This window comes from Balaenoptera borealis, assembly GCF_965194805.1.
Source record: "Balaenoptera borealis genome assembly, chromosome: 1".
Classification (NCBI taxonomy): Eukaryota; Metazoa; Chordata; class Mammalia; order Artiodactyla; family Balaenopteridae; genus Balaenoptera; species Balaenoptera borealis.
Window position 1 is genome coordinate 125,890,979 of NC_138860.1, and position 144,179 is coordinate 126,035,157.

General features: G+C 37.4%; 1 protein-coding gene across 2 annotated transcripts; it reads right to left on the reverse strand.

Moving 5' to 3' along the window:
* Nucleotides 1-6,063: 6,063 nt before the first annotated feature.
* Nucleotides 6,064-69,511, reverse strand: PTGFR (prostaglandin F receptor). 2 transcript variants are annotated; one of them, XM_082355790.1, is made up of 4 exons: nucleotides 65,490-69,511; nucleotides 62,143-63,012; nucleotides 55,744-55,815; nucleotides 6,064-11,168 (listed from the first exon to the last, which is right to left on the reverse strand). In XM_082355790.1, exons 2-4 carry the CDS (start codon nucleotides 62,938-62,940, stop codon nucleotides 10,878-10,880), a joined length of 1,161 nt encoding a protein of 386 aa, XP_082211916.1. In that variant the 5' UTR covers nucleotides 62,941-63,012; nucleotides 65,490-69,511; the 3' UTR covers nucleotides 6,064-10,877. The 2 variants fall into 2 exon arrangements, with proteins under 2 accessions (XP_082211916.1, XP_082211915.1); XM_082355789.1 differs by lacking the exon at nucleotides 55,744-55,815.
* Nucleotides 69,512-144,179: the final 74,668 nt, after the last annotated feature.

Consider the following 144,179-nt stretch of genomic DNA (forward strand, 5'->3'; position numbering starts at 1 on the left):
CTAGGTCCATCCACCTCACTACAAATAACTCAATTTCATTTCTTTTTATGGCTGAGTAATATTCCATTGTATGTATGTGCCACATCTTCTTTATCCAGAATCCTTTAATAACTTTTAAATAACATCAGACTAATGGAATTCTTAATAAAGGTTTCAATGTCCAGCCTATAAATTAGGTAATTCATGTGGCTCTTTAATTATACCACCACATTAAAAATTATTTTTCACAGCAGCAATGTAGCCTCAATTTTAAGAGACTGGTGTTTTAATCCTCTCTCTGTGCTCTTAAGTAAATGGTTTCACCAAGCTATAGATTTTGTCTATTTAAAATGACATAATAATATAATGGAATAATAATACCAAGTAAGGATCAAATTAAATCACTGATAAGCTTATGAATCTAAAATTTCAGGCAAGAGAATCCGATTTTCAGAACTTGATAAAGAGGTCTACTTGTGGTCAGATTCAGTTAGTCTTAGAGTACAAGAATAGTTATTGGTAAAAACCTATGAAAATGATAAAAGGAGACTCAGAAATCTCAGCTAAGGGAGGATGGTTTATAGGATTGCTCAGACTCTCCAGAAAAGATCCACTATAGACAAGATAGTGAAGAGCTTTGTTTGTCATGCTAAGTAGTTTGGACCAAATTTGAAGGCAAAGAAGAATGGAAATAATTCAAAAGCAGGTAGGTAAAATAGTCATAGTTATTTTTAGGAAGAAAATTCCACACTCAGTGTAAATGGTCAAAGTGGTGACTCTTTGGGAAACAAAGTGTTTTCAAAAAAAACAGCTAGGCAGCTATAGATCAGGTAAAATGTGATACTTGACTTGCAGTGGTAATTGTAATGAAGAGCAAAATTTAAATGCTTACATGTTGGGACTCAGCAGCCATCCACCCTCTCTTAATCATCAGAGAAAGAATGATTTATATCCATAAAGAAATGTGTCATTGGGCAAGTGAAGGTCGAACCACACAGGCTCAGATGGTATTAATAGTTACAAATTTAATAATGACACTCTTACCTACTTGCAGAATTTACTCAGCATTACAAGTGAAATGCTGAATTTCAGGGGGGTGGTCATAATTTTATAAAGAATTACTGGCAATGCTTATGAGAGTTGAATTATTTCCAAGAGCAGTGTTGTAATGTGATGGTGGATCATCTTCCATTCTTGCAGATGTTTTTCTTCTGAAGCTAGAGACATTAAAATCATTCTTTTCCCCTCATGCTTACTCCCCACAAATCAAAATTATGGGAAGTTTCTAAACACGTACAGGTGAATGACTACAATGCCAGCCCGTAAGCTAAGTGGTTGATGCTGCTTCATTAGGTCAGATTGAATTGCTGAATCAGTTCTGAACTGAATCACAACCGATGATAGGTTCTCTTGACAGGTAAAGGCAAGCTGGTCCAAAATGTATTACTGTTTTAGTTGGACATAAGCTATATTGGGCTTAAATCAGTAGAGGGCCAACAACTTGCCCTCAAAGCCAGTTGATACCTCTTTATTATAGCACAAAACTACAACCACCACACAGGTCCAAGCTGCTTTTCACCTCAAGGCCCTGGCACATGGAGTTCTTCTTGGAACACTCTTCCCAAACACCACAAGTTTCTGATTAGTGCAATTAATAAGGGCTGGGAGGTGTGTACCACAAACTAGAAAGAGGGGAGGATCCACAGGAGCCTCAGCTAGATCATCTGGCAAATGCTACCTCATGGGAAATGCCACTGTTTCTTAAGGCATTACTGAAAGCATCACTAAATGACAATTTTAATATCTGCCCAACCACAATTTGGAAAGCAAATAGCTATGTAGTGCTTCTAACTTTAGCTTCTTTAATTCTCAGGACATTTTTAAGCTCTCTGTTTTGCATTTTCTTTTGAGCATTGCTGTGAGGAAATCACTAATCTTATAAAACCAAAATCATAAAGTGATGACAAATGTCACAGTCTTCAGGAAACTATATCCAGTTGCTGTTTTCCACTCTTTTAATAGTCCAAGTTTTATAAATTAGTATATTTGGCACTGAGATTTCAGAATGATATATTTATTTAAAGAAGTAGCTACTTAAAACATTTTTATCTGTGTTTATGTTTGATATTCTTTGTAAGTCTCCCAGTAACCAATGATATATTATTCTTAAGAGGGAGAGGAACTTTCCTAGGTAGAACTGTGTTTTGAAAAAGCACAGCCTGGGCTTTTGCTTCTGTAGCTTTTTTCTCCTTTACCTTAGAAATACCATTTATTTGGACTTGTATAAAAGACCTTGTATTTTAATGCCTTTAGAATGAGATTTTGTGTTCAAGTGTTTTTATTTAGTTTTGGTCCATTTATTGTCTACTGTTATTCTAATTGTTTTTTAATAAAAACCACTATAATAATTTACTTGACCCAAAAGTATTAGTGTTATATTTTATTTAGAAACTGAAAAGTCTCAGTACCCCTCTGGGAAGCCAAAAACTGACTGAAGATTTATTTTACCAGAGCAGGGAATTATTTTAAGATCAACTGGACTCAAGCAAGAGTGGAAAACTCAAGGATCAAAGAAGATTATAAACACTGAAAGTGTGGGGAGGAAAATATAAAATTTATCCCAATAACCTTGTTAAACGCTTTTGGTTAGAATTAAAAGGTAAGCAATATTTTCAGACTATGGGAATTTTGCCAGTCTACAACATAACTCAAAAATTCCTTTGACACCAGGAAGAAATTTATAGCCATCTAAACCGTGGCCTCACTTAGGTGTACTTTGTCTTTTTGTATACAATTTTTACTGTCAATCTGTATTATCCCATGTTCTTCTAGCCACTTTCTGGATAGTTCTTACATTTTTCAGGTCAAATTTGTTTGGGGTTGGAGCAAAAAAAAAGTGTTTAGGAAAAGAATTAAAATGCCAGTACTAAAACAGTGGTACAGTTTTGCACTGTCAAAAAGCTTCATGGTTCTTTGTATGTTTCATATCATGCCATCTGTGGCTGGTTAGCCTAGTTGATTAGGCCAGTGGTTCTCAAAGTGTGTTCCTCAGACCAGCGTTGCCTAGGGACCTTCCCCTGGGATCTTGTTAAAAATGTAAATTCAGTGGTTCCTCCCAAGACCTACTGAATCAGTCACTGGGATGGGGCCTGGCAATCTGATTTAGCAAGACCTCCATGTAAAAGAGATGCATACTAACATTTGAGAACCGCTGGATAATAAACCTGAGGTAACAGATTCAACTCTTGTATGGTCCATCTACCATAACTTTATCTTAATGTCTCAGACTATACTCTTGTTATGGGCTGAATTGTGTCCCTCCAAAATGCGTATGTTGAAGTCCTAATTCCCCAGTCCCTCAGAATGTGGCTGAATTTAGAATAAGGTGGTTAAAGAGGATCATTAAGGTTAAATGAGAACTCTGAGGTGGGCCCTAATCCAATATTACAGGTGTCCTCATCAGAAGAGGATATTAGACACAGACAAAAGTCCATGTGAAGATAAAGGGAAAAGACAGCCATCTACAAGGCAGGGAGACAGACGTTAGTAGAAATCAACCCGACACCTTGATCTCAGACTTCTAGCTTCCAGAAATGTGAAGAAATAAATTTCTGTTGTTTAAGCCACCCAGTGTGTGGTCCTTTGTTATAACAGCCCCAGCAAAATAATACATCTCCTCATTAACCCACTTAACCTTAAGCTGGAAACTGTTGATGGTCACAGAAAACATATGGCAAACAGGAAAAATGGCATTACGTAAAATTATATTCTTCACTGGGAAAACAATTGAAAGGCTGAGTCCTACTAGTGATAGGTCTTAGTGGTATTGTTGAATACTAAGGGTAGTATTACTTTTGTGTGGTTTAGACAACTGTTTTCCATCCTGAGTTAATAATAGAGGCCAGGTGAGCTGAGTGCAATATTTCAAAAAGCCTAATGGAAATCTACCCAAGATAAGACTTCAAGAATATAACTTTAAAAAAAAAATTCTGAAATTGCTAGCATGATGTTGGATCTATTGGTTATACATCTGGGATTTAAAAAGAAAAGTTAGATACCCATCTCACATGACATAAAAATATAAATTCCATGGAAACTACACAATTTAAAGATAAAAAACAAAACTTGAATTGTAGAAAATGACATGGGGGATATATTTATAACCTTTGAGGACAGAAAGTCTTTCTAAACAAGAAACAAAAGAAGGAATCCATAAAAGGTTAGTTCTACCTAAGTAAAAATGTAAAATTCTTGTATAGTGAAAGACACCGTCAATGCAGAAGAAAATGGCAGCCTGGTAGAAAAGTATTTGTAACATATGTAGAAAAGTATTTGTGACATATATAAAAAAGTATTAATACCTGCTATGGACTGAATTGTGTCTGCCCACCCCCCAAAATTCCTATGTTTAAGCCCTATCCCCCAATGTAATGGTATTTGGAGATGGGGCCTTTGGGAGGTAATTAGGTTTTGATGAGGTCACGAGGGCCAGGTCTTCATAATGGGATTAGTGCCCTTATAAGAAGAGACCAGACAATTTGTTCTCTCTCTCTCTCTCTCTCTCTGCCATGTGAGGATACAGCAAGAAGATGGCTAGGAAGAGAGCCCTCACCAGTTATCTAATTGACTGACACCTTAATCTTGGGCTTCTCAGCCTCCAGAACTGTGAGAAATAAATTTCTGTTGTTTAAGTCATCCAGTCTATGGTACTTCATTAGAGCAGCCCAAGCTGACAAAGATAATATCCTTAATATACACAGTCTTCCTGCAAGTCAAGAGGAAAAAATGAGTGTATTAAAAATGGATAAAGGTCAGGCACAGGAAATTTATAGAGGAAGCACAAATGACTAATAAATGTATGAAAACATGCCCATCTTCATTAGCAAAGTGAAATGCAAGTAACCTAAAGGGTAACTTAAATATGCTTTATTTTTGCCAATAAGATTGGTGACAATAAAAAGATTGCTGCAATACACAGTAGGTGATGTCAGGAATAAGGCATCTTCTCTTAGACGAGAATGGCTGTACACACTGCACAATTTAGCAATGCATATGAACATTGAAAATGAGCACGTCTTAAGCCAGCAATTCCACAACATACACACACACAAATTATAAAGGTGTGCATATCCAAATAGCATTGTTTGAAAAAGGGAAATAACTGGAAACAAAAACAACTCTCCTTCAATAGGAAAATTGTTTATTTAAGTTATGGCACATTTATATTATGTAATACTATTTAGCTGTTAAAGAAGAGTATTCTGAATATATTGACATGGAAAATTGAAATTAAGAAGTGCAGAACACAGTAGATGTCTCATATGATCTCATTTTTTAAAGCTAAGATGATGTTGGTGTATACTAGTGTTGAATTGCCTCCTTTAACGTGGGAAAGGTAGCACTGTAACAGCAGGATGCACTTTGTTAATTTGGAGTTTGCCAATCAGACATTAAAAATAATTAAAATGAAATTAAATATGAAACTCTAAGACTGAGTTTACATCCTAAGTAAAAATGTAAAGGGCACTTCAAATCCAAAATATAGTTCCTTTAGATTTCAATAATTCTACCTTTCCTTTTTATGAATAAGATGTATATAAAACAGTATTTTCATTATTCTTTCATAAACTATCTAGATTATTAACTAAAAAGTATACTTTAACAAATATGAGATTTTTGATAATGTAAAAACCTTCCAACTACTTTTTCATAATTGCATATCATAACTTTATCATATTACTTTCAGTTGATATTTTTGCAGGGCAGAAAGACAGCTCTGCCGGAAATTCTTTGCAATAACTCCCTACAGAATCTTTGAACAGGACACTTAGTATATATGAACTTACATCTCAAGATTCCTAAGATTTAAATTTAGCCAAGTTTCTGATTCATTTCATATACTGTCATGTTTGGGTTCAAAATGAAGAGACTTGGAGAAAAAGAAAAGAAATGTAGTTTAATCTTGTTCTAGTGCTATTATACTACTTTGGGTTTTCTGACAGTTTGATAAAATTCAATGGCAAAGAGTATATCAAGGTATCAAGATATTCAATTATAAGGAGACTGAAAATGCAAAGGCAAAAATAAATTTCAAATATCCTCATTTATTAGAAAAGCAACTATTTCAGACAGTGTTACAACTAAGCTATTCTTAGGCATTGTACAGAAAGGTCCCACTGCCTGCATTTTTTTTTTTTTTTTTTTTTTTTACTTCTTTATTGGAGTATAATTGCTTTACAATGGTGTGTTAGTTTCTGCTTTATAACAAAGTGAATCAGTTATACATATACATATGTTCCCATATCTCTTCCCTCTTGCGTCTCCCTCCCTCCCACCCTCCCTATCCCACCCCTCTAGGTGGTCACAAACCACCAAGCTCCCTGCATTTTTAAGAACCAAGTTTTTCTCTTTTTATTCTATGGTGTTTTGTTTTGTTTTGTTTGTCATCTAAAATTTCTATTAATTGCAAAAAGCTTGTGGAATATATAATGGCATTCATTCTGTCTTATCTTTATAGATTACAAGATTCTTAGGTGAATGAGACCTAAATGTTTTTAATCCCACGGTGTTTCTAAATAAAAAAAAAAATTTTTTTTTAAACCTGGTTCCAGTTTGAATGCCATTAGAAAGGCAATAATGAAAAAAAAGTTACCTAATGTGGAAATCACTAGTGCTATCTACCAATTATTTTCAGTTCTCCTCCTGGACATTTTATAGTATTGCATTTACCTGCCCCGCTTGAAGTTAGTGGGACCATATTACTTGCTTTGGCCAGAAATGTGTGAGCAAAAGTAATATGTATCACCTCCAGGTGTAAGCTCTAAGAGCCAGTGCATGATTCACCAGGCTGTTGTTCCCTTTAGCACTGCAGACAGCAACATATAAGATGATGGCTGCTTTGTCCTCTGAGGTCTCTGAGTGGTTACAGTGAACAGAGCTCCCCTTCTGAGTGGACAGCATCCACAGGTGAGATACAAACCTTTCTGGGTTTATGGCACTGAGATTTGAGGGTTGTTTGTTATCACAGGTATACTTGCGCCACTGTGTTTTGGAAATGATCAGATTCCCATCAGAATTATGACCTACCTACATAAAATGAGGCACAGGAAAAAGAAAGAAAGCAGATGTCACAGAAGAGTGGACAGGAAAGGGATAGCAAAAGGTAATAATGGAAAACAAGCTGAAATTCTTCCCATCTAATAGCAGGTAAAAATGGAAGTTTAGGTAGGTTCAAGAGTTCCAAGTTTGATATGATCTTCCTAAAAATAACCACTCTTGATAAACATCAGTCCAAGTTTATTTTTTAAAAATCATTTGTTTAAAGCTTTAAACTAGTCAAAGCACTAAAATTACATGAGTTGCATACTGATGGAAGCCACAAAATACACATATCACTCTTTACTCTCTTATGCAATCCAACAAGTATGAAGAGAACAAAATACATTTATTCACGTAACACATTTCATCTACTGTTAAAATATGTCAATAACAAGTTGAAGTCCAACACTATTCTTTACCAGGTGGTAAAATATTCTGACCTCCAGATGAAGAAGGAGGAAAATATACACTCCCATCCTTTATACTCTCACCTTAGACAATTAATTTAGAGCAATAATGGTGATATAGGTGACGCTAGCAATAAGTTTCACAAAAAGTTCACTTTATTTATTTAACAAATAATTTTATTTGGATTCTAAACTCAGATTAGCACAAAACTAAAGTAGGTTTTTCATTTTAAGACTGAAAATGATCAAACAAGACCATCTGTTTTACAAGACAGATATATCTATGTATATATATGTGTGTGTGTGTGTGTGTGTGTGTTAACTTTTAAGTATTTTCCACTTCAGCAATACAGATAGTTAGAAGCAGCTTTCTGCCTTTAGAAAAAATGTTTAAAGAACATATTTCTATCATCTAGTTAAATCCATCAGCAAAAAATCTGATGTTTTGGGATACACTTACAGCTAATTATGAATCAGCGTTACTTGTCTCTGCATTCACAAGCATGAAAACCCATGTGCTGTTGGGGGTTTTTTGGTCTCATTTTTTTTAAAGTTCACTAACATCAGGAAAAGTCTGGTATTTTCAAGTAATTTGCCTAGAGTAATATAATTCCCCAGAAATAATTTGATCAAACTGCATGTGAAGTTGCCTAGCTACTACTTTATCCAATGAGAAGGGAAATTCAATTACTCTAATGGTCTAATGATAAATTTTAAAATAGAGTATAAAACTTCAAAACTGGTAAACTTGCTGAACACTATTTACTTCCAGTACTTTGAACAAATATATGAAAATTATTGGTAGATGCTCCATTTATTATTCCTTATACAATAAATTGTCAAACTACACTGAAGTACATATAATAACAGAAATACAATTAAGTCAGATATGCATATTGTTGTGTTCACTTTATTTCACTTTCTGTGGACAAAAAAGCCTAACACAATGTAAACACACATATTCTTTGACTAATTTTTTTTTCAATTTTTGCTGTTTATTTTTTGAGTTTAACAGCATCATAAAACCAATTTAGTTACCCTAAACCTACTCTCAGATAATAGAGATAACCCTTCCAGGTTGTGCAGAGAATGACCACCCTGTCACTCCCCAAAATCTTGCATGCTAAGCTCATACTCTCCCACACATGGTCATGTCACAATATTTCCTCAATGCAGACACACATGGCCAGAGTGACATCATGGCAATAGAGCAACAATTCTGTCATTTGAGTAGAAGCCACGAGGAGAAGAGGCCTAAAACTCTGAATGAGGGTTTCTCCTCCACATCTCTCCCAGATCAGGCTCTGTGGGAGTGTTCGCTGCAGCGTGCTACCCAGCCTGAGGAGAAAGGATGGAGCTTTGGTTCCTTGTGCCTCATCTCACAATATGTCAACACTCTCTCAAGCAACTGTAGGAAATACATATCTCCTCTAAACCGTCTACAAGTTCTTTTAGTCTCTAAGTGCTCCTAAAACACATGAGAACATTTATGTAATACAACAATGATAACAAACTGCAATGGCTTTTTTTTAAGTATATACACTGAAGATATATATATATATATATATATATATATATATATATATGTATATCTTAAAATAACCAGTATGTAGTTGCCAGTTTAAAAATGCACAAAAACTTTGCACATCCATGCTCATTTGCACCAAGAAATTCTTTCCAGTTTTGGCAAGTATCAAGCACCTACTCTGTACTCTATATATGAGAATGACCTGCATTTGTATGATTCATCATTTACTGGTCATAAACTAAGAATATCATATGCCAGTGTGTATATGTATGTTGCCCTACTTTAAATTCATTGGAAAAAAAGATAGTTGTCTTTAAATCTTCACTGAGGCTATTTGCTTAATTTCTTTTAATGTATTCATTAGAATTTACCAACATTGACCAAAGTTAACAATAACTTCCAATGTAAATTACCAGTCAAAAGCAAAAATTTGTGAAAATAATAATTTAAGTCTAATTGAACTGCACAGATTTCCTAGAGAATCTAAAATCAGTCTCACAGGGAAGATTAATTTTAAAACAGACCCCAGTTAATGAAGGGACTCTTTTTACAGAAATGCATTTCCCTATTACAAAGCAGAACTAGCTACCCTATGCTGTGATAGACCCATGACATTTTGAATGATTGCTAAAATTCTTTGGGTTAAGTTATACAAACAAGCAAAGATAAAGTTTAAAATATCACTGAGAAATTTGGGGAAAGATTTCAACCCTTGATCTCTTGCTTAGCCATTATAAGGGTCTCAAAATGCCTGCTAATTGCTAACCCTCTCCTTGGCATTGGTAGCACAGGCTTTAGAAGATGCCACATTACAGATTTAAGGAGCCCTCTTCAACTGAAATTTCTGATGTTCTTTGTGTGTGTGTGAGAGTGTGTGTGTGTGTATGTGTGTGTGTGTAAGTGGAAAGAACCACACTAGCTGCAGATGGTCTTTGAATATTATTCTCTAGAGGTTGTGTTTCTTTTGTTCCCTGACATAGAAATGACACCATGTCAATGACTCTAAAGGTAAAGTGCATTTGCCAATGTTCTTTGCACCTGTCACTTGGGGTTTAAGTTCTACTTGTTTGCATTATCCATGGCAGAGCTTCTTAGGAACTGATATAATGCATGTCACCTATACACGTGCTCACAGAGCCTTTGTTTCTCTAAAAATTATTGACTATACACTAGAATTTTCAGAGGAAATGGTGATTAGTTGAAAACTATGACTTAACAAGAATATCTTCAAACAACACTTGACCTCCGTAATAATAAATGCAAGCAGTCGTATCTGTCAAATATGACAAGGATAGGCTCATTCTAAACAGGCTCACAAGATCAGGCAAACTGACAGCCACACCTCACGTACGTGGAAGTCATTATAAAAAGCCACAGTGAATCCACTGTGACGTGACAACAGACTAATTGAGGCTACATAATCTGGGGTAAAACAGACCAGATCAAAAGACGGCGCTCCGCTTCACTGTGCCTAGTCTATAAGGAACTGCTATAGAGCAGTGACACCCCCAAATAGCCATTTCACTGCACAGGTAGTAGGCCAAGTAAATGCTACAGGCTTCAAGAGAGTCACTTGTTCCAAAAGCATCAATAACACAGATAAGCCCAAAATTGTTCTCAATTTGACTCCTGTGGCATTATTTCATCACGTTTACCTCCGGTTGACAAAAACATGTGAAAATGCGCAGTTATACAGTTAATTTAACAAATTTCGAAAGCCAAATCTGACAAAAGTGCCCCCCAGACTATCTGGCTGAGGGTTGATTTTTCCAGTTAGGCTCTCTATATTTATACATTAACTGAAATATTGCCAAAACTTTCCTTAATTTGGTCCTAGACCTACACTGATTTACCATCCTACTGAACTAGGTGCTTGTTTGCTGAGTTACTTTCTCTGTAACTGGTGACTCAGAAATAGCAGCAACCTTTAAGGAATTTTTAATGGAGCTGAGCTCCCAAACATGTAAGCTGATGATATGTACTCCACAACAGCGTCTGGTAAATGTGTAGAGACTCTTAAGGACAGCCTTCCGTAGAAGAATATACACCCAGGGATCTAAGATTTGATTCCATGTTGCCATTCGAAGAGTAAAAAGGGTTCTTTCACAGGCACCCATAAAATCTTGCCTATTCATTCCAATGCTGGCCATTGTCACCTGCAAAACAAAATACGGAAATCAGCTGAGAGACATTTTCTCGGTCCTATAGTTTTGTGGGGTTTTTTTAACATCTTTACTGGAGTATAATTGCTTTACATTGTTGTGTTAGTTGCTGCTGTATAACAGTGAATCAGCTATACGTATACATATATTCCCATATCCCCTCCCTCTTGCGTCTCCCTCCCACCCTCCCTATCCCACCCCTCTAGGTGGTCACAAAGCTCAGTCCTATAGTTTTTTAACTGAACAAACTGCTTTATGCTATTCATTTCACTTTCCACAAAGTGATGTTATTTTGCAAAATACTGAGAAAAAGAAATGAACAGTCACAGAAACATTGATGAAGACATCTGAATCCTTTGAATTCAAATTGACATCAGAACTACAAAAATGATAACTTATCTGGCAAGTCAAATGTGCACAAATAGAATGACCCAAGAGAGGACACTGATCCTAGTAACAGACCTTTTCTTACTTCTGGGAAGAGAAAATTCAAAACCAACACACATTTGTAAATTTCAATGAAAAAACTAGAGTTTATTTATGCAAATAAAGTATAGATAAGCTAAAGTTTGGATAAACTATAGAGTTTTTAAAAATTTATTTAGAGCATCTGATACTAATTTGCACATGGTATGTTATATTGTTCTGGAATGTTACTTTTAGAATTTTCTGCTTGGTAACTACAATGATACCAATGTCTTCTCTTTCATATTTCCTTTCCTTCGTCTCTTACCCTAGCCTTAACTTGGCTAAAATATTCCAAAATGCAATGGGATTTCCTAAGGGCTTTGAGGAAATGGGTTCCCCTCTTCATTACCATTGAGACTTAACAATAACAATGTAGATTTTGGTCTCATGTGTCCATTTCCTGACCACTTATGATGTTAAAGAGATCATTTTGTAGAATAAGTTCCATAAATGGTCCCAGCTATAGGTTAGAACTGGTCTAATCACTGAGCCCAGCTTTAACTTCTAAACGAACAACTGCAGAGCAAACAAGATATCTTTGAAAACACCTTGGATATAAAAACAAATAACAAATAAATGAACAAAAGGTAAAACTGCAAACTTAAGGGAGACTTAGATTATTATGTCACCAGGATTAAGAGAAGATGTAAAAGCCTAAAACCCAAATGAAAAGAAAATCAAGTCTTCTTGGTCTTCTTGATGGATCATTATCAAGAAGAAATATCTTAATTTGGCCTGGTGATACTAATGGTTGAAGGAAAAATGTCCCTTACCAAAACCTTCATTATCTACACAACAAACTAGAAACTCCTTAATTGCCTTCTTGATGATGCATCTGAAATCCTCCTCTATAACCTCATCTCTCCTGCCAACACCCTCTGCTCCAACCGCTGTAAAGGCCTCATCTGTCCCAAATGCACCATTCCCTTCTGAACTTTGGCTAGTGTAAGTCTCTTCATTTTGAACTTCTACTCCCCCTTTCTCTGCCTGACAAACTCCTACCCATCCTTCAAACCCCATGTCAAAATGGGCTCACCTCCATGAAACTTTCCCCGACTTCACCGAGATGAATTAGCAAGTTGTGCTGCCCCAGCACCCTGTCTATACCCAGTTGTATCACTTGCCACACTGCCTGATAATTATGTATTATCTTGTATATCTATGATCATCTCTTCTTTTTATTTTTATTTCTAATATCTGGTACAAAGCTGATACCTAAGATGTTCTTAGTAAGTGCTGAAATGAATAAAATTGTATTATTTTTTATTCATTGAGGCTATTTCTAGAAGCACAGCAACTAGTCATCAGAGAAACATCTGCTCGTCCATCACAGAGGTCTAATATTTTGAGGCTTAGAGTGCTTCTAAAAGTTTTAACACAATACCATCCGCTAGAAAGGATTCCAAGGTGGTTTGTTGCCACTAAAAGGAACAAGATCTTGCAGTCCACACAGATCCTTTGGGAAATGGTTCTTTCCTTTATGGGTCCTTCTGTAGGGGAAAAATGTATCAAAGTGCAGGCTTAATGATTCTCTAGCTAAATAAGGCCGGCCAAGTTTCAACACAGAGAAAATTAGTCCCCATACAATAGTACCTGGGTCAGGTCCAGAGTCCTATGTCCCTGCTCCCCAAGTTAGCCAGCAGGATTGAAGAAATAAGCCTATATGAGCCCTGTTTCTCTCAGAAGAAAGCAGAGCCAAGCCCCAGTTGGCTATCGGATTGAAATATTGGGTTGGCCAAAAGTTTGTTCAGGTTCTCCATAACATCTTACAAGAAAACCTGAACAAACTTTTTGGCCAACCCAATATTTTCACTTCATGTTTTTTCTTTACTCATCAAATATGTGTTGATTATCTGCTATGTGCCAGAAAATGTGCTAGGCACTGAGGACACAGTGACAAACAAAGCAGACATTTCCTGCCCTTATGGAACTTAAAATCTATTTGCTGAGTTTTGGGAGGGTTTTTTTGGTTCAAGAATGAAGGAATCAATCTTTCTCTTGCCTCATGAATATTAAGTGAATGCATTTCCTATTAATGACTAGGTGTGTTCCTGAAGATCTCAGAGCCCAGCCAAGACATGGCTTTGTGTAGTCGGGAACAAAGATGCTTGGTGCAATTGCATGGAACAGCTGGGCCTAGTTTAGAAGCAACCTGAAACTAACACAACATTGTTAATCAACTATACTCCAATATAAAATAAAAATTAAAAAAAAAAAAAAACGCCTAAATTGCATGACACACACTTCTCTGACTTGACTCTCCTCCCTCCCTGCAAGCAGCAGTGTGGTCACCAGCTGTGAAAAGCCATTGAGTCCTCTGCTGAGGGCAGCCAGTACACAGGCTTCTCTCCAGAACACCAGGGCAGTGGCCAGGCACACCCTCTCTATCCCTCCCTTGACCCCCAGCCCCAACCTGGAAGAGAGGTTGCTCAAGGGCCTAGCTTGGGATAAGCACCAACCACTTACCCACCAATAAAGATGTGGGTGGAATATTCATGTAAAAGAAAGATCATAGTATATTGTTGACAATAGTATATTATTGAAAATTCAGGACAACCAAGTATGCAACAAAGGATAAATTATGGTAATTTCATGTAATGGGAAAAAATGCAAGCACTGATGTTTGTGATTCAGTCTTAATTTTTTTTAAAGCAAGTTACCAAACTTTGCCGTACGACATGTGCGGCATCTTAGTTCCCCAACCAGGGATCGAACCCATGCCCCCTGCAGCGGAAGCAGAGTCTTGACCACTGGACCACCAGGGAAGTCCTGCAAGTTACCAAACTGTATTCACTGTATGATCCCAATTTTGAAAAAAAAAAATACATAATTTTGTGCATGCATAGAAAAAAAACCTGGGGTGTATTTCAATGTTTTCCTTTGTTAACTCCAGATAGTAGAACTACAGAAGATTTTGATTTTCTCCTTTGGTTTGTCTCTAATTTACTAATTTGTTAGATAGATTGTGCATTGCTTTTGTAATCTGTATCTTTTTTTCCCATGTAATTTGTTGAAATATACAGGCGTACCTTGTTTTATTGTGCTTTGCTTTATTGCACTTTGCAGATACTGCATTTTTTTCTTACAAATTAAAGGTTTGTGGTAACCTTGTGTTGTCAGATGATGGTCAGCATTTTTTTTCGCAATAAAGTATTTTTAATTAAGGTATATACATTGTTTTGTTAGACATAATGCTATTGCACAGTTAATAGCCTACCATATAGTGTAAATATAATTTTGTATGCCTTGGGAAACCATAATTTCATGACTCATTTTATTGCGATATTCAGTTTATTGCAGTGGTCTGGAACCAAACCCACAATATCTCCAAGGTAAGCTTGTACTATGGTACTAAAGAATCAGAGCTATTGTTAATCATTTGTGAATGTCTATGTGTATGTGAGAGAGGTGCTGCAGAATTGCTGGGGAATTTCAGCCCTGATAAGCCTGGTAGAAGGTTGGGAGTTGGGGTAAGAACAGGAGTGTCTACCATTTTCCCTAGGCTCCATCAGCAGTCACCTCACAAGCCCTGAAAGCATTCTTCTCCAGCCAGCCCACCGGAACTTGGATTCCAGAGAGCCATGCACAGATTCTCATCACACACGCAGCCTTTCATCTAGTTTCCAAGAGCTACCCGACACATAACTATTATGTGTTATTTTCTAAAATATTTTCCACTGGACCTTGGCAGGTTACAGTTGGTCATCTTTGTTTATGATTAGAATTCTAACTGAGAAGTGGAAAGGCCAAATGTTTGGATATTCTATGAAAAAATAAATGAATTAACCTGATACTTCTCAAGACACTCAACGTTAAGACAATAGAGAAATGATGAAATCAAAGACGTGTATGGGCCAGAGTGTTTATGTTCATTGCTAGCTGCAAAGAGCAAAACAGACAGATGATACAATAAAATCTCCATTTATTTGGGCCCCATAGTACAATTATATCAACTGTTAAGGTCACCAAATTAATGAATCTAACAGGCTACTTTACTCACAGATAATAGAGCTCATGGTCACTAAAGTTTTATTCTGGAAGTTACTCCATCATCCCCTACCCTAAGTCTGTATATTTGTTGACTGGTATCAGTACTCCAGTGGCTGTTCACAATTAAAAGCAATGGTAAATTCAAGAATTATACTTCTGTTCCTTTGAGTAATCACGAAAGTAAATCAAGCCAGCAGTGAGTAGTTTGAGTGCCTACTATGTCCCGGCCTTGTGGTAGATGCTAGTGATGCAAAGAACAATATTTAGAGAAATCCCAACATATGATATATTTTGCTTCTTTATCTAGTTTTTACTTCTGTCTCTGCCACTAAAATATCACCTTTAAGGTATGTATTTTTATCTGGTTCTCTGCTGTATCCCCAGCACCTGGCATAGAGTAGGGCAGGTCAGTATTTGTTGAATGAATTAAATGAATGAAGTCCCTATGATGAGAGACTGATGAGAAGGCAAACAATTATAATTTGTAAGTAATATAATAAAGACATATAAAAGGTACCACAGGCAGAGCTATTTGCTGGTACATGATCACAGATGCAGTAATTAAAATGATGAGTTTTTGCAATTTTTCTAGTACATCAAAACTTCATTTATTCAGACTTGACTAATTTTGAATTTTGTTTCTGCTAGAGTTTGTCTGTATTTCTCCTTGGCACCATTTTTTTAAGGAAATTTAAATGAATACATAATCAAAAAACCATTTCTGGTAGAATGTCCAACTTCCTTAGATACCAAGCCATTTTCTAGCATTTTATTAACATCTATTTTCATATGAACAATGTCTATGACAACTATACATGGTTCTCATCTAGTCACGAAAGCAGGTACTTTCACACATAGCTTTCTTATTCCAAGAAGCAGACCATTCCTGTCCTCCTTTCTGTCATCATAAAAGACTTAGTTCGGGGACACTTTCTTTAGGGGCTGAAAGCATACACAGAAGTACAGTTCACTGATTTGCAAGTTCTTGTCCCTCATAGCATTGTCATCCAGAGACTGATCTTTAGGGTTGGCACTTGAATAACCACAGAGATGGGGGCTAATTGTGATTATGCGATTACAGTCCAGTCTTACCAGATGATGACAGTGGTCCATCTGGAAGCTTTACCAAGGAACCATTTCATTACACCTCCAAGTCTGAGAAGTTCAATCTATGTGTTCATTTGGATAACTAGTGAGTAAAGAACCAGGTATAGATGAATGATTTTTAAATGTCACAGCACCTATGAGTATTGCAAATTAGAAATTTCATTTAATTTCATTTCATGTTCATTTAAATTGCCTTAATGGCAATTTTGGAAAAGGTACATTATATAAATCACTGAATCCATCTCAATGCAACAGGTGACTTTTAGAGTTGAATATATTTGTGGTGATTTAACTCTGTGGCATTTATTCTTAAAATAGAATATTTTAACCTCTGCAACAGTGACTACAAGAACCTTGAGAAAAAAACTTACTCTAGTGTAATTCCCAAATAATAGATTTTTTTTTAAAGTAACAAATTGTAATGTAGAGGCTCTAACAGGATACATCTTTCAACTATGAACTTTTCCCATACCTGAATTTTATAAACTTCTACATTGTTGAATATAGAAGGTAATATTTCAGTCATTTCCTATTTATTGAATACTCATTAAAATTAAGACAGTATTTGCACATGGTGAATGATTCAGAGATAAGTAAGACAGAAATATTATAGTGCAGGGAGAAACGGACAAAAACGTGTGGTATTTCTTATACCACAACTCTAGAACAGCTGTGAAATGTTGTGTACCCCTAAAGTATACATCAGTGCTGCAAAATACAAACACTTGTACAATAAATTTTTTTTCTGTTTGATTTGATAGAGGATTAACCAGTGGTCTGATTGACAGTGCATTTTTGTCTCTGCCTAAAGACATTGACAGTTGCAAAGAAGTGAGAAAACAGGGCATGCTATATCAAGATAGCTCCCCCTAGAATGGGACTGTCCTAAATCATAATATTTTGTATGCATCTTTGCTGCTTCATGCCAGCTGAGGAAATCAGGTGCAAAATGAAGAGCGGGAAAAATTTTCAACTGAACAGTACATAGAGAAGAAAAAAAGTATAATACTTGAAAAAACAAAATATTAATCTTTCTAGAGAAGGTTCATTTGTAGAATCCGTGTATTTTCATTTTCCATTCCAGTATCTTCTCCCAGGCCTGCACTTTTTTTGAGTCTGTTTAGAGGGAAAATTTATGCCAGAACTCCTAGGAATAATCGTCCACGTGGTCCCCTGCTGCTAGGCCTTACCAAAAAAAAAAAAAAGTTGTATTTTTTTTTTCTGACACTTTTCAAAGGAATAAAATACAGTCATTTACCCCAGAATACAAAATATAACAAAAATTTTAAATAAATAAAATGTTTATACACACACACACACACACATATATATCACATGTGATTTCTTTAAGGAAAAAAATACAGGAAATGTGAAATGAATACAATCAAAAGATATGTTCTACACACCAAATAGAGATTGTATTGAGCTACAATGAGAGAAACTTACTCATAAATGAATGAGAACAAACTATACAGTTAAGAGAACATCTTTATTACAACTGCAGACTCTATCATAGAACTGGACCACCATCAAAACACAGGCCAGCATCAGGCCATAAGAACTGGTCCTCCTGGCAGTTATGGGATCCTAAATCATGGGAAAGGCAGAAAGTCTCCTGTAAACCAGAGCAACATGCTATGCCACCTACGAGTGAGAGATACAGCCACGAATAATAACAACTAAAATTAGAACTGAGTACTGCCCTGTGCTAGGAAAGCTCTTTTTATGTATTAGGTCAAATAAACCTGAATGAAAGCATGTCCAGGGCCTGTCCCTTCTAATTACTACACCAGACTGCCTAAGGGCCCTGCAATTTACTTGCTCAATATTCTTACCAAACTTCACTCAGGAGAGTAAACAAAGCTTCCTAGGGAGTGGGAGACACTGAGAGAGACACGCCTGAGGGCACAGAGCTCTCACTGCAACCAGGCCTAGAGAAGGCGGCCCCTGGAACCTGCTGCTCCAGCCCACCTCTCCTTCCACCCCGAGGCAGTGGTGGGGATGGAAGAAGACAGCCTTGCAGGATTGAAGCCCTGCTCCAGTTGTAAAAATGCCTGAAGAAGCCCTTCTCTTTTTCCCTTCAGATTAACACAGATATATCCAACTTGCCCCTGTGAGAGGCCAAGAATAAGGCAGAGGCCATAAAACAAGGGTTAGGATTGATGTCTCTGAGTCAGAGGGGTCCGAGGAACTATGCTAAAGTTTCTCGGCCCAAATCTAGTCATGAGCTACAGTAAATGATTATGTGTTTTTGTGATCACTACCACTAAGACCTACATTCGTGTTTCAAAGAAAGCAAAAATATAATTTAATTGATCCTGAGAGAAGGGAAAACAAAATGTGCTTCACTTATTACGTACACATGGACCTGTCTACATCACTTCACCTAAGAAGACAGAATCACAAAATCTTAGTGAACAGAAGAAAGTTTCCTTTATCTAGTCCAGTCTTCTCCACAAAGCACAAATTCCTTGCAGGTGTCCTTAAGTAACTAGAGGGAAAGACTCAGCACTACTCATGAAAGAATCTCTGCCATTTTACCTGTGTGAGTTGTTGAACATTCTCTATTATCACAAGCTAAAATTTATTCTATGTATCTTATTTTTTCCTCTCCGGAGCGTCATGGCATAAGTGCACTTGTTTAATGTCAGCCTTTCACATACTTTAAAGATAACGCTGGTCTTATATTTTCTTCATTTCTTCAACTGCTCTCCATACAACACAGTTTGCAAACTCCTGGCTGTCTACCTCTTATACCCTAGTTTCATTCTTCCTTTTAAAAATTGCACTGGTCAGAAATAAAATTAACATTCTGTAAATGGTCCAGTAAGTACAAAGCTCAACGGAACAATCATTTCCTGTGATCTGGACAAACTACCTACCTGTGCTTCCAGGAGTATGTCAGCTAGTTTCTCCTTGGCATGCAGCCTATGAATGGATCCTAACTCCTAGCACATTACAGGAAATAAGCTTCTTACTTATTAATTGTACTCTTAGTGAATATGTAGAGTAAGATAACCTTCACTTTTCCCTGCTTGTTTCCAAATTATTCACACTTAGATATATGAATATATAAATATGCATCAATATATTCATACATCTAAATATATGCAGAGTTAGAGTCACAGATTTATGACTCTGTCAGTGGATTTACTTCATGGTATAAACATCCAGTTCCAGAGCCTCATATGTCAAACCTGAGGCAGCACCAATGCATACGCTCTTTGATCCACTTTGATGATGTCCCTCAAACCCACATCCTGCTCCCTCTTCAGTGTCTTATCACTTAAAAACCAGAACATTATATTACAGGCTCTTAACTGGTCTTCCAGACACAACTTTTTAATTTATTCATTTATCTTATTTCAACTTCTTTATTCTTTTATCAAATATTTCATAAATGCCAAAAACATGTCATTTTCCTGTCCTTCCCTCACTGGGAATGACCTATCCTTCTATCCTTCCTACCCCATCTTCTCCAGGAAGCCTTCCCTAAGCTCTCTATAGCTTGGTATTCTCTCATTCTAAATACATTCCCATCATGCTTGGCACCACTTCATGAGCATTGACAGACATAGTATCAGTGTAATATGAAAAATATAATGAGATAATGTCAGTATATGTGTAATAGTCCTTCAATTTTATTGTAAGTGCCTTGAGGATAGCAATTATGTCTTTCACTTTCTCAAATCCTTCTCCTCCACCTTACACAGGAGAATAGGGAAAAGACTCCCACAGCTTAGGTGAGAAAGACAAGAAGAAACAGGCAATTTCAAGAACAGAAGTTCAGAGATTTAAGCAGAAAGCAGGCCTGACAACCACAGATCCAAGTCAAGGATTCAAGGTGAAAAACAACAGACATAAAAGAAAACTTATGTGGACATGTGTTTCAAGGAATGCCTCAGATATTTGAGACCATTAAATTTTAGTCTGCCCAAAAGTGCTTATTTACTTAAAGGGAACTTGTTAGTTACACTGAGTTTTAAATATTTAATTTTTTTAAGGTTAGAAATCAAACATCTCTCCAGAAATCTTTCCTGTCCTTAGGGAAGGGTCATAGTCTCTGGTCAAAACTGAGAATGATATGGGAGAGTGAAGAGGAGAGATACAGATGCAGAGATTTCCACTGGCCAGATCCCAGAAGGACTTGGGAGCTTGGAAATGGGAGGCAGGGGGAATGGGTGCATTCAAGGTGCTACAACAGAGACTTCTCTGTCTTAGAGGTTAAAAAGCTTGTGCCGATTATCATACTAAGTGAAGTAAGTCAGACAGAGAAAGACAAATATCATATGATAGCACTTATATGTATCTAAAACGATGATACAAAAGAACTTATTTACAGAACAGAAATAGAATCACAGACATAGAAAACTTACAGTTATTAAAGGGGAAAGGGGGAGAGGGATAAATAGGGAATTTAGGGTTAAGAGATACACACTACTATACATAAAATAGATAAACAACAAGGACCTACTGTATAGCACAAGGAACTATATTCAATATCTCGTAATAACCTATAATGGAAAAGAATCTGAAAAAAGAATATATATAAAAATATATAACTGAATCACTTTGCTGTACACCTGAAATATTGTAAATCGACTATACTTCAATTTAAATCAGTAAATAAAAGCCAAAAATACAAACAAAAAAGAAACGTATATCTATACAAGAAAGTACTGTAAGAAAAAAAAAAAAGATGTGAGACACTCTTGATATATTCTAATAGGGCTGTCTCCATGGCACATTGTTAAGGGTAAAAAAGCAAGGTACAGGAAAGCATATATTACATTTTGTATGAAGGGGAAAATAATGTATACATATATTTATGTTTACCTGCATATTCATAAAATGTCTTTGGAAGAATAAATAAGAAACTCATATTAGTGGTTGCCTGTCAGGGATGGGACAAGAGTGAGAGAGACTTACCTTTTTAAAGTTTTTGAATTTGAACCAAATCAAAACATAATGCAAACAGTAATTCCAAAGGAATTACTGTGCTGGCCATTGGATATTCCTTTCAGTGTCTGACACCTCCAGTCACAAGAGTGGTACAGGAAGACCAGGCCCACTAAGGTGGCTTGGGCCTAGTAGGAATAGTGGAATTCCTTTACCCCAATCTGTCTTCAATGGAGGGTAGAAAGGGAAAGGAAAAGTCATGTTGGCACTTGATATATATTAACAAAACTCCCAATGGTAGTTACTATTTTTCTGATACTGCAGATCACAAAGACATGAACTTGCCCAAGTTTGCACTGCTGGTAAATGACAGAGGCAGGATTTAAATCCAAGGCTATCTGGCTTCTAAGCCTGTGATCTTTACCATTCCCAGTAATGAGACCAGTAGTGCTATGTTACATTCATGAACAAGAAGATGATAAAAAGAAAATAACATTAACATTTAGTGAATAGTCACTATGTTCCAGGCACTGTTTTAACACTTTATACCTAATATCATTTTTAAACCTGTTAACTCTTTGAGGAAAGCAGTATTATCCCTATATTAAGATGAAGGAACTGAAGCACTGAGAAGTTAGGTAATTCGCCCCAGGTCACCCAACTAAAATGTGGTGGAGTCAGGATTTGAGGAGCAGGAGATGGTGAATAAGGATTCATGTACTGGTCTCCCTGGCGTTGGTAGGTCTCATTTTTAAATCTGTAGGTTTCTATTTCTGTCTGCCGATGTCTAGTTGTCTTTCTGTCTGATTCTAGCACTCTCTCACCTGGTATTTCTTTTAATATACTTTCACTAGTAACTTTTATTTAAATCGGGAACATATGCTTATAAATGTATTGCTCCAAATCTCTTGTGCCATAACAACAGATGTAACTAACAGGTAAGTCACATGAGTTGGGTACCAACTGAGGCTCAGAAGGACGGTTGTCAAAAAGCTGCAAGGGCAGAGGAGAGCTATTTATCCAGAAGGGAAAGGTATTTTTTTTAATATTAACTAATAGATGTAAAGTGATAGAATAGACAAAGCTCAGCATCGTTTTTTTTTTTTTTTTTTCTTCTTATCTACCCCATGATAAATGGCATGATTATCATTTTATTAGTCTTTTTCCTCTCATCCTTTTGACTGGTCTTCAAATACTGTTTTGGATCCTTTTTTTAATTACTTTTTTAATCCACACTTCTAATTGTTATCCTTAGTCAATCATTTCTGTTCTCAGGCAACACTGAAAATAAAAAATCGGTAGGAAAAAATGTTAGGTCTTAGAAAAAGAAAATGTGTATGAAAATATGTATGTTTCTTTATATGTCCTAGTTATAAAAGTGATTTGAGGCATTTTACTTTGAATTATGCTTTTAGCAGTATTGTAAACTCTGGGTTTTTCTAGCTATGATTGTCTACCTTAAACCCATAGTTAGGCTAAAGAAATATTGGTTATGCTCTAAACATTAGCAATGAGAGATGCATAAGATGTTTTCATCCTAATCAAGAAATGTTTATCTAAAATGTCATGACTAAGATAATTATTAACAACTCACATATGATTTAAAGAGAGAACAACTAGTTGGAAATCAATTGTATTGGAGGTGCACTGTTTTGGGAATAAAAGACTACTTTGACTGCTGGCAACACTTTTTTTTTTAAACATCTTTATTGGGGTATAATTGCTTCACAATGGTATGTTAGTTTCTGCTTTATAACAAAGTGAATCAGCTATACATATACATATATCCCCATATCTCCTCCCTCTTGCATCTCTCTCCCATCCTCCCTATCCCACCCCTCTAGGTGGTCACAAAGCACCGATCTCCCTGTGCTATGTGGCTGCTTCCCACTAGCTGTGTATTTTACATTTGGTAGTGTTATATATGTCCATGCCACTCTCTCACTTCGTCCCAGATTACCCTTCCCACTCCCCGTGTCCTCAACTCCATTCTATACGTCTGTGTCTTCATTCCTGTCCTGCCCTTAGGTTCTTCAGAACCTTTTTTTTTTTTTTAGATTCCATATATATGTGTTAGCATACGGTATTTGTTTTTCTCTTTCTGACTTACTTGCTCTGTTTGACAGACTCTAGATCCATCCACTCACTACAAATAACTCAATTTCGTTTCTTTTTATGGCTGAGTAATATTCCATTGTGTATATGTGCCACATCTTCTTTATCCATTCATCTGTCGATGGACACTTAGTAGCAACACTGTTTTAATAGCAAAAGCAGACTGTAGCAGTAAGGTGTTTCAGGACGGATGTTAAGGTGTTTCAGTAAAACATCTGCCTTGAAACACATTATGTTTTTCCAAAGAGAAATTTCCTACAGGCAAAGTCGGTTTATTACTACAGAAGTTTGGAAAGATTTTCTAAAGCCTTCTCTAGGCTCTAGCACAATCATTTATTATGTAATGGGAGTTTTTAATGAAATGAGTGTCCCTTTAAAGAGAAAAAACATCCACCATTTTTAAGAGAAAATCAGTCATTCAAAAAGGCAACCTAAGCCCACAGACCAAATGCAAAGGCTCTCAGCAACCTTATGGGTACGTTTGTTACATACTCTTTACAGATGAACAAATTGAGACACAGAACACATAACTAGGTAGAGTCTGGGTCAGGATTATAACCAATGTCTATTTAAATCTAAAGCATAATATGAGTATAGTTCAAAATGAAATCAACATATACTTCTGGTCAGGAAAAAAAATCAGACCTTGCAGATTATCCAGTCAATTTAATTAAAAATAATTCCATTTCATGGCAGCACTTGAGTCAATCTTGTTGTTTGGTCACCAAGATAAGACAACTCGTTAATCAATGAGATTTCTTTTTTTACTTTCTGAACTTAATTCTCTGGAGTAATGTAGTTACACTTTTAATTTTCCTTTGGGGTATCTAAGTAGCAAACTGAAATTCATCTTCCTTAGTTGTAAGTCAGTGTATACACTAGCATTCTCTAGACAACAGTCTACTGGCCTAAATCCAAACAAATTCACTCTCTCCCATGTGATTTTCAACACTTAGCCATAAAGCTCTGTTCCAAATCTGTTTCCTCTATGAAACAATCTAGTGCAATCATTATACTCCACATGGTTCTTTCTCGTCACACTTTGTTATGTATTACCCAATTTTCAACTGTTTCAGAAGCACATATCATGACTCCAATAAACAGTAAATTCTATCAAGAAAAAGACTTTGTCTTGTGGACTCCTTTATCCCAAGTGCCTTGTTCAGTGTGTGGTACACAACAGGTGCTCAATAAATACCAAATGAAAGAATGAATGAGAAGAAATTTTATGGTCCGTGGAGGCCACAAACCATGACTCTTATTTTACAGTGTGCTGGGCACATAGTGAGTGCCTAACTGTGAACTGGTATACAGTCTTCTCAGTAATGCAGAAAACCATCCCAATTTGCTGCAATGGCCGCATCATATCATAAATAAATGAATAGCCAACATTCATCAAGTTCATGATACTTTTATGTTCAACATCCAATAGAAGCAAAATTAATGGGTTGTAGGGTTTGGGGAAAGGGGATCTTTTAAAATTTATTTTATTATTTTATTTTATTTTAGGTAAGAGACTCAGTTATTTGAAGTGGTAAACTTAGACCTTAAAAGTTTGGCATAAGCATGTCATTGATGTGTCTCTTTGGCATGATTTTGGGAATGCAATTAAAATGACATTTTTGCATTCCATTAATCATCACTTCCTTAAGACCTCAGAAAGGCTGTCATTTACTGGTGTATTAGCATCATCATCATCATCATCATCAAAAATTACAATAAATTCTTTGGTTAGTTTAAGATACAGTTAAGACTCAGAGGCCAGCAATCATTGTCTAAAAACTAAACCATTTTATGACAATATGAAAAATTACTGCATTTATACCATTTAAACCTTTAATCCCATAGCTTTTTTAAAAGTCATAAAAATTCAACCTTTAAATAAAAACAAAAACTCTACAATGCAGTATAGACAATTATTAGGTTGAGTTGATGTTCTTTCTGAAATAAAGTACTGACTGGGGGACCTTCAAGATGGCAGAGGAGTAAGATGTGGACATCACCTTCCTCCCCACAAATACATCAGAAGTACATCTACATGTAGAACAACTCCTACAGAACACCTACTGAACGCTGGCAGAAGACCTCAGACCTCCCAAAAGGCAAGAAACTCCCCACGTACCTGGGTAGGGCAAAAGAAAAAAGAAAAAACAGAGACAAAAGAATAGGGACGGGACCTGCACCAGTGGAAGGGAGCTGTGAAGGAGGAAAGGTTTCCACACACTAGAAGCCCCTTTGTGGGTGGAGACTGCGGGTGGCAGAGGGGGGAAGCTTCGAAGCCACGGAAGAGAGCGCAGCAACAGGCGTGCGGAGGGTAAAGCGGAGAGATTCCCACACAGAGGATCAGTGCCGACCAGCACTCTCCTGGAGGAGAGGCTTGTCTGCTCACCCGCCGGGTGGGCGGGGGCTGGGGGCTGGGAGCTGAGGCTCGGGCTTCGGTCAAATCCCAGGGAGAGGACTGGAGTTGGCTGTCTGAACACAGCCTGAGGGACCAGTGCGCCACAACTAGCCGGGAGGGTGTCCGGGAAAAAGTCTGGACCTGCTGAAGAAGCAAGAGACGTTTTCTTCCCTCTTTGTTTCCTGGTGCGCAAGGAGAGGGGATTAAGAGCGCTGCTTAAAGGAGCTCCAGAGATGGGCGCAAGCCGCGGCTATCAGCGCGGACCCCAGAGACGGGCATGAGACGCTAAGGCTGCTGCTGCCGCCACCAAGAAGCCTGTGTGCGAGCACAGGTCACTATCCACACCTCCCCTCCTGGGAGCCTGTGCAGCCCGCCACTGCCAGGGTCCCATGATCCAGGGACAACTTCCCCAGGAGAACGCACGGCGCACCTCAGGCTGGTGCAACGTCACGCCTGCCTCTGTGGCCGCAGGCTCGCCCCGCATCCGTACCCCTCCCTCCCCCCAGCCTGAGTGAGCCAGAGCCCCCGAATCAGCTTCTCCTTTAACCCCGTCCTGTCTGAGCAAAGAACAGATGCCCTCAGGCGACCTATATGCAGAGGAGGGGCCAAATCCAAAGCTGAACCCCAGGAGCTGTGCGAACAAAGAAGAGAAAGGGAAATCTCTCCCAGCAGCCTCAGGAGCAGTGGATTAAATCTCCACAATCAACTTCATGTACCCTGCATCTCTGGAATACCTGAATAGACAATGAATCATCCCAAAATTGAGACAGTGGACTTTGGGAGCAAAGATATATATTTTTTCTTTTTCTCTTTTTGTGAGTGTGTATGTGTATGCTTCTTTGTGTGATTGTGTCTATATAGCTTCGCTTTTACCATTTGTCCTAGGGTTGTTTCTGTCCTTTTTTATTTTTTATTTTTTTAGTATAGTTTTTAGCGTTTGTTATCATTGGTGGATTTGTTTTTTGGTTTGGTTACTCTCTTCTTTCTTTTTTCTTTTTATTACTTTTTATTTTTTTTAATTTTTAATTATATTTTATTTTTTATTTTAATTATTTTTTCCTCCTTCCTCCCTTCCTTCCTTCCTTCCTTTCTTCCTTTCTTTCTTTCTTTCTCCCTTTTTTTCTGAGCAATGGGGATAACAGGGTCTTGGTGCTCCAACCGGGTGTCAGGCCTGTGCCTCTGAGGTGGGAGAGCCAAGTTCAGGACATTGGTCCACCAGAGACCTCCTGGCTCCACATAATATCAAACGGCAAAAGCTGTCCCAGAGATCTCCATTTCAACACGAAGATCCAGCTCCGCTCAATGACCAGCAAGCTCCAGTGCTGGACACCCTATGCCGAACAACTAGCAAGAGAGGAACACAACCCCACCCATCAGCAGAGAGGCTGCCTAAAATCGTAATAAGGTCACAGACACCCCAAAACACACCACCAGACATGATCCTCCCCGCCAGAAAGACAAGATCCAGCCTCATCCACCAGAACACAGGCACCAGTCCCCTCCACAAGGAAGCCTACACAACCCACTGAACCAACCTTAGCCACTAGGGGCAGACACCAAAAACAATGGGAACTACGAACCTGCAGCCTGTGAAAAGGAGATGCCAAACACAGTAAGTTAAACAAAATGAGAAGAGAAAGAGATATGCAGCAGATGAAGGAGCAAAGTAAAAACCCACCAGACCAAACATATGAAAGGTAATAGACAGTCTACCTGAAAAAGAATTCAGAGTAATGATAGTAAAGATGATCCAAAATCATAGAAATAGAAAGGAGAAAACACAAGAAATGTTTAACAAGGACATAGAAGAACTAAACAGCAAGCAAACAATGATGAACAACACAATAAATGAAATTAAAAATTCTCTAGAAGGAATCAATGGCAGAATAACTGAGGCAGAAAAACGGATAAGAGACCTGGAAGATAAAATAGTGGAAATAATTACTTCAGGGCAGACTAAAGAAAAAAGAATGAAAAGAATTGAGGACAGTCTCAGAGACCTCTGGGACAACATTAAATGCACAAACATTCGAATTATAGGGGTCCCGGAAGAAGAAGAGAAAAAGAAAGGGACTGAGAAAATATTTGAAGTGATTATAGTTGAAAACTTCCCTAATATGGGAAAGGAAATAGTTAAGTCCAGGAAGTGCAGAGAGCCCCATACAGGATAAATCCAAGAAGAAACATGCCAAGACACATAATAATTAAATTATCAAAAATTCAATACAAAGAAATATTAAAAGCAGCAAGGGAAAAACAACAAATAACATACATAACCCATAAGGTTAACAGCTGACCTTTCAGCAGAAACTCTGCAAGCCAGAAGGGAGTGGCAGGACATATTTAAAGTGATGAAACAGAAAAACCTACAACCAAGATTACTCTACCCAGCAAGGATCTCATTCAGATTCGATGGAGAAATTAAAACCTTTACAGAGAAGCAAAAGCTAAGAGAATTCAGCACCACCAAACCAGCTTTACAATAAATGCTAAAGGAACTTCTCGAGGCAGGAAACATAAGAGAAGGAAAAGACCTACAATAACATACCCAAAACAATTAAGAAAATGGTAATAGGAACATACATATCGATAATTACCTTACATGTAAATGGATTAAATGCTCCCACCAAAAGACACAGACTGGCTGAATGGATACAAAAACAAGACCCATATATATGCTGTCAACAAGAGACCCACCTCAGACCTAGGGACACATACAGACTGAAAGTGAGGGGATGGAAAAAGATATTCCATGCAAATGGAAATTGAAAGAATGCTGGAGTAGCAATTCTCATATCAGACAAAATAGACTTTAAAACAAAGACTATTACAAGAGACAAAGAAGGACACTACATAATGATCAAGGGATCAATCCAAGAAGAAGATATAACAACTGTAAATATTTATGCACCCAACATAGGAGCACCTCAATACATGAGGCAAATGTTAACAGCCATAAAAGGGGAAATTGACAGTAACACAATCATAGTGGGGGAATTTAACACCCCACTTTCACCAATGGACAAATCATCCAAAACGAAAATAAATAAGGAAACACAAGCTTTAAGTGACACATCAAACAAGATGGACTTAATTGATATTTATCGGACATTCCATCCAAAAACAACAGAATACACTTTCTTCTCAAGTGCTCATAGAACATTCTCCAGGATAAATCATATCTTGGGTCACAAATCAAGCGTTGGTAAATTTAAGAAAATTGAAATCATATCAAGTTTCTTTTCCAGCAACAATGCTATGAGACTACACATCAATTACATGAAAAAAAACTGTAAAAATATACAAACACATGGAGGCTAAACTATACATAACTTAATAACCAAGAGATCACTGAAAAAATCAAAGAGGAATTCAAGAAATACCTAGAAACAAATGACAATGAAAACACGATGACCCATAACCTATCGGATGCAGCAAAAGCACTTCTAAGAGGGACGTTTATAGCAAAACATTCCCACCTCAAGAAACAAGAAACATCTCAAATAAACAGCATAACCTTACACCTAAAGCAATTGGAGAAAGAAGAACAAAATACCCCCAAAGTTAGCAGATGGGAAGAAATCATAAAGATTAGATAAGAAATAAATGAAAAAGAAATGAAGGAAACAATAACAAGGATCAATAAAACTAAAAGCTGGTTCTTTGAGAAGATAAACAAAATTGATAAACCATTAGCCAGACTCTTCAAGAAAAAAAGGGAGAGGACTCAAATCAACAGAATGAGAAATGCAAAAGGAGAAGTAACAACTGACACTGCAGAAATACAAAGGATTATGAGAGATTACTAAAAGCAACTCTATGCCGATAAAATGCACAACCTGGAAGAAATGAACAATTTCTTAGAAAAGCACGACCTTCCAAGACTGAACCAAGAAGAAATAGAAAGTATTAACAGACCAATCACAAGCACTGAAATTGAGAGTATGATTAAAAATCTTGCAACAAACAAAAGCCCAGGACCAGATGGCTTCACAGGCGAATTCTATCAAACATTTAGAGAAGAGCTAAAACCTATCCTTCTGAAACTCTTCTAAAATATAGCAGAGGGAGGAACACTCCCAAACTCATTCTACGAGGCCACCATCACCCTGATACCAAACCCAGACAAAGATGTCACAAAGAAAGACAACTACAGGCCAATGTCACTGATGAACATAGATGCAAAAATCCTCAACAAAATGCTAGCAAACAGAATCCAACAGCACATTAAAAGAATCATACTCCATGATCAAGTGGGGTTTATCCCAGGAATGCAAGGATTCTCCAATATATGCAAATCAAACAATGTGATACACCATATTAACAAATTGAAGGAGAAAAACCATATGATCATCTCAATAGATGCAGAAAAAGCTTCTGACAAAATTCAACACCCATTTATGATAAAATCCCTCCAGAAAGTAGGCATAGAGGGAACTTACCTCAACATAATAAAGGCCATAAATGACAAACCCACAGCCAACATCATTCTCATTGGTGAAAAACTGAAACCATTTCCACTAAGATCAGGAACAAGACAAGGTTGTCCACTCTCACCACTATTATTCAACATAGTTTTGGAAGTTTTAGTCACAGCAATCAGAGAAGAAAAAGAAATAAAAGGAATGCAAATCGGAAAAGAAGAAGTAAAGCTGTCACTGTTTGCAGATGACATGATACTATACATAGAGAATCGTAAAGATGCTACCAGAAAACTCCTAGAGCTAATCAATGAATTTGGTAAAGTAGCAGGATACAAAATTAATGCGCTGAAATCTCTTGCATTCCTATACACTAATGATGAAAAATCTGAAAGAGAAATTAAGGAAACACTCCCATTTACAATTGCAACAAAAAGAATACAATACCTAGGAATAAACCTACCTAAGGAGACAAAAGACCTGTATGCAGAAAACTATAAGACACTGATGAAAGAAACTAAAGATGATACAAACAGATGGAGAGATATACCATGCTCTTGGATTGGAGGAATCAACATTGTGAAAATGACTATACTACCCAAAGCAATCTACAGATTCAATGCAGTCCCTATCAAAATACCAATGGCATTTTTCACAGACTACAACAAAACATTTCACAATTTGTATGGAAACACAAAAGACCCCGAATAGCCAAAGCAATCTTGAGAAAGAAAAACGAAGCTGGAGGAATCAGGCTCCCGGACTTCAGACTATACTACAAAGCTTCAGTAATCAAGACAGTATGGTCCTGGCACAAAAACAGAAATATAGATCAATGGAACAGGATAGAAAGCCCAGAGATAAACCCACCCACATATGGTCACCTTATCTTTGATAAAGGAGGCAAGAATATACAATAGAGAAAAGACAGCCTCTTCAATAAGTGATGCTGGGAAAACTGGACAGCTACATGTAAAAGAATGAAATTAGAGCACTTCCTAATGCCATACACAAAAATAAACTCAAAATGTATTAAAGACCTAAATATAAGGCCAGGCACTATCAAACTCTTAGAGGAAATCATAGGCAGAACACTCTATGACATAAATCACAGCAAGATCCTTTTTGACCCACCTCCGAGAGTAATGGAAATAAAAACACAAATAAACAAATGGGACCCAATGAAACTTAAAAGCTCTTGCACAGCAAAGGAAACTATAAATAAGACCCTCAGAATGGGAGAAAATGTTTGCAAATGAAGCAACTGACAAAGGATTAATCTCCAAAATTTACAAGCAGCCCATGCAGCTCAATATCAAAAAAACAAACAACCCAATACAAAAATGGGCAGAAGACCTAAACAGACATTACTCCAAAGGAGATATACAGATTGCCAACAAACACATGAAAGAGTGCTCAACATCACTAATCGTTAGAGAAATGCAAATCAAAACTACAATGAGGTATCACCTCACACCAGTCAGAATGGCCATCATCAAAAAATCTACAAACAATAAATGCTGGAAAAGGTGTGGAGAAAAGGGAACCCTCTTGCAATGTTGGTGGGAATGTAAATTGATATAGCCACTATGGAGAACAGTATGGAGGTTCCTTAAAAAACTAAAAATAGAACTACCGTACGACCCAGAAATCCCACTCCTGGGCATATACCCTGAGAAAACCATAATTCAAAAAGAGTCATGTACCACAATATTCATTGCAGCTCTATTTACAATAGCCAGGACATGGAAGCAACCTAAGTGTCCCTCGACAGATGAATGGATAAAGAAGATGTGGCACATATATACAATGGAATATTACTCAGCCATAAAAAGAAATGAAATTGAGTTATTTGTAGTGAGATGGATGGACCTAAAGTCTGTCATACAGAGTGAAGTAAGTGAGAAAGAGAAAAACAAATATCGTATGCTAACACATATATATGGAATCTAAGAAAAAAAAATGGTTATGAAGATCCTAGGGGCAGGACAGGAATAAAGATGCTGATGTAGAGAATGGACTTGAGGACATGGTGAGGGGGAAAGGTAAGCTGGGATGAAGTGTGAGAGTGGCATGGATATATATATACACTACCAAATGTAAAGTAGATAGCTAGTGGGAAGCAGCCGAATAGCACAGGGGGATCCTCTTGGTGCTTTGTGACCACCTACAGGGGTGGGATAGGGAGGGTGGGAGGGAGACGCAAGAGGGAGGAGATATGGGGATATATGTATATGTATAGCTGATTCACTTTGTTATAAAGCAGAAACTATCACACCATTGTAAAGCAATTATACTCCAATAAAGATGTTAAAAAAAAAAAAAGTACTGACTGCAACATTTCTGTCTTTTATAAAGCATTTTATCTTACCTAAAAATTCATAGTTGATAATATGAATTATATCGGCTGCCTTTGTGGCTGAAGTGTATGGCTTGTGGTAAAGTATAAGAAGAAGACTTTGAGAATTTGCCAAAGTGTTCTACTAGAAAAGAAACATGAGCCATGTTATCATTAATCCTTAACAAGAGCTACACGCCCTTGTGAGATCTGCCTTTTATGAAGCAGATTGAGTCCTCCACCTATTTTATGGGTAAGTCCTGGTTATCTCTGCAATGAGCACAAGTGCATTCTATCCCTTTTAATGGGTGACTGCATCCCATCCATGAAACATCTCCTTGACTCACTACTGACCCCAAACTTTTGCTCCGCCAAAGACACTTCACCCACATTACTCTCATGAATCACGGTGTTTGTTATGAGCATTTCCTTGCCATGCTACTGACTGAGGTATTGCTTACTGCCTCACTGGTAGCTTGCCAAAGAATGACATAGGTGGTGACCCCATTCTTTCTATTTGTCCCAAATGAGGATCTACATCATAAAGAGTATACGAAAATGCTGGTGACCTGGCTTCATCCCAATAAAATCACTGGTGTTCTTGTCGTGCCCCTCAGTGTTCAGGAGGACCTATAGGTGAAACTGTTTGGGACCCTGGATGTCTGTGGCAAACTGGATGTTAGTGCTATCTAGGCTACCTCTACTCTGTCCACTCATACCACACATTTCTATCATTCCTTGCTGACAAATGACGTCAAACAAAGCAAAAGGCAAGAGCACTAAGGCATGCCTAGCAGGTTTCAGTCACCTCATTTAAGACTATCTATAGAAATGAATCATGCCTATAATGGAGGTTCAGGAATGTTCCTGCCTTCTCTACTCTCAGTGTGGTGTTAAACTTGATGCTACATCAACCCTACACTTCAGCAGCCTCTCGGAAAAATGTATTGGTTGTCTTCAATTGTTTATCACTGAATAGGACACCACTTTGAAATAAAGATCTAGCAATAAGTTTTTAGTTCCAGTGAATAATTTAAATTGTGTATAGTTCTTGCAGTATGGAGCAGGACCTGGGATTTTTTGTTTGTATGTTTTTGCTTTTAAAGGTATATTGCCAATCTAATATAAATATGTCTCAGTAATAGACCAAAATCAACAATAGTACTCCTTGGTGCGATCATTATGTAGATTTATTACATAAGCCTATCACTAATTTCAGAAGATTGCTTACAATTTATAACTAGTGAATTGAAACAGTTTCTAAGATTTCAAAACAGCAAACAAAATATTGTAATACCACCTTTGGTCCTGTAATATAAAAAAGAATTTGGGTGGCCATTGTCCCCTGGTTCCTGGGCAGGAGCCTCTAAGCCCTTAGAATTTCCCAAATGATAGATGTGTCTTTATTATTCATGATGGGCCCCTGGAATCAGGCCTGAGTTTATGCTAATGAAGTGACTCATGGTGGACCCATAAATAATTTCAGGATGAGGTCAGGCCATGCCGGACCACTCATGTAATTAGTGGGTTGGAGCTTGGAACCACATGAGATCAGCCTGACCTCCTGGAGATTGACAGGGTCAATGATTCAATCAATCATTACTAGGTAATGAAATCCAATAAAACCTCTGGACATCGAAAGCTTGGGTGAGCTTTCCTGGTTGGTGCTGCACCTTGATGTATTGGGAGGGTGAAACATCCTGAAGACATGTAAGCTTGGTGTTTAGCACCCTCCCTGATCTTGCCCTATGGGTCGCTTCCTTTGGCTAGCCTGATTTATATCCTCTACAGGAAAACATTAAACGTAACACTTTCCTGAGTTCTATGAGTCATTCTAGAGAATTATCTAACCTGAGGAGGTAGTAGGAACGCCTGACTTTATTTCCAGTTGGTCAGAAATGCAGGTGGCCTGAGAATCCCCAAGCTTGCAGTTAGTGTCTGAAGTAAGGGCAGTCTTGCAGGGGACTGTGCCCTTAATCTGTAAAATCTGAAATAACTCTGGCCAGTCAGCATCAGAATTGCATTGCAGGTCCCTTGTTACATCTTCAAGCACGTAAGTGTGATAAAGGTTAAGTAAGGCTGGAAATATTATAATAGCCCTGGACTGCTTCATTTTAGGCATCCTGATATTGATCTTACATGTTGGAACTGGTGATTGGGATACCATTTTCATACCATTAAAAAGCAGTCGGAGGATATACATGAACTTTTCAATTAAGCCAGGTGGATACCCTAGGCATAACTAGTAGCAAAAAAAATTCTTGCATTTGTTCAAAGTATAGAGCTTTAGATAAAGTTATTATGATCCCCTTCTGATTGACATAAGACAAATACTTTATTATAGAAAAGTATAAAAGGTTAGAATTGGAAAGAACCTTAAAAATCATGTAGCTTAAATTGTTAATTTCACAGGGAAGAAAATAACTGAGGCCAAGGAGATAAGTGATTTTGCCCAATAGCTATTTAGTGTCAGAGCTGGGACTAGATCTGCAACATCTCAAATCATACTGTGATTCCCAAGCTCCTTGTGGCAAAACATATTCAGTTACTGAGACAGATCTATTTTAGTCTAGTTGTCTTGCCAGTGAGAGAGAGAGCAAAACATAGCATGCAGGATACAATCACATGTTTTGCCTTTCTTCTATGATCATTAAAGTAGCCCTTTTCTTGTCTTCTTTACATTTCTGCTGACTTACCTAACAAAAGAGGTAGCCAATGCAGAAATTCACTCATTTCATAAGCTTTTATAAAGCATCTATTATAAATCAGTACTAGGTACTTAGAGATGTCAAGATTAATTATTAAGCCCCTCTTTTCTATGGAGGAGAACTTCATCCTTCATTAAAAAATAAACACAGCTGTATAAAGTCCTGTGATCAAGGCCTAGAGAGAGAGCACAGAGAAGAAAGCTGGGGATAACATGGGTGGGTCTTTTCTGGCTGACTAAGGAATTCGGCCGTTATTCTGTAGGCCTGACAAGCCATTAAAGGGTTTTAAGCAAAACAAAACAAAAACAGAAAGAAAAAAAAAACAAACCTTCCCTAAGGCATACATGGGACATGACCTTGCCAACTTGCTTGAAGCTCTCAATAGAAATCCTTCCTTATCTTGTTGCTTTTCTTTCTACACGCCTCAGCAACCACAGTGGTTTTGCCAAAACTGTGAAGATGGCCAGATACACTCTAACTTAGTATTGTTCAGCCCCTATTATAGAAGTCTCATGATAAAGAAGGTATAACCAATTCCTTGTCTGAACAGTTAAAACTCAGTTCTGTAATTCCTGGCTCAAGTGAGGGCCATGAAGGAATTTGAGCCAGATAGTAAAGGAATCAGGCACCCACTTGATCGTGTAAGCACATTTGAGATCCCTCACAGACCTCCAGCCCACTGAGTCACTGAGGCACTGTCTTGGGGGAAAACAAGAGATTTCTGGCTGCAGGAGTCCTTCCAGCATGGAGTTCTCCAGTTCTATAAGAAACAGTGGGAGGCATGTTGCCACTTATGTAATCCTTGGGTAGCTTCTCAGGATTCCAGGGATGAAGAGTGATACAGTCCACCAAAACAAACACACAAGTATAAATTAATTATACAAAAAAATGAATTCAGTCTTTGTTAAGAGGCCTAGCAATTAAGACTATCAGTTTACTATCCAGAGGCAAAGCCAAATTGAGGGGCATCCTACAAAATAAAGACAAGAATACATCAAAAGTGTCAAGGTCAAAAAAGACAAGGAAAGACTAAGAAATTGTCACAGAGACTAAGGAGTCACAACAATGTAATGCTGGATCTTGGATTGGACCCTGGAACAGAAAAAGGCCATAGTAGAAAAACTAGTGATCCAAATAGAGTCTATATTTAAGTTAATTATCTTGTACCAATGTGATTTTCTTAGTTTTGATCATTGTTCTATGGTAAAGCAAGATGTTAACATTAAGGGAAGCTGGGTGAAGGGGATAGATGGATAGATAGATAGATAGATAGATAGATAGATAGATAGATAGAAAGAAACTCTCTTTAACATCATTGCAACTATTTAGTAAATCTAAACTTAAAAAAAAAAAGCTTGTATAGTTTTTTTGGTTTGTTTTTGTTTTTGTTTTTTTTAAGGAATATAGGTTTTAGAGTCAGAGTCTTGGGTTTAAAACATAGTTCTATTTCTTACTAGCAATGTAGCCTTGGGCAACTTCCTTAATCTCTCTGTGCTTTACTTTCCTCATCAGTAAAATGGGAATAATAAAAACAAGTTCATAAGTGAATAAGGTTAAATAAAATATTTAAACACTTAGTATTACGTCAGGTACATAATAAATTCCTAAAAATTACATCTAGTATTTGCTTATGAGCATTAGCATAATTATTAAAGATGTCATTATTATTGTTGATATTATTAGGATTTTCTGGTTCTGGAGTCACTTCAAGAACTAATAAAAATGCAGTAATACTGTAGATAGCATGTATTTACTCTTTTCCTCATTCTATTGGAGTCAGATGGAGTAAACTGGCTCTAATACCTTCTGGGGTAAACTAACTCATCAAGCCTGTGTATGTGCAGTTGCTGAGTATGCTGATTGTGGAGGTTGAAGAGGGCAAGTACAGGGATGGAGAAGGTTTCACCAGCCTCTAACAAGTGCCCTCATCAAGTTATATCATTCTTTTTCAATGAACAGATGATTATACTCAATAAGCTACTACACCAGCTGCCTGAAAGGCACCATCAAGATTAAGGAATCCATACACTGTTTTATGCTATCAATTACAACCAGATCTTTGTGTTCCAAAGAGCTGTTGAGATTTTGTTTCCAGAAATCTGGTATTGATATCTTTGCTGAATTGGAGGCCACTTTTATACATGCTAGGAATACAGTTCCCAAGAGTTAGGAGCGTATCAGGACAACATTTGAACTAATGAGTGACCTGAGTACTTTAAAAACCCTCTGGATCACTCCTTTAAACAATGAACCATAGACAGTCCCTGATTTACAAACTTTTGAAATAGCATTCATTTATCAGTTACTTTTTAGAGCACAGAATACAGCTCACATAACAATGTAGAATCTACTTACTATATAAGCTTGTTTAAAATATTGTGCCATTGACACACAAAAAATTAACTAAAATAAAATTCTGTTGCAATGTTAGTAATCCTCACACACACAAAAGAAGAGTTATTTTCTAAATGGAACTTTATGTCATATCTGAACGCTATGTAGGGTTCTGACCCCTAGATTCCCAATTTCCTAGGTAGTCCAAAGGTACTTATACTTGTCTTTCACATGCTCCTTTTCCCCAGATGCTATTCTCCAATGCAGACTTCTATTCCTGACCACTTCCCCATGAGTTCTGAATTGTACTAATTCTCCTCCTTCCACTGCTTCAAGGTACTGACCACCCTGGGCTCACTCCCTAAAGATATTATTCCATAACTTTAAGTTTTTTAAAAAGTAAGTCAGACTTCTAGGAGAAAGGAGAGGGAAATGTACAAACTAGTTCAGTCTTTCTGTAGGGCAACTTGGCAAAATACCTCATACATCTTCATAAGATATTTCCCCTTGAAACTATCAATTCCATGTCTATGAATTTATTCTAAGGAAGTAAATAGAATTACTGTGCAAAAATCCACAGGATGCACACCTCAATGTTGTTTATAAAACAGAAAAGCAGAAGCAGCCTCCAATAAGCAGGGATTTGTAAAATAGGTTATAGGATACCTACACAATGGAACAGTTTGTAGCCATTAAAATGATGTTGCCTAAGAATGCTTACAGATAAGATAAAACATTTATATTGTAGTTAAGAAAATAAAGAATATTACAAAATAGTAGCATTTTAGTTTGATTACTATAATAATTATAATAGCTGAAACTTATTGCATAATTACTACATACCTTCTGAAATAGGTACTACTAATATTCCCATTTTAATTATAAGGAAAAAGAGACTAAGTTAATTAACGTGCCCAAGGTCAAATGGTTAGTAAAGATAATCTGGCTCCCAAAATCACACCCTTAATACAGCCTCTCTAATACCTGTGTATATGCTTTGAGAAAAGCATGGAAGAATATCAACAGTACTTAAGAGAGGTTGGGTATGTACCTGTCGTAAGCAAATTTTTTACAATAGAATGACTCCCTAAAGATGTCCCAACCCAATCCCTGAACACAGTGAGATATGTCTCCCATGATTATGTTATATTAAAAGGCACAGTGGACCTTAACACAGTGCAACTATCACAGGTGGACCTAATCTAACCACAGGAGCTCCTCTAAAAGCAGAGAATTTTCTTCAGCAGGTAGCGCAAGAAGCCAGCGAAGATTCCAAGTGTAAGGAGGATTCAGTACACCATTTCTGCTTTGTTGATGGAGGGGACCACATGAGAAGGGAGTTCAGCTGCCTCTAGGACCAGAGAGCAGCCCGCAGCTGACAGCCAGCCAGGAAATGGGGACCTCAGATCTATAGCTGCAAGGAACTGGATTCTGACAACAACCTATTCAGCTTTGCAGAGAATTCTTCCCCCAAGCCTCTAGGGTGGAGCCCAACCTCACTCTTACCTTGATTTCAATTCCCTGAGCAGAGAACCCAGTTGAACCCACCCAGACTTCGGACCTACAGAACTGTGAGATAATAAAGTGGGCAATTTCACGCTGCTAAGTTTGTAGGACTTTGTTATCTAGCAATAGAAAACTAATACAGTACTTATGAGGGACTTACAATTAGGAAACTAAAATTTGTGTATTAAAAACCTACAACAGCATTATACTTGATGGAGAAAATATAGATGCATTTTAAGATCTGGAACAAGATAAGAACATCTATTATTACTACCATTGTCTAACTTAGTATTATAATTCCTGGACAATGCTATTTTAAAAATGAGGTATATAAGAATTAGAAGAAAAGGGATCAACCTTTGTTGTCTAGAAATGATTAGAATCAATAAATGACTGAAACCAATAAAAGAGTTCAGCAAGTTGCTGAATACATGACCAACTCAGAAAAATTAAAAACACTTCTCCTCACTAACATTAGCAGCCACGGAGTATAAGAAGAAAAAAATAAACATTCAAAATAGCATAGAAATTATAAACTATCTAGGAATTTACTTAATCAAGAAATAAACAAGCCCTTTAAAGGGGCTTACATTTTTCAATTCTCCTTTTTCTGTATTTTCCAAACCATATTTAACGAACACATTACTTTGCTAATAAAAATATACCATAACAATGGTGATATTCAAAACGTTTAGAACATTGGTACCAATCAATTAGAATGGCACGGGCAATAAAGAAGTAGTTCAGCCATACAGGTATATGCCAGGAGAAAAAGAGCTTCACGACTTATAATTATTAATTAAGTAATTATTATATTTCTCTCCCTGAATTGGCTGGGAAGAACAAACTTCAGCCTTCCACTTTCTTTGAAGAACTTCTCTCAATTAATTATTTTTTCCTGTACTTACAAAGAAAGGTAAAAGAGTGCAATTAGATCAACAAGGCAAGCTGGTTTACTTAAAAAATGCATGAAACAAAAAACAGAACTGGCGTAGAAGGGAGAAGGACATGTCTACAGGGATGGCAAATGGGAAAGTAAGAAAGCAAAACCAGGAAATTCCCTGGCGGTCCAGTGATTAGCACTCAGCACTTTCATTGCGGTGGCCCAGGTTCAATCCCTGGTTGGGGAACTAAGATCCCACAAGCTGCTCAGCTCAGCCAAAAAACACAAAAGAAATCAAAACCAGCCCAAGTGGCCTGCACGTGACCAGCAGGCTGACTATCCTATCCTGCCTGAGGGGACAGAGTAAAAACGTGTAGCTCAAATTACATCTCCTCACATGAACTCAGTCTTCAGAAAATGCAAATGCTGGGGACCTTGTCATTACCTGCCTTCAAATTATGAAATGACCAGGGTAAAAATCCTTGGAGCTTGATTTTCAGACCCCAGAGGCAATCAAAAGATAGTAATTAAAGCATGTCAACATACTAAATAAGTACTTTTACAAAATCCACCAGTGGTAAGTAAATTTAACATAAAAAGCAGCTTAAGAGGTCAAATTGGTGGGTTTTTTTTAAAATCACAATCCTGGTCTCCCCAACAGATAGTTTGTTTCTCCTCTTAACATAGAATTGTTTTAGAAATGTCAAGAAATGACTTCTAAAAAATACTATCTCAGAATTTTGCACTTACTCCTTTCCATCTTCAGATAATTTTTGAACTATTATTTGTGCAGCTAGTTCACTATCACAACATCAGTGGTGCCTAACTAACAATAGTTGGCATTGCACAAAGCCATAAAATATTTAAAACTGAGGAAATGCAAAGATCCACTTTACAAAACAGAAACAGACTCACAGACTTAGGGAACGGACTTATGGTTACTGGGGGGACCGGGGGGGGGGGGGGATTGATAGATTGGGAGTTTGGGATTGACATGTACACACTACTATATTTAAAACAGATAACCAAAGAGGTCAAGTTGTTTTCACTTTATAAACACATTCAAGGAAGGCAATAGAGACACCCTCTGTATACTTTAATCATGATTGATCCCAAACTGAAGGCAGTTTGTTGCCAGATTGCACCAATGATTCATTCATATCACTAAGAAAGGTCTAGTAGGTCTGAAAATGACCATCAAAGGTATCAAGACTGGGCTTCCCTGCTGGCGCAGTGGTTGAGAATCTGCCTGCCAATGCAGGGGACACGGGTTCGAGCCCTGGTCTGGGAAGATCCCACGTGCTGCGGAGCAGCTGGGCCCGTGAGCCACAATTACTGAGCCTGCACGTCTGGAGCTTGTGCTCCGCAACAAGAGAGGCCGCGATAGTGAGAGGCCCACGCACCGCGATGAAGAGTGGCCCCCGCTTGCCACAACTAGAGAAAGCCCTCGCACAGAAACGAAGACCCAACACAGCCATAAATAAATAAATAAACAAATACTTTAAAAAAAAAAAAGGTATCAAGACTGTTCTTCCCACTATCAAACTCTTAGAGGAAAACATAGGCAGAACACTCTGTGACATAAATCACAGCAAGATCCTTTTTGACCCAGCTCCTAGAGAAATGGAAATAAAAACACAAATAAACAAATGGGACCTAATGAAACTTAAAAGCTTTTGCACAGCAAAGGAAACCATAAACAAGACCAAAAGACAACCCTCAGAATGGGAGAAAATATTTGCAAATGAAGCAACTGACAAAGGATTAATCTCCAAGATTTACTAGCAGCTCATGCAGCTCAATAACAAAAAAACAAACAACCCAATCCAGAAATGGGCAGAAGACCTAAATAGACATTTCTCCAAAGAAGATATACAGATTGCCAACAGACACATGAAAGAATGCTCAACATTATTAATCATTAGAGAAATGCAAATCAAAACTACTATGAGGTATCACCTCACACCAGTCAGAATGGCCATCATCAAAAAATCTAGAAACAATAAATGCTGGAGAGGGTGTGGAGAAAAGGGAACACTCTTGCACTGTTGATGGGAATGTAAATTGATACAGCCACTATGGAGAACAGGATGGAGGTTCCTTACAAAACTAAAAATAGAACTACCATACGACCTAGCAATCCCACTACTGGGCATATACCCTGAGAAAACCATAATTCAAAAGGAGTCATGTACCACAATGTTCATTGCAGCTCTATTTACAATAGCCAGGGCATAGAAGCAACCTAAGTGTCCATCATCAGATGAATGGATAAAGAAGATGTGGCACATATATACAATGGAATATTACTCAGCCATAAAAAGAAACGAAATGGAGGTATTTGTAGTGAGGTGGATGGAGTTAGAGTCTGTCATACAGAGTGAAGTAAGTCAGAAAGAGAAAAACAAATACAGTATGCTAACACATATATATGGAATCTAAGGAAAAAAAAAAAAAAAAGGTCATGAAGAACCTAGTGGCAAGATGGGAATAAAGACACAGACCTACTAGAGAATGGACTTGAGGATATGGGGAGGGGGAAGGGTAAGATGTGACAGGGTGAGAGAGTGGCATGGACATATATACACTACCAAATGTAAAATAGATAGCTAGTGGGAAGCAGCCGCATAGCACAGGGAGATCAGCTCGGTGCTTTGTGACCACCTAGAGGGGTGGGATAGGGAGGGTGGGAAGGAGGGAGATGCAAGAGGGAAGAGATATGGGAACATATGTATATGTATAACTGATTCACTTTGTTATAAAGCAGAAACACACCATTGTAAAGCAATTATACTCCAATAAAGATGTTAAAAAAAAAAACAAAACTGTTCTTCCCTTAGGAGGCTGTCAGCAAATGCTCAGGAAATTTCATCCTTGCAGTACTGTCGAACTGGTTCCAATGCCACTCCCTTCTTTCCATTATATAAATTCTCTGTTATTTTTTCCATCAGGCTACCAAGTTTTGTGGTATTATTTGCAATACCAGAAAACCAAGCCCTTCTTCTGTGGTTATATAGAAGACATTGGATTCCTAAGCAGTTTTGCAAATAATACCACAAAAATGGCCTCGCTTAAAAGAACATGATTTTTCCCAGAAATAAACAAGAGGAGATAAACATATGTAATCAACAAGAAACTAGGCTTTGCATTCAGGTAAGTGTTTTGATAAAGAAGAGCTGAACTAGCCTTCAGATTTCCCTGGTTGGGTTAACCAGTGAAAGATACAAGATCCAAAACCCTGAATTGCAAAGGTCCAAAATCCCAAAAGGTGAAACGATGTCAGGTTGGCATCTTCGAGAAGAATTGACCTTATTAAATACATTCATATTAAGAAGCACATCATGAAAAGAAAGGAGGCGGTACAAACCGAAAATGGTGTTTACTACAAGTTTATGGAAAAGAAATCAGTGTAAGGAAAAGATGAGACCATTTAATCCAAGGAAGAAAAGAAAACAGAAAGTTTATAAATCAATGATTGAATCAAAAGACAAGAATTGCAATTCTAGAAGAGAACTCTGTCTCATGATTGGTAGTTAAGCGCCTATTTCACTAAACCCAAAGACCACCAGAGACCACATAAGCCTGAACTCAAGGGGGCTTTGGTCAAGAACTCTCTACCCTCTATTGTTTGGTGTAGACTAAACATAGATGAAGTTTCCAGCAAAGCTGCTCCTTGGAAGGTCATGGGCACTTGCTCACAGGGTTCTTTTGTAATAGAGCCAGTTCTGCTCCAGCCTCCCCCAAAAAACTACAAATTCCTTTGAAGTTAGGATCTCATTTTATTCATGTTTATATACCCATGTAGCACATATGCAAATAAGTGCCCATGGAAGGCACTTAGTGAACGTTTTTCGAATTACCACTGAGTTCTACTAGAGTATCATTTGGAATAATGGTCATAATAATAATCAAAACAATCACACAGCACCTTTCGCTGGGTGACTACCAGATGTCATGTGAAAATTCACAGGTTACTTGATTAAATCAGTATATAGATATAATCAGTACTGTTAACCATATTTTACAGAAGTTAAAATTGAAGCCTACAAAAATCCTTAATAATTCGTCAGAGGAGATGTGGCTAGCATATCCAAACTTGGGTAGTGAGAAATTTCTGCAAAAGAATGTATATATATATATATATAACTGAATCCCTTTGCTGTACAGCAGAAATTAACACAACATTGTAAATCAACTATACTTCAATAAAATTTTAAAAATTTTGAAAAAGAAATTTCTGCACACTACAATAGGCTATGGGAACTCACCTAATTAGAAGTAGAGATTCAAGTTTAGGCTACAGAGACTCAGTATAGTCATTATGTTGTGGAGTCAACACTGATGAAGATGCTCATTGATGTAGACAACATAAAAAATCGAGACATCTTTGACTATAGTAGGTGCCTACTAAATATTTGGTAAGTGAATGCAGAACTAAAGTGGGAAACTCAACAATTTTTCCAAGTCAAAGAATTGTACTGAGGTCCTAACTATGCCATTCAACAGGGAATGAATACTGATCCTTTCTTCCCAGCAACAGAAGCTAGAGAATAGTTAAGCACCTTGACTCAGAAAACACAGCCTCTTCTCAAGTCAGAATTTGCTGAGGCTTGTTATGGTGGGGCTTGCTCTCTTTCTCTGCCCTTAAATACTTTAAGGCCCTGTAGAAAAGCTCTGTAAAATAAAAGGATATGCCCCATTCATGCTTTATACAGTTTAAACAATGGGAACTATAGTATTAAAATCAATAGTAAAAAAAAAAAAAAAATGTTTTTTATTCCAGAGTCAAAACCTAAAAACCCCAAACAAGGGATATGTAAACTCCTGGCCCATGGTCCATCTGACATGTAATACACACTCTTCTAGAAATGCATGTACATGTGTGTCCTTCATACTGTTATCATAGACACAATAATGGTTGAACATTTTTCTTTTGTTGTAAAATAATTATTAGGGCATTTCAAAGCTGATTTCTCTAGAGCAGCGGTCCCCAACCTTTTTGGACAAGGGACTGGTTTCGTGGAAGACAATTTTTCCATAGATGGCAGGGGGGATGGTTCAGGCAGTAATGCAAGCCATGGGGAGCGCTGGGGAGCTGCAGATGAAGCTTCACTCACTCGCTCACCTCCTGTGTATGGCCCGGTTCCTAAAAGGCCGCGGACTGGTACCGGTCCCTGGCCCAAAGGTTGGGGACCCCTGTTCTAGGGTCAAGAAACAGAAAACCATTTGTAACTAAAGCATGGAGCTATCAAATTTGTGAGTGTGAGAGTGTGTGTGTGTGTGTGTCTGTGTGTGTGTAGCTGTGCAAAACCAAAACCAAAAAAGATTACAATAATAAAGAGAATTAAAAGAGAGCCAAATAACCTCATCTCAAAAGCAAAATAGGATGGATAATCACATATTTCAACCAAATGAATGTTCATCAAAATGCCCTTTGCTAAGGCAGCAAAGAAGATGTACTGAGATTCTAAACCAAGTAGAATAGATAAGATGTAACTAAATGTTTCCTTTAAAACTTTTGCCACACAATATAATTGTATTTTAAGCCTTAAGGAGAATTGTTCTGAAAGTGTTTCCTTTGTTACTCACAAGCTAATCTTTATTTAATAGTGATTTATTATTTGCCTTACTTCCCAATATAAGTGCTAGAAAAGCAATGTATACATCACTTATATTTCAAATGAAATTTTTCAAACAACTGTCTGCTATATTCCTGCTCTGTTGTAATCCATTCTCTATGTAGCAGCCAAAATGATCTTTTAAAGCCATACATCAGATCATATCTTTCTCTTGTTAAGAAAGTATTTCAACCTAATTTAATCCAAACTCACAGTGACCTAAAACGTCCTCGAAAATCTGACCCTTGCCTTCCTCTCCATCCTCAAATCCTACCACCCTTACCTGTGGTTAGGTTAACCAAAACAAATGGTTTTGTTTCTCATTACAAGAAGCTTATCCCACCACTGACTTTTTGTGCTGGTTGTTCCCTCTTCCCGACCACCCTGCCCATATATCTTCCTGTGGCTGACTCCTTTTTGTCATCCAGGGCTAACCTCATCATGAGGCCTTCCCTGACCATCCAACCTAAAAGAGCCCCAGCCCACCCTCTCTCATAGCACATACAGCTATATGAAGTCATTCTGTTAATTTCTTTGTTTACTTCTTCTTCCTCTCTCTCTCTCTCTCTCTCTCTCTCTCTCTCTCTCTCTCTCCCCAAATAGTCCCTACCCCTGGCTATCACCACCTTCAGAAGAATGTAACCTCCATAAAAGAGGGAATATTGCCTGTCTTATCCAGCACCATGCTCCTAGAACACAGAACAGTCTCTGACACATGAAAGGCTCTAAGAAAAATATTTATTGAATAAATGAACATTTCTAAACATATTATATTTACGGATGCATTTTAGGTTTTTTTTAGAGTGAATTTTCACTAAGGCCATATCTTCAGCTCTCTCTAAAAATCAAGGACGATGGCTTCTTCCAGCTGCAAACATGCCTGGTTATGACTGCAAGACATTTGGAACAAAGAGGCTGTTCACTGAGAGATGAACACATTTTCAGGATAAAAGTTTGTTTTGCTGTAATCAAAATTCTGAAACTGGCTCTTCATGGCACGCTATTCTTGATACTCAATACCAACTAACAGAGCTGCTATTATTTTTTTTTTTTTATTTACCCAGATAAATTAGGACCCATTTAGCTTGGGGACAGCAGGGAAAGGTAGGAGACTCAGGACATTATCAATAGGGAGAAGAGAAGCAAATTTTTTTTTCTAATTTATTGAAGGCAGACTTTTTTAGCAAATTTGTTCAAAGACTTACTCCCAGTCAGGCCTATGTCAGAAAAATAGCAGAGTACAAAAATAATCCTCCTTTTAATCCTGTTCATCTTTCTTCACAAATTACAACCATCTCAATGTCTTTGAGCTATCTTCATGTCAGAGCTCTTCTCTGTGAATCTTGACTTAAATCTGAAGATATTTTAATTTTAACTATATAAAATTTGCATTGTAATACATGGCCAGTGATGTTACAACTGCTCATGATGCTAAATGCAAATAACGTCCAGCTAAATGCAAATAATGTCCAAGAATATGATTGTATTCTTTGGGTAAACCTTCTGAACATACAGAATTGTAAATAGTTTCCATGTCTGAAGAAATATACAATTGCAAGGGTAATAGGGATTCAGTGAGTTAACATCTGTGAAGTGCTAAGAGCATTGTCTGGCATATGGCAGGAGCTATATAGATGAGGGGCTTTAATTCTTATACTACAAAACGGAATTTCTAGGCAAAAACTTTGTTTAAAATGATCACCACAGTTACAGTTTCTAGTTACATTTCAAGAACTTTACTGCTTTTTTCCAAAACTAACATTTAAAAATAAAATCCTTATGTGACATCATATGCATTTAATAACCATCATTATAAGGATGTTGCTTCATTCACTAATTTCTTTTGTGATGAAAGGATTCTAATGGATGAGCTGCATTTTCCTTGAACCTCTCCAAGTAGTGTACCACGCACCACAAGAAATAGAGTAGAAACATATGGCCTTGACTCTGTCATTAGGGGCTCCCTGTCAATTGGAGATATTAGACAGTCACAAGACAAATAGTGCAAATTTACGACTATATAGAGTTTGATGCTATACTTTATCCATAGAAAGAGAGATAAATGTGGGTTAGAATAATCAGAACAGGTTTCATGAAGAGAATCATTACAGATGTAAATAAAAACAAATCAAGACTTCCAGAATTGTGATTTCTCTAAAAAAAAAAAATCAGACTTGCATCAGCGTAACATGCTATAGCTACATATTCTCCTAGAGAGATGATCTTTAGCCACCAGCCGTATATACATTTGACTATACTTCATGCTAAACCATGCAACTTCGGCATGTCATTTATGAAATATTAGACTTTCTTCAAGAAATTTTGGAAAGAAAAATACTTAAGTTACTTAATCAACATTCAGATATGAGTGTTCTGATTTTAATTATAAAAGCATAATTTAAGGAACTGTATTCACCTGTACTTAAAGTCATGCTAGCACATTAATTCCTCCGTCCCCTCCTCAGGCTGGGTGGTAATCTGTCACTGAATAGGGAGGCCAAACTTCTCCCTCTACCTACCACAAAGAAGGCTCCTGTTTCCCACAGATGCCAGTGGCATTCAGTGTTCAGGAAAAATGAGCTTAATTCCAGAATACACACCTTCATCCTTCAAGCTGAAACGTTTTGGTTTTGGCTGTTGGAGAGGGGTGGGTAGTGGGGTGGAGGTAACGGAGAAACTCCTCAGGACTCACGAGGCTCTGTTACTCTGCTCAGGACCCGAATATACAGGGCATCCTTCAGAAATCACTGTGATGCGTGATTTTTAACTGATTGCTTACTTGTCTCATTATCCTGTTTAGCAGATAAATAAGCTCTGCGCGAGTTGAATTGACATGAACCTGAGCTTTCGGCAACCACGTAAAACAAACCAAGAGGTCCAAGAGAAAGGTGACTCCAATGCTGTGGTTACAGCTTAAGTCAGTTCATACTCAAAGCAGGTATTCGAGACAAGGGCACCGATATAGGTAAAGCTGGTTATTCATTCATCGTAACAGCCAAATATAAAATGGCTTGCCAAATCAAACGTGAAATCCACGTCAATCTAAAACCATCGAAATAAGCAGGCTAGCTTTTGTATTACTACCATTTATCTTAGACAGACAAACCTAAAGTGGGCAATCAGGAGAAGGTCAATAGCACACAATGGAAATTACTCCGAGACAGACTGTTGTCTTCTCCATCATCCAGGAAAGCTTTTAGCAAGATGGCCCTGGCATCCGTATCCACAGATCAGCCTGCTACAAGCTTAGAGAGATGAACTAGAGAGGCAAAGATGTCCTCTAAATGTCATGCATTTAGAACTTCTTAGTATTTTTGTTTCCTTGATGGAAAACAGCAATTCTTTATATTCCCTTGAAATAAGAAACAGTCTTCCTTAGCTGTCTTTGGACTTCCAATGGAAAAAACAATCACCACACATCCTATAATAGCTTTAAAACCACCTCATGCTAGCGAAGGTTATAAAGGCTATGGAATTTTTTTTTTAGCTCTTTTGTATGTCAGGTCATTTTTTGATTCAGAAATAGTATATGAGAGAAACACTGAAATGGTCAGTCACAAAAATGTCATTATAGAAGTATATAAATATTAAACAGTATCATAAACTAATTTTCTGTTCACTGCACTGAACACAAGCATAATGATAGAGATGTGTGTTGTTACTTCTGTGTTGCAATTTGGAAATAAGCTTTCATATTAGGAAATGAGGAGAAAGAAGGCATTCACACAGTTTTTTCTTTCTATATGCAATTCTAATCTGGCTTTTCCCCAAAGACTGCATTACTAATTTAAGCCTATCCACAGGATATGCTGAGTTGGAGAAATATTCTCAGAAGTTTCTTCCTAGTGCATAGGTCTTGGGCAATTCCAAACTATAACCTGGAGCAGGGACAGGCCAGTTACAGGTGCTGAGGTCCACTGTGGTCTGTAACAAATTCGTGGGAACAGGTAGAACTGAGCTACTTTCTAAACTGGAAAGTAGCCGTGCTCTTCCCTTCACTGACCTTCCTTCTTATTCAACTTCATGTTTCCCAAGTTAGCAGAACTAAAGCATCCACCAGAATACAGACTACAGAATATAAGAAAATTTACTCCCCATGATGTATTTTCTTCAATGTCAGAATTCTAGAGCTCAGCCAAGTGGTATTGGGGGCATGACAGAGAGGGAGAGAAAAGCTCTTCTTGTTATGTTTGAATGTTATGATGATGCTGTATTCCATTAATAAGAATGGCACAAAAAGATTCTTAGACTATCCCAGTAATAGTAAATGCATGAACAAAATGCAAAATACCCAAAAAGTCTATTGCTTTCATTGCACTAATAATGCTCACCTTCAGTATAAGATAAAGACGAATTCAAGGCAAACTGTTTTAAAAGTGAGAGGGAAGGTTGCTTTATGTTTATAAAAGGAATAATTTACAACAAAGATATAACAGACATGAATTAACCCTGATGACATTACGTTGAAATCTAAATCATCGAAATCCAATGAAAACCATTAGAAATACAAATATAAACTAACAAAACACAAATATAATAAAATTCCAAGTTCTCATACACATTATTTGACAGAACAATTAGAAAGAAAAATAAGAAAATAAGATTCTATAACCAATAATCTTGATTTAATACCTATGTATTGAACTTTGTAACTTAAAAAAGAGTGTAAATTCTTTTCAAATGCCCATGGGATATTTACAAAATCTGATAATAAGAAGTTAACTAAAAAAAGAAAAAAGAAAAAAAACCAAGAAGTTAACTAACTTGAAAACAGTAAGATTTGTAAGTTGATGTAAGGCATCTTTTTTTTTAACATCTTCATTGGAGTATAATTGCTTTACAATGGTGAAGCAACTGACAAAGGATATAAGGCATTTTTAAACTGTTAAACTAAACATCCCTCTGGAAAGACTAATTTTAAAAGAAAAATTTCAAATTTTGTGTTATGACAAAACTACAAAATTATTATTCAAAACGTGATTATGATCACGAAAGGGGACACTATATTGTAATTGATAAACTGAACATAAGTCTAAATAAAATGTGAAGAAAATGGTAATTGTACATAAAGTTAGTTAGATCAATAGGATGAAATAAAGAGTATAGAAAGATCCAAACACATTTAAGAATTTCGTATATAATAAAGGTAGGAATTTAGAACAGCTGCAGAAACACCATTTAATAAATGATTTGGGATAACTAGCTAACCATTCAAAAGAAAATTCATGTTATTAACTTGCAAATTAAACCAACATAAACTATAAATGTATTAAAAACATAAATAAAAAAATGAAAAAGCAAAAGTGCTAGAAGAAAAAAGAAATGAATACCAATGTCATCTTAGCCTGAAAAAGTATTTCTTAACATGAAACAGAAAGCAGTAACTACAAAAGAAATTATTGATTCCTTCACTGCTTGTATAATTAAAATACTAAGATAAAAGGCGAACAATGAATATGGAAAAACAATTGCTTTTATAACAATTGATTTTATAATTATTTTTATATATTAGCATTATCTGGTCTTTGTTATCCAAAAAGTTCTTGAAAATCATTTACAGATACCCACACATTCACAAAAGAGAGGAGATAATGCCCAATAATATAAGAAAAAAAGTTCACTCTGTTAATCAAAGAAATTAAACTAATATGTATTCTGTATCAGATGAGTAAAAGGATGCACCCAGTATGTTAATAGTGTTTATCTCTGGGTAGTCAGATTTGGAAGATTTTTTTAAATTTTAATTTGTAGTTTGCTGTACTTTCTTACAATAAAATTTTATAGTTAAAGAAAACATTGCATTTTTTAAAAGTAGCTTGAGGGAATATAACACATGAAATTTAATATTCCTTAATAAGGGTAAGATGCCTGTGGAAATAAAGGGAGGTCTTTCCTTTCCAACAGAGTTCCTATAACATGAGAGCGCCTCTCCACCCTCACACCTATATATGCCAGCTTTCTGCTGCCTTTGCTGCTTCATCCCTGCTTCGCTCCCCATCCTGCATTCTGTCTCTCTGTCATTTGTGTGGTTTTTATTTTCCTTGTTTTCTGGTCCTCGGCCGTGAACAAAAATGCGAGAGGCAAAATAAGGGAAGATGTAATCAAAGTAATAACAACAATTACTGTTGCTGCTGCTGCTACAGCAATGTTATTATTTACTATTTAATACTAATACACCTTTGGGCCCAGAGGTTCCTCCACTATTACTAAAGCAATTAACCCTCTACCCTGCTCCCAGGCAAGGTCAGAAAAATACAAATAGTTTTATTTATGTCATACTAAAAGAAGAAAGAGAAGGAAAAGGAGGACACACATAAGAGAGATTGGAGGAGCAAGCACAAAGACTGTGGGTAAATTGAAGGAGCTAGAAAATATGATTCCTAGAATTTGGCTCAGGAATATTTTCCCAGGTAATGTCTCTGTCTCTATGCTTTACTCTCCACCTGGAGAGACACCCAGCCTTTTGTTCAGTAAAAACCTGCTCAAAGAATAAATCAGTGAATAAATTAACAAGTAGATTAAAGCATAAGTGTTTTTTTATTTTCTTCATTTATATTATTAATGTTCATAGCAACTTGTTTTTCTTTATTTTCAGTCCTTGCTAACACTTTCTTAACCTAAATTCTTGGAAGGAATTAGTGGGTTTTGTGATGCTTCATTTCACCAACATTTATTTCTCTTCTATATCCTGAGTCACTTCCCTTGTCAAAAGATAGTATAAAATACTACTTTGAATTATGAAATTTTTATTATCTGATTTAATTTTTCTACTACTCATATTTCATTACTTGAAAAATCTTCTAGCTTTTAATATTAATTTATTACAACCTGCTGTATTCTAATCTTGTTCGAGCCTGTCCCAAATACTAAAGAGTTTGTTATTTGTACACTTTTATATCTCTAGAAATTATATACATTATTATCTCTTTTCTCCTTGTTTTACCTTACAATTTACATTACTTGACTTTGGATCACAATTTTTTCCAGTAATTTTTCCTTCTAAATGATATGATATAGATATTTATAAGTTATCAAAAATAATCTCATCCACTACATTCGTAACAGTATGCCTGCTACTCTTTTTTTTTTTTTTTTTGCCATATCTATTTTATTGTATTTTTTTCAAGCAAAAGCATTTATTTGGTTTTCCATTTTAAACATAGCAGAGGGATAGTTAGGGAGTTTGGGATTGACATGTACCTGCTATTTTATTCTAACATAAAGTATAATCAAATATCTTCATATTTCAATTTTCTATATATGTCTTCCTTTTTCCTTTTCTATAAATACTGTTAATTAAGGCCATAGATATAGTGACCAATTAAATCACACAGATTGTTATTCTGCATCTAGAACACCGCCTGGCACCTGGCAGGTGCACAATAAACATTTGTCAAATAAGTAGACAAATAATTCCCTGTGGACCACCAAATTGGAAGTAATGGCTTCCTACTATAGCACCCTTATTCATTTAATAACTAATTAAAAAGTGCCTTTGATCAGCTTGTTGACAGATGATCTTTTGTTGGCTTTTATTGGTCGGCAGCATTAATATTTACCAGTAATAGCAACATAACGATAATAGTATAATAACTGAAGCATATGGTACTATGTCAGGCACTATTTTAACTTACATCTATTCATTTATTTAGTCCTCACAACAACCCAATGAAGCAATACTATTACTCTACCTATTTTACATGTGAGGAAATTGAAGCATAGAGTGGTTAGGGACACGCAGGAACCGGAAGAAACAGGACGTGAACCCAGGCTCTTAACTACTACACGACACTGAGCTAATATTTTAGCTCCTCGAGTATATCTTTTACTCCAACTAAGTTGTCAGCTCTTTGAGGAAAAAGCTTTATCTTTTAACTCCTGGAATGGGCACAGCCCCAATAGTAGTGCTTTATACATAACAGTCTCAATAGTTTTTTGCTAATTTTAGCTTGGTTCAATAATGTATAAGTTAATATCTAACACATAATTATAATACTATATTATTAGATTATTTGAATTCAAATAAGATGTGAAAGATTAACACGAAACATCTTTACTTCTGGTGAGACAGTGAAATGAGGCACAATAATCTGAACCTTCGAGGGAAATTGTTCAGGAACGTTTTCTGATCCCAGCGTGACCAAACCTTCTTAAGAGAGGAGAAATGGAAAACATCTGGACTGAACTCAGATGACTATTTCTAATTGAGATGGCAGGTGGCAATAACAGCAATAGAAGCTGGAGGATCTGGGGATTGCGTTGAGCATTTACTGTATGCCAATCACTATGTTATGAGATTGTAAGGAGGACAAATCATATTTTCCAGTGGTACCTTTAAGTAAGATCTATTATTATAAACAGTTCATGGATGTACAAAATTGGCTTAGAGTAACTCCAGGTCACAGCTAAGAGATGGTGGGGCTGGGACCCTGCCCCCGGCCTGTGCTTAAATAACTAGAGCATTCTAAAAGGAACGCTTGATTTGGGACTGTGCACGAAAAGCTAAAGGGAATCTTTTACACAATCCAGTTGTCTCTGTCTCCTTTGCCATCACACCGCAGCCATACTCTGTTTTGGCATTTCACAGTCTGAATTTAATTTGGGGGTTCAATAGCTTAGCAGGAGTGAGAAAAACCACCTCCCTGTCTGTATAAAGCCACAACTGTACCCACTCCTCTGTGGCATTACCATCCTGACACCCAGGATGGAGGATTGACAGAATGACAAATTTACACAAGCTTGGAAAGGTAATATTTGCAAATATCAAAAGACAAAATTCTCCTATTGAATGAAATCCTCTCTAAATACAGATAAATGGCATTGAAATAACAGGTAAACTCTGGTGTGGCTATAAATGATTTCCAAAGCAAACATAAATGCAATGCATTTTATATACCTCCTGTAAGGATAAGACTAAGCAAATAAAGTTAAAACTGGCAACCCAGAGAGATTTGGGGCAAATCAACATCTTGAATTGCTCTTGAAATGTTTGGGGGCTTAATTTAAAACCCCAAAACACATTAAGCCAGAAGAGTTTTAGATCCATGAGGGTATAAATTTAATCCACATGTTTCTGATTCATTTACACTTGAATCATTCAAGTCATGTTTTGTAAGTGCCGTCTCAATGTCTGATATCTTTGGGCATTTTTATGTCTCTCTCCTTAAAAACCAGAAGCCATATTTTTGCCAAGAGTAAATAAACTTAAAATACCTAAGTATTCCAGACAACCGTGCACAACTAAATCAACAGACTTTTGTGTAAATTCTCCACCTAGCAGTGTCTTTTTTTAATTGATTGACTTTTGCTGGTCCAATTTTGCACCATACTTTTCCATGAAGGGAGATCATATACTCAAATGAGTTCAATTCCAAAGGCCTATACATAACTCAATATATTTACCAAATCACACTGTAAACCTATGTGTAATATACTTTATATTTAGATAATGTGTGAACAAATGGACTTCTAGAAGATGGTCCTAAACTGGATTCTGCGGGAAGCAGACTTTGAGACAGAGATCCACATGCAGGCATTTTTCTGAGTACAGTGAGGTGATGAGGAAAGCAGGATCTGGCACAGGAGGAGCAGAACTGGAATGGAGTTACAAGCTCTGAAGCACATATGACCCTTCAGAAATGTCCCAAATGAGGCAAGGGGGTAAGTGTTTTGGATCCCCACACCCACCTGTCAATGTACACAGAATGACCAAAGAGAGGGGGGCACCACCACGGGCAAGGCAGCTCCCTTGGCTGAGGGTACTTTCCCCAGGGGCAAAACTCACCCCAAAGGGGATCTGGGTGGGGCACCAGTGTCTACTAAACAGGTCTGTTGGAGTTTTCTGAGAATTAATCCTCCATGAATATAAGACCTACTCAATCTTTTAGTCTGATTAGCAATACAAATTGAGCCATGTAGTCACTCAATCAGCTGGCAGAGGCTTGAGGTAAGCAAGCCCATTTTATAGAGAAATTTCAACATTTACTATGGAGATTTTATTTATGACAATGTACAACCAGTACCTGCAGGTCTTTACTCAAAGAAATTTTTCCCTTCTGTCTCCTGAAGTGACCCCCTCAAAGATAAAACACCAATAAAAAACACATACATTTTGGGAGAAAAAAATGTGTGCATGTAGAGAAAAAGGCGGTGCTAAAGATAATAATGGGGCAAAAATAACTACGAATAAGTTATATCACCTAATTGTTTCCTTTGCCTTCAGCACTTTGTGTTTAATACTTGGTTCCTTAGTTCATTCATTCAATAAACATTGGTTTATGACCTACTACTTGTAGAAGCTAAAACACAAACCAGTAATATAGCTCCTAGCTACCAAGGACCATTGAGACTAACAGAGGAAATTGGCATGTAAACATCATAACAAAATAATATCATTCCTAGTTTATCCATGATGCTGACAAAATTCCTAAATTCTAGCACCAGATTCAAATTGTAGAATGTTCAGGATTCTCCAGGACACCATTTCCAACTAATACTCCTGGGGAAGCTCTGAACACACGTTCCCCTCTCGGACTTCTCCAATCCAAATCCCAATTCGAAGTATTGGAAGTATTCCCGGGGCCGACCAATTAAGTCCTGACCTCATCAGCAGACTGGGTCCAAAGTGGAAATGAGGGCCATTACCCACTGAGCCCTCCTTTATGTGAGATTCATTTAGCAAATACTTACTGAGCTCAACTCTGTGCCAGGCACTGGTCTCAGAACTGAGGACACAGCAATAATCGAGGTCCCTTCCTTCAAGGAGCTTACATGCTAGAGGCAGAAGCCAAAAAACAACCAAATAAACAGAGAAATGTACCCCATGTTATCAGATACTGCTAAGTGCTATGAGAGTAAATAAAGCAGAGCAATGGAAGAGAGAAGAGAAAGGGTACTTTTTAAGATAGACTACCTAGACAACATGATATTTAAGAGAGGAGTCGGGGGAGAGCCACATGGATGTCAGGAGGAGAGTACTCCAGGCAAGAGAACACCAAGGCTTCAGGGACAGGAATGTGTTCCCAAATCTCTCAGAACTGCTCCTCTGCCAGCTCCTGTCGCTGACCTCACACCACGTGCTCCATGTCCACCCAAACACAAGAGCAGCCTGAATTCCCATCATAGAAACTACATTTAACGTATCTCTAAAACATACCTTTTCTTCTGGATATGAATTTTGAGCTGCATGTGTCTGAGTTGTTTACGAATTTCCTAAAAGTAGAACCTAAGTCTTACCAGTCCTTTCTCCAGACATCATCATTGCTGCTTCCACATTCCAAACCAGGGAGCACTCCCCCTTCACAAAGGAAACCAGCTAAAACAATTTCTTACAAATCACCTCTAAGATCAGCAGCAATGCAAGAATAACCAAAAAGGTCTGACATAAAACTATATGAGAGTGAGAGTCCATTTTGGTTTTAATTTTAGAATGAAACCCATTCGAAGCCCTTTTTATTTGGTACGATTAGATCCAATGATGGATCTAATTAGTTAAATTTTTTAACTAATTTAAAAATGAGTTAATTTTTTTAGTTTGGGAAATAATTCAAACATGTACACATTATGTATATACATATTTATACATTTTCCGTATTTTTTTTTTCACTTGAAGCATGTAACTATACATCTGTTCACCATCCTTTTGGTGTAGAGGCAGGTGCACAAGACACATACACAGATTTCCATTACACAGGTCTTACATACGATAATGAGAGCCAGCATCTCAAAGAAAGCAATCTTCACTAATAGTCAAAATGTTCTATTCTGTTGTATTGTTCCATCATTTGCCACTAGCCCTGTAAGACCTGGTCATTATGATGCCAATACCTTTAGTAATTCAGTAGAATTCAATTAACCATTCATTTTTTGATTTATATCTGACAAACATCTTAGTGACCAAATGTTTACCTATATGACTAGAGATGCTAGCAGAAGAGTAACAACCTTAGAAAAATCAAATTCAATCTCTACCTACACCAGAAAACACATTTCTTGGGTAAACTCACCTACAGAATATCATTTTGCTCTTCATATACTTTATACTTCTTTTCCCAATTCAAAATGAACCTCTACCCTTGAAGAGAAGGTAAACAAACTAAACAGCCTTCCAGAAAAGATCCCTGAAGTTTAACTGTGTCATAACTCGACAGTTGCCGACTTAAGGAACAGACTAAAAATTACCATTTGTTTTCAATATTTGCTTAATTAACGCTCACCTACAGAACTCAGAATCCACATTCTGGTCAATCATTTCCAATCTCTTGACATTCATACTACTTAAGTTACAGTCAAGCAGTCAACAAGTATTTAATACTCTGCCAAACTAGTGAAATAAGCATAGCAATAATAATAAATTCCTTTTAGGACTACATATTCTAGAAATGGAATATTAAAAAGAATCAGTACCTGTGGAAAGACAGAAGCAAAGACTATTAAGGAAATGTTACTTAGAAGGGCTGTTAAATGTCTTCTTTTTCTCCGTCACTCTAGAAACATCAGAAAAAATCTTCAAGATTTATTTATTTGGAAAAAGTGATTACCTAGAATGCATGCAAGACAATTTTATAATTGCCATTTGACTCTCAAAGATTTTTGTATTAACTTGTTGCTAAATGGAATTGTAAGCTAATAAGTACCTATTGTATTTTCCTGGATTTTTCAGTTGGGATTGTAATTAAATGAATTTATATGAGTTAACCATGTTTAAAACTATAAAATTCAGATACTGAAAATTTTTTAAAGTCATTAACAAGTTATATTTAAACTAATAGTACAATTATATGACATTTCTAAATTTCAGTTCCTGAAAATACACATATACACACACACACACACACACACACACACACATACACACATACACACTTCCCCCTTGGTGGGAAAAAAAAAAAAACATTAAATTTAAAAAAAGCACCATAGGGGATTTTTAGGGCGGTGAAACTATTCTATATGATACTGTAATGGTGGACACATGTCAATATACATTTGTCAAAACCCACACACTGTACAACACAAGGAGAACCCTAATGTAAACTACAGATTTTAGTCAATAATAATGTACAAGTATTGGCTCATCAATTGTAACAAATGTACTACATCAATGCAAGATGTTAATAATAAGGATGACTGGGGGTGGAGGGGTGGAGACATGAGGAGCTATATGTGAACTCTGTTTTCCACTCATTTTTCTGTAAACCTAGAACTACTCAAGAAAAATTAGGTCTATTAAAAGAGAGAGAGATTTCTAACAAACATCATGATCATCTTACCTTTGTATTAAAGTCAATCATCAAACTTAATAAAGTATCCCCCTTTTCATCAGCTACAAATTTTAAAAGTTTTAGAAATTATGCCACTATTGATGTTTTGATGCAGTAAATCCTGCCAAACCCAGACACCATCATCCGCATTACTCACTTCCTCCTTTTAGTGTATGCACCTGTACCCCATTCCAGTTTGAGGCTTGAAAATGACAGTGAACACAGGTCAAAGAGTGTCTTCAGATGTTCATTCAAATGACAAATCCAACATTTCATCCTCATCAATCAGAGAGAAGGCACATGGTGTAAAGTAGGGCATTGACATGGAAGATGTCACAATTATAGTGCATCTATGGGAATTTAGAAGCTTGGTTTCAGAGTTATTTTTTAAACTAAGAAGCTTTTAAAATATAGGGTGGAGAATAATGGCTCAGTCATTAATACCTATGCAGTTCCTCCTGGGCACTTAGGTGGTAAAGGAGAAATGGTTCAACAGAGGAATCAGTGTTGGGTGTTATTTTGGCATTCCCAAGCCTGGGTTTTTCACTCAGGTTCCATTTAGAGCTGTCTGGGGGTCTTAATGTAATGTGCAAGGCACTTATGCTCAGGCCACAAGTTATAAATCCTTCAGCCAGAACTTGCCATGAAGACCCAAGACTCCACAAGAGAAACTGAAAATAATGCTTGAATCAACTTGAAACATCAGTCCAGCAAGGGGTATCTGTGGTAGACCTACTACACATGTAATGCAGAAATAATTTTGCACACTAAGAAGCATTTTAGAAGTATTGATACATTGGTGTCATAGGTGGAGCAATAATTCACAGTTAAATAGAACGCAGACCTCAGAAAATGTTTCACAAACATAAAATTATATCCACTAGGAAATATGTTCAAAATATGAATTAAATTGTAATATATATTTTAACAGTAAAGAAAACCAAAAATTCAGGAAAAAAATTAGAGAAAAACATAAATTCAAAATACCCATGGCGAGGATGAAATTTTGTTACTTTCCATTCCCTTACAGTAGTTAACCTATAACTCCTATTTCTCAAAGTCAAAAGCCAGAACTAAGTAGAATTTTAAAGGTGACTCAGAACAAGCAAAAACCAAAACACCAGTGATTAGCCCAGTTGCCAGATCATCTGTCTCTCATTAAGTTCACTATTTCATGGCTTTCAGGTGTTCTCCAGAGCTAGGACCTTCATTTTTACATTTTCTTTAAATATTTTCAGCTACCTCTTTTTTCCCTTTCTTAGAATTCCCTTTCCAACACTCAAATTAATTTCGTTTTTGCTCAGACTCACTGTTTATTTTAAAAAGCTACTCTATTCAAAAGTTTAAGAAGAAGAGGAGCATTATTCTGAGGGAATTTCCTTTGTCAAGTAGCATAAATTAAACTCTCTAAGAATGAACACTGAAATGACTCGAAGTGTTGATAGAACTCGTCTCTGCTATTCAGATTCAAACAACTAAACTATGAGCTCAGGTGAGACCCCTAACTGGGGTCACCCAAGGCCTCCTAAATTGACAATAAGCCAGCCTCAAAATGTTGACTTGCCATTGACAGATGTAGCCTATCCTCTCCTCGGTTGGGCCCCTAGGACCAGTTCTGGAACATCACGAAAAAAATATTTAAATGATACAAAAATTCCAGAAGCCAAATTCAAATTGTGAGGAAATAACAGGGATAGAAATAAAGAAATATTTTAAAAGTAGAAATCTTTTTGCAGAATAAAATCAACTACCATAGGATCTGTCTGCAGCAACAGCTCTCAAAGAGTTTTCTGTTCACCAGGACCATCAGGATTGTTCATTAAAACTCTACTGGCAACAATTCTTGGACAATGGACCTAAGGGGGCCTAGAAGAACTGCATTATTAACAAGCACCTGCATAACACGATGCAAGGTATGACCATGACCTTTGTGTTATGTCTACCTTTGTCTCATCCTTTTGCTTTACCTCTACCTGGGTATCACCTGTATTACTATCTTTGGATACCAATCTGTTTCTCCACTGGTACAAAAAAAGGGATGAAAATAATCTTTACTGCCATCAGGAGCTACATAGAGAAGGATGTTTTCTCTTTCCTTGTATGCTATCACTTTTTCCATCATAAAGTAAACTGTTGGAGAGAGTTATGGTTATACTTATCAATCATAAGTATTTTGTCTTCTACCTAGAAAGTCATATAAATGATTTATGTTTGTTGCTAATTCTTTAAACTTAGCCGTCATTTCCAAATAAAAATACCAAGATGTTAAATATAGCTGCTGGCTAAATTGAAAAAGAGGAAGGAATGAAATGATAAGAGAAGAATCCCTGGCTCTCCTGCCAATCATACCCCTCCCTGCATTACTATCATCCTGGGTTAGTGAACTAGTGATTCTTTACCTTATCTACCCATCTAGTTCACCTGCACTATCCAACTATCTCAACTCATCACCTCCCTTTGCAAGCTGAGACCTGGTCATTTTGTGTTGAGAAGCAGCCAGTCTATAAATTAAAAGTCCATGTGATTTTCTATCAAGACTTACTGGAGTCCATTCCAATATTGTTTTATAGCCATTTTTTTTCACATTTTAGAAACTAATCATATTCAGTATATTAAAACTATGTTACTTCTGTGAAAATTACTTTATACCACACTGCAACAGGTAACACTATGGTTAGAATTGTTTAGGGAGATATTTCTTTTAATTCTGGGCTTGTGGGGAAATAACCATCTATGTCATAAATAGCTTAATTCTAAGCCAGAGCTAAGAACTAAAGTAAGTTCTGAGTAGAAGTAAATTCCAGCATTTAAAAGATGAAACAGCATTGCCCATCAAGACTACCAACTTTGAAAAGACAAGAAACCTTGTATTGAATATCGATTAACTGAACAAAGCAAAAATTGTCAAAACCATAGGTCCTTACCAGAAACGGACTCCAGCAAACGCAGGAGACACACATTATACCCAGGAGCTGGATGACCATTTCAAAATGATGAGACCTGCCTTGTCTGTGCTGCTGACTTTTAAATTTAACTCTTAAAAGTGAAATTCCTGTGATGGCATTGCAAAAAAATGAAATACCAAGGGCTAGGAGTCCCAGAAAAGAAAAAAGTAAAAGATAAAACCTATCTTCCCAGTCTTTGATGTGATCTGTATTGTAGAAACACCAGGTCTTCGACGCTTGAATTTTATAGTCACGATGCCCAAGGATGGGCAGCAAAGCTATGAAAACAGCAAAAAAGCACACTCCACTCAACATCATTTTAACATGTTTGGATGTAATTTTCGTAGAGTGAAATATTGGTTGGGTGACTCCAATACATCGTTCAATGGCCATCACACTGCCTAGAAAAAGTGGGCACAGACCAGAGAATACCATGCAGATACCAAAAATACTGCAAAGGACGTTTGATTTGTCAAAATGGATCCAGTCTTTATCAGAAGCATATACAAAGACTGCTATAGCTCCATTGATGAGGTGCCCAAAGAAATCTGTGATTACCAGAGCACTAGCCAAAAGCAAAAACGATGACTTGTACTTCTGTCTAAATCTCTGGTATGCCTTCATGAGAATAGCAATAGCAAGGCTGTTTGATAAGATTCCCACTGTCATGAAGGTTATCGAAAAAGATATTGAAAGCTCTTCTTCCATTTGGCAAGTCGTATTTGAAAGGAGCCCAGCTGCAGGAGACACTGGCTGTTTAGAATTGTTCGTGGACATTGTTGTGGAGATAAGAGCCGGCCACTCAAGTCATCTCCCTCTCAAAACAGTGCAGGCTTGCGGTCCAGAGATCTGCAGCATAAAGACAGAGAAATTATGAGCCCTGGATAACTGTTCATCTGACATTGAAGGCCAAAGCACCCCAGCACCCTGTGGTGGGAATCAGATTTATCTGGCCTGTCATGAGCAAGGTTGCATCATACTGAAAACAGCACACATCTGCCTGCAGTTCCACATTTCATTTTCAAGGTAAAGAAGATACCAGAATTGAGACCCCTTGGTTAACCTCTATGGCTACTCTGCCACTGGGCACCTCCTAAACTGCCTCCTGACACTTCACTGACACCTTAAAACTCCTAAGGTTTACGAAGTCGCTTAACAAGGCTAGATTTAAACCCAGTTGAGTTTTGTTTTTTTTTTAACATGTTTATTGGAGCATAATTGCTTTACAATGGTGTGTTAGTTTCTGCTTTATAACAAAGTGAATCAGTTATACATATACATATGTTCCCATATCTCTTCCCTCTTGCATCTCCCTCCCTCCCACCCTCCCTATCCCACCCCTCTAGGTGGTCACAAAGCACCGAGCTGATCTCCCTGTGCTATGCGGCTGCTTCCCACTAGCTATCTATTTTACATTTGGTAGTGTACATATGTCCACACCACTCTCTCACTTTGTCACAGCTTACCCTTCCCCCTCCCCATATCCTCAAGTCCATTCTCTAGTAGGTCTGTGTCTTTATTCCCATCTTACCACTAGGTTCTTCATGACCATTTTTTTTCCCCTTAGATTCCATATATATGTGTTAGCATACTGTATTTGTTTTTCTCTTTCTGACTTACTTCACTCTGTATGACAGACTCTAGGTCCATCCACCTCACTACAAATAACTCAATTTCGTTTCTTTTTATGGCTAAGTAATATTCCATTGTATATATGTGCCACATCTTCTTTATCCATTCATCCGATGATGGACACTTAGGTTGCTTCCATGTCCTGGCTATTGTAAATAGAGCTGCAATGAACATTTTGGTATATGACTCTTTTTGAATTATGGTTTTCTCAGGGTATATGCCCAGTAGTGGGATTGCTGGGTCATATGGTAGTTCTATTTTCAGTTTTTTAAGGAACCTCCATACTGTTCTCCATAGTGGCTGTATCAATTTACATTCCCACCAACAGTGCAAGAGTGTTCCCTTTTCTCCACACCCTCTCCAGCATTTATTGTTTCTAGATTTTTTGATGATGGCCACTCTGACCGGTATGAGATGATATCTCATTGTAGTTTTGATTTGCATTTCTCTAATGATTAATGATGTCGAGCATTCTTTCATGTGTTTGTTGGCAATCTGTATATCTTCTTTGGAGAAATGTCTATTTAGGTCTTCTGCCCATTTTTGGATCCCAGTTGAGTTTTTAAAGTATAATAGTCTATTTTAATAACTAGGTGACTTTCTAAAGTTTCTGCTTTTTTCTCTGATGAGCTTTGTCCCCAAAGTGCAGATTATTCCTTTGGGACCTATGACTGTCAGGCAGACAAAATCATCTTCTCCAAACTTTGGGAGGGTGCAAAGTGGAGCCACAAGCCCACTGACGCTGCATGGGGCTTCTCTGAATAAGTTCTAAAACTATTTAATTAGGTCAAATAACAGCAAACCACACGCATCAGTGACCCCTGGAAGGCTCAGCGTTGAGTCTCTAGGAAGATTTTCTGGTCCAGCTATCACCTGTGCAGAAATGTTGGCTGAAGAGAGCAAAGAAGGCGGGCCGCCCTCAACTGTGGGCGCATCTGCCTAGATGCTGTCGATCTAAGTTACAGCTTCAGGGTAGCTACATCCCAGGCGAATTATTTATTTGTCTCTCTTTCCCTAGTGAGTTGAGGCCTGAGTCACAGACCCTCTATACCCGCCACCACTGCCAACCCGCCCCGAGCTATTTCCGCCAGCGTTTCCCCAGCAGCTTTCCGGGAGGCTAGGAATTCCGGAGCCAGCCTTTCCTGGGACCTGCCCAAGTGGGGCCGCCCGGGGCTGCCCGGAGGGCAGCCGCCTCCTCCGGGTCTTACTCACAGCTCGACTTTCGATCACTACTACCCCACTGCCCCCAGGCCTCTGCTTGCAACATCCTTCTCGAACCTCTTAACTGCCTGAAACTTTCTGCGATTGCTCAAACGCCAGAGGCCGGTTTCCCTCCCACCCCGGGGGGCGCCAAAGGCCTGCACTGGCCCGGATGCCGGAGTCGAAGTGTCGCGGGCGGGGAAGCAAGGAGAGGGAAGGGGATCTTTTCCTTTACCCGTTTCCCTCCTCTGAGATCCGTTCTACCCGGTCCCCACGCGCACACCTCAGACTCCGGACGGATCAGACATTGCTCTGCGGGTCTCCCCAGCTTGGGGCATCTGGTCCAAACTTGTTGGCCAGCTCAGGCTAAGGTGCCCTCCGGTGCCGCCGGCTGCAGCTGCCGCCGGGCGTCCGGGGTAGGGTGGCTAAACCTCAGTCGGGTTGAGCAACCGGAGGCCAACGCGTGGGAATCCAGCCGCTGAAGGGGTGTTTACCTTGGCATCCCGGGCCGCGGGCAGGGCTCTAGGTGGAGCAGAAGAGCGCGCGGGTCCGTGGGCCATCCCGCGCCCGGCTCCGCTCCGTCGCTGCCGCCGGTTCCTGGGGCGCTGCGCCGCGCTCTCGCTCCGGCTCCGGCCCGCGCTCCGACTCTGTCTCGCCGCGCGTGCTTCCGCGCGCTCTCCCAGCGCGGAACCTGCCGGGTGCGCTGAGCTCCTCCGATCCTTTAGCACCTAGCGGCGCTCACCGCCTGGGCGGGGTGGAGGGCGCGGTTGACCTCCGCCCCTTCCTCTCCGCCCCTTTTGCGTTGAGCCCAGAGCCGGACCAGGAGAGACTTGAGCACCGCGCTCGGATGCTACGTCCCCCTCCTCAGCATCAATCAGAGCGGCCCTCCCAGCTGCCCGACCACTTAGGGGGAAGTTTTGTTTTAAACTCATTCTCCAGCTCAAGGCGCCATCTCTACGGCTGTAAAATAGGAACCAGGAGAGCTGAGGCAAGCTTGCAGAAAGCTGTCGTGACAGCGTCTTGAACTGTCAGATTGTAGTCTGCAGACAGTTCATCCCAAATCCAGCTCAAAAAGAATAAAGAAACCAGGTAGAAGGAAAGAGATGGTGTATTGGGGCTTAGGGACCGATATCCCCAGGAAGTTAAAAACAGGTATTCGGGCCACTTGTTGTCAATGGAAAGTCACTGCCTTAGGATTCACTGTCACTTAGAGGACTGGACTGTTCCTAGCTTTCTAAAGAATGTGAGAAGGGAAAGGGATAAGCAGTATTCTCACAGGACACATGCAGATAAAGCATCAGTAACATTTTAATGATCAAAAAAGCCCAATGGTGAGAGAATTTCTAGTGGTATATTTACCCAAAGAGATGTGATTCAACAACTTTTGTGGAGATTACTTTATGATCAAGTAAAGAAAAATCCACTACTTCGTTAGGAATTATAATTTGAGCCATTGTAATGCTGTAACCACTTTTTGCTAATATTGTTTTGATCTGTACCTATTAACTATCTCATTTTTATAGCTAATCACTTATGGAAATCTATTACTGACCTTTGCTCTTTTTATCAGTAAAATATTGCCACAACTTTTGTGAAAAACCAATGCCACATGGAAATAAACCCTCTTTTCTCCATTCTAAAATCAGAAAGGGCCTCTAAATCCCTAGAAATTGGAAAGGATCATAAAGTGCTGCAGTGAGATAAAATAAATTAGCCATTAACTATAGAAAAGAATGATTGCACAGCTTTCCCCTGTGGTAGATATTGAGGTTTTGTTTTTGTTTTTTTTTAATGATATGATCATAACTTGTAAAATAAACTGTTACTCAGGTATGGTCAGGGAATTGAAAAATTTGGTTAACCAAATATTCTGGTTAGTAGAGAAATATTACATCTGGATGACCAGTGTCCAAAAAACAACTATGTAATAAACCACATGGAAAATGTGCATGACACAGAGCACTATTCTTTCCTTTAGTGATTAACAGCACTTAATCACATTAGATGCAATTACCTATTTACTTATGTCTCTCCCACTGAATTGAATTCCTGCAGAAGTCTCATTCATCTCTCCATCCTCACCCAGGACTATGCCTGGTCACTTATCCAACGCTGTCTGAATTCATCAATGTTACAACCGACATTTCAAGTATCACACTTCAAAATCTTGAACAGTCCCCATCTCTCCCTGGCACATCTTACTAACAACAGCTGCTCAATCTACTGGGTAAAAAAAGAGAAAATCCTCATTAATGCAATTTCAAGTCATAATATTTATTATGTAATATATTCAAAACATTATTAATTTATTTTTCAAAGTACTAGATAAATCCCATTTTTTTTTTTTTTAAAAAAGCATCTACTTCACATGTATTCTTGGAGTTCCTTTTTTAGAATCCATTCCTTAATCAAGACACATTTCACCTGAGTCTCAATAAAAGATTCTAAAGCATCTACATCCCTTCTCAAGATAGAAAGAATATATTAGTATCAGTAGAGAAGGCTACTAATTTATATGGAAGATTAAACAACTAACTAACTACATTTAAAAGAAAAATATATATGTCTGGCCTTATCACACCCAAATCTGATCCCCTATTCCAAGTTCCCAATGGCAGCCTCTGACTGCTTATATAAGGAAGAAGAGCTGGCCAATCAGCAGATGAGAGAAACAAACAGATCAAAAATTGTGTGTGGGGCGGGGGAGGGGATGGCGGATAAACTCTTCTGAAAAGTGGTAGTTGGTATTGTTAGTGCTAAGTGGACGCACATAAAACTCTTAATTTATACATTCATTCAACAAATTTCTTGAGCACCTACTTTGTGTCAGGCACTGTTTCTAAGAGGCAGAGGTACAGCTGTGTGGACAAAGAATCCAAGCCCCTGCTCTGGTATGGCTTCTAGGCTGGGGGAGGGTACTTACTTTTGTGGAGCGTGTGTCCAAAACCTTGATGTGATTTGGTGGCTTCCCTTTAATGGAGGCAAAACTGATGTCAGCCTGTCTACAAGAAGATAACATACCATGACAGGTGTGTACCTGGCAATCACTTCCTTCAGGATTAGATGCAGAACACTTTGCTCAGAAGAGTGTGCACATTATAATTAAAGTCAGAGAAACTGGGACTCAGTGACACTGAGGCTGAAATAAAAACTCCATAAAAATCAAAGGAAGTGTTGGAAGTTGATTTTTATAGTTTTAATAAAACTGTCTAGGAAAATTTTTCTGGAACTTGCCATTGACATTAATACTAGAAACGACGCCCAGCTTAGTAGTAATGAAACTAATAACAACTTCTTTTGTTTTTTTATTTTTATTATGTAACTCTTTGAAACACGAAAAGTAACATACATAATGCATTTGTAAGTTGTGAATTATAATATAAAATAAACACCGATGCACGTACTATCTAATTTAGGGACTGCATTCATTTCCTAGGACTGCTGTTGCAAAGTACCACAAACTGAGTGGCTTAAACAACAAAAATGTATTGTCTTATAGTGTGGAGGTTAGAAGTCCAAAATCAAGGTGTTGGTTAGTTCCTCCTGAGGGCTGTGAGGGAGAATCTGTTCCATAACCCTGGCCTAGCTGCTGATGATTTTCTGGCAATCTTTATCGTTGCTTGGCTTGTAGATGCCTCACTCCAATCTCTGCCTTCATCTTCACATGCCATTCTCTCTCTTTGTCCTCACATGGCCATCTTCTTATAAGGAGCCCAATCATATTGGATTCGGGATCCACCCTACTCCAGTACGACCTGATCTTAATTGATTACATCTGCAACAACCCTATTTCCTAATACCGTCACACTCTGAGATACCGGGGGTTGGGACTTCAACATATTTGAGGGGGAGGGAGTAATTCCATCCATAACAAGGGCTCTACTAGAACATTACTAATATTGTTACATCTATCTGCATATTTCTGCCTCCATTTCATTCCTCTGTATCCCTCTCCCAGAGATAACCCCTATCCTGAATTGTTTGTCATCATTCTCTTGCCTTTTATTTTTTTATCACATAAATAACCAGATGAACCAATATGTAATTTAATTTTCCTTGTTTTGTAACTTAACCTTCTGTAACTTGTTTTTTTAATGCAAGATTTATAAGATTCACACATATTGTATGCAGTAATAGTTATTCATTTACAAAATTCTATAGTCACACAATGTTTAGGTATCCAAAATTTTAGAATATCATCCTGTTAATAACCATTGGGGTTATTTCCAGTTTTTTGTTCTTAGGAAATAATCTACTATGAATAATCTTGTATTTATCACTTTGTGTAGGAGTTTCTCTATGATATATACCTAGAGTGAAATTACCGGGTCATAGCATATGAGAATGTCTAACTTGCCAAGATAAGGCTGTGCCTAAGAGTTTTCCTTTACGTTTGTGATAATACTTGGAATTGTCTATCTCTTTAATTATTACCAACCAGATGGTTGTAAAGTGATATCACATTGGGGAACTAAATTATATTTCTCTTTGCATTCCTGTTTCTTCTTCTATGAAATATCTGTTCGTCTCTTTTGTCCAAATTTTTATTGGGTTATTTGTCTTCTTATTAATTCTTTATGTGTTCTAGATACTAATCCTCTATCAGTTGTAGAGCAAACATCTTTTTCCAAATCACAGCTTGCCTTTTAATTTTCTTTACTATCATTTCTTTGCTATCATTCTTTTACATGCAGTGCTTAATTTAATGTTGTCAAATTTAAATATTTTTAATCTCATATTTTATGTTGTACTCTAGCATTTTTTGTGTCACATTTTAAAACGCCTTCCAGAACCTGGATTATAAAGATATTCTACTATATATTTTGTAAATGTTTTAGCATTTTTGCCTTCCACATTTAAGTCTTTAATCCTTCAGATAATTATTTTTGAGTATTTGTGAAGTAGGAATCCAGGGTTTTTCTCCATATGGATAATCAACATTTGTGGTGCCATTATTAAATAATCCCACTATTATGGGTTGAATTGTGTCCCCCAAAATGCAAATATTGAAGTCCTAAGCCCGGCACCTCAGAAAGTGACCTTATTTGGAGATAAGGTCTTTACAGAGGTAATCAAGTTAAAATGAGGCCATCAGGGTGGGCCCTAATTCAATCTGATTGGTGTCCTTATAAAAAGGGGAAATTTGGAGACAGACACACAAGGAGAACACCATGTGAACATGAAGATGACCCAATTACATGCCATGGAAAGAGGCCTTTTCAGACCCCACAGGGGCCAAAAAGGAAGAGAATCATAGCCCTCACAGCCCTCAGAACGAACCAGTGCCGCCCTCGGCATCCCTCAGAACGAACCAATGCTGCCAACACCTTGATTTTGGACTTCTAGCCTCCAGAACTGTGAGACAATATATTTCAGTTGTTTAAGTCACCCAGTTTGTGGTACTTTGTTATGGCAGCCCTATCAGATTTGTACATCCTCCCTTCCCCACTAATCTGAAACATATATCTCTCATGGACCGAGTTTCCATATATGCATGGAGAAATTATTATTCATTGACAGACCTACAATGCTCAGTGGTTCCCACTGGACTCTGATCCGCCTCGGAAGTACTATTTGGGAAGTGCTATTGTCATCCTTAGGATAAACTCTGAATTCTTTAAGGGTGGTTTTCAAGGCTCTTCCTAATCTATCCCCCTACTTCTTCCCCAAGGTTTAACTCTCCTTCCCCACTGCTCGAACTCTTTGCCTCAGCAACACTGACATCCTTGACTCCTACAACCTGTCCCTTGGCCTTCGGCCACCTCTATCTTTAGCAATCTTCCTCCAACCCCTCACACATTGCCTGATCCCTATTCAGGCTTCAGTGCTCAAAAGTTATTGTGGTTTCTGTACCTCATGCTAACTGCATGTCTATCATCACCATTGTATTTCCAACACCTTGCACATGCTGTGGAAGTGCTCATGAATGAATGAATGAATGAATGAAGTAGACATACTACAGAAGTGGAAACCCAAGCACAAAGAAGTAACTTGCCTGATTAGAGTGGCAAGTACATGTGACAAAACCGAGTCTGTCTGACCACAAAACCCATACTCTTGCCAACTCTTCGTATTGCCTCTGGGTTTAATAAAATAAAAAGTGTTGTCCTTTATGCACAGGGTTTGTTGCTGCTAAGCCTACCACCAGAAGGACAGATGCCTGTATTGTTTTTCTTTTGGTGCCAGAAGTTTTTCAATAATCCATCTACATCCTTTCACAAGATCCAAGACCCACGATGCCACTTTTTTAGCACTGATGTTTTTGTTAACTCTTCAAGACAGGCAGAATGGAAAGTCTATGAGGTGAAAAGATGGGAAAGGTTGGAAGGAAGCAGAATAGAAAGATAATATTTATCGATTTCCTGCCCTGTGCCCAGCACTGTGACAGGCTCTTTCAATGCACACATCAACACCGCCAGATGGTCACCAGATGGTCATCTCCTCATTACACAGAGGAGAGATGAGGAAACCGAAGCCCATAAAACATAAATTCTTTGTCTAAGATCACACAGCTATGATGAAAGTGAGATGCAACCCAAACCATGAGGTGCTCAGCAATTTCTGCTTCTTTCAGGGACAGGGGGCCATGCAGATCCTCTTAAACCTCCCGTCTACTCCCACACCTCCCCATCAGCCTGGACCCTGCCCCCAGCTACTCCCTCTGGAGCCATGGGCACCTATCACCATTCACTATTTTTTTCTACAAATTTATTATACTCAAACTGAGCAAGGTGTTGTGCTAAGGAATTTTCGGATGCAGGGATCATGTAGCCCCAGCTTCTGCCTTCAAGGAACTTAAAATCTAGACTAGCATGCTAGTTCTTGTTAATGACCGATTTTTCACTTTTCTTTCCATTTCACCTTCATCCTTTTCCAGGCTCCCATTTGCCCTTTTGATACTTTTCTTCCTGATTTATTTGACTTCAATATTTCATATAGATAGCTAGGATCCAACTAAGAAGCAAATTTAATCCACCCAGTAAACTATCATTTTAAAGTGGCCCTGAGCAGGTGAGACACAAGACATACAGTGTTTGACAAAAGTGAAAGTGACAAGCAAGAGTTTGCATCAAGGGAGAGAATGGACCAGATGAAGCATCACAGAAATGCCTGAAGGCACTGGGGACCCCACAGGGGCCAAAAAGGAAGACTGTTATGCAAAGAAACTTTGCCTCCATCACTTTTTTTTGCATGCTTGCATATGAAAAGATATAGAATTTACATCTATTGAGAATTGGCTGTGTCTCAATGCTAAACACTTTACATATATATTCAATTAACTTGCCCTAGAACTCTATTAAAAAAGGCAAAATCATGATCTTCATTTTGCACAGAGGCAACTGAGGAACAGAAAGATTAAGGGGTTAAATTGCTTAACGGCAGAGGAGGAACTCAGTACCAGGTCTGTTCAACTCCTTGACCCTAACCCCTAGCCCGATGGCCTCCCTGAAAATGATAAGCCGTCAAGACACCCCCGCACGCTGTGGTTGGACACACAGGGTTTTCCCAGTATTGGCAGCTGTCACAGAATGTCCTTTTGTGGCTAAGTAGTTATCAGGGGTCATCCTGATTCCTCATCTGCATTCAGTATTTGTCCAGAGTTTTCACGTGAATGTTGCTTCAGTGAAGTTTCAAAACACCCGCACCCAAATCCAAAGCAAATCTGAAACCACCATGAAAGATGATGAGACCATCCTTGCTAAAGTAAAGAAAACCTCCCCTTAAAAAGAACATTAAAAAGAGTCCCTTGAACTGCAATTTAAGTAAAGAGAGGTTGAAGAAGAAAACAGTGATAGGTTCACTGTTCCTCCAACTCAGCACAAAAGGGAAACTGCTTTTCTTGAAAGATGGAGCCATCTCAGCTGTGGAAACAATAGCCACAAGCTGAACTCCAGGGTAGGACCGCCTTCTTGGACATGCAGCCAGTGCCACCTTGGAATTTCTTAATCATTTTATCTTTGAACTTGTGTATTTAAGTGAAGTCCAATGGGACAATGGAGCCTGCGCCAAGGGCTTAGACCTCCAACTCCTGTACAATCCCACCTCCCTGGGATGGGCCTCCCTGGGAAGGGTTCTTGGCCACCCTTTCCCCTGTCCCAGACCTCAGCCAGTCTCCTCTGACACCGCCAGCAGGTGACTGCTGCCACTCTTTACCTGGGAAGGGGCCTGGCCACGAGCTTTGGTAGCGTGGAGATCAGGCACGCACTCTGACATCTCTGGGCCAAGCATGGCTGCTGCCATTCCCACTCCAGGTGAGACTTGTCTGGGCCAAGGCAGGACAAGCCTCTCACCCCCTCAGCCAGGTACTGAGCACATCCTGGCACAGCGGTTTAAGATCTTTAGGGGTCTCCCATCTACCGTGGGTTGGGGCAGTGGGCCCGTGGAAACAGGGAGCCACCTGGCTAGATTCCCTTGGCCCAAGTCCCCTACTGGGACACTGCACATGGGTCCCTTGTTTGAGGGGAGGAGGAACCCAGTAGCCATCAGGCCCCAGCAAATGCACACACACCTCAAATCACGGAACGGGACTCTTGGGTATCTGTGAAGGTTTTGCACTGGCCCCTGTGCCCCGAGGGCCCCCTCAGCCAGCTCCAGGCTGCCGGATTTTCTCTTCTTCCTTCCAATCTTCCTCATTCAGTCTTGAGTTTGTGTCTGACCAGCTAGAGGCACCCTTGAAGGACAAGCCACAAAATACAAATTGTGTAATTTCGGTGACTCCACCCCAAAGTGAAATGTGATATTTGCATTTGAATTGGCATTGCATCATATAGAGAACAATAAAATTCATGCTAGTAATGTAATATTTTAGTTTCTATTTTCTTAGACCATCAAACAGCAAATAAACAACACCAAGACAAGGCCAGAGACAGACCACAAAAGAAGAAAAAGCTTTATATTTTAGTACCTTTGCCCTTTTTTCTGCTTTTTTTGCATTTCTTTCTCAGCTTACACACATTGAACACTGGATCCTACTCAGCTGGGTACCCCCAGGTTATAACATACAATCAATAAACATTTGGTAAGTGAATGAATAAATTCCTGTAACAACTTTTCCCTTACGGCACTAAAAGCTTTCTACCTGCTACACTGACAGAGAGGCTGTGTCATCTATATTTTTGTGTCTTCCCTAAAACTTAGCACATTTCCTTTGTTGATGATCATTAGAGTGTATTGAATCACCACATACATTTGTGTTTTCCCTTGGCTCAGTAACCATATCTCTCTAGACAATGTGAAGTGGACATCAAAATTATAGACTGAATAAATTAAAACCAAAAAATACTCTCAAGTTATCCAACACACAAGGCAGAAAAAAAAATTGAGAGGAAAAGTCGTTCTCAGGCTGAATTGTGCAACTAATTAGCCACGTTCTCCACAGCATGTTTGCTAACCAGGCAGAGCTGAGGCATCACATCTCATTTTCAAAAAGGCCAGTTAGAACTTATTCTAATGTGGTTGACATTGTTTCTTCTTCTATCGTAAAATTTTTTTTAATCAAATTGAAAGTTGAAAGCTCTGTATGGTCACGAATTTTTTTTAATTCAAAACAATTTTGGCTTTCAGAGTGTGACTTTTCTGACTGTAAGAGGCTCTCATCTTGTGAAAGTGTCAGCCAGAGCCATTTTTCACTAATCAGAGGGAACAATGCTGCTGTCAGAACGCTGCGTCCTTGACAAATAGAAACTTGGCTCTTTTCACACATGCTGAGAGTTTGTTCTTTCACATCATCATAATTGAGAATAAATCTCTATTCTCAACAGGACAATCATCAGACAGAGATGTCTCCCTTTCCAGAACACCTCTCTTGCACATTGACTACCTTCTGCGTCTCTGCCACAGCTGATGGTTTAAACACAACTGAATGAGGGTCAAACTTTGTCTCAAAATGTGAACATTCTCCTGACATCTCTGTTCCTTTAGACAATCCCAGGTATCCAGCAGGTCAATATATTAGTCATCTTTGATGCCCCCTCTCTCCCTACCCCACCAATAGCTCAACATACCAACTCAGTCACTAATTAGCTGATCATCTTGGACAAGTCACTGGACTCCTCTGATCTTCAGACGTCTCATCTACACACTGGAGAACAACAGGCAAGGGAACAGAAAAGAGAAATGACTAGGCTAGAATGCTCTTTAGGATTCTGTATTAGTTCTCCAGAAAAACAGAATCAATAAGGTGTGTGTGTGTGTGCGCTTTTGTATGCATGCGTGTGTGCATATATACACTACATATATATATATATATTACACATATTATATATGTAAATTATATACAAAGTATATATTACATACATATATATGTAATATACTACATGAGCGTTCAGCCCACAGTCAGAGACCCAGAAGGACCATGTTCCAGTTCCAGTCTAAAGGCAGACCGCTGGAGAATTCCCTCTCACTTGGGGATGCCTGCCTTTTTGTTCTATTCAGGTGTTCAGTGTATATACATATACACACACAACTTAGTGGCTGTGTTTCTCTGGAGAACCCTGGTACAAAATCCTAATCCTACTGCTTGGCATCTACATGAAAATGACCCACCCATACACCATGCACGTGGTCAGGGAACCAGCAGTTAGATAGCATTCCAGACAGAGAACCAGTCACACAAGGAACTAGAGGACAGAATAAGAAACCAAGGGAAAAGCCTGCTTGTAAAGAGTGGGTGAATGAAGTGGAATTAGTGTAAGTCAGCCCACTGGACATGCAAGTGCCTAGGACTCTTCCGACGTACCCCATGGGCAAGGTCTACTCCAGTTCCCCTTTGCTTGTGGTCTAAGTCCACTGATCGCTCCATCAGAACAAGCCCAGGAATCTGCTAGAGAAAATTCTAACAAAGACAGACACTCCCTGCTAATTCTGCCACTGGTTTACTAATTTATTCAACAAATGTTTATGGGTTTAGCTTGAACAAAATTCTGGATATAACGATTCCAGACTTTCTGGAGTAAGTTTGCCATCAAGTTATATAGCTGAAATTTAAGTGGGCAAGAGACCTTTGATAGAATTGGCATGGTAGACATCACCCAAATATAACATGTGAAGAAGAAAGAGGAGTTGAGCTCATAATCACACCACATCTACAGGTGATTTTAGAACTTAACCACATCAGGGTGTGGTATGGAAAACACTCTGGGTAAACCAGGCTGCCACTGAAAGCCTGAAGGTACTTGGAATATGAAATGAACCACTGGGCCAGGATTAGGCTGGCAATCCCTGTGTCGTTGTGCCGTCAATTTACCAAGACATCTGCTCAAATTGGTCAGTCTAGGCTGTTCGGCCATGAGGTCCTGAGGCTGACCCATCCAACTAAAATTTATTGATAGTTACCCCTGCCTCACATGTGGAATCTGCCAGTTTCAGGTACATTAAATCCAGATATAGACTATACCAAAACTGCACACTGTAATCCAAAACCATATGCTAGAAGAAGAAAAAAATTAAGAAGAAATTATTTCATCAGAATTGTGAAGTTTGACCTTAAAATAATCAAAACTTTATAAAATAAAAACAGGCAGTGATATCCACTGAAATTCAGTTTAAGTACAGTCCTTATGTATTTACACTCAAAAGCAATGGAAAACTATTGTCTCACACACATCATCAGTTAATTGATTTCACTCTTCCAAACTAGTGTTTCGAAACTAATTTAGAAGATGTCTCTGGGTCTAGGGTTATCCCCTAGTTTACCCTATCAGTAATTTTTTTCAATTGAAGCCTAATTAACTTAACTGACCAGATATTTCTTATCTTCTAGAAAATACCTTCTAGCAAATCTGTAAAATAGTTTCGTTTTCCTAACAGTAGACTTTGCGATGGCTTACACGATCAGCTAGCAACTACCTCTCTAATCATCCTTCTCTACCTTGCCATCTTAATCACCCTGGCTTTTTTTCCTACCTTAGGGCATGTGTACTGTTGTTCTCTCCGACTGGAATAACTTTCCCACAGATATCCACTTAGCCAACTCCTTTACCAACATCATGTCTTTGTTCTAATCTCCCCTTCTCAATGAGTTCTATTCCTAGTTATACTGTAAACTGTTCTCCCCTTGCCTCACCAGCACCCCTGCATGGATCAGGCCCTCTCCATCCCTCTTACCATGCACTACTTTTCTCTTTTCCATAGTACATATTAACTTCTAACATAATATATGATTTCTTTCTTTATTGTAACTATTATTTGCTCTCTCCCCCTCTAGGATGACATCTCCGTGAATGCCTTAGTATCCCATGGCTGCAATAACAAACTGCTTCAGACTCCTTGGCTTAAACAACATAAATGTGTTCTCTTATGTTTCTGGAGGTCAGAAGTCCAAAGCCAGTTTCACTGGGCTAACACCAAGGTATCAGCAAGGAGGCTCTGACGAGAGGATCCATCTCTTTCTCTTTTTCAACTTTTAGAAGCCACCCTCATTTTGTGGCTTGTGGGCCCTTCCTATATCTTCATAGCACATCACTCCAATCTCCACCTTCTCTCCTGAAGGAAAATCTCTCTCTGCCTTCCTCTTGTAAAGACACTTGTAATCACATTTAGGGCTCACAGGGATAATCCAGGCTAACCTCCCATCTCAAGGTCCTTAACTTAATCCTACTAGCAAAGTCCCTTTGCCACAGAAAGTAACATATTCACAGCTTCCTGGGACTATGATGTCAACTTCTTTGGTGGGCATTTCTCAGCCTATCCCAACGAGGATAGGAATTCTGTCTGTTTTGTTCCCTCAGGTTATCTCAACCCAAACCTGGAACACAGTAAGAACTCAATAAATACCAGTTGCATTAGTAAAGTTAAACTGTATAAGGTGAAATCATACAAGTAGTTTAAAATATTTAGTTGAGAATTTGACTGTATCATATGTGATCTTGAGAAGCATTCACAGAGAATTTCACAATGCGGTAAAGGCATCCAAAGAAGCCATACTGCCTAGCATTATTCACATAATTACTTTACCCCTGCCACGTCTTAGAACATTTCTTTCTGGGAAAGAAATGAAGTCTCTATTGAATTGAATCACCCCTGAATGATTAGATAGAAATATGAACCCCTTTTGTTTCCTTTTTAAAAAATTATTCCACCTTTTCGTTTTGTCTATGTGCTGTACAATCTCTGTGAAGGACTACTTTTCGGGGTACATACATTCAGAGTTACTAATTCAGAATGTTTAACTAACCAGTCAACAGTTATTGAATGACATATTAGTCTTGGCATGCTCTTAAAATGCTCTTAAAATGCTCTTAAAATTCTTACCTCACAGAATTCCAACTCCAGATAATAACCCACACTATTGACTCTCAAAAATGTATATTTTACAGTTGATTATTTGAGATTCATAAACCTTGTGGAAACAACCAGGAGCAGTGGTCACTCTCAGTTAATAACTATTGGATCTTTAATCCACCCTGTTAAGCAATTTATCAAGCTATGGATATAGGCTTTATTTATTCATTCATTCGTCTTGCTCCACAAAAGATCTGACTGTAGCCTAAAGGGGGTTGTTTTAATAAACAGATGGCTAATAAAAAGGCAAGTTTATTTTTTAACTTATTTTTTTATTGAAGTATAGTTGATGTACAATATTAAATAAGTTACAGGTGTACAATATAGTGATTCACAATTTTAAAGATTATATTCTATTTATAGTTATTATAAAATATTGGCTATATTCCCCGAGTTGTACAATGTATCCTTGTAGTTTATTTTATATCTAATAGTTTGTTAAATAAAAAATGCAAGCTTATAGTGGGAAGCAGCTGCATAGCACAGGGAGATCAGCTCGGTACTTAGTGACCACCTGGAGGGGTGGGATAGGGAGAGTGGGAGGGAGGTTCAAGAGGGAGGGGATATGGGGATGTATGTATACATATAGCTGATTCACTTTGTTATAAAGCAGAAACTAACACAACCTTGTAAAGCAATTATACTCCAATAAAGATGTAAAAAAAAAAGACAAGCTTAGAATTAAAAATCAGGGCTGGGCAAAATACAAATAAGAGAGTAGGATATCAATACCAGGGAAACCTATCAGCATTATAATGCAATTTATCAGCATTATAGAGTTACTGTATTTGAGTCTCATATTTGGATCTAAGCTTCTTAGTAGGTCTCACGTAAAGGAAGAAATAGTCATACAGTTGTTTCAGACAAAGAAGGAAGGGAGAAATGCCAGTTCTTTAAGGTGGGGGGCAAGGACTGTTCCTAGCACGTGAATGAGAGATACCATGATGGGAGATGCATAACATGATGTGACATGTAATGTGCAAAGGTGAATAAGCACACTAGAGTCATAAAGATCTGGGTTTGAAAACTGGCCCCACTACTTAACCTCTGTAAGCCTCAGTTTTCTCACCTATTAATAGAGATTTTTTTTTTAAGTCCCTACCTAAGAGTGTTATTGTAAAGAGTAAATTATGTCTTACATGCAAAGCAATTGAACATGGATAGCAATATCTACCTTAAAGGATTGCTGTACAGACTAAGTGATGCAAGTGTGTCAGACACAGCGATAGACACTGCACCAAAAGATTCAAGCAATCTTGGCTATTATTAATATCCACTAGCATTTTATGTCTAAGATAAATGTCCTACCTGGGAACCTAACTGGAAGCTTAAAGTTAAATGTGAGGTTCTAGTGTACTGTTTTGTATAAATAACAATGGGCTGGAATTAATTGGACAATTTCTAAATATTTTGCCCACTTTGCTATAAATAACGGTAATATCTAATATTATTGAGTGTCTGCCATACAGCCAGACATTGTTCCCAGTAATTCACACATACCATATCATTTAATCCTCACTACAACCCTGTAAGGAAAATACAATTCTGTTCCTCATTGTACAGTTAAAGAAACTGAAGTTCGAGGAGTCTAAGTAGCTTGCCTAACCAATCCCAGCAAGGAAGTAACTGATAACTCTAGTTCTCTCCAAATTTGATTAAACAAATTGTCACAACCTTAAAATAACAGCAGACTGGAAAGTTCAGTGAGAGAACATCTAATGTAACTCCTCATTTTAAAGATGGAGAAGGAAGTCCCAGAAGACACTGGGGACTTGTCCAAGATCCTCAGGTAATTATGGCAAAACTAACATAAGAAGATCTTCACTCTGTGGGGGAGAGTGTGTGAGCAGGGAGGTAGCCAATAACCCTCCATGGCTGGGAGAGTTGTGGTTGGTAGGTGCATTCAAATGTATGAGGAGAATGGCTCCAATACTGCTCTGCTGCAGCATACACTTGACCTTCAAAAACAATTCAGTGAAAAGAATTAATTAAACTTAATGTTTGACTAAATGTGATGCTTCTGTTCTAGTGGCTCATTTGATCTCCTCATTAGGCAGAGCCATTGTCTTATTATCCGCACGAACTTAGTAATGAAGCACAACCTTAATCATCAGGAGCACAGTAAGCCGGGCCCCCTGTTTTGCTACTTTGTCTTGATCTCCTGCTCTGTGATTAACAAGATGGCTAGATCTCATTCAATTAGAGCAGTCTCTTTATTTCTCTCAATCGTTCATCAGACATCTAATAATAGTTCTCATAGAGTATTGCACACTTTGCAAATTCTTAACATTGTCTGTTTTCATAAGTAAACTTTAGGTGGTCATCTGCCTGCTTGGACTTTCAGAAGTAATCAACATTTTTAAGCCTTTTCTATGGTCCCAAGAACTTTCTTAAGTACTTTACTTATATTAACTCGCTAACACATTTTATTCTCAGGACTGTACTATGAGGCAAGTGCTATTATTATCCCAATTTTGCAGATGAGGAAATTACAAAGAGGAGAAGTAATGTGTCCAGGGTCTCAAAGTTGGTAGGTGGTGGATTGAGAGACAAATTCAGGCAGTAATATCCAGAGCTTGCGTTCTGAATCAAATTCTGCTAACCCCACAGCAGATATGTCAAAAGAAACTGGAATATATTATTACTGTCATTTTGTTCTAACAAAACTGAAGAGATCAAAAGAGAAAAAGGCAATATATAAGAATGGAATTCTTCTAACTGAAGAATTTGTACATTGTGCCCTGAAAGGTTAGCTCATCTGCTTCTGTGTTCATCCCAAATTTTCAAACATTTGTACTTGGAACCAGTATTTATAGAGTATCCACCAGCTACGTGCTGTGCTAGACATGGGACATGATAATATCCTCTCGTAACTAATGAGTCCACAAGCTAGGACATTGCTTAGTGCTCACTCAGAGCTTAACCTCACACACAGCAGCTGCGCTCTCATTCTCTCTAATAAAACCAACATGGGACCAAGGATGAAATAATATATGGTCAGGAGGAGTAAGAATTAAAGGATCTACCAAAACTTAGAGCACAATCACTGCATGTTGTTACCCATTTTATGATATACAGCACTTCACGAATTCATAATATTTCCTCACATTACAATTTTAATGATGTAATGTATATTATTTATATTTATAGTTAAAATACTTTATATATTCATAACATTTCTCACATTATAATTTCATTGAAAACTTTAATAACCTTTTCTCACTTTTTTTTTTAACATTTTTATTGGAGTATATTTGCTTTACAATGGTGTGTTAGTTTCTGCTTTATAACAAAGTGAATCAGTTATACATATATATATGTTCCCATATCTCTTCCCTCTTGCGACTCCCTCTCTCCCACCTTCCCTATCTCACCCCTTTAGGTGGTCACAAAGCACCGAGCTGATCTCCCTATGCTATACGGCTGCTTCCCACTAGCTATCGGTTTTACATTTGTTAGTGTATATATGTCCATGCCACTCTCTCACTTCGTCCCAGATTACCCTTCCCCCTCCTTGTGCCCTCAAGTCCATTCTCTAGTAGGTCTGCGTCTTTGTTCCCATCTTGCCCCTAGGTTCTTCATGACCAATTTTTTTTTTTTTTTAGATTCCATATATATGTGTTAGCATACGGTATTTCTTTTTCTCTTTCTGACTTACTTCACTCGGTATGACAGATTCTAGGTCCATCCACCTCACTACAAATAACTCAATTTCATTTCTTTTTATGGCTAAGTAATATTCCATTGTATATATGTGCCACATCTTCTTTATCCATTCATCCAATGATGGACACTTAGGTTGCTTCCATGTCTTGGCTATTGTAAATAGAGCCGCAATGAACATTTTGGTACATGACTCCTTTTGAATTATGGTTTTCTCAGGGTATATGTCCAGTAGTGGGATTGCTGGGTCATATGGTAGTTCTATTTGTAGTTTTTTAAGGAACTTCCATACTGTTCTCCATAGTGGCTGTATCAATTTACATTCCCACCAACAGTGCAAGAGTGTTCCCTTTTCTCCACACCCTCTCCAGCATTTATTGTTTGTAGATTTTTTGATGATGGCCATTCTGACCAGTGTGAGATGGTATCTAATTGTAGTTTTGATTTGCATTTCTCTAATGATTAATGATGTTGAGCATTCTTTCATGTGTTTGTTGGCAATCTGTATATCTTCTCTGGAGAAATGTCTATTTAGGTCTTCTGCCCATTTTTGGATTGGGTTGTTTGTTTTGTTGATATTGAGATACATGAGCTGCTTGTAAATTTTGGAGATTAATCCTTTGTCAGTTCCTTCATTTGCAGATATTTTCTCTCATTCTGAGGGTTGCCTTTTCGTGTTGTTTATGGTTTCCTTTGCTGTGCAAAAGCTTTTAAGTTTAGTTAGGTCCCATTTGTTTATTTTTGGTTTTATTTCCATTTCTCTAGGAGGTGGGTCAAAAAGGATCTTACTGTGATTTATGTCATAGAGTGTTCTGCCTATGTTTTCCTCTAAGAGTTTGATAGTGTCTGGCCTTACATTCAGGTATTTAATCCATTTTGAGTTTATTTTTGTGTATGGTGTTAGGGAGTGTTCTAATTTCATACTTTTACATGTAGCTGTCCAGTTTTCCCAGCACCACTTATTGAAGAGGCTGTCTTTTCTTCACTGTATATTCTTGCCTCCTTTTTCAAAGATAAGGTGACCATATGTGCATTGGTTTATCTCTGGGCTTTCGATCCTGTTCCATTGATCTATATTTCTGTTTTTGTGCCTGTACCATACTGTCTTGATTACTGTAACATTGTATAGTATAGTCTGAAGAAAGGGAGCCTGAATCCTCCAGCTCCTTTTTTCTTTCTCAAGATTGCTTTGGCTATTCAGGGTCTTTTGTGTTTCCATACAAACTGTGAAACTTTTTGTTCTAGTTCTGTGAAAAATGTCAGTGGTAGTTTGATAGGGATTGCATTGAATCTGTAGATTGCTTTGGGTAGTAGGGTCATTTTCACAACGTTGATTCTTCCAATCCAAGAATATGGTATATCTCTCCATCTGTTTGTATCATCTTTAAGTTCTTTCATCAGTGTCTTATAATTTTCTGCATACGAGTCTTTTGTCTCCTTAGGTACGTTTATTCCTAGATACATTATTCTTTTTGTTGCAGTGGTAAATGGGAGTGTTTTCTTAATTTCACTTTCAAATTTTTCATCATTAGTGTATAGGAATGCAAGAGATTTCTGTACATTAATTTTGTATCCTGCTACTTTACCAAATTTATTGATTAGCTCTAGTAGTTTTCTGTTAGCACTTTTAGGATTCTCTATGTATAGTATCATGTCATCTGCAAACACTGACAGCTTTACTTCTTTTCCGATTTGGATTCCTTTTATTTCTTTGTCTTCTCTGATTGCTGTGGCTAACACTTCCAAAACTATGTTGAATAATAGTGGTGAGAGTGGGCAACCTTGTCTTGTTCCTGATCTTAGTGGAAATGGTTTCAGTTTTTCACCATTGAGGACAATGTTGGCTGTGGGTATATGTGGCCTTTTTTATGTTGAGGAAAGTTCCTTCTATGCTTACTTTCTGGAGGGTTTTTGTCATAAATGGGTGTTGAATTTTGTCAAAAGCTTTCTCTGCATCGATTGAGATGATCATATGGTTTATCTCCTTCAATGTGTTAATATGGTGTTTCACATTGATTGATTTGCGTATATTGAAGATCTTTGCATTCCTGGAATAAACCCCACTTGATCATGGTGTATGATCCTTTTACTGTGCTCTTGGATTCTGTTTGCTAGTATTTTGTTGAGGATTTTTGCATCTATGTTCATCAGTGATATTAGCCTGTAGTTTTCTTTATTTGTGACATCTTTGTCTGATTTTGGTATCAGGGTGATTGTGGCCTCGTAGAATGAGTTTGGGAGTGTTCCTCCCTCTGCTATATTTTGGAAGAGTTTGAGAAGGATAGGTGTTAGCTCTTCTCTAAATGTTTGATAGAATTCGCCTGTGAAGCCATCTGGTCCTGGGCTTCTGTTTGTTGGAAGATTTTTAATCACAGTTTCAATTTCAGTGCTTGTGATTGATCTGTTCATACTTTCTAATTCTTCCTGGTTCAGTCTTGGAAAGTTGAGCATTTCTAAGAATTTGTCCATTTCTTCCAAGTTGTCCATTTTATTGGCATAGAGTTGCTTGTAGTAACGTCTCATGATCCTTTGTATTTCTGCAGTGTCAGTTGTTACTTCTCCTTTTTCATTTCTAATTCTATTGAGTCTTCTCCCTTTTTTTCTTGATGAGTCTGGCTAATGGTTTATCAATTTTGTTTATCTTCTCAAAGAACCAGCTTTTAGTTTTATTGATCTTTGCCATCGTTTCCTTCATTTCTTTTTAATTTATTTCTGATCTGATCTGTATGATTTCTCTCCTTCTGCTAACTTTGGGGGTTTTTTGTTCTTCTTTCTCTAATTGCTTTAGGTATAAGGTTAGGTTGTTTATTTGAGATGTTTCTTGTTTCTTAAGGTAGGATTGTATTGCTATAAACTTCCTTCTTATAACTGCTTTTGCTGCATCCCATAGGTTTTGGGTCGTCGTGTTTTCATTGTCATTTGTTTCTAGGTATTTTTTGATTTCCCCTTTGATTTCTTCAGTGATCTCTTGGTTATTAAGTAGTGTATTGTTTAGCCTCCATGTGTTTGTATTTTTTACAGATTTTTTCCTGTAATTGATATCTAATCTCATAGTGTTGTGGTCAGAAAAGATACTTGATACGATTTCAATTTTCTTAAATTTACCAAGGCTTGATTTGTGACCCAATATATGATCTATCCTGGAGAATGTTCCATGAGCACTTGAGAAGAATGTGTATTCTGTTGTTTTTGGATGGAATGTCCTATATATATCAATTAAGTCCATCTTGTTTAATGTATCATTTAAAGCTTGTGTTTCCTTATTTATTTTCATTTTGGATGATCTGCCCATTGGTGAAAGTGGGGTGTTAAAGTCCCCTACTCTGATTGTGTTACTGTCAATTTCCCCTTTTATGGCTGTTAGTATTTGCCTTATGTATTGAGCTGCTCCTATGTTGGGTGCATAAATATTTACAATTGTTATATCTTCTTCTTGGATTGATTCCTTGATCATTATGTGGTGTCCTTCTTTGTCTCTTGTAATAGTCTTTGTTTTAAAGTCTATTTTGTCTGATATGAGAATTGCTACCCCAGCTTTCTTTTGATTTCCATTTGCATGGAATATCTTTTTCCTTCCCCTCACTTTCAGTCTGTATGTGTCCCTAGGTCTGAAGTGGGTCTCTTGTCGGCAGCACATATATGGGTCTTGTTTTTGTATCCATGCAGCTGGTCTATGTCTTTTGGTTGGAGCATTTAATCCATTTACATTTAAGGTAATTATTGATATGTATTTATCCATTACCATTTTCTTAATTGTTTTGGGTATGTTATTGTAGGTCTTTTCCTTCTCTTGTGTTTCCTGCCTAGAGAAGTTCCTTTAGCATTTGTTGTAAAGCTGGTTTGGTGGTGCTGAATTCTCTTAGCTTTTGCTTGTCTGTAAAGGTTTTAATTTCTCCATTGAACCTGAATGAGATCCTTCGTGGGTAGAGTAATCTCAGTTGTAGGTTTTTCTCCTTCATCACTTTAAATATGTCTTGCCACTCCCTTCTGGTTTGCAGAGTTTCTGCTGAAAGGTCAGCTGTTAACCTTATGGGGATTCCCTTGTGTGTTATCTGTTGTTTTTCCCTTGCTGCTTTTAATATTTGTCCTTTGTATTTAATTTTTGATAGTTTGATTAATATGTGTCTTGGCGTGTTTCTCCTTGGATTTATCTTGTATGGGACTCTCTGTGCTTCCTGGACTTGATTAACTATTTCCTTTCCCATATTAGGGAAGTTTTCAACTATAATCACTTCAAATATTTTCTCAGTCCCTTTCTTTTTCTCTTCTTCTTCTGGGACCCCTATAATTCGAATGTTGGTGACTTTAATGTTGTCCCAGAGGTCTCTGAGGCTGTTCTCAGTTCTTTTCATTCTTTTTTCTTTTTTCTGCTCTGCAGTAGTTATTTCTACTATTTTATCTTCCAGGTCACTTATCCATTCTTCTGCCTCAGTTATTCTGCTATTGATTCCTTCTAGAGAATTTTTAATTTCATTTATTGTGTTGTTCATCACTGTTTGTTTGCTCTTTAGTTCTTCTAGGTCCTTGTTAAATGTTTCTTGTACTTTCTCTATTCTATTTCCAAGATTTTGGATCATCTTTACTATCATTATTCTGAATTCTTTTTCAGGTAGACTGCCTATTTCCTCTTCATTTGTTAGGTCTGGTGGGTTTTTGCCTTGCTCCTTCATCTGCGGTGTGTTTTTCTGTCTTCTCATTTTGCTTAATTTACTGTGTTTGGTGTCTCCTTTTCACAGGCTGCAGGTTCGTAGTTCCTGTTGTTTTTGGTGTCTGTCCCCAGTGGCTAAGGTTGGTTCAGTGGGTTGTGTAGGCTTCCTGGTGGAGGGGACTAGTGCCTGTGTTCTGGTGGATGAGGCTGGATCTTGTTTGTCTGGTGGGCATGTCCACGTCTGGTGGTGTGTTTTGGGGTGTCTGTGGCCTTATTATGATTTTAGGCAGCCTCTGTTCTAATGGATGGGGTTGTGTTCCTGTCTTGCTAGTTGTTTGAGATGGGGTGTCCAACACTGTAGCTTGCTGGTCGTTGAGTGAAGCTGGGTCTTGGCGTTGAGATGGAGATCTCTGGGAGATTTTCACAGTTTGATATTAGGTGAAGCTGGGAGGTCTCTTGTGGACCAGTGTCCTGAACTTGGCTCTCCCACCTCAGAGGCACAGCCTTGACGCCTGGCTGGAGCACCAACAGCCTTTCATCTTCACTGCTCAGAATAAAAGAGAGAAAAAATAGAAAAGAAGGAAAGATGATAAAATAAAATAAAATAAAGTAATATAAAATAAAACAAAATAAAGTTATTAAAATAAAAAATAATTATTAAGAAAAAAAATTTAAAAAAAAACAAAAAAACAAAAAAAAACTGACAGACAGAACCCTAGGACAAATGGTAAAAGCAAAGCTGTACAGACAAAATCACACACAGAAGCATACACATACACACTCACAAGAAGAGAAAAAGGGAAATATATATATATATATATCTTTCTCCCAAAGTCCACCTCCTCAATTTGGGATGATTCGTTGTCTATTCAGGTATTCCACAGATGCAGGGTACATGAAGTTGAATGTGGAGATTTAATCCGCTGCTCCTGAGGCTGCTGGGAGAGATTTCCCTTTCTCTTCTTTGTTCGCACAGCTCCTGGGGTTCAGCTTTGGATTTGACCCTGCCTCTGAGTGTAGGTCTCTTGCCTCTTAGGCAGTTCCAGACCTTTTCCCGGACTCCCTCCTGGCTAGCTGTGGTGCACTAGCCCCCTTCAGGCTGTGTTCACGCTGCCGCCCCCAGTCCTCTCCCTGCGATCCCACCGAAACCCGAAACCCGAGCCTCAGCTCCCAGCCCCCGCTGGTCCCAGCGGGTGAGCAGACAAGCCTCTCCGGCTGGTGAGTACGGTCGATAGGACCGGCACCGATCCTCTGTGCAGGAATCTCTCCACTTTGCCCTCCGCACCCCTGTTGCTGCGCTCTCCTCCGTGGCTCCGAAGCTTCCCCCTCTGCCTTCCGCAGTCTCCGCCCATGAAGGGGCTTCCTAGTGTGTGTAAACTTTTCCTCCTTCACAGCTCCCTCCCAATGGTGCAGGTCCTGTCCCTATTCTTTTGTATCTGTTTTTTCTTTTGCCCTACCCAGGTACATGGGGAGTTCCTTGCCTTTTGAGAAGTCTGAGGTCTTCTGCCAGCATTCAGTAGGTGTTCTGTAGGAGCTGTTCCACATGTAGTTGTATTTATGGTGTATCTGTTGGGAGGAAGGTGATCTCCGTGTCTTACTCTTCTGCCATCTTGAAGCGCCTCCCTTCTCACTTCTTTTTAAATCAACCTGTTTCCGTATGAAATATGGACTTACATAAATAGTTTTCCATACTTTTCCAAACTAAAAAAATATATACCAGACATCATTCTATCGCAATTTTCTCCTTCTTGGTTTCCGAAGGTCATTTCCCAACTGAATTTCTTATGGATGTCATTTGGGGTAGAGAATCAAGAAGCTTGATGTCCATTTTAGAGTCCATTGGTCTCCCTTCCACTCAATCCCTGCATTGTTTATTAAAGCTTAAGATAAGCATGGGACTCCCCTGGTGGTGCAGTTGTTAAGAATCCGCCTGCCAATGCAGGGGTCACGGGTTCGAGCCCTGGTCTGGGAAGATCCCATACGCCACAAGCAACTAAGCCTGTGTGCCACAACTATTGAGCCTGTGCATGCCACAACTACTGAGCCACGTGCCACAACTACTGAAGCCTGTGTGCCTAGAGCCTGTGCTCCACAACAAGAGAAGCCACCACAATGAGAAGCCTGCGCGCTGCAACGAAGAGTAATCCCCACTCGGCACAACTAGAGGAAAGCCCACATGCAGCAACAAACACCCAACACAGCCAAAAAATAAATGAATTTATTAAAAAAAGATAAGCATAACGCTAATTATTAGAGAAATGCAAATCAAAACTGCAACAAGGTATCACCTCATACCATTCAGAAAGGCCACCAACAAAAAGTCTACAAATAAATGCTGGAGAGGGTATGGAGAAAAGGGAACCCTCCTACATTGTTGGTGGGAATGTACATTGGTGCAGCCACTATGGAAGACAGTATGGAGGTTCCTTAAAAAGCTAAAAATAGAGTTACCATATGCTCCAGTAATCCCACTCCTGTGCAAATATCTGGAAAAGACAAAAACTCTAATTCAGAAAGTTAGATGCACCCCAGTGTCATAGCAGCACTATATATAATAGCTAAGACATGGAAGCAAACTAAATGTCCATTGACAGATGAATGGATAAAGAAGATGTGGTATATACATTCAATGGAATATTATTCAATCATAAAGAAGAATGAAATAATGCCATTTGTAGCAATATGGATGGACCTAGAGATTATCATACTAAGTGAAATAAGCTAGACAGAGGAAGACAAATATCATATGACATCACTTATATGTAGAATCTAAAAAATGATACAAATGATCTTATTTACAAAACACAAACAGACTCACAAACATAGGAAACAAACTTATGGTTACCAAAGGGAAAAGAGGGTGGGGGAGGGATAAATTAGGAGTTTGGGATTAGCAGATACAAACCACTATATACAAAATAGATAAAAAACAATGTCCGACTGTATAGCCAAGGGAACTATATTCTATACCTTTTAATAACCCATAATGGAAAAGAATCTGAAAAAGAATATATATATAAATATATATAAAATATATATAGATATATATATCTGAATCACTTTGCTGTACACCTGAAACTAACACAACATTGTAAATCAACTATACTTCAAGTTAAAAAATAAATAAAGCAAAATTTTAAACTGAAAAAGAAAAAAAAAAGGATAAGTAGCACACATTTCTCTGAAGCTGTATTACACACTAAGAGCACAGGTCCTGGCACCAACATTCCTGTTTCAACTCCAGCTTCATCATGTATTAGTTGTGACCTTCAGCAAGGTACTCGATCTCTCTGTGTCTTGATTTCCTTAACTGCAAATTGGCGGATAATAACAGAGCTACTACTAGTACTAATACTCTTCAACATGCACCAGGATGCGAGACCTGGCTCTTAAAACATTGAAATACTTTCATGCCAGTAGATAACTAGCTGCCACTCAAGCATTGCAGTGCCCATGCACACAGCCTCCACCCAGGCCACACCCCCTGGGTCACCTCTATATCGGAAATGTTGAATTTAAACATTGAAAAGCTAACGTCTTAACTAGCAGAAACCTGACTACTCTGCTCCAGCTCTGTGCCCTGAATCCACTCCAATGGGCCAGAACCTACATAGCATCAATTCTTCAGGCTATTTGAAAGACAAAGCAAGTGCTTCTCAGACTAGTGAAAGTCAAGCAGTGAGAAGAATCCCTCTGAGAAAAGCTCACTTGTAAATATGTGAGCTTATTAATATTAATAATACAAAACAAATAGCTTTTCTTAGAATTACAAATATGAAAGGGTTAAGAGTACATCCAATAACAAGTGATGCTGCTATGTGTAGATATAGTTATATTTCTCAGAGTGTAAAATATGGTCTTTTCTAACATAATAAATGCTTATTTAAAGTGTCTTTTCTCTAGAGTCCAATAAGAACTTAATTAAATAGTAAGAGCTCTTTAACACCATTAAAAAGTAAAAGTAAAGTTTTAAAATAATAGCTCAGAGAGGGTTTTTTTTAAAGTATTAGATTGAATATGTGAACAAAAAAAAAGTTGACTTGTATAGCTCAATCTTTAAAAACATTTCATTTTAAAATTACTCAAAAAACTGTATTTATAACGTGACACCATTTTCTCTCTCCTAATGGTTCCCAGGGATCTAAGTTCAAAAACAGAATTTGCATACGTTTGTGTGTACAGTGTGGAGGGTGAAGTAGGCTGAAACTGGTACAGGCTAAAAAAACCAGCTACAAATAAGAAGTAACAACCAATGGCTCAAATGAATTCACTTTCTTTTAAAACCAAATAACAATTAAGGAAAAGATTTTTAATTACTGAAGCAGTAACAATCTTAACTGTGAAACTATTACTATGCCCACCAGCATTTTCTGGCTATAAGCACTGAAGACAGATTTTATGATTCATAGCCCTCAAAATTCTTCCTTGGTATTTTTATGAGGTTCGAGATGATAATTCTATAAAAACTAAAGCCTAGATTCTCTGGACATCTTCCAGAAAAGAAAGGTTTAGGGATAATATGAAAAATAATGTTAGCCATTCACCAGCATCTGTAGAAAACTCAGGAATGTAGACCGAGTGATTCAGAGGGACAGAAAGCAGAAGTCCAAGGATTCTGGGAGGATCCCCCCAATTCGGGCTGTTCCCAGCAGCTTCAGGCAGCTGACCTGGCAGGGCAGAAGTCTGGCACTGAGCGGTCCCATTCTCCCCACCCACAGGGCCTATGGGGAGAAGTGAGTATTAAACGTCTCTGAACTGACTGTGCAGAAGGTTCCAAACAAATGCTTGGGTCTTACTCTCATTTCCCCGATTAAAAAAAGGAAGAGATGAAAAAGTTCCATTTGAAAAATAGTCATTTTTCATTGTTCATCAAAGGAAAACCTGAAAATATGTATGATTCTAATTAGATTTTCTTTTTTGCTGTTTAAAAATCACAGTTTATCAATGGCTAATGGAAACTTAGGAATTTCAGCTAATAGCAATATGTTTTACTTATTATTTTTTAAGTAGAAGTTCAAAAATTTCAAAATAAAAATATATATTATGATTAGATTGAAAATATTTCCCAAGAAATGACAAGATAAATGTTCATGAAGAAAAAATATGTTCATGTAGATAAATTTTTTTAACTTTTCCTATTATGTTTTAATGAATATTACAAATCTTAATACGCACACTTAAGAATAAAATATCAAGTTGCAAAAAAATTGGATCACAAAATATCACTCCCCTACTTCTCTCTCCTTCCCTTTTTGAAGTAAAAAAATAGTTTGTGGAAAGATCGTAGAAATATAAAGCATACTAGAAAGTAGAATAAAAAAGAATAAGATAGTCAAGGCAGAGAAAAGTAATACTGACAAAAATAATTATTTACAAAATTTTCATAACTGTATAAAAAATTGTACAACAGAAATCCATGGGTCCCCTGTCATAAGATATCATTAAAAGTGAAAATGTATTTACTTAACAAATAATTTTTGAGGCATTGCTATGGCATTGGGTAACACTCTGAGAATATAGCAGTGAACAAAACACCAAAATCCCTTCCCTTGGGGAGCTTTCATTCTAATGGGAGGAGACCTGGGCCCTGGAACTAGTTGTTCCCTCTGGCATAACTACTCTTACCGTGTTTTCTGTCGACTCCCTCTCATACTTCAGGTCTCCAGTTTGGAGGTAACCAGACTAGCTCAGGAAGGATATGATGGTAGCTTGGAACCAGGTGGTGGAAATGTGAGAAGTGGTTGAACATATTTTGAAGGTAGAGTCAGTAAGATTTACTGATGGATTTGACACAGAGCGGAAAGAAGAGCCAAAAATGCCTCCAAGATCTTGGCCAAAGCAACTAAAGGATGGAGTTTCTATTAGCTGAGAAAAGTAAGACTAGGGGTAGAGAAGGTTTGGTGAGGGAGACAGGAATTGTTGCAGATATGGTAAGTTTTAGATGCCTGTTAGAACTACAGGTAAAAGTGTTGAGCAGGCAATTGCATACATAAGCCTGGAGATCCGACTGAAGATGTAAATATGGGGATTGTCTACCTATAGATTATACTTAAAACTAGGGAACCAAATGTGATCACCAAAGGAGTAATAAGTATAGACAGAGGTAAGAAGAGGAAGGGCTTTTACACTGAGTTCAGGTTGATGACGAGGGAACAGGAAAAAAAAAAAAAAACTGAGAAGCAGCAGATACGTAGAAGGCAAACCAGACAGATGTGATATTCTGGGGGGCGGGGGAAGTAAAGAAAAAAAAAGTAAAGGTAAAGGGCAAAAAAGTAGTCAACTATGACAAATGCTACCAGGAGGTCAAATAAAGTTCTAAGAATTGATGTATAGGAAAGTGGAAATATCTGGTGACTTTGACAACAACAACTGAACACTATATTAAGCTAAATATTATACTAATACTATGTATATTAGTATACATACTATACTAAGTACTATATGTTATGAACTACATACTATATATAAGTAAATATATATTAAATACTAAATACTGTAATTTGTTCTTTGTGCTGTATTATGAGAAAAGTCTGGAACGTGAGTTATGAAGTCAGGTCTCAAACCCAGGTCTTCAGACCTCAAATTTTGTTTATACAATTTATATATACACCAAGTATGTATAGATAAGTGCCAACGATATTTTGATCTGCAAGGCATTCGTATGTGGCTGTTTAGGTGCCCAACAAAGGGAGCAAGTGGGACCCTAAGTGTGTGAATTTGCAAAGCTGAGATCACATTGTGCACTATCGTGTAGGCTACTTTTCTCTTGTACCACATTGCAAACATTTCTCATGCGGTCACATTTGGAGATTGTTGGCATGTAGACAGTGTTTAAAATCATAGGTGAGAGTGAAATAACCTTGGAAGAAATAAAGATAAGTAAAAGAGGAAGGATACTAAGATGTTGAGCATAAGAGAAACAAAGAAAAATCAACATAACGTGGAGGTCATTGGTGAATTTAACAGAGGAAGTTTCAATGGGTGATGGGGCTAGAAGCCAGATTGGAAGAGGTTTAAGAGTAAATGGAGGTGAGGAGGAAGAACAACATGTGTAAAAAATGTCTTTCAAAGAGTGCTGTTTTACATGCATTAACTTATTTTATTCTCTCAACAACCTTATGAAATAGGTACTCTTATTATCCTCATTTTACACATGAAGTAATTTGCCCAAGGTCACACAGCTATTAAGTGCTAGAGTTGGAATTTGAAACCCGGTCACTCTAACTCTTAAGCCCATGCTCTTAACTATTATTCAATATGGCAAGCTACATAGCACAAGATAAAGTACAGATTTTGATATACAGTGATTCATTTGTTTAATGTACAAGAGTTAAATCAGACTATAAATTCTTAGATGTTTACCTAACACAGAAGCAATTTTGAATATCTGAAAAACTAGATTTGGTATTCAAAAACTGGTATTTATAATAAGGGACTGAAATGTTAATAAATTCATCAAATATTCACTCATCACTTCCTGTGTACTTAACACAATTGTGAGATAACACCAAGTATAAGACTTGTCTGTTCTCAACTAGCTGAACCCACTTGGCTACTGCATTGCTAAAACGATGAGCCAAACCATCAACACTGTGTTTAATCTAGATAGAATTTGCTTATATTTCTATGTGGGACAGTGGAAAGAGATATTTGCAAGGCTATTATAAACTCATTTTGAAATACTCAAGTCTAGTTTATTTTCCAGGGACTTTTAAAACTGTGAAATGTTAATGTTTCAACACTCTTTATCCATTTTTCTCCCTTATCATCTGATGACTTCAAAATCATATATATTAGGTATATACTCACACTTTACAGGTGATGTGATTATAAAATATGTAGTACCACATTGTTAAATGATTCTTATGTCCTGACTTTCCAACTTGGATTTCAAGAGGTATACAATTGAGTGTTTTATTTCCATTCCTATGTTCTTGAGAAGAATTTCCTTCAGTGTTAAGTTGTTCCAGCAATTATCACGCCACAATGTGTCCAATCTACTACACCAATCAAAATCACAAAGTTCTTTTATTAAATAAATCTGTAAATTTTTATATTCTTCCTTGTGTTGCCCTAATGTTTTTCCAGACCTTTTAATTTTATCACAGGATTTTTCCATGAGTTAACTTCAGCCAAATTCTTAACATTCATGTTTGGTTTTTATACAGCATTGTTTCCCAAATTCTCCACAAGTGATTTACTACTGGACTGACAGACTAGAAAATTCTCTAGGAATTTATGTGTACTTACAAATAGTCTCTGCAATATATGGTGTGTGTATATTCAACTCCACTAACAATTAGTAATATATATATATATATATATATATATATATATATATATACATATATATCAGTATATATGAATAATATTTTTATTATTATGAATAGTGCCATGTTCTCTGACACATATTTGGAAATAACAAATATTCTCAGAAAATAATTCAAAATAAAATTGATAAGAATCTAAATTCTAAATCAAGGTAGAACAATGCAATTGCTCTATTCCACTTATGTATATATGGAATATGCTATGTTCCAGTTATATATAGTTATATTCATTTATTTTACAATTAATTTATTTAAATTATATTAATAAATTTAAATTAAATGAATATATATTGATTTAATATATAATTATATTATATATTTATGTATATATTGTTAGTGGAATAGAACAATTGTATTGTTCCACCTTAATTTAGATTTCAGACTGTTATCAATTTTACAAGTTGGATTATTTTCCAAGAATACTTGTTATTTCCAAATAACTGTCAGAGAATATGGTGCCTCTATATAAACAGAATGTTGCTGAGCAGCCAGAGTTTGGCATCTTTCTTGACTGGGAGATGCTGCCAGACTTTATCAATCAGTTGAATAGCAACTGAGCTTCTGCTGTTGCTGGAGATCCACTCCCAACAAAAGCTCCCAACACAGCTCCACTGTCATGCTCATATCATTTAAGGAACAGCATGCCCCTGAAATTATGCTCACCAGATCAAGGATAATTCTGGGACTTAGTTGAGAATTGGAAAGGGATTGCAGTCCTCTTTGCAACCCCAGTTATTGGCACACAAACTATTCCACAAATGTTTGCAGAATGAATGAGGATAATGAATAAGAAGGCAGGGTTAATTTAACAGTGTCTCTAATACTCCATTATAATTCTGTACCTCCTTTCCACCAACAGAATAATTTGAAACTGTCTCAGTTTCCCTAATTCTTCTAACACCCCAATCCCTTTTATCGAATCCATTGGTAAATTTAGTTGGTCCCACTCCAATATAAACCCTGACTCCATCTATTCCTCCCCACTTCTCTGCCCCACAACATAGCTCAAGCCACACTCTAAGTCTCGCCTGGAATACTACAATAGCCTTCTTGCTAGTCTCCTGCTTCCACTTTTGTCTACCTCCAATGTTCCGTACAACTCCCAGACAGGTTTTTAAAATATAAATCTAAATAATGCCACTGACTTGCCTGACATGCACCAACATCTTCCCAATATGCTTAAATGAAAGCCAACCTCTCTCCCCCAAAATTTCGGCAAGATCTAGGTCCTACCTCCCAACTACATCTTCCACCATTCTTCCCTGAGCTCACACATTTCTAAGCACACGAGCCCAGTTGTAGTTTTCCAGATACACAAAGATCTTCAAGATTTGCCCACATACTCTTTCCTCTGTCAGTTTGAAAACATAAGAGAAAACCCTTCCCCAACAAGGGTTTGATTCTTTAATGTCAGGGAGGATAGCTAGACATTTTCTGATGAGATTATTTTGACTCCATAGCTGTAAAGAAGATGTTACATACTTACAAAAATAATTTTTAAAAAATTACCCCCAAATGAAAGAGAATCAAATAAGTGTTAGATTTCTATTCTATATTATTAAGTATAAGAATTTAAAAAATAGATCCCTTAGCAGCTACTAGAAAAAAATAGAATTCTGAGAAAAAGAACTGTGACCTCAGAAATATTTGTTAGATCAAGGAGAGAAAAATTAAATAAGGTAACAGAGGATTAGAAAAACTCGATAAGCTTGATTTATTAGTATGTAGAATTTTGTACCCAATAAAATGCTCATTCTTTTCAGATATCATGGAATTATCTTAAAAATTAATGATATAGGGGCTTCCCTAGTGGTGCAGTGGTTGAGAATCTGCCTGCCAATGCAGGGGACACGGGTTCAAGCCCTGGTCTGGGAAGATCCCACATGCCGCGGAGCAACTGGGCCCGTGAGCCACAATTACTGAGCCTGCGCGTCTGGAGCCTGTGCTCCACAACAAGAGAGGCCGCGATAGTGAAAGGCCCGCACACTGCGATGAAGAGTGGCCCCCACTTGCCGCAACTAGGGAAAGCCCTCACACAGAAACGAAGACCCAACACAGCCAAAAAATAAATAAATAAAATTAAAAAAAGAAAAACTGCTAAAATTATCTGACTGTATTCAAAAAAAAAAATTAATGGTATAGCAAACCATAAAAGCAATCATAATAAGTTCCAAAATGTATAAATATTACAGTGTGATTTACTAACCACACTGCAATTAAAGCAATTGTTACTAGCAGGCGTCCTCCACACCCCCACCATCCAGCTAACCATCTGCGACTTTAAAAATCTTCCTCCAAATAATTTGGGTTAAATAGAAATTGATTCCAAAATTATAGAATTTTTAAAGTGAAAGGTAACGATAACACATTGAAACTGTAAGATGAAACCAAGGAGCATGGAATAAAAATAATATAACCCCAAATATATTTATTAGAAAATAAGAAATATCAAACAAGTTAATTCACCATTCTTCTAAAGGAGCTAATGAAGGAAGAACTAAGTAAGCCAAAAGGGAGTCAGAAGAAAGAATTCGTAGAGATAGAAGCAGAAATTAATAAACTAGAAATGTAATATTTCTAGAAATTACGAAATGAAACCTTTTCTAGCATGAATATGACAGACAAATATCTAGCAAATCTGAAGAAAAGCAAAAAAGAGAAAGAACAAATAATATGCAAAATTAGCAATAAGAAAGCCAATATAGTCACAAATATAGATGAAATTGAAAATCTAGATAAAATAGGTGATATTCTAGAGAAAAACAAATTATCAAAATTGGCCCAAGAAGAATTGGCTCAAGATGGCGGAGTAGGACATGTGCTCACTCCCTCTTGCAAGAGCACTGGAATCACAACTAACTGCTGAACAATCTTCCACAAGAAGACACTGGAACTCACCAAAAAAGATACCCTACATCCAAAGACAAAGGAGAAGCCACAGGGAGACAGTAGGAGGGGCTCAATCACAATAAAATCAAATCCCATAATCACAGGGTGGGTGACTCACAAACTGAAGAACAATTATACCATAGAAGTTCACCCAATGGAGTGAAGGTACTGAGCCCCACATCAGGCTTCCCAACCTGGGGGTCCAGCACCAGGAGGAGGAATTCCCAGAGAATCAGACTTTGAAGGCTAGTGGGATTTGATTGCAGGAATTCAACAAGACAGGGGAAAACAGAAACTCCACTCTTGGAGGGCACACACAAAATAGTGTGCACATCAGGACCCAGGGGAAGGAGCAGTGACCCCATAGGAGACTGAACCAGACCTATCTGCTAGTGTTGGAGGGTCTCCTGCAGAGGCAGGGGGTGGCTGTGGCACACCACGGGGACAAGGACACTGGCAGCAGAAGTTCTGGGAAGTACTCCTTGGTGTGAGCCCTCCCGGAGCCCACGATTAACCCCACCAAAAAGCCTATAGCCTGCAGTGCTAGGTTGCCTCAGGCCAAACAACCAACAGGGAGGGAACACAGCCCCATCCATCAGCAGACAACTGGATTAAAGTTTTACTGAGCTCTGCCCACCAGAGCAACACCCAACTGGACAGACCACCAGTCCCTCCCATCAGGAAGCTTGCACAAGCCTCTTAGATAGCCTCATCCACCAGAGGGAAGACAGCAGAAGCAAGAAGAACTACACTTCTGCATCCTGTGGAACAGAAACCACATTCACAGAAAGATAGACAAAATGAAAAAGCAGAGGACTATGTAACAGATGAAGGAACAAGATAACACCTCAGAAAAACATCTAAATGAAGTGGAGATAGGCAACCTTCCAGAAAAAAGAATTCAGAATAATGATAGTGAAGATGATCCAGGACCTCGGAAAATGAATGGAGGCAAAGAACAAGAAGATGCAAGAAGTGTTTAACAAAGACCTAGAAGAATTAAAGAACAAACACCAAGAAGAAGTAAAGAACAAACAGAGATGAATAATACAATAACTGAAATGAAAAATACACTAGAAGGAATCAATAGCAGAATAACTGAGGCAGAAGAATGGATAAGTAACCTAGAAGAAAGAATGGTGGAATTCACTGCTGTAGAACAAAATAAAGAAGAAAGAATGAAAAGAAATGAAGACAGCCTAAGAGACCTCTGGGACGACATTAAACACACCAACATTCGCATTATAGGGGTCCCAGAAGGAGAAGAGAGAGAGAAAAGACCCGAGAAAATATTTGAAGAGATTATAGTTGAAAACTTCCCTAACATGAAAAAGGAAATAGCCACCCAAGGCCATTAAGCACAGAAAGTCTCAGGCAGGATAAAGCCAAGGAGAAACACACCAAGACACATAGTAATCAAATTGACAAAAATTAAAGTCAAAGAAAAATTATTAAAAGCCACAAGAGAAAAATGACAAATAACATACAAGGGAACCCCCATAAGGTTAACAGCTGATTTCTCAGCAGAAATTCTACAAGCCAGAAGGGAGTGGCATGATATATTTAAAGGAATGAAAGGGAAGAAACTACAACCAAGATTACTCTAGCCAGCAAAGATCTCATTCAGATTTGACAGAGAAATCAAAAGCTTTACAGACAAGCAAAAAGTAAGAGAATTCAGCACCACCAAACCAGCTCTACAACAAACTAAAGGAACTGCTAAAGGAACTTCTCTAGGTGGGAAACAGAAGAGAAGAAAGGGACCTACAAAAACAAACCCAAAACAATTAAGAAAATGGTCATAGGAACATACATATTGATAATTACCTTTAAAGTGAATGGATTAAATGCTCCAACTAAAAGACACAGGCTCGCTGAATGGATAAAAAACAAGACCCATATATATGCTGTCTACAAGAGACCCACTTCAGACCTAGGGACACATACAGACTGAAAGTGAGGAGATGGAAAAAGATATTCCATGCAAATGGAAATCAAAAGAAAGCTGGAGTAGCAATACTCATATCAGATAAAATAGACTTTAAAGTAAAGAATATTACAAGACACAAGGAAGGACACTACATATGATCAAGGGATCAATCCAAGAAGAAGATATAACATTATAAATATATATGCGCTCAACATAAGAGCACCTCAATACATAAGGCAAATGCTAACAGCAATAAAAGAGGAAATCGACAGTAAGACAATAATGGTGGGGAACTTTAACACCTCACTTAAACCAATGGACAGAACATCCAAACAGAAAACTAATAAGGAAACACAAGCTTTAAATGACACAATAGGTCAGATAGATTTAATTGATATTTATGGGACATTCCATCCGAAAAGAGCAGATTACACTTTCTTCTCAAGTGCACATGGAACATTCTCCAGGATAGATCACATCTTGGGTCACAAATCAAGCCTTGGTAAATTTAAGAAAATTGAAGTCATATCAAGCAGATTTTCAGACCACAATGCTATGAGATTAGAAATAAACTACAGGGGAAAAAAAGTAAAAAACACAAACACATGGAGGCTAAACAATACGTTACTAAATAACCAAGAGATCACTGAAGAAATCAAAGAGGAAATCAAAAAATACCTAGGGACAAATGACAATGAAAACACGATGATCCAAAACTTGTGGGATGCAGCAAAAGCAGTTCTAAGAGGGAAGTTTATAGCAATACAATCCTACCTCAAGAAATAAGAAAAATCTCAAATAAACAATATAAGCTTACACCTAAAGGAACTAGAGAAAGAAGAACAAACAAAACCCAAAGTTAGCAGAAGGAAAGAAATAATAAAGATCAGAGCAGAAATAAATGAAATAGAAACAAAGAAATCAATAGCAAAGATCAATAAAACTAAAAGCTGGTTCTTTGAGAAGACAAAATTGATAAACCTTTAGCCAGACTCATTAAGAAAAAGTGGGAGAGGATTCAAATCAATAAAGTTAGAAATGAAAAAGAAGTAACAACAGACACCGCAGAAATACAAAACATCATAAGAGACTACTACAAGAAACTCTATGCCAATAAAATGGACAACCTGGTAGAAATGGACAAATTCTTAGAAAGGTATAAGCTTCCAAGACTGAACCAGGAAGAAATAGAAAATATGAACAGACCATTCACAAGTAATGAAATTGAACTCTGATTAAAAATCTTTCAACAAGCAAAAGTCCAGGACCAGATGGCTTCACAGGTGAATTCTATCAAACATTTAGAGAAGAGCTAACACCCACCCTTCTCAAACTCTTCCAAAAAATTGCAGAGGAAAGAGCACTCCCAAACTCATTCTACAAGACCACCATCACCCTGATACCAAAACCAGACAAAGATACTACAAAAAAAAAAAAAATTACAGACCAATATCACTGATGAATATAGATGCAAAAATCCTCAACAAAATAATAGCAAACAGAATCCAACAACACATTAAAAGGATCATACACCATGAGCAAGTGGGATTTACCCCAGGGACGCAAGAATTCTTCAACATATGAAAATCAATCATTGTGATACACCACATTAACAAAGTGAAGAATAAAAACCATTTGATCATATCAATAGATGCAGAAAAAGCTTTTGACAAAATTCAACACCAATTTATGATAAAAACTCTCCAGAAAGTGGGCACAGAGGGAACCTACCTCAAAATAATAAAGGCCATATATGACAAACCCACAGCAAACATCATTCTCAATGGTGATAAACTGAAAGCATTTCCTCTAAGATCAGGAACAAGACAAGGATGTCCACTCCCACCACTATTATTCAACATAGTTTTGGAAGTCCTAGCCATGGCAATCAAAGAAGAAAAAGAAATGAAAGGAATACAAATTGGAAAAGAAGAAGTAAAAGTGTCACTGTTTGCAGATGACATGATACTATAGATAGAGAATCCTAAATATGCCACCAGAAAACTACTAGAGCTCATCAATGAATTTGGTAAAGTTGCAGGATACAAACTTAATGCACAGAAATCTCTTGCATTCCTAGACACTCACAGTGAAAGATCAGAAAGAGAAATTGAGGAAACAATCCCATTCACCATTTCAACAAAAAGAATAAAATACCTAGGAATAAACTTACCAGATGTAAAAGACCTGTACTCAGAAAACTATAAGACACTGATGAAAGAAATTAGAGATGATACAAACAGTTGGAGAGATATACCATGTTCTTGGATTGGAAGAATCAGTATTGTGAAAATGACTATACTATACAAAGCAATCTACAGATTCAGTGCAATCCCTATCAAACTATCAATGGTATTTTTTAAAGAGCTAGAACAAAAATTCTTAAAATTTGTATGGAGACACAAAAGACCCTGATAGCAAAAGCAATCTTGAGGGGAAAAAACAGAGCTGGAGGAATCAAACTCCCTGACTTCAGACTAAACTACAAAGCTACAGTAACCAAGACAATATGGTACTTGCACAAAAACAGAAATATAGATCAATGGAAAGGATAGAAAGACCAGAGATAAACCCACGCACCTATGGTCACCTAATCTATGACAAAGGAGGCAAGGATATACAATGAAGAAAAGACAGTCTCCTCAGTATGTGGTGCTGGGAAAACTGGACAGCTACATGTAAAAGAATGAAATTAGAACACTCCCTAACACCATACACAAAAATAAACTCAAAATGGATTAAAGACCTAAATGTAACACCAGACACTATAAAACTCTTAGAGGAAAACATAGGAAGAACACTCTTTGACATAAGTCACAGCAAGATCTTTTTTGACCCACATCTTACAGTAATGGAAATAAAAACAAAAATAAACAAATGGGACCTAATGAAACTTAAAAGCTTTTGCACAGCAAAGGAAACTATAATCAAGATGAAAAGACAACCCTCAGAATGGGAGAAAATATTTGCAAAAGAATTAACTGACAAAGGGTTAATCTCCAAAATATACAAGCAGTTCATGCAGCTCAATGTTAAAAAAAAAAGCAAACAACCCAATCAAAAAAATGGGCAGAGACCTAAATAGACATCTCTCTGAAGAAGACATACAGATGGCCAAGAGGCAAATGAAAAGCTGCTCAACATCACTAATTATTAGAGAAATGAAAATCAAAACTACAATGAGGTATCACCTCACACTGGTCAGAATGGGCATCATCAGAAAATCTACAAACAACAAATGCTGGAGAGGGTGTGGAGAAAAGGGAACCCTCTTGCACTGTTGGTGGGAATGTAAATTGTAATGTAAATTTACATGTAAATGTAAATTTCCACTATGGAGAACAGTATGGAGGTTCCTTTAAAAACTAAAAATAGTATTACCATATGACCCAGCAATCCCACTACTGGGCATATACCCAGAGAAAACTATAATTCAAAAAGACACATGCACCCCAATATTCATTGCAGCACTTCCATAGCCAGGTCATGGAAGCAACCTAAATGCCCATCGACAGATGAATGGATAAAGAAGATGTGGTACATATATACAATGGAATATTACTCAGCCATAAGAAGGAACGAAATTTTGTCATTTGTAGAGATGTGGATGGACCTAGAGACTGTCATACAGAGTGAAGTAAGTCAGAAAGAGAAAAACAAATATCGTATATTAATGCATATATGTGGAATCTAGAAAAATGGAATGTAGAAATATGGAATCTAGAACCAGTTTGCAAGGCAGAAAGAGAGTCACAGATGTAGAGAACAAACGTATGGACACCAAGGGGGGAAAGGGGAGGGGAGTGTTGGTGGGGGGATGAATTGGGAGATTGGGATTGACATATATACACTAATATGTATAAAATAGATAAGTAATAAGAACCTGCTGTATAAAAAATAAATAAATAAAGAATAAATTTAACTTATATCCACCAAAAAAAAAAAATTGGCCCAAGAAGAGGCAGATGACCTGAAAGGGCTAATCCTAAATAATAAAATCAAAAAGCTGTCAAATTTGTACCATCCTAAAAGTCACCAGGCTTTTAACAGCTACCGTTATTAATATTCAATGTAAGCAAGAGGAATTGTTAGCAGTTAGCACTTTTCAGGTACTGTCCTGAGCACTTCACATTACTTTGTTAGGTAACTACCACCTTACTCCATTTTATAAGCAAAGAAGCAGAGATGAGCAAAGTAACTTGTCAGCTTTCACCCGGCTAATAAGGGGTAGGCCTGACATTGGAAGGCAAATATGTACATACACAGTGTGTGGTATGTAGAGACCACAAAGCCTAACTTGTTAACCTCTAAATTATATGCACGAGTGATTTCACATAAAAACAGGGTATTATTTTTAAAAGATACAGAAGAAACATTGATCATTTCAATAAGAGTAGAAAAGACTTTGATAAAATGCAATATCAATTTCTGAGTTTAAATAGAAACATTCAACTTCTAGGATAAAGAAGTATTTCTCAGAAGCCACCTGCGGACACAATAGTCAAAAGTGAAACAAGAGAGCAGAGTTCCTCAAACTGGTATTAAGGGAGGAGATGCCCGCAGGTTTGTTTAGAAAACTATCATCTTCCCCAGAACATATAAGTTGGTTGTTTAGCTATTAAGCAAATTAAATGGGTTTCTATTATACTGGGGCATTTCTCAGGGGATTTAACATGTTAACGTGTTTGTTCTGTGACTCCCCTGGAAGGGAATTTGCTGTGCTGTTTTCCAAGCTTCTTTGACTACTGAACCCTTTGTTCTCCCCTCTGGGAACTAGTGTCCACACCTACACAGTTTAGAAAAGGCTGCTCTAAAGCCTGATCACGCTGAGGGAATCTGTACTAAAATTACTAACAAAATAAGGATTCCCACTGACAGCTACTATTCACCATTACTCCAGATGACCTAGCCAACGCATAAAAGGAAAAGAATAAGAGGTAAGTATTGGAAAGGAAGAAAAAAATAGTATTTGCAAATGATATAATTGCCTACATAGAAAATTCAAGATCAAGATTGTCCATTAAATTATGTGTATAAACTGGTCTCTACACTCAATGAACTCACAATTTATCCAAGCAGATGTATATGTAGTCAGAAAGAGGTGAAAAATAAGGATAAGAGAAGGAAAAAAATCACTGAACATAAATAAATCAGTTAATAATTTCCCCATTTTATCTGAAGAGTAGCAACAAGACTAGAGGAAAAACACATTTCCCTTGTTCTGAATTTTGTATTCATGGAAAATTATATCAATCCACATGATAGTGGATAATACAATTAGAAGTAAATCTGCTTATAATTAGCTGTGTGACCTTTGACGTGGTAACTTACCTAGGTGCAAGATTTGGTTGAATCTCAGAATTAAGAAGAAAATTACAAATCACCTAATAGGAACCAAAAGCCTTATAAATATTTACATTGCTATAACATATCCACTTCAGAGAATGTCTCATTAGAAAGAAGTCAAAAATATGCACAACGATGCTCACATCACATTTTAAGAGTGCAACATTGCAAACTTCAATGCACACAGAAGGCTATTTGCTTAAAGAAATTACAGTACATCCACACTGTGTACCTAAACTGTGTTTACTAAACTGACCTTAAAAATACCATGACCACATGAGAAATGTTTGCAAAGTGGTACAAGAGAAAAGTAACCTACAGAAGAGTGCACTATGTGATCATAGCTTTGCAAATTCACACACTTAGGGCCCCACTTGTTCCCTTTTCTGGGCACCTTTGAGCAGAAATAACATAAACAGACACATAGGGATGCCCTGTAGATCAAAATATTACTGGTGCTTATTTTCACATATTAAGATTATATAAAGATGACTTGTATTTTCCTCTTAGGCTTCCCATGTCTGCAAAATCTACACAATTCTTTGTAACCAAAAAAAAAATTTAATAAATGGTATTTTAAATTATGTAGGTTAACTACAAAACCTGATTTTAGTCCTCTTGAATAGTACTCCCGGTGCCTTCTTCCCTTCCATGTTCAAAGGTTTCCAATGAGGTGACCTAAGGATCCCCAGGAAGACTTCTCAACTGTGAGAGAATTTGTTCTCGTGCTTAGCTGTAATCTGATTTCCTATAACTTCCATTCAGTGGTCATGGAGAATAAGTTTATTCCTGTTATAAACAATAGTTCTTCAAAAGTTTTTAAGATATCAAGCATGGAGCATTTATTCTTCTTTTCTCCAGATAAAATATCTCCTGGTTTTTTTACATCTTTCCTCTTGGTGGCATAGATTTGTAATATTTCCCTCAATGTGTGAAAAGGTCTTTCAACATATTTAGAGGGTGAAAGAAGTGAATATAGTCTTGGCCAGTTTCTCCAACAAGAATAGGCATGGTAAAAATAATAGCTGGAGTATCACTTTATGATGTAGCATTCTTGCTACACTGCCTTTGCTAATTTAAAACAACAATGTTTTTCAAATTATCAATCTATTTTTGAAAGAATCAGTGCCTGCTTATCAAGTATGTAAGCTGGGGTTAGGATAAGTCACAGCCTGAAAGTTGTTCAAGTAGCAAAAACTACATTCTTCCTCATTTTGTTCTTTTGTTCAAGAACTCTCATAACGACTCCATCTCTTGGGTAAGGAGTCACCAAAAAGACCTGTTCCACCCATTTCTATGTGGGAGATGAGAGAGAGAAAGAATGAGGCTCATTATTAATGAGAAACTTCTCAGCCCCAAAGATTTATAAAGATTCCTCGTAACAGATTGTCTTAACAAAAAAGTTCCAATAAAAGCAAGCAAAAGTATATAAAGCATCCATGCAGGCTTGTAAAACCTACTTAGTCATACAAGAAGACTTACAGTATAAAGTAAACAGGAGGAAACAGAAGTATGGAATTGAAATATGGGATTGAGGAAAATGTGGTAACATTCAAGTATGACAAAGGCTAAAGGCTTTACCACAGTCACATCTCTGGACAAAGAGTTGGGTGACAGCCATCGGAGGAGGAAGAAGGAAATCATAGCTGTCCTCTCTCACCCTGAAGCCCTTGACTCTCCATCGCTGAGACACTTTGGCGTATAAGGAAGATGACTCCACAAAACAAGGTCCTGAATTGTCTTCAGTTCCCTGTGATAATTTTTCAACTGGGAGATTAAGACAAGGGAATCTTCCCCAAACTTTGTTTCTGCAGTTATCCCCTTGTCCTGCACTGTCAACCTCGCCACGTCTATTCAATCATCCTGAAGCGTTCAGACATTCTGTAAAAGTCTTCCTTCCTCGGCACCACCCACCCCCGCTACTGTCCCATATTCCTGCTCTGCTTCAAAACAAAGCTTAGCAAAAAGTCTCACAATACCATGTCACCACTTCTCTATCTTCCGTACCCTTTTCTTTTCAACATTTTTATTAATTTTTAATTAAATAAATATGCTTATTCATTGTACCTAGTGAAGGAATGCAATGGTATAAGGATGTTCTATGTAAGGTCACCAATGTTAATAACGTGGTTTGTATTCATCCACGTCCCCTTCCATGTGTGCAAACATATATGCATGTATAGAGGGGCTTTAGGTTTTTTGTGTTTTTTTGTTTGTTTTATTTTTATTGGAGTATGGTGGATTTGCAATGTTGGGTTAGTTCCCGCTGTACAGCAAAGTGAATCAGTTATACATATACATATACCCACTCTTTCTTAGATTCTTTTCCCATATAAGTCATTACAGAGTACTGAATAGAGTTCCCTGTGCTATATAGTAGATTCTTATTAGTTACCCATTTTATATATAGTAGTGTGTATATGTCAATCCCAATCTCCCAATTTATCTCTCCCTCCACCTTTCCCCCTTGGTAACCATAAGTTTGTTTTCTACATCTGTGACCCTATTTCTGTTTTGTAAATAGGTTCATTTGTACCATTTTTTTTTTAGATTGGAGGCCTTTATTATCATTGCTTGTTCTTACAGAGTGAAATTGCATGGCATAAATTATTTGCTTTACCGATTTGACAGTTCGTGATAGAATCCACTTCAGTATGGCTTCTGACCTCCCATGCCTCTGAAAGTACTTGTCAATATCACTATATTACCCCTGTGTTACTAACCACCTCCATGCTGTCAAGTATAACGATCACTTCTGTAGTTTTCACCTTCCCCTGGCTCCCAGCAGAGTATGAAAGGTGACCACCTTCTTAAAGCACAATCTTCACTTAATTTTGTCATGCCTCAATTCCTGGTGTTCTTCCTATCTCTCTGGGTGTCTCAGCAGTCTCCTTTGTTGGTCTCCTCTACTGAGAGGAGGCCAACCTAAATGTTGGACATTTACCAACCTAAATGTTGGACGTCTTGGGCTTTTTTTCACTTTTCTACCTCTGCAATCTTAATTTGACATCTAATAGAAATTTTATATTTCTTATGTTCAAAATTGAATTGATCTTCATCTCCAGCTACCCATTCACTCCAACAAACATCCAAGTGGATCATCAGGAAGGTAGTGGTTATACAAGTTTGGAGATCAAGGAAGAGCTATAATATATGAGTCATAGTAATAGATGATTTTAAAGCCATGGGTGTGAATGAAATAACCTAAGGAGAGATTATACTCAGAGGCTTCCCCAAGCCCTTTGAAGAAATCAAAGAAAGGAGTGTTTTATTAATTTAAAGTTTGAGTGTTTTTTAAAAGAAAAATGCAGCGTGGAGACAGCAATAGATGATTTCATGACCGCGGATCAGCCCTTCAGTCTTAAAAAAGAGGCTCTCCTTACAGCTATTTGAATGGCTCAGTGGGAAAGACAAGACAGTCAAGGTTTAGAGATCTACAGGACCCAGACTGAGCCTGGTTGCCTCCAGCTAGGGTGACAAAGGCAGTGCCAGGGGCCCCTTTCCCTAATTGGCTTTCACACACAACCTTTACTCCAGCTGCACTTCTTTGTCAAAAGCCAAAGAGTAACTATCTGATCATCATCTCTTCATTATCTGTAGAAGGAAGCTCATTCCTTGAGCTATATGTTGTTTTGAGAAATATAAGAATAGTAAGTGAGCTTCTCTGGGTTTCTTATCTGAAAATCAATCCCACTGCTAGAGCCAACTGAGCAAGATGAAATGCTGAAATCAAATTGCTGACCTATAGAACATGTGGGCTGAATGACAGTCACATAAAATCAATGAAATAACCATGAATTCTTGTCTGCCAGGTCAAATTAACTCTTAAGTATTAAAAAAAAATGTAGTTATCGTAAACAGATTGCACATGATAGTGATCAACCTTTTTGAGGAAGAAAATGTGATTGTGTAGTTTGGGATTTCTGTCTCTCTCTGAGTTGTGGAAAACTCATTTATTGTGAGGCTGAGCCTATATTATAACGAATAACATGTCCAAACAAGTGCTTAATGTCATATATTCCGAGAATCAGGAGAATGAACTACTGTTTTGAGGAAATCAAGAGTATCAACTATGAGTATTCACAAAATAATAGCATTCATATTCTACCTTAGCAATTCATTCCAATTCATTATCACATCAGATATCAAGTAAGTTCTGGGATGGAGATCTACAATCTAGATAGTGACCCAAAGGAGCTATACCTCCAAAAGCAACACTCATTCCTTTGTTCAGTAACAAAACACTGATTGTCACCCACTATGTATTAGACACTCAGCCCTGGAGAGACACCTGCATGACACACACCCACTCCCTCAAGGCACCCATAGCCTAGCGGGAACACAATTATGAACTCAGAATATTATATATACAATGATTGGGTGTGTATATACTATGAGGATATGGGTTTTTTTTTACTTTAACCAATTAGAAAGGAGTTTACAAAGGACCAGGGAACTTTAGAACATTAGTAAATTGATGATGGTGAAGAAAGGATTCGTCCAAATCATGGAAATAAGGGAAAAAAAAAAAAAAGAATTTCCAGAAGGTCACATTTTAAACAGGTCATAAAGAGTTGGATGTAAAGAAAGTTTCACCATGTCAGAGTTGAGAAATTTGGCTTATCCTTAAGAAAACAATGCTAAGTACACAAGAAAATATTCTCCCTTTGTAGAAGAAAGTTCAGCAACCTAGATATCGTGCTGAACAAAGAGTGTCTAAACATCAGAAATACAAAGGACGATGCAGCTTATGAAATAGTGTTGAATAGCATGGGAGATAAGGGCAGGGCCCCAGACAGAGTTCCCAGGTTTGAATTCTGACCCCACTGTCTATTATGTTGTGTGATTTATGAGCAGGATATCAAACCTCTCAGTGCCTTATTTTCCTTGGTTGTACATTAAAACTAGGTCAATAATAGATTGTATTATAGATTTATTTTGAAGCTTAAAGTAACTAATCTACTTAAAAAACTTAGCTCAGCTCCTGGCACATAGGCAAGATCCAAACAAATATTTTCTGTTATTACTAAGTTTTCTGGAATAGTCAAACTTTTATTTTTCACATATTTATAGAGTTCACCAAGTAGATTATACTCAGACTGAGGTGTCACTGAGGAGACATTGGGAGAACAAAACTGACAAGGTCCCTGCCCACAAAGGGCTTACAACAGGCAGGAGAGAGGGAGAAAAAAAAAAATAGGCAATCACAGTGTAATATGAACTTAGAAAAGGAAAATCGTAGTGTATATAATTCCCATAAAAATAAAAAAAAATGAAGGAGACCTTCAAGAGAGTGGAGGAGTAAGATGTGGAAATCACCTTCCTAGTGACAAATACATCAGAAATACAACTACATGTGGAACAACTCCTACAGAACACCTACTGAATGCTGGCAGAAGAACTCAGACGTCCCAAAAGTCAAGAAACACCCCAAGTACCTGGTCATGTGGCTGACAGTGTCTTGGTGCTCCGGCCACATCAGGCCGGTGCCTCTGAAATGGGAGACCTGAGTTCAGGACACTGGTCCACCAGAGACCTCCTGGCTCCACGTAATATCAAACACTGAAAGCACTCCCAGAGATCTCCATCTCAAAGATAAGACTCAGCTCCACTCAACAACCAGCAAGCTACAGTGCTGGACACCCTATGCCAAACAACTGGCAAGACAGGAACACGACCCCACCCATTAGCAAAGAGGTTGTGTAAAATCACAACAAGGTGATAGACACCCCAAAACATCACCGGATGCAGTCCTGCCCACCAGAAAGACAAGATCCAGCCTCATCCACCAGAACACAGGCACTAGTCTCCTCCACCAGGAAGCCTACACAACCCACTGAAACAAACTTAACCACTGGGGTCAGACACCAAAAACAATGGGAACTACGAACCTGCAGCCTGTGAAAAGGAGACCCCAAACACAGTAAGTTAAGCAAAATGAGAAGACAGAGAAACACACATGATGAAGGAGCAAGATAAAAACCCACCAGACCAAACAAATGAAGAGGAAATAGGCAGTCTACCTGAAAAAGACTTCAGAGTAATGATATAAAGATAATCCAAAATCTTGGAAATAGAATGGAGAAAATACAAGAAACGTTTAACAAGGACCTAGAAGAACTAAAGAGCAAACAAACAATGATGAACAACACAATAAATGAAATTAAAAATTCTCCAGAAGGAATCAATAGCAGAATAACTGAGACAGAAGACCAGTAAGTGAGCTGGAAGATAAAATAGTGGAAATATCTACTGCAGAGCAGAATAAAGAAAAAAGAATGAAAAGAATTGAGGAGAGCCTTAGAGACCTCTGGGACAACATTAAACGCACCAACGTTCGAATTATAGGGGTTTCAGAAGAAGAAGAAAAAAAGAAAGGGACTGAGAAAATACTTGAAGACATTATAGATGAAAACTTCCCTAATATGGGAAAGGAAGTAGTCAATCAAGTCCAGTAAGCACAGAGAGTCCCATACAGGATAAATCCAAGGAGAAACACGCCAAGACACATATTAATCAAACTATCAAAAATTAAATACAAAGAAGAAATATTAAAAGCAGCAAGGGAAAAACAACAAATAATATACAAGGGAATCCCCATAAGGTTAACAGCTGATCTTTCAGCAGAAACTCTGCAAACCAGAAGGGAGTGGCAGGACATATTTAAAGTGATGAAAGGGAAAAACCTACAACCAGGATTACTCTACCCAGCAAGGATCTCATTCAGGTTTGACAGAGAAATTAAAAACTTTACAGACAGGAAAAAGGTAAGAGAATTCAGCCCCACCAAACCACCTTTACTACAAATGCTAAAGGAACTTCTCTAGGCAGGAAACACAAGACAAGGAAAAGACCTACAATAACAAACCCAAAACAATTAAGAAAATGGTAATAGGAACATACATATCAATAAATGCCTTAAATGTAAATGGATTAAATGCTCCAACCAAAAGACATAGACTGGCTGAATGGATACAGAAACAAGACCTGTATATATGCTGTCTACGAGAGACCCACTTCAGACCTAGGAACACATACAGACTGAAACTGAGGGTATTGAAAAAGATACTCCATGCAAATGGAAATCAAAAGAAAGCTGGAGTAGCAATTCTCATATCAGACAAAATAGATTTTAAAACAAAGACTATTACAAAAGACAAAGAAGGACAGTACATACTGATAAAGGGATCGATCCAAGAAGAAGATATAACAATTGTAAATATTTATGCACCCAACATAGGAACACCTCAATACATAGGCTTATGCTAACAGCCATAAAAGGGAAATCAACAGTAAAACAATCATAGTAGGGGACTTTAACACCCCCACTTTCACCAGTGGACAGGTCATCCAAAATGAAAGTAAATAAGGAAACACAAGCTTTAAATGATACATTAAACAAGATGGACTTAATTGATATTTTTAGGACATGCCATGCAAAAACAACAGAATAAACTTTCTGGTCAAGTGCTCATGGAATATTCTTCAAGATAGATCATATCCTGGGTCACAAATCAAGCCTTGGTAAATTTAAGAAAATTGAAATCATAGGAAGTATCTTTTCTGACAACAATGCTACAAGACTAGATATCAATTACAGGAAAAAAAATCTGTAAAAAATACAACACATGCAGGATAAACAATACACTCCTTAATAACCAAGAGATCACTGAAACAATCAAAGAGGAAATGAAAAAATACCTAGAAACAAATGACAATGAAAACACGATGAACCAAAACCTATGGGATGCAGCAAAAGCAGTTCTATGAGGGAAGTTTACAGCAATAAAATCCTACCTCAAGAAACAAGAAACATCTCCAATAAACAACCTAACCTTACACCTAAAGCAATTAGAGAAAGAAGAACAAAAACCCCCAAAACTTAGCAGAAGGAAAGAAATAAAGATCAGATTAAAAATAAATGAAAAAGAAATGAAGAAAACAATAGCAAAGATCAGTGAAACTAAAAGCTGGTTCTTTTGAAAAAATAAAGAATATTGATGATAAACCATTAGCCAGACTCATGAAGAAAAAAAGGGAGAAGACACAAATCAATAGAATTAGAAATGAAAAAGGAGAAGTAACAACTGACACTGCAGAAATACAAAGGATATGAGAGATTACTACAACCAATGATACGCCAATAAAATGGACAACCTGGAAGAAATTCACAAATTCTTAGAAAAGCAAAGCCTTCCGAGACTGAACCAGGAAGAAATGGAAAATATAAGCAGACCAATAACAAGCACTGAAATTGACACTGTGATGTAAAATCTTCCAACCAACAAAAGCCCAGGACCAGATGGCTTCACAGGCGAATTCTATCATACATTTAGAGAAGAGCTAACACCTATCCTTCTCAAAATCTTCCAAAATATAGCAAAGGGAGGAACACTCCCAACTCATTTGATGAGGCCACCATCACCCTGTTACCAAAATCAGACAAAGATGTCACAAAGAAAGAAAACTACAGGCCAATATCACTGATGAACATAGATGCAAAAATCCTCAACAAAATACTAGCAAAGAGAATCCAACAGCACATTAAAAGGATCATACACCATGATCAAGTGGGGTTTATCCCAGGAGTGCAAAGATTCTTCAATATACCCAAATTAATCAATGTGATACACCATATTAACAAATTGAAGGAGAAAAACCATATGATCATCCCAATAGATGCAGAAAAACATTTCAACAAAATTTAACACCCATTTACGATAAAAAGCCTCCAGAAAGTAGGCATAGAGGGAACTTACCTCAACATAATAAAGGCCATATATGACAAACCCACAGCCAACGTCGTTCTCAATGGTGGAAAACTGAAACCATTTCCTCTAAGATCAGGAACAAGACAATGTTGCCCACTCTCACCATTATTATTCAACATAGTTTTGGAAGTTTTAGCCACAGCATTCAGAGAAGAAAAAAAACAAACAGAATCCAAATTGGAAAAGAGGAAATGAAGCTGTCACTGTTTGCAGGTGACATGGTACTATACATAGAGAATCCTAAAGATGCTACCAGAAAACTACTAGAGCTAATCAATGAATTTGGTAAAGTAGCAGGATACAAAATTAATGCACAGATGTCTCTTGCATTCCTATACACTAATGATGAGAAATCTGAAAGAGAAATTAAGGAAACACTGCCATTTACCATTGCAACAAAAAGAATAAAATACCTAGGAATAAACTTACCTAAGGAGAAAAAAGACCTGTATGCAAAAAACTATAAGACACTGATGAAAGAAATTAAGGATGATACAAATAGATGGAGAGATATACCATGTTCTTGGACTGGAAGAATCAACATTGTGAAAATGACTATACTACCCAAAGCAACCTACAGGTTCAATGCAATCCCTATCAAACTACCAATGGCATTTTTCACAGAATAAAACAAAAAATTTCACAATTTGTATGGAAACACAAAAGACCCCGAATAGCTAAAGCAATCTTGAGAAAGAATAACGGAGCTGGAGGAATCAGGCTCCTGAACTTCAGGCTATACTACAAAGCTACAGTAATCAAGACAGTATGGTACTGGCACAAAAACAGAAATATAGATCAATGGAGCACGATAGAAAGCCCAGAGATAACCCCACACACATATGGTCACCTTAATTTTGACAAAGGAGGCAAGAATATACAATGGAGAAAAGACAGCCTCTTCAATAAGTGGTGCTGGGAAAACTGGACAGCTACATGCAAAAGAATGAAATTAGAACACTCCCTAACACCATACACAAAAATAAACTCAAAATGGATTAAAGACCTAAATGTAAGGCCAGACACTATTAAACTCTTAGAGGAAAACATAGGCAGAACACTCTGACATGAATCACAGCAAGATCCTTTTTGACCCACCTCCTAGAGAAATGCAAATTAAAACTAAAATAAACAAATGAGACCTAATGAAACCTAAAAGCTTTTGCACAGCAAAGGAAACCATAAACAACACAAAAAGACAACCCTCAGAATGGGGGAAAATATTTGCAAATGAAGGAACTGACAAAGGATTAATCTCCAAAATTTACAAGCACCTCATGCAGCTCAATATCAAAAAAACAAACAACCCTAATCCAAAAATGGGCAGAAGACCTAAATAGAACTTCCTCCAAAGAAGATATACAGAATGCCAACAAACACATGAACAAATGCTCAACATCACTAATCATTAGAGAAATGCAAATCAAAACTACAATGAGATATCACCTCACTCCAGTCAGAATGGCCATCATCAAAAATCTACATACAATAAATGCTGGAGAGGGTGTGGAGAAAAGGGAACCTTCTTGCACTGTTGGTGGGAATGTAAATTGATACAGCCCTTATGGAAAACAGTATGGAGGTTCCTTCAAAAGCTAAAAATAGGACTACCATACGACCCAGCAATCCTACTACTGGGCATATACCCTGAGAAAAACATAATTCAAAAAGAGTCATGTACCACAATGTTCATTGCAGCACTATTTACAATAGCCAGGACATGGAAGCAACTTAAGTGTCCATCGACAGATGAATGTTCAAAGAAGATATGGCACATATACACAATGGAATATTACTCAGCCATAAAAAGAAACGAATTTGAGTTATTTGTAGTGAGGTGGATGGACCTAGAGTCTGTCATACAGAGTGAAGTAAGTCAAAAAGAGAAAAACAAATACCGTATGCTAACACATACATATGGAATTAAAAAGAAAATCGTTCTGAAGAACCTAGGGGCAGGACCGGAATAAAGACGCAGACGTAGAGAATGGACTTGAGGACACGGGGAGGGGGAAGGGTAAGCTGGGATGAAGTGAGACGGTGGCATGGACATATATACACTACCAAACGTACAATAGATAGCTAGTGGGAAGCAGCCACATAGCACAGGGAGATCAGCTCGGTGCTTTGTGACCACCTAGAGGGGTGGGATGGGGGTGTGGGAGGGAGACACAAGAGGGAGGGGATATGGGGATATATGTATACATGTAGCGATTCACTTTGTTATACATCAGAAACTAACACACCATTGTAAAGCAATTATACTCCAAAAGACGTTTAAAAAAAAAAAGAAAAAAAACTTCCCTCTTAGAATTGCTTTTGCTGCATCCCTTAGGTTTTGGGTCATTGTGTTTTCATTGTCATTTGTTTCTAGGTATTTTTTGATTTCCCCTTTGATTTCTTCAGTGATCTCTTGTTTATTTAGTAACGTATTATTTAGCCTCCATGTGTTTGTATTTCTTACAGTTTTTTTCCTGTAATTGATATCTAGTCTTGTAACATTGTCGTCAGAAAAGATACTTAATACAATTTCAATTTTCTTAAATTTTCCAAGGCTTGATTTGTGACCCAAGATATGATCTATCCTGGAGAATGTTCCATGAGCACTTGAGAAGAAAGTGTATTCTGTTGTTTTTGGATGGAATGTCCTATAAAGATCAATTAAGTCCATCTTGTTAAATGTATCATTTAAAGCTTGTGTTTCGTTATTTATTTTCATTTTGGATGATCTGTCCAAAATGAAATCTAGAAAAATGAAAGTGAGGTGTTAAAGTCCCCTACTATGATTTTGGTACTGTCGATTTCCCCTTTTATGGCTGTTAGCATTTTCCTTATGTATTGAAGTGCTCCTATGTTGGGTGCATAAATATTTACAATTGTTATATCTTCTTCTTGGATTGATCCCTTGATCAATACATAGTGTCCTTCTTTTTCTCTTGTAATAGTCTTTGTTTTAAAGTCTATTTTGTCTGATATGAGAATTGCCACTACAGCTTTCTTTTGATTTCCATTCGCATGGAGTATCTTTTTTCCATCCCCTCACTTTCAGTCTGTATGTGTCCCTAGCTCTGAAGTGGGTCTCTTGTAGACAGCATATATACAGGTCTTGTTTTTGTATCCATTCAGCCAGTCTATGTGTTTAGTTGGAGCTTTTAATCCATTTACATTTAGGCAGTTATTGATATGTATGTTCCTGTTACCATTTTCTTAATTGTTTTGGGTTTGTTATTGTAGGTCTTTTCCTTGTCTTGTGTTTCCTGCCCAGAGAAGTTCCTTTAGCATTTGTTGTAAAGCTGGTTTGGTGGTACTGAATTCTCTTAGCTTTTGCTTGTCTGTAAACATTTTAATTTTTCTATCGAATCTGAATGAGATCCTTGCTGTGTAGAGTAATCTTTGTTGTAGGTTGCTCCATGTTTTTATAATGCATAAATATGCCCTCCTTTGTCCCAGCTTTGTCCTCCCCACTGGGATGTGGATACTGTGATTGAGCTTTGGTCCTTCTTTGACCATTTGGGCAAGGCCAAGATCTTGGGATGGAAGAACCTGGCTTCTAAATATCAAGGAGCTGCTCTATCAACATTGGGCTCAGAGTGTTAAATGAAAGAAATATCCATTTCAATATGCTTTAAGCTCCCATATTTTGGAGTCTATATTATAGGATCCTGCACCCTAATTAATGTCAACAATTGCAGAAAGCTATGTTGCCTAAGGATCAATTAGCTAAATTCCAATTTGTCAAATTTACCAAATTTAGGTATTAACCAATAACTTTTTCCTTTGGATTTTTATAAAGTTCTCAAAAATGTATGGTTCTCCAGCAAAAGAATGTGTAAATCCAAGACTCTAACCTCCTTAGACCTCCAACCTCACTCCGTGCCCCCATTCCCTCCCCTGGTTCTTTGCTCCTTAGTCTCCCCACTCTCAAGAACAGGCAGCTAAGATGGCGCTGAGACTGACTCTCCTTTTTTCTAGTAGAGGGTCCCTACCTCTACCTTGATCCATTTCTGCATGGAGTTGGAAAAGAGACAAACTCAACATTCCTTTAAAAATTGTTATGAAGGAGATGTGGATGGACTTAGAGAGTGTCATACAGAGTGAAGTAAGTCAGAAAGATTAAAGCAAATATCGTATAATAACGCACATATGTGGAATCTAGAAAAATGGTATAGATGATCTTATTTGCAAAGTAGAAATAGAGACACAGACATAGAGAACAAATGTATGGATACCAAGGGGGAAAGGGGTGGGGTGGGAGGAATTGGGAGACTGGGACTGACACATATACATTCCTGATACTATGTATAAAATAGGCAACTGATGGGAACATAGAATATGGCACAGGGAACTCTACCTAATGCACTGTGGTAACCTAAAAGGGAGGGAAGTCCAAAAGGGAGGGGATATCTGTATGTGTATGGCTGATTCATCTTGTTATGCAGTGGAGGCTAACACGACATTGTAAAGCAAATGTACTCCATGAAAGATTAATTTTAAAAAATTGTTATGAAGAAAAAAAAGTAAACATCAACACATAACATTCTCAAAAATGCTAAAAATTATTAAAAGTACTAATATTATCCTATCCAATATAAATTTTTTTTTAACTTATAAATAGTTTAAAGAAACACAGGAATTTAGTAAAAGATAAATTAGGAACTTGGTCATTTGATTGATCCTTTGGTAAATAAGTATTCAAATAATTAATTTCAGGGACTTGGACTGGGATTTCTCCTTCTAGAAACCATGGATTGGCTTGTTTCAGACCTACCTTTTTGCTGAGAACAAAAAAAATAATCTGGACATATTACTATTTTTTAAAAATCTACTTGAGGGTATCAGTAAGCTACCAGTATTAGAAGCTCAAGAGAATGAAAACACAGAGGAATTAGCCTGGAATTTGATACTGCTATTCCTCATGAGTCATTTACTGATTCACAACCTGCAGCTGAAGGTCTGGAGAGACAAAAATTGAAACTCAGGGCCCACTAAGCAGGAGGGGTCCTGGAAAACAGTTAAAGTTTTCAAGTGGGCCCTTGGAAGCATATACCTTAGAAGCAGAAGTGAAGTGGAACTAATCAGCCCCTACCAAGACTGAAGACCAGCTGTTAGTCAGCACAACCCTTAACTGAATTAAAGAGGTCTGCCCCTAACTGCTTCCCAGAACTAAGAGTAAATTCTCTCTGAAGGAAGACAACATTATCCAGAGCCTCAAATTATCTCTAAAATTCTTCATAAACAGTACTGTTAGGCTGAATTGTATCCCCCAAAAGTCATATGTTTAAAGCCTAACTCCCAGTACCTCACAATGTGACTGTATTTGGAAGTAGGGCCTTTAAAAAGGTAATTAAATTAAAGCAAGGCTGTGAGGGTGGACCCTAATCCAATCTGACTGGGGTCCTTATAAGAAGATGAGATTAAGACATAGACAGACACCAGGGATGCACAGAGGAAAGACCATATAAGGACACAGTGAGAATGCAGCTGTCTTCATGCTAAGGAAAGAGGTCTCAAGAGAAACCAAACCTGCTAACACCTTGATTTTGGACTTCCAGCCTCCAGAACTGTGAGAAAATAAATTTCTGTTATTTAAGCCACCCAGTCTCTGGTATTTTGTTATGACAAACCTAGCAAACTAGTACATATGTCCAGAAGTTAATTTTTTTTTTTAAGTTAATTTTTTAAAAGGAAAAAAGAAGAAAGGAACTGACCACAAACTAAGGGGAAAAAATTACACAGAACAGGCACATGGGAGATCCAAATTTTGGAGTTAGAAAAAATATTTGGAAGTAATTGTTATTAAGATGTTCCAAAATTAAATGAAAAGATGGAAAATATAAGGAAAGTGAAAGGAAAGAAAAAAATAGATATTCTAGAAATTTTAAAAATACAATAATTGAAATTAAGATGAGTTTAACAGCACATGAGACACAGCTGAAGAGGAAATTTATGAACTGAAAGATTAATCAGAAGAAAATATCCAGATTGATACAAAGAGAGACAAGTGGACAAGGTGTAGGGATCTAATACACAGGTAATTGAAGCTCCAAAAAGAAAAGAGGAAGAAAGAACTGAGCAGAAGTAATATCTGAAGAGACAATAGCTGATAATTTTCCAAAACTGGTAAAAGACATCAAGCTATAGATTCAAGAATTTCTACAAACCACACGCAGGATAAATATTTACAACGGAAAGCATACTTAGGCACCTAGGCATTGTACAATTGCTGGAAATAAAAAAAAACAGAGAAAATCTTAAAAGCTTCCAGAGATTATTGCTGACTTCTCAAAAAACAATGAGATAATCTATACAAAGTTCAGATAGAAAATAACTGTCAACCCGGAAGTCTATATTCAGCAAAAACGTTCTTTGAAAATAAATATGAAATAAAGATACTTTCAGAAAAGCAAAAATTTGGAGAATTCATCACCAGCACACTAAAGAATTTATTATCTACATTAAAGAAAATACTAAAGATAATTTTTTGGGCAGAGGAAAATTATCTCAGGTGGAAGCCCAGTAATTGCAGAAGAAATAGCAATAAAAAGAGTAAATACATGCATAAATCTTAATTAATATTGGCCTTATAAAACAATAATTTCTTATGGGGTTAACAAATACATTGAGTTAAAATGCACAACAATAGTAGCACAAAAGGAAAGAGGTGAGTAAATGGAGCTACAGTGTTCTAAGATTCAGAAAGTGATGTAAGTAATATTAGACTTCAACAAATCAAGGATGTATGGTGCAGAGTTACCACTAACACTATAGTAAAATAATGGATAACTAACAAGATAATTCAGAGATGAATTATCATAATTAATTCCTTAATTAACCCCCAAAAATGGTTAAAAAAGAGAGAGAGAGAGAAAAGAACATAGAACAGTTAGAACTAATAGAAAACAAATTAAAAGTTGACTGAATTAAAGATATTTAACCGCTATATATCAATATTTACATTAAATGTACCAAAATATTCCAAGTAAATGATTATCAAACCAGTCTCTTTTAAAAAGAGACACATCTTAGGGACTTCCCTGGTGGCGCAGTGGTTAAGAATCCACCTGCCAATGCAGGGGACATGGGTTCGAGCCCTGGTCCGGGAAGATCCCACATGTCGTGGAGCAGCTAAGCCCGTGCGTCACAACTACTGAGCCTGCACTCTAGAGCCCGCGAGCCACAACTAGAGAAAGCCCGTGTGCAGCAACGAAGACCCAACACAGCCAAAAATAAATAAATAAAATAAATAAATTTATTAAAAAAAAATAAAAAGAGACACATCTTAAGTAAGGGTATATAGCTGATGTTTATATCCATGAGACCAGATGAGATCAGCAAGGCAGTAACTCTAATTAGAGAGGAGATCTAAGGACTGAGCCATGGAGCACTTCAAAGTTAAGATATTGAGAGGATAAGGAGCAAAAAACCATACAAGACTGAAAGTGGCTAAGGAAGGAGGAAAACCAGGTGAGTGTAATGTCCTAGAATCCAAGTCAAACAAGGGTTTGAAAGATAAGACAGTGATCAACTGTGTCCAGTGGTCCTAATGAGTCAAGAAAGATGAGCATTAAGAAATGACTATTGGATTTGGCAACATGGCAGTCAGTGGTAACCTTGACAAGAGCAGTTTGGGTAAACTGATGAGAGTAAAAGCATGAATGGTGTGGGTTCAAAACAGAAAGGGACAACAGGTATCAGAGATTACAAGTATAGATAGCTATTTCAAGAAGACTTACTCTGAAGAAGAATGTGGCAATAAGGCAACAGCCAAAGAGGAAGTGGGATCAAGAGAGGTGTCTTTTGGTTGGTGTTTTGTTTTTGTTAAGGTGGGAGGGGAAAAAACAGCCCATCTCTGTGCTACTGGGAATGGATCCAGTAAAGAGAGAAGGGAAAATTGCTCAAGGGGTGTCTTAATCAAGTGATGTCTCCTCATGTACAAGAGGAGAGATTAACCTCAGATAGGAGCATGGACATTTTATCCATAGTCACACAGGGGACAGAGAGTCTATGTGTACAGATATGCTTAGGTGAGTGGAAGAAATGGGAGCTTGGGGATGTTTTCTGCAGAATGCTTCTATTTTCTTAGTAATATGGAAAGTAAGGTCAGGCAGGATGGAGGAGGAAATTTTCAAAGTTTAAAGAAAGAGGAGAAGTAATGAAATAATTGTCTAAGAGAGTGAAAGAGAGTATACTACAGAAATAAGGCATGATTGCTGAGCAGCACTGAAGGTTCCAAATAAAGTCAGCTTGCAGGGGTATAGAGGGAGTAATATTAATCTAGCTAAGGTAAGAATTGGTAAGGAGGGAAGGGGAATGAATACTCATAAGCTACTTCTACCTCTTTAGACTCGGAGTCTTGTCTGGGTTCTCTTCACAGACTTTGTTGTCTCACAAATCTATGCCTATGATCATATTTCTTTTGCCTTAAAGCACCCTTTCTCCTCTCTTTTTCCTGGCAGAACTCTTTTTCATTCTCTGTGACTTCCCCTGATCCACATAAAATCATTGCATTTTTCCATCCTTTATGCCACCACTGTCCCTGGTACATACTTCTATTATTGTACTTAGCATGATGTAGTGTGATATTTTTAATGTTAGACTTCCTGATGAACTATGGGCACCTTCAGAGTAAGTACTATCTTAATCATTTCTGTGTTCTTGCCTAACACACTGTGTAGGTATTCGTTAAATGTTTTTACAAGGAACTGAATGGATAATGTCCTACCATTAATGAGAGTATCAGAATATTTCTGGACCTTTTTTCCAACAAGGAAAATTAAAACCTGAACAAATTTTTAACAAAAGATTTTTTACATGGACTGTGTAATTATCTGCAAGTGTGATATGAAAAGCATCATTATACATCTCCTTTCTCTTTACTCATCTCTACCAGCTTGTAATGCCTAATAAAATCTACATTAGAAATCCATTCTTTCAAGTAAATAATATATAAATAAGAAATACCCTTCTTTTCTTTATCAAGAAAATTAACACTTAAATGTGAGCAATCTTTGTAGTATGTATCTTTGGGGTTGTCCCCCAGCCCCTCTTTTTCTGAGCACCATCATTCCTCACATCCACCTAGCCTCATCTGCATGGTGAAAAAAATAGCTCCCAGGAGTCACAGTTATGCATATGATTCCCGTCCCCTAGCCACAATTGAGCAGTATGAGAGTAAGTATCTTAACCAAGATTGACCAGTAAGAGTTCTGACTCTAAAATTTAGAATTTGGAACAAAAGAAAAATTTAGTCTTTCTTCCAGTGGCTGAACTTGTTATAAGTAAACTCAGAAACTATATGAGCCATGTTCTTCCATGTAGACCAAAGAAGTAGAAACCTACCTGCAGGAGAGAAAAATGATACAGACTCCTCCAAAGAGTAGTTAATGAAAGACACAGAAAAAGCCTGATAGCATTACAGCCCCTGGTTCTAGATGTAACTGCTATGCAATCCTTGGGCACCATGAGCTGTCCATGCATCCTCTTTCTGCTTTATTCTAGCTCAGATGGAATTCTGTTGCTTGCACCAACAGTCATAAGAGAAATTTATTAGAAACTCTCCAACTAAAGTTTAATGTCATTTTTCTTTTTCAACAAAGTAATGTGAGCAACCGTAATTAAATAATAAAAGGCATTTCCAACACCCCTCTCCCCAGTGTGATGCTGGCTGTCCACAAGGTAAACTTTGATGAGAGGATTGTTTGGGAACTCCACAGTGGTGGATTTAAGTAAGTGTATGACTGAGAGTGTAGAGTAGGCACGGCTACAGAACACTGAGCATCTGGAGAGAAGCTAAGGATTATAGAGCAGCAATAAGTTTGCTGGGATGGAAGGGGACTAAGGTTGACATTTGCCTACTTTGCGATTCCCAACATGGAACCCAGGATACGGTTATTGAGATATACCCAAGAAAAACAATGAAGTACCAAAGGAAGAGGAAGAGGAGTAGAAGGAGAAGAGGAGGAGGAGGAGGAGGAAGAGCAGGAGGCAGGGAACGATCAAGAGACAGATAAGATGAACTCTAAAGTTCTCTTCAAACTTTAAGAGGAAACACGAGGTGTGAATGGAAAGAGGCTAATTCTTGAATATTATAGCTCAACTCTAATAATAGCACTGCTGCAGATTTTTAAAAACAAGCAAACAACATGCCTGTTAAATTATTGGGTTTTCAAATTCTAGCAACTCACTGGAAAAAGAAAATTTGATCTCCCTTACATTTCTCATAATTGAATTGCTTTTCTTTAGTAAAAGAAATAAATGATCAATCATCAGACATCATTACAGTAAAAAGTTTCCAAGGAATGGGCTAACTGAGGAACACTTTGGGTTTGGTGATTATTTCCAGATATTTTTCAACTGTCTGCGGCTTTACCAAACCCCAAATAAGTTTTGCCAAGTACCTTTTTACACAATTTTTTTGAAGTCATGTGTATTTTATGTGAAATTTAGTTCATATGTTTCTAATTTATTTATACACAAATAATCAAAATTTTGTTTTGTAAGAACTATTCGATGTCCACAGAGGCATTTTATTAACAGTCTAAAGTTGTTAATAATTTTAAAGCTTTTTTTTCCTAGAAATGGGCAATTGTTTTCTATGAATTTACTTAGAGCTTCTCCTTATGCCCCAAACTTAGACCCTCAAAATAATCAAAATATAAAAGCTAGCAAATTTTTGTGTTTTAATTACAAATTAAGGAAGTTCCATGTTTTTCCTAGAACCTGAAGATAGAAAACTTGGGAGATTTTCTTGCTGATCCCTTACTCTACCTTTTCCCCATCCTTTTATTTCCTTTATTCTACATGCTATTAGTGAAAAAAAAATTATGTATGTTTAATGTTTAAAGAATTTGATCTCTGAGAAAAAGTAACAACTTTGGTAAAGTCTGTGTAGCATAGGTAAAGGTAAACAATAATTAAATGAAAAAGTAGCAGTGCAGCACCATATTGTCACTGATAATGCTAAAACCGAAAAGACCCTAGACAAAATTGACAAAAAGGCATTGTTGATGGCTAGTTCCCTGAAATAAGACGTAATCAAGGGAGATAATTAAAATATCTTAATGCATCCTTTACCCCTCCATTCTCTCCTTCACTTGCCCCATCTCACACACACACACACACACACACCCATTTTTTTAAATGAAACGTTAAAACTTAACATTTGACGTTGTGGTATGATCCTTTTCATCTTTTCTTCTGAATAACCTGGAAGAATTATGCAAACTATCTTTGATCGTTTGGAGAGGCTCTTTGCCTCTCTGTAATATAAATAGCAACGATAATAAAATTTTTATATTTCATTTGAAGATTTAATTCTATAAAATTATTTCTACTCCTACATTAATAGTTTATGCCTTTAGATTAATTTCCAAAATATACAAACAGCTCATACAGCTCAATATCAAAAAAACAAGCAACCCAATCAAAAAAGGGGCAGAACACTTAAACAGACATTTCTCCAAAGAAGACATACAGATAGCCAATAGGCACATGAAAAGATGCTCAACATCACTAATTATTAGAGAAATGCAAATCAAAACTACAATGAGTTATCACCTCACACCAGTCAAAATGGCCATCAACAAAAAGTTTACAGATAATAAATGCTGGCTAGGGTGTGGAGAAAGGGAAACTTCCTACACTGTTAGTGGGAATGTAAATTGGTGCAGCCACTGTGGAAAACAGTATGAAGGTCTTTAAAAAAACTAAAAATAAAGTTACCGTATGATCCAGCAATCCCACTCACTCCTGGGCATATATCTGGAAAAGACAAAAAATCTAATTTAAAAAGATACATGCACCCCAATGTTCACTGCAGTGCTATATGCTATAGCCAACATGGAAGCAACCTAAATGCCCATCAACAGATGAATGAATAAAGAAAATGTGAGATAGGTAGATAGATAGATAGATAGATAGATAGATAGATAGATAGATAGATAGACAGATAGAATATTACTCTGGCATAAAAAAGAATGAAATAATGTCATTTGCAGCAACATGGATTGATCTAAAGATTATCATACTAAGTGAAGTAAGTCAGACAGAGAAAGACAAATATCATATGACATCACTTATAGGTGGAATCTAAAAAATTATACAAATGATCTTCTTTACAAAATAGAAATAGACTCACAGACATAAAAAAAAATTTATGGTTACCAAAGGGGAAAGGGCACAAGGGAGGGATAAATTAGGAGTTTGGGATTAACAGATACACACTACTATATATAAAATAAACAACAAGTACCTACTGTATAGCACAGGGAACTATATTCAATATCTTGTAATAACCTATAATGGAAAAGACTCTGAAAAAGGAAATATATATATGTTCTTTTATAAATATATAAATACATACATATATACATATATATAACCGAATCACTTTGCTGTACACCTGAAACTAACACAGCATTGTAAATCAAGTATACTTCAATAGAAATAATTAATTAATTTTTAAAAATAGTTTATCCCTTTAATATTTTGTTCCTCTGATAAGAATTCTTTCTATTCCTGCATTACTAGAGTTCAACTTCTTAACCTTCTATCCCTTTGCCTAAGTGTTTCATTCTTTTTTTAAATAATGTTTATTGGACACTTACTAATTCTTCTAGGTTCTAAGGATACGGATGTGACTGAAACTGACAAAAATCTCCGTCCATATGGAGCTTATATTCCAGAATATGTTAGTATCGTAAAATTAACTAGATAGAAAGGATAGGTAGTATTAGATAACTTAAAATTAAGTGTTATTATTAAGGATATACCTCAGTGAATTAACTATGGCCTAACCATCACTTTTGTGATCGTAAGTATTTCATCCTTAAGCTCTTTATAATTTCACCTGATATTTGTGCACCTACCCTAATGTTTGCATCAAAAAATATCACAAATAGATATTAGGACTAAAAAGCACAGTCCTGACAGCTCTATGAATAGTAAATTTTACTCACATTTCTGCCCGTGGAACATACCATTCTTTCCGATCAAGAAACTATTTCAAGGATTCCACCTATGCAGGCTTAAAGAAATTACTTTATCATCATAAGATCACAAAATTCCCAAATAAGTGTCACATTCATAACCCAAAGTTTGGGATGTCAACTTTCCTTAAATTTAATCTCCATAGATACAGATTTGGAAACACTTTGCCAGTGGGAAAACACAGCTTGCCTGCAGCACTCAGCGTATAAAGATCAAATTAAGCAATTGGTTAACCATTGTACTTCAAGAGTAGAAAAAGCAAAAAAGTACACTTCTCCCAGGAACTACAAATTATTCCTCAGAGTAGATTTTGTTTCACAGTAATAAGCTTTTGCTTGAAATTTCTGGCCCAAGATCCCTCTTATCACGAGTCACAAACAACTGCCCAACAAATGCACTCTTTAACAGTCGTGTAGTGCAGCGGCAGAAGTGAGGGCTGTGAGATCAGTTCTGGATTAGAACACCATCTTGACCACTTTCTAGCGGTGTGACATTGGCTGGGTCACTTTAACCTTGTCGAGATTTATAGGGTTGTTGTGAGAATCTAATGTACCGTATACTACCAGTTTCATCTCATTTAACCCTCACAGCAATCCTGTAATAATTCAATAAGCAACGCCCTGTAATAATCTAACAGGTATTTTAGAGTTGAAGAAATAATTTAAATAAAATGTCTGCCATGGAACTCGGCACAGAACAAACACTAATTACTTAGTTCCCTTCCCCTGCTGTATACGAGTGCATGAAGTCCCTCGTATGCGTAAGAAGAGAATGTGTAAACGTACAGCTGTTTAGTCACTTAATGTTTGTCTCGGTCGTAGTAAACTCCATTCATCCTGTTTACACTCAATTCTTGGATCACTAAGGGATGGCTGTGAACTGTAGATCCCTAACTTTCTACTGCTTCAGACGAGCTTTTCTATCCTTGCACAAGTCAAAAGCAGCAAGGCTTATTGTAAAGACTAAAGACTAATGAGTTTAGTTAACTTACATTGCAGTAGATGCCTTCCTTTTGGTGTCTCTTTAGGGAGAAAGAAAGGCCAACGTTTAAGAGTGCCATCCCTCATAAAGAAAGGTGAGTGGGCTTGCCTTCCCCTTTCCCTCTACCCTTTCAATAACTGTTATTGTTCATTCGGTTGAAAGCATTAAGGAGGATGGGTGACTATCTTCATTCTTTTTTCTTTTATGTTAAGGGGAAATGCACACAATAGTTTGCTTGGTTAGGAACTGAAGAAAAATACCCAGAGAGGAGATAAAAGAATCCTTCCCTGGACAATGGACTGGAGCTTTCCTGAAAGGAGCCAGGAGAACACTATGAAAATGCCTCGTGTTATTTAATTGTTGCTGTTCTTACTGTTTTCTTTTCCATACAACACTGAATTCTGAGTCAACGACTCACAACATAAACAAGTGTGCCCACTGGGGAACCCTGAAGAATCAGAGTGTTAGGACAACAACTTTCTTCACCTATCTCGCTGGTCCGCTCTGAAGTTTAAGTCTGTGGTGTTATTCCCACTCTAAGCTCCATGACCCATGGAGACCACCTAATGGTTTTCCTCTTTCTTTTTCTGTAGACTTTTCTTCCTATAATTACAATACTCGTACAGTAAGTTAGATGGACTCTCTGGCTATACAATCGTATTTGTGTTCTAAGTTTAAACTCCTCTCTTTGGCAACCTATTTGTATACTTACAAAACTCTTCTGTGAAGAGTTGCTTAATATTTATAAAATATTTTTATTTCTTAAGACCCATATTAACTTCTAATTCATTAATATAATATGGGTCCTCTATCTTTCTACTTAAAAATTCTTGATTTCAGACTTGTTAATAACATTTTTAAAGTGAATTCTCATTGACAGTGAGTAAGCTTCTGGCATACATTTTCAAGTTTTAACCTTCATTAAGCTGTCTAAATAGTTACTGGATATATATTTATTGAAACTCAAGAAACATCACACTTCTATAGGTGCACAGCACTGTGCCAAGTACTAAAATATTATAATATGTTCGAGATTTAAACCAATGTAACTGCAGCAATGTCCATCCATGTATCATTAATACCAATAATAATAGAATCTCTTAATTCACTTAAGAATGTAATTGAATATAATAATTATTTCTTCCCTATATTAATAGTTTTTAAACCCTTTAATAATCCAAAATGCTTTCTATCCTGCAATATTTTAGTTTAACTCCTTAATATTCTGTGTGTCTAGGATACCAAATAATTTGCTAAACAAAAAAGCAAAATGTGAGCACAATCTTATTTTTCTAAGTGGTGGCCTTATCTCCCACTTCTCTAGAATATATTATAATTACTTAATAAGTACCTGTTTTCACCATGCAGTCATACTATTTTCTTCAGGCAGCTGAGTAATTGTTTTTATGTTTAACACTAAATGGTCCAAACGTTTATTACCAATATGAAGCTCAGCTATAAAATTTACCCCATCTTCATAGCAGGGTCCAGCGCTCTGGCAAAAGCAATAACCATATTAGAACTTTATAATTTACAGAAAATTTAATATAGTCCTCCAAATAAATAGACTTAGCTTGTTTTACTAGATAAGTATTTTAACTTTCTAACTTGGAAAAAAAAAAAAGCAGTTAATTGCTCAATTCTCCACATCCCTTCATACAGACAAGGCCCACAATATGAGCAGTGCTGTTTATTGCTCACCTACCCGGGCACACAGTGAAAATTTATGTTGAAAAGCAATGAGTGCCTCTTATAAAAAGATAATGTAAATACTATGTGACATTACATCATCAGAAATAAAGATCACTTGAGTGAACACAGCAAATGAAAGGGACTTTGAGAAGCTGCCATTAGGTTTTATTCCCTCCCCCTGGAGCTAAAGTCATGCTGGCTGTCCTCTTCTGTGCTTCTTGGTTCCAAACATTCTATAAGACTCTACAAAGTTTCACAAATTTGTGGGCTAGGTAGTCTGGTGGAATTCATTTTATAACTCTGGATGAGGCTTAGATTTTCATTGATGAAGTCTTCATTCTTAATGATTGGGGAAAAGAGAGCCATAAATTTATTTTTGCATAAATCATGTTTCATTTACTGTTGCTTATGTAAGGGAAACTATAAAATCAAACCTCTATTCTATTTATTATAGGAGATTAAAACATAGCAACTGGAGGCTTCCCTGGTGGCGCAGTGGTTGAGAATCTGCCTGCCAATGCAGGGGACACGGGTTCGAGCCCTGGTCTGGGAAGATCCCACATGCCGCGGAGCAACTAGGCCTGTGAGCCACAACTACTGAGCCTGCGCGTCTGGAGCCTGTGCTCCGCAACAAGAGAGGCCGCGACAGTGAGAGACCCACGCACCGCGATGAAGAGTGGCCCCCACTTGCCACAACTAGAGAAAGCCCTCACACAGAAACGAAGACCCAACACAGCCAAAAATAAATAAATTAATTTAAAAAAAAAAAAACATACCAACTGAATGATTACAACAACAGGTACCAACATCAGACAATAGCAAGATTCTGGAAACTGAAGTATGTTTTCCCCATTGTAATGCTGATGGCCAAACAGCAGTCAGGGAGTCTGTGATATTATGTGACATACAGGTCACCAGAATAACTTTATACTCAGTTTCAATGCAGATGTAGAGAAAACACTGACAAAATGGCAGGTTCTCGATGCTCCAAGAGACATCACCTAATCGCAGACATAAATACTTGTTGAAATTGTCATGATCTCACTTGTCTCCTGTCCAACAGAAGTTTAAAAGGGGGAAGGGGGACTTTGAAATTGAGACAAGGCAATGATACAAATACATATTAGCTCTTTCTTTCTACAGCTTCCATGTTGGAGACAAATTATCCTCCATATGCAGATTGATTGTTCTAAGATACCAATCTAAATAAAGCTTCATTTCCTGGGCCCCACTCCTGCCTGCTGTGTTTCTGGATCATTCTCTCCTTAGAGTTGATATGTAACCTTCTCAACCTCTCTTCTCAGATTCTTTTTTCTCCATAATGGAAGAGCTATAGTAAGGACTAGGAAGTTTTCCAGCATCTCCAGAATCCACTTTTCCAGACTGACTTGGTTGAAAGAGTTCAGAACCTCAGATACACCTGTACGCAAATCCATGAGAAGTCAAACAAAAATTTTTTTAAATATCATCATCACTTCTCCTAAATTAACAAGCTTAATCATGGTCAATAAAATAAAGAATGATTATAGAAGTCAGTCAGACTTGGATTTGAGTCCTGGCTCAGACCCCTCGTTGATCATTAGCAAGTTTGATGAACCTTTACAAACCTCAGTTTCCTGTTTTATAAAATGGGTAGAATAATGCCCACCTATCAAGAAAATTGCTAAATAATGTAACTTAAGTTCCTAACACATAATAAATACACAACAATTATTCTTCTAAACTTGCTATGAAATTATCCATAGAACCTTTACTCCTGGGCCATCATCCTGAGAACTTGCTTGGTCAAGCCACTCACATTCTGTTTTCCCCCTTCATCTAATAAGAAAGTCAAAGTAGTCCAGAGACAATGCCCCTTGGCCACTTTTTATGTTCTTTTTGGCAGGCCTTTGCTTTACTACTAACCAGTGCTCATCCTACGCCATTACTAAACTCATTCCTTAAGATCATCTGACAGTGTCTTTCTCATTTCACAGTTTCTGCCCCACTGCATTACCTGTAAGGCAAACTGTATAAACCAACTTTTCTTCTTCCTCTTCTTCTTTTTTGTCTTTCCCTTTCCTTCCTGAACAATTCTCTCCAAAAGGTCTTAGGTGGGGCTGAGCAAGGTAAGCATCAGCACAGGGGCTATGGCACATGGTGGCACCCCACATGGAAAACTGGAGCCCAAGCAAAAGGAGGAGGATGTTCACCTAGGGAAGCAGTGATAGTGGCAGCCCAGTTTGGGGTGATGGAGCCTTGAAATGAGTGAAGAGAATGTCCTTGCCAGGAGACATCCCAGAGTGGGTTGTCAAAGCCTGAGCACAGTGAGGAAGGTATCCGTGTAGAGGGATGGCCAGGTGCAAGCTGTCCAAATGGAGTGAGGAGGGTCTCTGTGTATATGACAGCACACGGTGTCAAAGCCCAAGCAGAGTGAGATGTCTAAGCAAGGTAAATAGAGCATCAACGCAAGGGGTGTTGGCAGTGGGAGATGGGTTATACACAGGAGAATTGAGCAAATAAATAAATATATTGAGGATATTGGGAGCTAGATTTCTCACAGTTGGTGACGGGAGTTACAAATATGGAAAGAGAAAAAACTAGAATGATTCTTGTGGTATTAGATTGGAACTGGAGATATATCTGTGAACGCACTGTTTCAACATTTAGATGGAAATAGAAAAATACGGATGTAAAAAATATATATTAACTCATTTGTTGCTACCCCTGGGCACCTTGAGTGGAAAAAGCTGGGGAATATATATAATTATATATATTAATATATATAAACAAAGAAAGAATATATAATATTTTAATTATATATTCTATATAACAAATAAATAAATAATATATAATTATAATATTATATATTTCCCAGCTTTGGCCATAAGGGGCCTGGGAGCAGCAATATTACATTAGAAACAATGAGCTTACTTAGCACCAAGATTTTGGTTTCTAAATACCATTCTTAAATGAAAGGAATCAGAGGTCCTTGGAGAAATGTATGATTCCAGGACTAAGGCAAGGAAAATAAAAAATGAACCTGGAACCTCTTCTCGTGCCAGAAAGTACAGATGTGTTCAAAGGATAATGGGCTGTCAAAAGGACATAGGAGCCAGCTTGAAGAAGATTCCCCCAATCAAATGAGGGAATAATTTAAGTTCAAAGTAAATAGTGATAGAAATAGATTATAACCTTTGAATAAAATAAGAATTCATGAGTCTATACTGAGAAATAGAGAGAGCAAGATGATAGATAGATGATAGATAGATAGATAGATAGATAGATAGATGATAGAGGGAAGGCAGGGAAGGAGGAAGAAAGAGAGAGAAAAAGAAAGAAAAAGAAAGGAAGGAAGGAAAAGAAAGAAAAAGAAAGAAAGAGAAAGAAAGAAAGAAAGAAAGAAAGAAAGAAAGAAAGAAAGAAAGAAAGAAAGAAAGAAAGAAAGAGAGAAAAAAAGTTTGTTAAGGAAAGGGATATCTAGCTATTCTTGAAGTACCGTTTTATAGAACATTCATTAATTACAAAGAGTAATTGCAAAGATAAACCGGCATACACCACCTTAATCAAATGATTAAACATCATTAAATGATTGATGAGCACATCATCAATAATGAAACAAATAGAAATCCTGATGGGATACAATGAGATGAACCCAGCACCACTTTTGTAATATTCCTGCCAAAGACACATAAATAGAACACAAGAAAAATATACATTGAGGACTTCACACAAAATAACTTCCCTATAATTTTCAAGGTCATGAAAGTCAAAAAAAGATTGAAAAAAGACTGAAGGTGACTAAAGAGGCACACATGACAACTTAATGCAACTTGTGAGTTTCACATGGATCGGTCTGCTACAAAGGGCATTTTCAAGATAATTCACAAAACTCAAATGGAGTTTGAGGGTTAGATGGTAGTAATGTGTCAGTGTTAATTTCCTAATGTAATGGTGTTATTGTGGTTCATTAAGAGAATGTTGGCAGTACTAGGAAATACACTAAAGTATCCAGGGGCGATGGAGAACTTGCTCTCAAATAATTTAGGAAAAAAATTCTTTGTACTCTTTTTGCAATTTTTCTATAAATTTGAGATTGCTTCAAAGTAAAATATGTTTTTATAAACAAACACACTGACATAAATGCACTGATGTACAAGAACTTTCAATACATCATTAGAAACAGAAGTAGAATTCACAGAACCAGTCAGTAGTTTCTACAAGCTACCTGACAAGTTTTATGTGAAGGTTAGTAAAAGAAAATCTGCCTCGTTGTTCACTGCATGGCCATTTCATTTCTGACTGTCTGGCTTCTGCCACCAAAGCTGATCCTGCCACTTCTTTTCAAGAGGAGTACACAAAGTAGACACTGGAGCAGAAAAATTACTCTCTCTCTAGGAAGAGCACAGTAAGTTCCCATGACAATTTGGAATGCTGAGATTCACCAGGGCAGCTCATGTCTTTGTTTACCTACTCACATGGGAAACCCTTCATGCCATCATGATTTCACATCCAAGCTAAAATTTTACATTTTTATTGGACTATAATTGCTTTACAATGTTGCGTTAGTTTCTGCTGTATAACAAAGTGAATCAGCTATATGTATACATATATCTCCATATCCCCTCCCTCTTGAGCCTCCCTCCCACCCTCCCTATGCCATCCCTCTAGGTGGTCGCAAAGCACCGAGCTGATCTCCCTGTGCTATGCGGCTGCTTCCCACTAGCTATCTGTTTTACATTTGGTAGTGTATATATGTCAATGCTACTCTCTCACTTCGTCCCAGCTTACCCTTCCCCCTCCCCGTGTCCTCAAGTCCATTCTCTACATCTGTGTCTTTATTCCTGTCCTGCCCCTAGGTTCATCAGAACCTTTTTTTTTTTTTAGATTCCATATATCTGTGTTAGCATATGGTATTTGTTTTTCTCTTTCTGACTTACTTCAGTCTGTATGACAGACTCTAGGTCCATCCACCTCACTTCAAATAACTCAATTTCATTTCTTTTTATGGCTGAGTAATATTCCATTGTATATACGTGCCACATCTTCTTTATCTATTCATCTGTCAGTGGACACTTAGGTTGCTTCCATGCCCTGGCTATTGTAAATAGTGCTGCAATGAACATTGGGGTACATGTCTCTTTTTGAATTCTGGTTTTCTCAGGGTATATGCCCAGTAGTGGGATTGCTGAGTCATATGGTAGATCTATTTTTAGTTTTTTAAGGAACCTCCGTACTGTTCTCCATAGCGGCTATATCAATTTACATTCCAACAACAGTGCAAGAGGGTTCCCTCTTCTCCACACCCTCTTCAGCATTTACTGTTTGTAGATTTTTTCATAATGGCCATTCTGACTGGTGTGAAGTGATACCTCATTGTAGTTTTGATTTGCATTTCTCTAATGATTAGTGATGTTGAGCATCCTTTCATGTGTTTGTTGACAATCTGTATATCTTCTCTGGAGAAATGTCTGTTTAGGTCTTCTGCCCACTTTTGGATTGGGTTGTTTGTTTTTTTGATATTGAGCTGCACGAGCTGCTTGTATATTTTGAAGATTAACCCTTTGTCAGTTGCTTTGTTTGCAAATATTTTCTCCCATTCTGAGGGTTGTCTTTTTGTCTTGTTTATGGTTTCTTTTGTTATGCAAAAGCTTCTAAGTTTCATTAGGTCCCATTTGTTTATTTTTGTTTTTATTTTCATTACTCTGGGAGGTGGGTCAAAAAGGATCTTGCTGTGATTTATTTTATAGAGTGTTCTGCCTATCTTTTCCCCTAAGAGTTTAATAGTGTCTGGCCTTACATTTAGGTCTTTAATCCATTTTGAGTTTATTTTTGTGTATGGTGTTAGGAAGTGTTCTAATTTCATTCTTTTACATGTAGCTGTCCAGTTTTTCCAGCTCCACTTATTGAAAAGGCTGTCTTTCCTCCATTGTATATTCTTGCCTCTTTTGTCAAAGATAAGGTGACCATATGTGCGTGGGTTTATCTCTAGGCTTTCTATCCCATTCCATTAATCTATATTTCTGTTTTTGTGCCAGTACCATACTCTCTTGATTACTGTAGCTTTGTAGTATTGTCTGAAGTCAAGGAGCCTGATTCCTCCAGTTCCATTTTTCTTTCTCAAGGTTGCTTTGGCTATTCAGGGTCTTTTGTGTTTCCATACAAGGGTGCCCACTCTCACCACTATTATTCAACATAGTTTTGGAAGTTTTAGTCACAGCAATCAGAGAAGAAAAAGAAACAAAAGGAATCCAAATCAGAAAAGAAGACATAAAACTGTCACTGTTTGCAGATGACATGGGACTATACATATATAATCCTAAAGATGCTACCAGAAAACTACTAGAGCTAATCAATGAATTGGGTAAAGTAGCAGGATACAAAATTAATGCATAGAAATCTCTTGCATTCCTATACACTAACAACAAAAAATCTGAAAGAGAAATTAAGGAAACACTCCCATTTACCATTGCAACAAAAAGAATAAAATACCAAGGAATAAACCTACCTAAGGAGACAAAAGACCTGTATGCAGAAAACTATAAGACACTGATGAAAGAAACCAGAGACGATACAAACAGATGGAGAGATATATCACGTTCTTGGATTGGAAGAATGAACATTGTGAAAATGACTATACTACCCAAAGCAACCTACAGATTCAATGCAATCCCTATCAAACTACCAATGACATTTTTCACAGAACTAGAACAAAAAAATTTTACAATTTGTATGGAAACACAAAAGACCTCAAGCTAATTTTTAAAAAACAAAATTAGCACTCTGTAGGTCAGTACCAGACAGCTTGTGACACGTGTGGTTTTAAGAATGTGCCATTAAAATGATGGCAGTTACCCTAAACCAAAGCGGCTGACAAGTTGACGGCCAGAAGCAGTAAACACACAGCCAAAGGAGGTATATAACGGACAGCACTGGTGACATTATTTATAGAGTGCAAAATCCCACATTGTAAACACACACACACACACACACACACACACCAGAGACACACACACAAATTCTTGGACTTAATGTCTCTGGTGTTTAATCATTTGAGAGTTTTCATATAGAAGTGTTCTAAATTAATCTAATTCATGATCTGATACAAAACGTATTTCTCAAACATAAGCTAGGTTTGGACCACTCCAAATGTGATTCTATAGGTAGTAACCACACAGATGTATCTTTGAGTCAACTTAGAAAATTCTGCTTCCAACACAGGCTCCCAACTCCAGCAGGAGTTCATAATCCAACCCAGGTAAAGGCAATCTAAGTCATTTTCAAATTAATTATATTTTTCCTATTGTGGTTTGCATCCTATCAAGTTCCCCCCACACCAGGTGATACATTCATTTTATTTTTATTTAAATGGTATCTACTCTATATACTTATTTTGGTCTCTTTCTTCTCCCTTTAGCAGCATATTAAAATATTATAATTATTTCTCATGTCAAGAAACCTTTTTCAGAACCTGACTGCATAGAATTCTCTTAAAATAGATGGACCTATTTTTTTTAACTTGTTAGTTGACATAGAGTTGACAAAAGTTGACTCTCTTTTAATGAATGTTTATATGAATGTGTCTTTTGCCTAACTCCCTAAAAATGAAATCACTGAGGCAAAATGTGTACACACATTAAGGCTTTGATAGTATTAACAAATTGCCCTCCAGGAACTCTACTCAGTACTCTGGAATGGGCTCTATGGGAAAAGAATCTAAAAAAGAGTGGATATACATATATGTATAACTGATTCACTTTGCTGTACACCTGAAACTAACACGACATTGTAAATCAACTATACTCCAATACAAATTTTTAAAAAAATAGGAGAATAAAAAAACAAATTGCCCTCCAAAAAGGTTCTAACAATTTGTCCTCCCATGAGCCTCTTCCCTCCCCCCTTGCCAGCGCTGAGTATTATCACACTTCAGTGAAATTAGTTGAATTATTAATAAATTAAATAATTGTACCTAATTGTGTAGACCACTCCTTGGGAAAAAATATTGCTTAGAGAGTCAACATCTTTTGAGCTCCAGGGGGTTTTTGTTTGTTTGTTGGTTGGTTTTTTCAGAGAACACTGCTGCCTTAAAAGGCTGGTAATCTGCTTATCTCAAAGAGAACAACCTTCTGAATACTACCATCCTTCATAGAGTTGTCTGGCTAAAGTAAATTGCCCAAAAAGCAAAGAAATGTTTACTTCTTTGGACTTCTTTCTGAGTTCTACACCAGTCACTTCAAGTGTTGCAACTCACTTCTTTTTGCCAAAATCAGCTCATTCACCAACTGTTTTTAATTAGCTATGGCTGTGATGGTGTTTGCATTTTGCCCCATTCCTCTTTTTGAAACATAAATTTCCAAAATAATTACTTATTAGGCTTGAAGTCTCATGCTTTTGCTAAGCCTGAGGGTGAAGTTTTTTGTTTTGGTTTGGTTTGGTTGGTTTTTTGTTTTGTTTTGTTTTGTTTTGTTGAGCTTGTGCTTGTTTTGGAAAGTTTGTAAATCCATTTAGTCCTCTTCAATCACATAGCCAAATAAACATAAGTGCCATTTTTGACAGCAGTTATTAAAATACCGTACTTTTTTTGGCTATTCTACTTGGTTTTTGCTACAGGAAGCAGATATGATTATTGACTCCATTCACATTATTATAAAAATGAAGGTGCAAAGATACAAGATAGGCAATTGGGTTTAGCTAATTGAATACATTTAGAGAAAAGTATACTTGAACGTGTATAAACAGACATTTACTTGGGTTTTTCAAAATTAACCTTCCTTACACTGGCAAAAAGTAGAATTTCCTCTCCTCACTATCCCATTATTGTTTTTTATTTGAAATATGTTATATCAATATTATAGAGGGTAATGTAGCATAAAGAAAGACATTGTAAATACAGCGAGGGAGAAATCCATATACTACTATTATTGTGTAGTCCTTTTAATTTTAATGTTTGCTTTGGTATAATGAAAACCTCATGCTAATGTTGCATAAAAATCATTTTTGCATTTAAATTTCCTTGCTCTTACACAAGATCCATTTGGGATAAGACAAATGGAATCACAATTTTGCGTTAATTAAGCTGGAAGAATGAAGCCTCCTGAATGGTTTTCAGGTACTATTGCATGTCCCAAACTATATCCGCACCATAGTTTGGTCTAGCTACACAAGGAGGAAATAACCAAATAGTCGTATTTCTTGAGAACGCCTGAACTGAGCAACAATGTTAAATCAGGAAATGAACTCTGAAGTTTATGAGGCTCCTCAGGATTCAGCTTGACTCTGTAACAGTTCAGAAACAAAAATTTTAAGTTCAGTTTCAAAATGGAGATTTTGATTTTTTGCACATATCCTGTTTTGTTTTTTTTTTAAGCCTGGAGTTCCCTCATCTGACTCTCTTGAGAACGGATATGGATGATCTTTCTGCAAGAGCAAATAATTTTGATACTTTAGGGGGGACAAATTATTTGCTAGTTGGGCTCAATATGTTGATTAATGACATCATCTCTGCACACTCTGGGGACCAGTTCCCACAGGAGTTGTGCCCACCAAGCTGAGGCTGAGCTCTGGGCACAACAGACAAGCAGGATTACAGGACATAGAGTCAAAAAGACCTGTGATCTAAACCTGTTTCTGCCACTTGCCGGATGTGTGGGCAAGTCATCTGACTTTCAGTTTTCTCATCTGTAAAATGGGAAGGATAGCAATACTTGCTTGACAGGGTTGTTATGAAGATTGAGAAATATGCATACAGAGCAATTTGCAAGGTTTAGAACATTATGTACTGTAAAATTAGTTATTTTTATTATCCTTTTTATTTTACTGTCTATAGTCCAGAAAACATTAACAGAAGACATAAAAACTGGATTTTTTTCAGTTCATTCAGAATTTTAGCTCATTGAACTGTTTCAAATTTCATCATTTCTTTTCCTTAGGCTACTCATAATATAGCTAGTTTTAGAAATCACAGCATTTCATATACTTATATTTAAGATTTTTTAATTTAAGGTTTAAATATGAGATTTTCTTACATATGCATTTTCTCACATTTTAAAAAATTTTCCAAATTTAAAAAAATGACAAAATCAAATGTTCAGGTGGGAAGACTCAGAATAACTTTAAAATGTAAGTACTTTAAAAGTTTTTGAAAATAAAAGAATGTCCTCCAAAAAAACAGTTTCTGAAAACTTTAAAATTATCCATCCGGGAAAAAAATTATCTTAAGGAGGTATACTTTTCCATATTAAGAACTCATTTGTTTATTTTACAAAATTTCATTCAGTAAGCATCATTAAGTACCTACTATGTTAAATACCTACTAATTAGTATTAAGCACCTCGTTCAAGCACCTGTGCTCGTTACTGAGCAGGCGGAAGCAGCTGCCGGCTTCCTCACTGAGCTCACTGACACCGTTCAGCTCACAGAGTTCACAGTCCTGGCAAACTGGATGGGGAGGTCCTAGAATTTAGCTTTTCAAACATATCCCTGTTTTAAAAAATGAATAAATAAAGCATTCAGATTCTATTTGCAACTCAATTTTTCCTGGAGTCTTTCCCCACTTGACTAGAACCACAATTTCTAAAGTCTGTGAGGAGTATTGATTTAGCCTAACATATTTACAAAAAGCCAATGGCTATGTCTGTATAATGACAGAGTAAATTATATTTTTAACTTTAAATTCAGCTAAGCTTGTTGTTTGGAATCACATAAACTATCCCATAAGATAGTCTTGAAGATTAAATGGCACAATGTTTATACAATACCTAGTACAGAGTAAGAATGCAATAATGACAGATATTAGCATTCTCATTTACAGCTATAGCAACAAGGAAGAAGAGTCACAGGCACCTTTTAGGCTGCGGAGCAGTATCTTTGGCCTTGTGTGACTAGCATGCTTCACAGTGCAAATTTAACCTATATGATAACAACTTTCACATTCTATTTTAAAATATTTCTCAGTTATTGGGAGGCCCTCTCTGGTCTATATTTGCATACATCGATTTCTCATAATAATTCTGAAAGGTATGTATTCATTTCGATGTTTTACAGACAAGGAAATTAAGGCTCCAGCAGTGAAATAATCTGGCCAAGTTTACAAGGTTAGTAAGTAGCAGAACAAGGATTCAAAACCTAGAATTCAAACAAGGATTCAAAACCTAGAATTCAAACAAGGATTCAAACCTAGACAAACCTAGATTCAAATCCAAAGTCTTTCCTTTTGCCTCTGTTGGAAGACTTCTGTTAATAAAATTGAATTTATAAAGTTGTTTTTCAAACTGTTCTTTCTTCTCGAGTCCAGAATTCCTAGAGACTCCAAAGAGATGTCTGGAATTAGCTAACCACTATTCCAACAAAACCATACACCAAAAAATTTTTCTGCAGTTTGATTTTCTTACACGGAATAATTTCCCAATATTGAAAAAACTGAAAATAATTTTCTAATGACAAAAGCTTCGCCTTGACAGTTTAAGGTTTGGACTGATCATATATAGTTCCTTTCTCTCTCCTGCTTTGTCTCTTGTATAACAGAAACCTAAGAACAAAATGCAGGAATCTCATGTAGAAATTCCCTCTCTGGGCATCAGCTGAACACATCCACACCACCTTGTGACACCTGCTCTCCTGTCTCATGGTTGAAAAACTAAGGCACCTTTGGAAACCAGATCAAAATTGAGTGACAAACAAATGGAAAGTACAAAATGTCTTTTACTTAAAAATGTGAATATAGTCATGGTTAAAATTGCCACCAGCTTTACTGATATATGACAGCTTCTAGACTGACAAGGTAATTCTGCAGGGGAAATATGAATGGTTCAAAAGTTGATTCCCATTAGGAGAGAGATGGAAAGGTAAGCTGAGCAGTTACCCCTGAAATAAATAGAAGCATATTCTTAGGGCAGGCGTGGAATCTCCATGAAGTACAAAAATGAACAAGACTTGAAGTGCTCTTTTTTTAAGGCAGAAGATAAAATTAAATGATTTCATAATGAATCCATGATTTTCTTAAATCACATAGTGGTAATTTTAGGGGCACACATTCATTTAAATTCTCTGAATTTCCTTCCAATCTGATTTTTCATTTACTTCCTGATTTAAGCAATTTCTTAAGATACTTAACATTTATTCACCGATGGTACTTATTTTGTTCAATCTCTTACCTAACTGCAGAACCGTTACTATCTTTAATCTGCTCAGGACTCAGGAATTGTAGTGGAATGAGAAGAAATACCCCAGAGCTCTTTTGTCTGGTCATTCCAATCAGCCTCACAACCTCAGGCAGAGCTGATGGAGCCAAACACATATCAATACAAATAAAACGTTGCAAGAGACTTGGCAGGTTTTCGTGTGTTGTCTGAACATTTTCCACAAAGCAACGCCAGCTCCACCACCTCTTAGCTACTCCTATTCTACTTGCAATCAAAACTCCAACATCTGGAAAGAATAATCATAATTTATAACATGTTAGTCCTTAGAGGACTCATGAGAGAAGAGAAAATAAGAAGCCCCCAAGCCCCAATGTCTAAGTCATTTAGAAAGTTAAGTTGTAAAAAATAGTTTTTCTTTCTCTTATATTTGTAGTTAAAGAGGGAGAACAAAATTAAATATGCACAGGGAGCTGTCTTCTATTGTCATTTATCATGTCTTATAAATCTTACAGATTCTACTGGCACTGGCAGTGATAGCAAGAGTATTCTCCCAGTAAACTCTTCAAATGCTAGCTTTGGGGTAATGTCATTCTAGCTTGTTAAATCCTCTGAAATCTTAAGTGACTGTGGATCGTGGTGGCATTCATACCAGGAAGCAGCAAGAGGCAACAGGAAGAACAAAGACTTTGGGATCAGACAGGTCTGAGTTTCAATCCCAGCTCTGCTTTGTTCCCTTGGGCCAATTACTGAACTTTCTGATCCTAGGTTCCCTCATCTGTAACAGAGGGCCAGTGGGGATAACCCTGTAATTACAAGAAAATTAAATAGGACACTTTACAATCTAGCACAGTGCCTGAGACATATAGGTACTCAATAAATGTTGGTTGAAATAAAATTAAATGAAAGATCTACATGTATCAGACCCTTAAAGCTCCTTTGAAAAATAATGAAGAGGTCTGTGGTATGATGTTCAAGATTAGTACACTAAGCATAACAAGAGTTACCCCAATCTGGGTAGGAAATACCCACCAAAATATAGGAAACTCACTCTAAAGTAAAAGGATGTCAAAAGACTCAGATGCACCCCTAAATTGATCACTAATAGAGCATGATGACTGAGTTCCACAAGAGTGAGGCCCATCCAATGTCCTTAGCTACCTTCTGTGGGCCCAAAATCTCATTTGCTCTCAAAGAATATTCCCCAGTTTTGAGAACTGGGCCACCAACACTGTTTCAAGTGCAGTGGCAGAAGAGGAGATAGTGACAGACAGCAGCCCTGGAGTTAAGGCAAGAGAAAGAGAGCAGCAGCAATAGTGAAAGCCACAGCTGACAGCCAGGAGTGCTCAGGACCCATAGGCTACAGCCAGAGAGAGACCAATAATACCACCTGGTAGAGTCAGCACAAACCACCACCGTGACTACCCATGCTTTTGGTTTACCTGCAAACGAGGACTACAGAGAGGAATCCTATTTTGTTCAGTCAATATTTATTCAGTCCAGTATAGAAGCCATGGCTTGGGTTCCACTTCTGTTATGGCTACAATTTTATAAAAAGGAAAGTAATTCTAAGGAATTTTTGGTGTAGACAGATAGCAAGATGGATGTGAATGGACAGAGCTGAGAATGTAAACAATCCTGATCCCAGCACTTTCTTATTTTGAAGCAAGCACTTCACAGATCCTAGCTTCAGATTCCTTGACTGTGAATTGAATACAATTCTACTTGCCCTAAATGTTCCACAAAGCAGTTCTAAGTTTGTAATGAGATAGTGTACTTAGAAGTTCTTGGAAAGGTGGGACACAATTTTGTCCTTGTATTTGGAGACAAAAGCAATTGGCTAGGAAGTAGGATGGAGGAAGCTCTGGCATTGGAGATAATTAAGCTTAATATACATCCAGTTTAGAACCCTCAAGGACCTCGTCATCTGGCCCAGGAGACTGACATGAAAATAACTATAATAAATTACGTAGTAGATGAGCAGACAAATTGCTACAGAAACACAGTGAGTTATGCTTGGGAGGTCATTGATGTAGTGACATATGAGTAGGAGTTTGCCGACAGAATGACTGTGGAGGATGCGGGTGTGCAGGTACGAGGGGTAGGACCCTCCAGGTAAAAGGGACCATGTGAGCAAAGGCAGATAGGCTTAAAAGCACATGATGTTTGGGGATCAGCAGTATTCTTGTTTGGCCACAGCCTAAGACACATGAGAAGGAGTAGAAACTGGAAAATTAATCTAGGATCAGAGTGCAAAACCATACTAAGGAATTTGACCTTTTTTTGTTAGGCAACAAGAATGTCACTCAGGTTGTTAAGCAAGGAGAGAGACATAATCAGATTCCTGTTTCAGAGCACCCACCCCAGCAGCAGTGAGTAAAACAAATTGGAGACAATTACAAAGGGCCTTCTGTATATTGCCATATATGTATCATTTAAGTGCTTTGCTCCAGGAGACCAAGAAGAATGGTGTCTTATTATCTCATTGGATACACAACACCTAACGTGGTGCTTGGCTTATGGCTGGGCTTCATAAATATTGAATAT

What these genes read in the sequence shown, in the direction of transcription:
- PTGFR (XM_082355790.1), bottom strand. Translation starts at nt 62,940, where the DNA reads ATGTCCACGAACAATTCTAAACAGCCAGTGTCTCCTGCAGCTGGGCTC. An exon ending in TTTGCTGGAGTCCGTTTCTG is followed by an intron (nt 55,816 to 62,142) that starts GTAAGGACCTAT and finishes TTATATTCATGG; the next exon opens with AGGATTAATTCTCAGAAAAC. An exon ending in CCACCCAGATCCCCTTTGGG is followed by an intron (nt 11,169 to 55,743) that starts GTGAGTTTTGCC and finishes TTTGTTTTGCAG; the next exon opens with GTGACAATGGCCAGCATTGG.